At 43.7% G+C, this 143,470-nt stretch overlaps 2 protein-coding genes across 8 annotated transcripts; both read left to right on the top strand.

The window, feature by feature from the left end:
• The first annotated feature begins 41,955 nt into the window (after positions 1–41,955).
• On the top strand, positions 41,956–132,025 carry Atp13a3 (ATPase 13A3). Of its 7 annotated transcripts, XR_013043707.1 has the most exons (34): positions 41,956–42,154; positions 44,507–44,553; positions 68,277–68,377; positions 70,618–70,791; positions 71,360–71,539; positions 71,761–71,831; positions 73,579–73,659; positions 75,814–75,883; positions 79,191–79,325; positions 80,783–80,855; positions 83,186–83,317; positions 84,318–84,655; positions 85,520–85,708; positions 87,190–87,251; positions 90,639–90,789; positions 93,373–93,489; positions 94,082–94,099; positions 94,191–94,344; positions 94,435–94,555; positions 97,878–98,002; positions 98,681–98,856; positions 99,841–99,963; positions 100,044–100,123; positions 101,410–101,452; positions 101,544–101,653; positions 102,407–102,503; positions 103,381–103,453; positions 108,493–108,661; positions 110,272–110,459; positions 115,906–115,994; positions 121,183–121,263; positions 122,350–122,439; positions 127,014–127,126; positions 128,610–128,746. XR_013043707.1 is itself a non-coding variant. In XM_076548672.1 (33 exons), the coding sequence occupies exons 1-33, from the start codon at positions 42,063–42,065 to the stop codon at positions 128,805–128,807; spliced, it is 3,948 nt and encodes a 1,315-aa protein (XP_076404787.1). In that variant the 5' UTR covers positions 41,957–42,062; the 3' UTR covers positions 128,808–132,025. The 7 variants fall into 7 exon arrangements, 6 of the variants coding, with proteins under 6 accessions (XP_076404788.1, XP_076404787.1, XP_076404789.1 ...); XM_076548672.1 differs by lacking the exon at positions 127,014–127,126 and having other exon boundaries at positions 41,957–42,154; positions 128,610–132,025; XM_076548675.1 differs by lacking the exons at positions 41,956–42,154; positions 127,014–127,126 and adding an exon at positions 43,248–43,409 and having other exon boundaries at positions 128,610–132,025.
• Gp5 (glycoprotein V platelet) lies at positions 132,020–137,303 on the top strand. The gene has a single exon (XM_076548678.1). It carries the CDS (start codon positions 135,471–135,473, stop codon positions 137,172–137,174), a length of 1,704 nt encoding a protein of 567 aa, XP_076404793.1. The 5' UTR covers positions 132,020–135,470; the 3' UTR covers positions 137,175–137,303.
• The last annotated feature ends 6,167 nt before the right edge of the window (positions 137,304–143,470 follow it).

Below are 143,470 nucleotides of genomic sequence, written 5' to 3'. Positions count from 1 at the left end.
GAAAGATACGCAAAAACAGTTCTATAAACAGCACGAAAAAAATGAAATTTCCAAGACCTGTACACGTGCGGAGCTGTGGGTATGGCCCAGTGGTTAGAGCACCAGTCTAGCACCGTGTGTGTGTGTGTGTGTGTGTGTGTGTGTGTGTGTGTGTGTGTGTGTGTGTTACATTTATGATGAGAGATGGTGCTGATATTTGTTGATTCTATATATTTATTGACAACAATAGTTAACCGTTGAGCGTGTTTACTTTCCCGGAAGGTATGTTGACTCACGCTATCCTGACACCAGCCCTCGTGGTAGGTGTTACTGTTGTTTTCATAACACAGAGGCCTTGCTAGGAGCTGACAGATAGGTAGGAGTTAAGTAGGTGGGAAGCGCATGAAGGAGAGGGAATTCACGGTGGAATGGAAAGTGTGCAGAGGCAGGAGGCATGGGGAAACAAAGTGTGATTTCAGAGGAGGGGGGGGAGCAGTCAGAAACAACTAGAAGACAAGGAAAGAAGCTGGAAAGAGCCCAGGAATGGGTGGAAATGGGTGTTTCTCACGTGTACCTGCCACCCAGGTAGGCACACACACACACATACACAAAACGTTCGCTGGCCCACACATTACTAATGGTTTCTAATGAAGTCAAGGGGTAAGAAGTAATGCTTGGCCGGGCGGTGGTGGCGCACGCCTTTAATCCCAGCACTCGGGAGGCAGAGCCAGGAGGATCTCTGTGAGTTCGAGGCCAGCCTGGACCACCAAGTGAGTTCCAGGAAAGGCACAAAGTTACACAGAGAAACCCTGTCTCGAGAAAAAAAAAAAAAAAAAAAAAAAAAAAAGTAATGCTTGGGGCTGGAAAGATGGTTCAAAGGTTAAGAGCACTGGTTGCTCCTCCAGAGGTCCTGAGTTCGATTCCCAGCATTCACACCTCTAATGGGATCTGGTACCCTCCTCTGTCATGTAGGCATACATGCAAATAAAGCACTCATATACATAAATAAATAAAATAAATCTTTTTTTTTTGTTTGTTTGTTTTTTTTGGTTTTTTTCGAGACAGGGTTTCCCTGTGTAGCTTTGCGCCTTTCCTGGGACTCACTTGGTAGTCCAGGCTGGCCTCGAACTCACAGAGATCCGCCTGCCTCTGCCTCCCGAGTGCTGGGATTAAAGGCGTGCGCCACCACCGCCCGGCCCAAAATAAATCTTTTTTTAAAAAAAAAAGTAGTAATGCTTGCTGGGCGTAGTGGCATATGCCTTTAATTTCAACACTTGAGAGGCAGAAGCAGGCAGATCTTTGAGTTCAAGGCCAGCCTGGTCTACAGAGCAAGTTCCAGGACAGGCAGGACTACACAGAGAAACCCTGTCTCGAAACTCCCCTCCCCACCCCCACCCCCACCCCCAAAAGAAGTAATGCTTAGTTTGAAATCCTGAGGTTAAGATTTTCTGGGTGGTGGCAGCATGTGCCTTGAATCCCAGCACTCGGGAGGCAAAGGCAGATGGATCTCTGTGAGTTCCAGGCCAGCCTGGTCTACAGAGTGAGTTTCAGGACAGTCAGAGCTGTTACACAGAGAAACTTTGCCTTGAAAAACCAACCAGCCAAACAAACAAACAACAAGATAAAACAAAGGTTAAGATTTAACCAGACTTAGAGGAGAAGCTGGGAGGTCCAGGTAAAGGGAATCAGTCTAAGATGCTATGGCTGGGTTGTTTATATCGCCAGCTGGTACTGGGCATGGTCAGGTAGTAAATATAAAGGAAATAGGACAAATGGGGACCATGGTGGCTTGAAAGAAAATGGCCCCCAAAGGGAGTGGCACTACTAGGCCGTGTGGCCTTGTTGGAGGAAGTGTGTCACTGTGGGGACAGGCTTTAAGATCTCTTTTGCTCAAGCTTCTCTCAGTATGACGGTTGACTTCCTGTTGCCTGCAAGATGTAGGTCTCTCAGCTCAAGCACCATGTCTGCCTGCATGCCGCCATGCTCCCCGCCATGATGGCAATGGACTGAACCTCTGAACTGTAAGGGAGCCATCTCAATTAAGAGTTGCCGTGGTCATGGTGTCTCTCCACAGCAATAAAAACTTTAACTAAAGCCGGGCGGTGGTGGCGCACGCCTTTAACTAAAGCCGGGCGGTGGTGGCGCACGCCTTTAATCCCAGCACTCGGGAGGCAGAGGCAGGCGGATCTCTGCGAGTTCGAGGCTAGCCTGGGCTACCAAGTGAGTTCCAGGAAAGGCGCAAAGCTACGCAGAGAAACCCTGTCTCGAAAAAACCAAAAAAAAAAAAAAAAAAAAAAAAAAAAAACTTTAACTAAGACAGGAACAAAGAGGATAGTAGAGGCCAATTCTGCAGGACCTGTGGTTCACACTGAGAAGTTCAAACCTCACAGTAATTATACAGTCAATGAAAAGTAAGTGAGCTGGGTGTGTAGGTGAGTGGAAGAGTTTACCTAGCATGTATGAGGTCCTAGGTAAGGATCCCCAGCAAAACACAGAGAGAGAGAGAGAGAGACAGACAGACAGACAGAAAGACAGACAGACAGACAGAGACAGAGAGCAAGTTCTGGAAGTCTAATAGCAGAACATGGGTACTTTTGGTTTCTGGTCACAGAATGTCCCCCTACTGCTGTGACCTCACTGTAGAAGGTGACAGGACAAGAAAGCAGAAGAGAGCACATCCCCCTGCTGTGATCGGCAGGATTTGGAAGCACCATGGAAACAAAGATCTGGGCATGCGGTGAGGGCTATTCCAGAAGGGATTCAGATGGGAAGACACACGCTAACTGGGAGGGGGGGAAGCATCCCAACTGTCGGGGGCAGCATCCCACAGACAGGGGTCTTGGGCTCCACAGAAGGAAAGAGGGATCTGAGCGACAGTTTCTCTCTATCGGCTGCTGTGAGACCACGCAACCGGCGTAGCTCTGTGCTCCTGGCACCGAGCTTTCCACGCCACGCCAGACTGCAGCCTCAAACTGCGAGCTGAATAAGCCCTTCCGTCCTTAAGTTGCTTGTGTGAGAGATTTTGTCACCTCAACAGGAAACGTAATGAACACATCCCTCCAACAACCCATTTTAACAGCATCATTACTCCACTCCTGAGGGCAGAGTTCTCATAACCTCAACGCCTTCCATTAAGCTCTTCCTCCCAACAGCGTGGCTTTGGGAATTAAATTCCCAACATGTGAGTGTCAGGGGACATATTTAGGTCACAGCAGGTGTACAAAGTCCAAATGTGAAAGGGCCTGTTTTAGTTACTCTTCCGTTGCCGAGATTAAAATACCATCATCTAGGCACCCACGGAAGAAGGGGTTCATTTTGACTTAAGGTTTCGGAGAGATAAGGCTCCATTGAGCTGGGAAGGCACCGCAGCAGGCAGGCAGGCAGCGGGAACAAGGAGCTCAGAGTGCGCATGCTCCGAACCCAAGAAAACAAACCGCCCGTAGTGCCCAAAGCCCATTCCCAGTGACACGCTTCCCCCAGCGAGGCCGTATTTCCTAAACCTCCCCAAACAATGCCAGCAACGGCGGACAAAGTGTCCAACTATCTGGGCCCAGAGGAGACACTCATTCAAACCACGACAGAGCCTGCGTGCGAGCTGAAGGGTCCGTTTCACTCCTTGGGTCACTTCGCTTTTTCTCAACATGCGACAAGTGATTAAGAGAGCCTGTCTGGAGGTTAATCGGGAGCGAAAGAGATGCAAGGGATCCGTGCTTGATGGAAAGGTCTAACAAACCCCACAGTGTTTAAGCTAATGTGACTTTCTTTTTTTATGGTGACATAAACTCACTTTATCTTAATGATACCGTGGTGTCCTTGAGAATCTTTTATATACCTTGTACAAATACAATCAATGGTTCCTGTGATAGCACACACCTGCGATTCCAGCAATTGGGGGGTGGGGAGGGACAGGAGGATCAAGGGTTCAAGGGCGTTCTCGGCTGCATAGCAAGTTCAGGGCCAGCCTGGGCTATTTGAGACCCCATCTCAAAACCAGAAATCAGGAATCAGAGAGATGGTAGGCTCAGCAGAAAACTGTGTCTGCTGCAAGCCTGACGGTTTGATTTTGATCCAGGCACCCACATCAGGGAGGGAGCGAATCAACCCCCAGGAGCCATCCTCTGACCTCTGTACTCACATGCGCACACAAAATAAATAAATAAAAACGTAGTATCTTTTTTTAGAAGCATACATATTTATTTGTAACAAAGGAGTTTGTGTACAGTGTTGAAAATCTACAACTTCTTGTTAAATTCACATTTGCACTTCCCCTTTTTAACTAACATTTATAATCATTGTTTTATACTGAGATAGATATGTAAAAACAGCATGGAATTTAGTGGTCCTTCAGCATTTTCCACTTAAAAAAGCATAGTATTTTTTACAATGAAAAATTAATCCATCAGCCAAGCCATCGAACAATCAACCAAAAGGCATATTGCATTATGTCTAAGACAATCACAAATATCTTAAAACTATTGAAAGGGTAATTTATGCCGGGCGGCGGTGGCGCACGCCTTTAATCCCAGCACTCGGGAGGCAGAGCCAGGCGGATCTCTGTGAGTTCGAGGCCAGCCTGGGCTACCAAGTGAGCTCCAGGAAAGGCGCAAAGCTACACAGAGAAACCCTGTCTCGAAAAACCAAAAAAAAAAAAAAAAAAAAAAAAAAAAAAAAAAAGGGTAATTTATTAGTTTTGCTTTCTCTCTTTTTTGATCAAGGGCTACTTTATTACCCTTATTAGCTGAAAATAATGACCACCACCTACGTCATCTCCTTAAAAACATTGTTTCATTATTTAGTTATATATGTGTTCACGATGACGTGTGTGCAGAGGTCAGGGGACAACCTTCAGGAGTCAGCTCTCTAGTTTTAACATGTGGGGCCTGAGGATCCAACACGGGTCATCAGGCTTCGGTGTCACACACATGCACATGTCACACACAAGTGGAGATCAGAGAACCTCTTGCAGGTGTCTATTCTCTACTTCTACCATGTGCATTCCGGAGATCACACTCAGTCCATAAGGCTGCGTGGCAAGCGTCTCTACCTGCAGAACCATCTCACTGGCCCTTGTGGCATCTTTTATTGTTGTTGTTTGGTTTTTGGCTTTTCTTTTTTGTTTTTGTTTTTTCCAGACAGGGTTTCTCTGTGTAGTACTGGATGTCCTGGAACTCGCTCTGTAGGCCAGGTTGGTCTTAAACTCACAGAGATCCACCTGCCTCTGCCTCTGCCTCCCAAGTGCTGGGATTAAAGGTGTGCACCACCACCTCCCGGGTGTCTCTTCTTTTAAATATGTTCTCAGCAAACACTTAGTATTTCTCAGTTTGCATCTCTTCTAGCAAACGCAGTAGCTTTTCTCTGTTAGGTTAGGGACCCGTGAGAGAACCTGCCTTAGGTCATGATCAGCGTCTCATCTGAGAATGCCTTCTTGAGTGCATGCACACATGCACACATCTACAGTTCTTCGTGCAACTCCAGGAGTTTGCAGGCTACTGAAATGTGTACCTCCTAGGTTAAGAACCACCGTCCCTATGTCTAGAAGGTAAGTGCTATCTGTAGGCCAGTGGGGAATTAAGACAAAACCCTATTGCGTCTACATTATCGAAGGAAAGGGAGAGGAGGCATGAAATAAATTTCAATAGGGAATTTATGAATTTTTGAATGGTACAAATGGGAAGAATAAAATAACAGACTGGGCTGGCCATGGTGGTACATGCCTTCAATCTCAGCACTCTGTAGACAGAAGTATGCAGATCTCTATGAGTTTGAGGTTAGCCTGATCTACACAGTGAATTCCAATCCAGGCCAGGCAGGAGCCTATGTTAAATAGTAATAAGTAAATAAATAGATGAAAAGAAATAAAAGGCAGGGTGGTAGGAGGGGCAGGTGAGAACCTTCTTTTTATTCCTGTTGACACAGGAAGAGCAAATTCCCGGCCCCCTACCCGCCTCCAGCTGTCTTACCTCCTGGGCTCTATGCCAGTGTTCCCAAGAAAGGCCAAAGTATGTATGCACACACACACCCCCTCGGGAATAAACAGAAGTGGTCACTATGTGCCCGGAACTCCGCCAAGCCTTGCCCAACTGTTATCTCGAACTCCAACCACCGACATTATTACCAACATCTTGCTGAGGAAATGGAGCGTCAGTCTCTGACCCTGCCTATGTTCACACAGCCGGAGCTGCTGAGAGCGCGAACTTTAGCCTTTCCTTCTGTTTTTAGTCTACACGGTGCTCTGAGTGGGTTTGCAAGCCTGGTGATTTTATATAGTATGTTAAAGAAATGAAAAAAAAGAACAAAGAGAAAACCCACACATCCACAGCAGAAATTTCAAACTTGTTCAGTAAATAGATGGAAAAGAGAGAAAAGATTAGAGTCCTTGAAAAACTGTCCCAGAATCCTTCAGGGTGTATTCATCCTTTGCTGTTACTCCATATTCAGCCAGACTCCAGGGACGGAGCAATACCCACATGGTGTGTGTGTGTGTGTGTGTGTGTAGAAGATAGGCAGAATTTATTACAGAATAATATTCAACACTGTAAATGTTTGATTGCGTGTCTTTAGTGGTGAAATCTGTGAGTCAAAAGGTCCATGAAAGTTGCTAAATAATGTGCTGAGGGTATAGGTTAGTTGGTAGGGTGCTCATGTAAGCATGTAGGAAGGCCTGGGTTTGATCTCCAGCACCACATAAATGATGTGTGGTGGGGTTTGCCTATTATCTCAGTGGAGAGAGGAAGATCAGAAGTTCAAGATTTATGTGTGTGTGAATATTGTCTTAGAGTTTCTATTGCTGTGAGGAAGCACCATGACCAAAAAGCAAGTTGGGGAGGAAAGTGTTTATTTGGCTCACACTTCAGCATTGCTGTTCATCACTGAAGGAAGTCAGGGCAGGAACTCAAACAGGGCAGGATCCGGAGGCAGGAGCTGATGCAGAGGTCATGGAGGGGTGCTGCTTGCTTCCAATGACTTGCTCAGCCCATCTTCTTATAGAACCCAGGACCAGCAGCCCAGGGATGGCACCACTCACCATGGGCTGGGCTGTCCCCCATTGATCACTAATTGAGAAAATGCCTTACAGCTGGATCTCTTGGAGGCATTTCCTCAACTGAGGCTCCTTCCTGTCTGATGACTCTAGCTTGTGTCCAGTTGACACACAAAACCAGCCAGTACAAATATATATAATAATATATTTATAGAAATAGAAATATGAGATGTATTATATATGTATGGGACAGGGGCTCATCTATCCTAGCCTAGCCTTGAAGTCCCTATATAACCAAGGAGATATAGATACAATGTTCAATATTACCACATACATTTCCCAAGAAATTTACTTTCTGTTATATAATGAATTACATCCATGTACTTTGCGTACTACATTACATTGCGTTAATGTACTAAATAGTACATTACAAATTACAGAGTATGGAGGGTTCAGGAGCAAGAAGCTGAGAAGGGCTGATGTCAGCCTCTATAGGAGGAGCCTACCTGGACATGCTGGCATCAGAGAACCTCTCCTGTGGACAGTCTGTCCTACCCTGAGTGTACAGCCCATGGGAATCACTGTCTTTTGTGGATTGCAGGCAATGGCATGTAAAACCAAAATCAGTCCCTGGAGTTACAGTTGAATGGCCTCTTAGGGATTCTATGGACCATGGCTTTTTTTTTTTTTTTTTTTTTTTTTTTTTAGTTTTTTGAGACAGGGTTTCTCGGTGTAGTTTTGGTGCCTGTCCTGGATCTCGCTCTGTAGACCACGCTGGCCTAGAACTCACAGAGATCCGCCTAGCTCTGCCTCCCAAGTGCTGGGATTAAAGTCGTGTGCCACCACGGCATGGCTTAACCACGGCATCTCTTTAAAAACAAAAAACAAAAAACATTTCATTGAGGAAGCTCACTTGCAGTTTTAGAGGTTCAGTCCATTATCATCATAGCAGAGAGCATGGCTGCATGCAGGCAGATGTGGTGCTGTAGGAGGAGCTGAGAGTTCTACATCTTACCGTCAACAGGAAGTCAACTTAGACACTGGACAGTATCCTGAGCATAGGAAACCTCATAGCCCACCCCCACAGTGACACACTTCCTCCAACAAGGCCATACCTATTCCAACAAAGCCATAACGCCGGGCGGTGGTGGCGCACGCCTTTAATCCCAGCACTCGGGAGGCTGAGCCAGGCGGATCTCTGTGAGTTCGAGGCCAGCCTGGTCTACCAAGTGAGTCCCAGGAAAGGCGCAAAGCTACACAGAGAAACCCTGTCTCAAAAAACCAAAAAAAAAAAAAAAAAAAAAAAAAAAAAAACAGCCATAACTCCTAATAGTACAACTCCCTATGAGATTATGGGGCCAATTACCTTCAAACTAGCACTTGTGGGGAATAATGCAGCGATTTACTGCTGTTGGATTTCAGTGCAGGGGACGGCTCTACAGTTGGAGGAGATGCTTTAGATCAGAGGGGGCCACCTCCCTTTCCTTGGAAAGGTAAGTGTTCCCACTCTGCCTGGCACTACACTCTCGGATTCAGATGATGTGGGCAATCTGGAGAGCCTGCTCAGCAGAACACGTCGTTTCTGTGTCTGGTGTCTCCCTGCAGCAAAGGTGGCCCATTTACTGCCCATAATGCCTGTTACCTGTAACTCTGCCCATCTAGTTTACAGCCTTGTGCCCATAAACCCAGGGCACCATCTCTGCGACTTCTTCCACCCTGCCTGCCTTGGATTGTTCCCAAGTGGAGAGAGAGAGCTTGCATATAAGCTTTGCATATAAGGTTATGTGCATTCTGAAGTCAGGGATCCTGTCTGCTTCCCACTCAACAGCTGGCAGGACTGGATAGAAAAGGGTGACATGGGAGCCCCCCCCCCCCCCCAGGTTTCGTGAGCATTTACGGACAAGGGTGTCATGACGCCCTTTGTAAAGGGCAAGTTCAAACATAGTTATTGTTATGAGAGAAGACACTTGGTAAATATTTAACAAATGATCAAACATCCAGGTGTGGTGGTGGCACATGCCTGTAAACCCAGCCCTGGGCAGGCAGAGGGTGGGGGAGGATTGCCAGGCAGTTCTAAGTCAGCCCGAGCTGCAGAGGAACATCTTTTCTTAAAAAGTCAAAGCAAAGCAAAACACAACAAAAAACCCAAACGATTCACAAGCACATGGTGGGAATAAGTATGCCGGGGGTTTGTGGGGGACAAGCACTGAGGAAGGACATTTGGAGAATGGGGTCATCTGGAGAGGTTGGCCTTCGGGAGTGGGGACTGTTCTAGGAAGAGAATGTGTCATCGGTTCAGCAATGAGCACTGTGTATCTGTGGCTACATCCTGGTCACCTACGAGGAAGCTGTGAAGAGTAAGGTCCAAAGGTAACTAAGTGACAGTTTACAGGATCTGCTGTTAATTCTCTCCGGGATCTGAGCCAAGAGCTTTGCTTGGGTAACTTTGTATTATCCTCCTCCTCTTCCTCCAGACAGTCCCAGGAAGTGGCCACCGTTTTAACTATCATTCTTGACTAATAGATGAGGAAATTGAGACACCACAAGGTTAATTAACTTACCTGCAGGGTAGAGAGAGCCACGACACTCAGCCCTTCCTGCCAAACTAAGGATCTGAGCTCTGACCGGCAGAGCAGAGGACACCGTGATGGGGATGCTTCAGAGAAAAGCCCTGTGGGAAAGTAGGAGTTTGGCCATTCTTGGTGTTAGCCAGGACCATGCCATCTTATACAATGCCTCCATGTTGGTTTAATGAGGCTGATTCCCAGAAAGAAAGTAAATTGGGGCCGTAGTGGTGCACGCCTTTAATCGCAGCACTTGGGAGGCAGAGGCAGGCAGATCTCTGAGTTTGAGGCCAGCCTGGTCTACAGAGTGAGTTCTAGGACAGCCAGGGCTACACAACCCTGTCTTAAAGAGAAAGAAAGAAAGAAAGAAAGAAAGAAAGAAAGAAAGAAAGGAAGGAAGGAAGGAAGGAAGGAAGGAAGGAAGGAAGGAAGGAAGGAAGGAAGGAAGGAAGGAAGGAAGGAAGGAAGAAAGAAAGAAAGAAAGAAAGAAAGAAAGAAAGAAAGAAAGAAAGAAAGAAAGAAAGAAAGAAAGAAAGAGAAAAGAAAAAAGTAACAATCGTTTCCAAACCTTAAGTACCTTGTTTCTGTAGATTTTGTCCTCCCGGCCCTATCAGTCTCAGGAACGGCTAGCCACCAGAGATGTTTAATAATCATCTGACATTCCTAACTCAACAGTCCCCCGTTAGCCCTAGCAAAGGTCAACCTAGACCAAAATAAGGAATCTTCTCCTGCCCTGTCGACGGCAGTCTGTAAGCCGACTCTGGGCTTGCCGCCGTCTGGAGTCTGGAGATCTCCCCTCCTCAGCTCTTTCCAGAACTGAAACTTCACGGTTGTCGAGCAGCTTGTTTCCTTGTCTGTCTTTTCTTTCACTGACCGCCTACCTGACATTTTAAAATCCCAGTTCTGAGTTGTCGAGGAACCTGGCCAGCAGGTAAAGGTGCTTCCTGCATAGCCTGGCACCCTGAGTTCAATCTCTGGAACCCAGTCAGAGTGGAAGGAGAGAGTTGTCACCTGACCTGGGGACACAGAGAGACACAATAATGCTAAGTAAAAATTATACAAGGCCCCTTCTGGGGTCAGAGAGATGACTCAGCAGTAAAGGTGCTTGCTGCCAAGCCTGACCTCCTGAATGCCTGCTACAGCACAGGTGTGGAGGAAGGAGGGAGTTTTGTTTTGTTTTTGTTTGTTTTGTTTTCTAAGACAGGGTTTCTTTGTATAGCCCAGGCTGTCCTAGAACTCGTTCTGTGGACCAGGCTGGCCTCAAACTCACAGAAATCCATCTGCCTCCGACCAATCTTTACTAAACCAACGCCTCCCTGATTGTGAGCCAGAATGAACCTTTCTGTCTGTAAGTTGACTTATACCAAGTATTTTTGTGGTAATGGAACGTTGGCTAACGCCTCTCATCCACTCCTCAGAACGGTCTGGGACTGCTGGGGTTAAAGGTGTGTGCCACCACAGTCCAGCAGAAAGGAGGGATTTGATTCCCACAAGTTATCCTCTGACATCCACACATGCCCATGTGTGAGCATGCATGCACACACACAATAAATACATAAATATAAATGAATTAATATAATTAAAATCTCAATTCAGCTTTTTTGCTTGCTTTGTGATCTTAGACACATTACTTAACTGCTCTGTGCCTCCATTCTCCATCTATAAAATGGGGGCAGGAAAGGCATCCAGCTTATAGAACTTTCCGGAAGAGTGGATGAGAGGTGGTAGCCAGCTTTCCCTCGCCATAAAATTACTAGTGATAACCTACAGATAGCAAAGATTCATTTCGGCTCCCAGTTTTAGAGGTGTCCCGTCAGTCGTGATTGGTCTGTGGCAACTCCTCACAGTGGGCACAGTGGGCACAGTGGGCACAACATGCAGCACAAACCACTCATCTCAAGGAAGAAGCCCACTGTTCCCTGCACAGGCACAACCTCAGTGACTAGCAGATCTCCCTCTAGGCCCCACCTCGAAAGGTTTCTACCACCTCTCTGTTGTATCCTGGCCTTTAACGCTTGGACCTTGGGGGCCGTTATCCAAACCATGCATGGAATGAGATAACATGCATGGGACCTTAGACTTCTGATGGCCACACTGGTGATGTGGTAACTGCTCCTATGATCAATATGTAACCATCTCCCAGACTGGAGAGAGGGCAGAGGCAGGAAGACCAGCAGGAGGGAGCGACAAAATCAGCATGATGCTTGGCTCATGTGAACACACACACACACACACACACACACACACACACACACACACACACACACACAGCATAATTTATCATGACTCTTAGATTCCCAGTCTTACTAACTAGTAAAGGCTGTTGATGGGAACATGTAAGTTGGAGAGACCTGCAGTTGTACATAATTTTTTTACGTTAAAAAAGGACAAATAGTATAGAATTGTATTATATGAAATATATAGAATATACAAATTCATAGAGATAGAAAGATTGGACGTTATCTCAAGATAGAGAAGAAAGGAATATAGAGCAATGATTTTCTAAGTACAGAATCTCTGTTTTGTGTAATGGAAAAAAAACACAAATGGACAGTAGTATCAGAACATAATATCATGAATGTCATAAATCAACACAATTAATGAATATCATAAATATAATTATTGAATGAATACTGTGAATGTAATCCATGAATACCACAAATGTCATTAATGAGTGTAACTAATGAATATCATGAAGTGTAATTAAAAAAAAAAGCAAGCTAAACAAAACAACCAACCAAAAAAAAAAAAAGAAAAAAAAAAAGAAAGTTGGAGAGACCCTACTTTGAGGAGGTCCAACCCACACTTTTGGTGGAGCATGGTGGCACACACATTGCCATCCCAGCACTCAGGAGGTGGAGGTAGGAGGTTCAGGAATTCAAGGCTACCCTCTGCTACACAGTAAGTTCCAGGTCAGCCTAGATGGCATGAGGACCCACCTCATAAAAAGCAGAAACTAACTAGCTACCAAAAACAACAGGAACCCTCCACATGTTGGGGAAGAGAGAGTAGAGAGAAGGAGCTAAGAGACATAAGATGATTCTGAACTCATTTTTTTGGTTTTTGGGGGACCCTGAGTTCCGTCACCAGCTTCCCAGCTCATCTTGGCCAAAGCTTCCTGCCTTATCTGGACCTCAGTTTCTCCACAAGTCCAATGAAGCATTTTACATTTGACATTCTCTCCCAAGCAAGTGTTCTCCAGGTACATATGGGGCACCTTAGATGCCGTCCCCCTCCACAGACACACCACAAAGGACCATGCTGAAGTCTGGCTCTTAGAACCCCCCCTCTTTTCTTCCTTTGAGTGAGAAGGGGAAAGGCCTTGCTATGATTCCCAGATTGCCCTCAAATTCTTGGACTCAAGTAATACTCCTCCTGTCTCAGCCTCCCAAGTATTGGGATTACTGTAGCATGCCACAGTGCCTAACTAGCCTCTTGGGGACTCTTTTTGAAATCTGGGGTGGGCAACGGACAGAGGCAGCTATATAGAAGAGATCCCCCCACCCACTTTTCACGTTCCCTTCCATGCGGCACCTCGTTCTCAGAAGTCACGTCATCTGCAAGGTGCTCCAGAGAGCCTTTCCCACGGAACAACCCCGTCTCAAAGAACTCGGGAACTGGAACCTTTAGAACGCCCATTACGAGCCGGGCGGTGGTGGCGCAAGCCTTTAATCCCAGCACTCGGGAGGCAGAGCCAGGCGAATCTCTGTGAGTTCGAGGCCAGCCTGGGCTACCAAGAGAGCTCCAGGAAAGGCGCAAAGCTACGCAGAGAAACCCTGTCTCGAAAAACCAAAAAGAAAAAAAAAAAAGAACGCCCATTACGGTGCTGTTTAATTTAGCCTGGCTTCCTTCCACTCGACTGGTTCCTGCTCCGGTTTTTTGTCTTTCTAACCACCTCCTGGAAGAAAGAGAAGGTTGTTTGGAAAGTTCACTGACCCCAACACTGGCCCCAGCAACGGAGTAGCAGGGAAGCCAGAGCTTTGGTGGCCACAGGCCAGCAGAGCCTGTGTTTACCAAAGGGCGACGCAGGTGGGGTGGGGTGGGGTGGGGTACAGAGGAGGCAGGTGCAGACAGCCTCCTCCACAGCAACCTGCGGGAGAAGGGGCAGGCACCCCTGTGAGAAGAGCTGTGGTTTGAAACAGGACAGGAGAAGAAAGGGGCCAGGCTGCTCCCCAGCAACCCTAGAACTGGGGAAGCTGAAGGAGGAGGATCATGTGTTTGGGGCAAAACTGGGTTATATGGTGAAACCCTGCCTCAAGATACATATGTGTACATATGTATTAAATGCTTCAGAGCTGGGCGGTGGGGGCGCATGCCTTTAATCCCAGCACTTGGGAGGCAGAGGCAGGCGGATCTCTGTGAGTTTGAGGCCAGCCTGGGCTACAGAGCGAGATCCAGGAAAGGCATAAAGCTAAACAGAGAAACCCTGTATATATATATATATATATATATATATATATATATATATATATGTATATATATATATATATTATGATGATGAAAACAAGTATGAACGTTTCATATGTTGACGCATGCCATTCAGCTGAGAGAAAAACAAATGCCTGAGGACACAATGTTTTTCCGAACAAGAAGCACTTACACACATAGCTAACTGGTACTGTAGAAACAAGATACCTTTTAACCCCTCTGCCCCCCCCAGCGCGTCCCCCGCCCCCTTTCAGGTTACCAAAACTTTGAAGAGTCAAAAACTGTTGTACCAGACAAATCCTATGAGCCAAACTACCACTACCTTCATGGGGTCATCTGTGCCTGGGAAAGATCTTCACAGCTGTTCTTGCTGACCATTGATCTTCCTTCCTAGGCGAGGGAGTCAAGGGCAGTGGGACAGTGGGACCCTCCCCTGCGTCGCCAGTCCCCACCTCCCGATCAGTTGTATACAATCCTGCCCTAATTGCACGCGGCGGCGGCGGTGGCGGCGGCAGCGGTGGCGGCGGCAGTGAGGGGCTGGAGCAGCGGTTCCCAACTTGTGTGGCGTGACCCCTCTGGGGGTCGCCTATCGAATACCCTGCATATCAGATATTCACATTATGATCCATGACAGTGGCCAAATTACAGTTATGACGTAGCAATGAAATAATTTTACGGTTGGGCCGGCAGCGGCGGCGGCGGCGGCGGCGGCCAGGGGTGGGGGCGGGACTTCACCACAACATGAGGAACTGTATTAAAGGGTCGCAGCGGTAGGAAGGTTGAGAACCACTGGGCTGTACACAGGTATATAGGCTGGGTAGCACTTCGGGGGGGGGGGGGGGGGGAGGCTCCTTCTGCGGAGCCACGAAGTCGTCATCCATGGCTGCCTTAAGTCCTTTCATGCTCCTGGCCATAATGCCTCACTCATTGCCCTGTAAGGGATCCTAGCAAGCTCACTGGTTTCCCAGGTGATCTTTGGTGGAATTGCACGTGTATTTGCCAGTGGGACCTTCGGAAGCAGGGTAGCTGTTGATTACATCCCCACCAAGGAAGGAATTTTAACAACAAAACTAACTCTAATATGTCGTGATCGGTAGCCATTTGCTATGACATTTATATTTTGTGTGTTGTGTTCATGCTGGGGGCAATTAAGCCTGAGGACAACTTGCAGGAGTCAGTTCTCTCCATCATGTGAGTTCTAGGTGCCGAACTCAGCTCATCGGGCTTGGCAGCCAGCATCTTCGTCAGGTTAGCTATTCTGCCCAACTCAATTGTTATTTTTTCAAACTCTAGTTGGGATGGGGATGCAGCTCAGTTGATCGAGTGCTTGCTTAGTATGTACAAAGCCCTGAGTCTGGTAACCAACCAGTACTCTGAAGCAGGTACATCCGGAGTTTATGGTCACTCAGCTTCATGTCACAAATTACAGACTAGTCGGGGCTACGTGAGACCTCGTCTCCAAAAACAAGGGGGAATGGAGAGCTGGTTCAGTGAGTGGTTAAGAGAACTTACTGCTCCTCCAGAGCATCCAGGTTGGGTTCCCAACACCCTCATCAGATGGCTCACAACTCTCTGCAATCCCAGTTCCAAGGGGTCTGACACCCTTTGGCCTCCACCAGCAGCTGCACACAAGTGGTGCACACAAAGGCATGCACACACGCACACGAAAATAAACGAGGTTGTGTTAGTCAGGGTTCTCTAGAGGAACAGAGCTTATAGAATTGGTCTATATAGAGAAAGGGGATTTAGGGCTGGGCAGTGGCGGCACACATCTTTAATCCCAGCACTTGAGAGACAGAGGCGGGTAGAGCTCTGTGAGTTCGAGGCCAGCCTGGTCTTCGTAGTGAGTTCCAGGACAGCCAGGTCTACACAGAGAAACCCTGTCTTGAAAAAAAAAAAAAAAAGGAGGGGGGAGGCCAGTGGTGGTGGGGTGGGGGTGGAGATTTATTAGAATAATTTCCAGACTGTGGTCCAGCTAGTCTAACAATGTCTGTCTACCCATGGAAAATCCAAGAAGCCAGTAGTTGTCCAGTCCACAAGGCTGGATGTCTCAGCTGGTCTTCAGTAGACACCAGAACCCTGAAGAAGTAGGCTCTAATGCCAGTGGAGGAATGGACTAGGTAGCCAGAGGAAGAACAAGCAGGAAGAGAGAGCCAGCTTCCTTCTTCCTTGTCCTTTAGACAGGCTGCCAGCAGAAGTTAGGGCCCAGATTAAAGGTGCATCTTCCCACCTCAAAAAAATCCAGATTAATAATGGGCCTTTCCACTTCAAATTATTTAATTAAGAAAAAAATACCTCACAGGTGTACCTACCCACTTGGTTTTAGATAATTCCAAATCAAGTTGACAACCAAGAATGGCCACCACAGAGGTCTTAACAAAATAACAGTAACAACAACAAAAACAACAACAACAAGAACATCCCCAAGATGGATGAGCAGTTTAAGTACTGGCAGCATGGGCCTGTTGACCCAAGGTTGATCCCTGTAACTCACACAAAAGAAGAAAGAGAGAACTGACCCCACAAAGTTGTCCTCTGTCCTCTACCTGCACACCAAGGCACATGTGTAGCTACATGCATAATAAAATAATAATAATAATAATAATAATAATAATTTTTAAAATTATAGATTAAACAATAAAATCTGATTTTCTTTAAAAATTTTTGTTTATTATTATTTGGGGAGGGGGATCTGTTGGGATTACAAGATTGCCCGCCATGCTTAGTTCCTGTGTGTGTTTAATTTGCAGAGTGTGTCCTGGTTTCTCTGGGAACAGTTGCTGAGTCAGGTGCTCAAATCTTCAAGGACTTGAAAAGACTTAGTGAAACCTCACACAGAAGATGGTATCGGGATGCTCCATACAAGAGCACCCAGTGTTTGCTGTTATGCCCAGATCTTAGAGACCCCCAAAGACCACCACGGAGACTGAATCTCTTCTGTGAAAGCAAAGAGCCTTTATTTTCAAGCTCTGAGCTTGGACTCCCTGTCAGATGCAGCAGGGAGATCAGAGAGCCCAGAGCCCAGGCAGGGTGAGGTTTTTATCATAGCAGAGGTTGGGGTGAGGGGATTTCCAAGGTTTAGGAAGCCGATTGAATGACATTTGTCTAGGGGGATAGGGAATGTTTGGAATGTCAGGTATTTCCTCTTAGATGCAGGCCCTCCCTAGGTGGGGTCAGTTTATGGCTTTTCCTGGGTCCAGGTGTTGCCTGCCAGAAGCTGTGTCTTGGCCTCTAAGTATGTCATGGCAGCTGTGTGGTCAAGTTGTTTTGGGCCCCGCCCCTCACATTCATAGATGCAGGAGGTAGACTTCTGGGCCCCATGGGGGAAGCTGGAAACAAGGTGCAGCCTCTAGGGAGGGTGAGCTGGAATGGAAGCAGAGCATGTCTGTCTGTCCTTCTGCTTCTTCTTCTTAAATTTTATTTATTTATTTATTTATTTGCTTTTGTTTTTTCAAGACAGGGTCTCACTATGTAGCTCTGGCTGTCCTGGAACTCACTTTGTAGACCAGGCTGGCCTCGAACACACAGAGATTCTCTTGCCTCAGCTTCCCGAGTGCTGGGATTAACGGCATGCGCCATCATCGCCAGCCTGCTCCTCTTCCTCCTCTTCTTCTTTTTTAAATAATTCACTTATTTTTTTTTAAATTTTACATAAATCGATGATTTGTCTGCATAACATAGGTCTGTGTGAGGGTGCTGGATCTCTGGAACTGGGCTTACAAACAGTTGTAAGCTGCCATTTGTGTGCATTGCCTTGTGGGTAATGGGAAGAGAACCCAGGTCCTCTGGAAGAGCAGCCAGTGATCTTAACCACTGAGCCATTGCTCCTGTCCGCCCTTCTGCTTCTTAAGGACATGAGGTGCGAGGGCACTGGGGGAGAGCATCCTCTAACTCACATTCGCTCATTCACGTTTACAGGTACTTACTCTGCCTCATGCCTGGGAACCCCGGAACTCCGGCACGGCAGAGAGCATGTAGGAGTGGGTGGAGACCAGTAGTTAGCCCTGGGGAAAATCAGGACCAGCTGCGCATGTGCGAGGTCTGTTGTGGGGTGTTGGTTCATTTGGGGGCCCTGGAATGAAGACACAGCTCACCTTTAGGTTGTCTCTAGCCTTTCCAGCTGCAGGGGGAACCAGCCTCTCCTGGGACTGAGACACCTTCCCTTAGCCAGAGGGCATTTTTTTAAAATATTTACTCTTTTTTAAATGATTTTTAAATGTAGCATGATTTCTAATTGGTCTTTTTTGTTGTTGTTGTTTTTGTTTTTTGGGTTTTTTTTTGTTTGTTTGTTTTTTTGTTTTTTTTTTTTGTTTGTTTTTTGTTTTTTTTTTTTTTTGAGACAGGGTTTCTCTGTGTAGCTTTGCGCCTTTCCTGGAGCTCACTTGGTAGCCCAGGCTGGCCTCCAACTCACAGAGATCCGCCTGGCTCTGCCTCCCAAGTGCTGGGATTAAAGGCGTGTGCCACCAACGCCCGGCTCTAATTGGTCTTAATAATAGAAACCCTAAGTCAGATATCAGGGTGAAAGCTGAAAGATCAGAGAAGCAGAGCAGCCAGCCACTAGAAAGACTTCTTCTTCTTCTTCTTTTTTTTTTTTTTAATGCCAAATGCAGTTTATTGGAGGAGGGAGGAGTTCTTAAATACAGGCTTACAGCATAATGGGAGAACCCCAGAGGGTAGAAGGTAGAAGTCCGCCGGGCGGTGGTGGCGCACGCCTTTAATCCCAGCACTCGGGAGGCAGAGCCAGGCGGATCTCTGTGAGTTCGAGGCCAGCCGGGGCTACCAAGTGAGTTCCAGGAAAGGCACAAAAAGCTCCACAGAGAAACCCTGTCTCAAAAAAAAAAAAAAAAAAAAAGAAGGTAGAAGTTCGTGATGTTTTACAATCTTGCATCTAAGCTGTTAATGCAAAGGGCATTTTTTTTTTTTTTTTTGGTTTTTCGAGACAGGGTTTCTCTGTGTAGCTTTGCGCCTTTCCTGGAGCTCACTTGGTAGCCCAGGCTGGCCTCGAACTCACAGAGATCCGCCTGGCTCTGCCTCCCGAGTGCTGGGATTAAAGGCGTGCGCCACCAACGCCGGGCTGCAAAGGGCATTTTTATTGTTCTCCAAATTTACACTTTTAGCAAGATGATTTCCCTCTCCCCAAAACACCCCTAGGAAGCTTCCAAAGGGACAATGCCAAATGCAAATTCTTGATTTAGGAAGATCACAGTGTGTTGGAAAATTCCCAAACAAGTTTTGCATAGGCTGTGTACCATTGGGAAACTCTCAGACAAGATTCACATGGAGGGCAACAAGAAAAACAAAAGTCAACCCGGAAACAAAAGGTGGGTTAAGGGTAGGTGCTGGCACTCTGGAGCCAGACAGGGTGTAGCCCAGTGGGCATTCTCCCACAGAGGTCTCTCGAGGTTTGGACGGGAGCCCGAGGCTCCTGCGTTGAGCCCTTGGTTTCCAGTGTAATGTTCAGAGATGGGACTTGGTAGAAGTGATGAGACCATGAGGCCTCCAGCCACAGCAAGGGGTGCTCCACTGCTGGATTTGATGGGACTGTTGATAAGTGATGGAAACTAAAAGGTAGGGCTGCTTGGAGGAACTGGGCTAGTGAGGTGTGCTTTGAAGGCTAGATCTCTCTCTGGCCCTTAGGTGAGCTGGCTACCATTAACTGACCTTTGGTGTCTCTTCCCAGGCCTCCACAATGGGCCAAATGACCACGAACTGACTCCTTTCGAGCTCTGAGCTACAAGAACTCTCTCTCTCCTCCTTTGTTTTTCTCTGTTACGATAACAAAAAAAAGTTCTGGTGTGGGGGACAGAAGTAGGAGATATATTCTGAGTCCTTCACTGGTTTGTCCCCATGAATGAGATGACCAATAAGGATTCATGTTAACCTACACCAAAGAAAAGGAGCAGGCAGGAAGGAGAAGCCTTTTGTGACTTGAAAACCTTCCGAGGGCCAGATGGGCGGCATGTGCTGGGAAGGAAAACACTTTCTTCGGAGCTTTCTATTCTCTTGCCTGTCAATCTTACCTGCTAATGGGCAACTTCAGGCCAAAGGGAGACAATGCCTACCCACTGACAAGGGAAGAGCACTGTCCAAACACAGTGTTTGTCACAAGATTTCCTCTCTGGGGGGGTCAGTCTAGATCTCCGGTGGAGCTGAGCAGTGGGTACTCACAGCCACGCTTGTCGACGAGAACACATCACTTTCATGGATGCCAGCTCACAGGCCCCCTCCCCAAGCTTTAAACCCTGCAGAGTACACGGTGGTGCGCATATTTGTGAGAGGGTGGGGCAGAGGCAGACAGAGCACTGTGATTTCAAGGCTAGCCTGGTCTACACATTGAGTTCCAGGTTAGCCAAAGCTGCAGAGTGTTTGTGGGCCTGAGCATCCCAAAGCAGGCACAGCCCCGGCCCCAGCTCAGCTCTGTTCACACATTCAGAACAAGGAAAACCCACTGTGCCTGAAGCAAAGATGGGGGGGGATCTTGAGGAAACAGCTAGCTGCAAGTTCTAGCTTGCATGAGGACAGTCTATAGCGCGCACTGGCTGTTTTTTGCTCTGCTTGTCTCTGAAGGTTTAGCTTTCAGGCTTTAAACTCAATCCCGGCAGACCTGAACTGACACCTCTTGGTTATGTCTGTGATGTAGTAAATCAACACCCTATTAGGAAGCGATTCAAGGATTTAATATCTAGGAACCTACTACAAGAAAATTGCAACATGGAAAAACCCTCACGCGGGTTGAGAGGCGGTGTGTTAATCTGTGTTGGGTACTGAGTGGCACTGAGCTGGCATTCTGCAAGCAGGGAGGGGCTTTTGGTCCTGTGTTCATCGTATAGTTCATCAAACCAACAGGGGCTCATGGAGCCTATGGTAGCCTCAAACTAGAAACATCGAGGAGGTTGACTTTGACCTTCAATCTTCCAGGGATTATGGCTTTGTAATAATAACACTCAGTTTATGCAGCCCTGGGATTGAACCCGGAGCTCCTTCATTTCGCAAATGCTACTAATTTAGTTTCTTGACCCCGGACTAGGTTTATGTCTGGGCCTTTCTGAACTAGATCATTCCCTAGGCTGCTTTCAGCTTTAAGGCCCTATGCCTCTAAGCAGCTATCAGCAATGTGTGATTTGAACAGCGGGGAAATGAAGGCCCAAGGCAGCCTATCTGGAGTTAGGGGACCTCTTTGTAATAGGTCTGAGTCAGTGTAGTGGTATGAGCCTGTAGTCCTTGGGAAGCTGAGACAGAATGATTGCTTAAGCCCAGGAGTTCAAGACCAGGCTGGGCAGTAGAATAAGACCCATGGTGGAGGTGGGGAATTATTTACAGACCATCTACAGATGAATGCAGAGCTGTTTATACACACAGGATGTATATATTACTACCATTGTAGTGGGAGGTCACAGGGTCACAGAGGCCTTTAGCAAGGCCTCCAGTCCTCTGCTCCAGTGATTCGTGGGCTTACACTTCAGAATCTGTACTGGCTGACTGGGAGTCTGAGACCAACATGGGCTACACCAAGACCCTATCTCAGGAAACAAAACCAAGCCTGGCAGTGGTGGTGCACACTTTTAAACCCAGCACCTCGGGAGGCGGAGTCAGGCAGATCTCTGAGTTCGAGACCAGCCTGGTCTACAGAGTGAGTTCCAGGACAGCCAGGGCTATACAGAGAAACTGTCTCGAAAAACAAAACAAAACAAACAAACAAACAAAAAGCCAAAGAACACAATCTCTACATTGATAAGGCTTATTACTTTTTCACCAACGCTCTCTCTGTGGCACTAGGGGACAAAGCCAGGGTCTTTCATATCAGAGGGTTATTCTCCCAGCTCTTCCACTCAACCTATAATGAAAATGCTCCAAACAGTCAGAGAAATTGAAAGGCTAGTATAACTAATACACATATTAGTTCTGTCTCTTTCATCCCCAGAACTCAACACATAGTCAAGGATGACCTTGAATGTCTGACCCTCCTAACTCCTAAATTTCTGGATTAGGGGTGTGGACCACCACACCCTTTTTATGTGTTGCTAGGGAATGGGCTTGTGTTTGGTTTGGGCTAGGTGGGCACTATACCAACTGGACTACGTCTTTATCCCTAAAACTTTTTACATGGTAATATTTTACTATGTGTACTTTATCTGTCTTCTTTGATTTGCTGTTGTTCACTTATTTGAATGGATATTATGGCACATTATCCTCTAGAACTGCCAATAAACTTTCTTTCTTTCTTTCTTTCTTTCTTTCTTTCTTTCTTTCTTTCTTTCTTTCTTTCTTTCTTTCTTTCTTTCTTTCTTTCTGTTTTGGTTTTTTGAGACAGAGTTTCTCCGTGGAGTTTCCCCCCCACCCCCACCCCCGAGACAGGGTTTCTCCGTGTAGCTTTGGAACCTGTTCTGGAACTCACGCTGTAGCCCAGGCTGGCCTCGAACTCACAGAGATCCGCCTGCCTCTGCCTCATGAGTGCTGGGATTAAAGGCATGTGCCACTGCTGCCCAGCCCCAATAATCTTTCTTAAGGGTAAAAATAATTGGGACTGGAGAGGTGTCTCAGTAGTGAAGACCAACCATTGTTCTTGCAGCCAACCCATCTTCTGTTTCCAGTACCGATATGTCATGTTAATGCCACTTGATGAGAATAAGACCACTACTGAAATTTTGAAATAAATTTGACTAAGCTTTAATGAAATATTGACCAGGATGATGGGCTTTGGACAGGTCCATTCAAGGATTTCCAGGAAATGCCACAAACTGTATCGGTCAGGTGCTTAAAAAAGCAAATCCACAAGATTATATACTTCCTGACTTCCTCCATTTGGGGGTAAGCATACATCCTGATGCACTTCCTGTCTACGTACCTCCCACCTACATATGACCAAGCACATCTGGTGCAGTTGGGTCAACCAAACTCATTTAGAGAAGTGAAAACATGTGGCTTGTTATCTAATATGCACAACAGCCTCTGGCATCTCGGGAAGTCTCTGTCCTTGGGCAAGGGCCTGCAGGTTAGAGGCATTTTGTTTTGTGGATCTCTCTCTCTCTCTTTTTCCAAGACAGGGTATCTCTGTATAACAGCCCTGGCTGTCCTGGAACTCACTTTGTAAACCAGGCTGTTCTCAAACTCACAGAGATCCTCCTGCCTCTGCTTCCCGAGTTCTGGGATTAAAGTCTTGTGCCGCCATACCGGCTCTGTTTTATGGATCTCTTAGGCACAGTAATTAAATTTACAACATAACTTTGAGTCTCACGGTAACTCCATCTCCAGGTGATCCTGAGTCCTCTTCTGGCCTTCACAGGCTCCAGGCATGCATGCAGTGTACAAACATACATGCAGGCAGAAGGAAGTATTGGGGGTGAGGGTGGAAGTCTCTGTGACCCCCAAAGCCATCAGAGTTTCATACACTAGAGATAAGAAGGCAGTTTAGTTCAACACCAGGACTCAGTAGCTGGTGTTGGTTCAAACTTTGAGAGTCTGACCCCTAGTAGTTTATTTTAGGTATATTTAAGCACAGCACAAATTGGAAAAAAGTTTCCTGGTGATAATTTCTGGGTGATAATCCCACTTGCACAGCAAAGCTTAAGACATGACTACATCTAAACTCTTGTACATGTAAAGTACAAGTGACTTTTTCCACAAAGATAGGTTCTATAGATTAACTGAGAAAACAGACTCAGGATAAACAAGCTCATGATAAAGGTCTGGGGAAGTATAGTGCTGTACATTCACTCAGACAAACAATTTCAAGATAAGGGTCTATAAGAGTTGAGCCGGTGGGTGTGGCCTGGCCACACAGATAGTGAAAAGGTCACCAGGCTATTACCCAGGTCCATTCCCAACTTCTGGGCAGAAAACATGTTTTACATTTCTCTGTTTGAAGAGACAACCCTGTGTGTTTAATCTTCCTGGCTTCCCTAGTGCTTCTTTGTGAGCACAAGGACCTACATGCCTCCTACAGGAATGGCGTACACACATTTAATGCTAACACTTGAAAAGCAGAGGCAGGCAGGTCTCTGTGAGTTCAAGGCCAGCCTGGTCTACATATGAAGTTTCAGGCCATCCAGGGCTACATAGTAAGACCCTGTCTCAAAAACAAAACATACATGAAGACGAAGCACTCATCCATATAAATAAAAATAAACCACCACCAATAATAATAATAATAATAATAATAATAATAAAAAATTTGGGGCTAGGAAGATGGCTCATCAGGCAAACTGCTTGCCATACAAGCTTGAGGAGCTAAATTTGAATCTCCAGAATCCACAAAAAAGGACATATAATTAGAGCACCTGTAACCAGATTTAAACAATACAAACACACGTATCCAGTTCTTTGCTTCAAAACCACACCCAGGGTATGCAAAAAAATCTGCAATGTCATCGAGAACTAAACTTTTCCAACTGAGGGGTAAGAGGAAAGAAAACACATGTGGTCTGATGGTAACTTTCTCTTTTACTTCATCTTGAAAATCTGTCTCCTCACAGCTACGTCTCTTCACACAGCTACATCTCCTCTCAACAGAAAAATCTTTGCATAATATATGAGCTATATTTTGAGGGTCAGAGCCATTCTGATAACACATGGGAAATCACACAGTTTCTCTCAGGCCGGGGATGTCATGATGACCGGCCAGTGAGTTAGTAACCATGGTAGTGCTTGGCTGTCAGCCAGACTGTAAAGCAAAAATGGGAAGCACAGAGCTGAGTGCTCAGAGTTTCCAACAGTGAGTGACACTGAAATTCAGGACCTAAACAATAAACAGTTAGTTGAGTGAACCTTGAGTCCTGCATCGTAAAACCGGTGTTAGGGGTACATGTAGAGAGTTAGTTGCTGAGAGGGTCTGTGCAGGGAGTTATGTCTCTAATGCTGTCAGCCAGACCTTTGCAAGAGAAGAACTGGCACTAAAGTTGCTTCATGTCTGACCTTGGTTCAACAGATTCCTGGGAATCTGTCCTTGTGCAACTCATTTGCAGGGGTGACTGGTCTGCTTTGAATTTGTTTTGAGGTCTTAAATCAACTAATGGTATAAAAAGCTGTCTTTGTAACTGAGAATACTGTTATTTTCCTATGTCAGTCTGAGCTATGAAAAATATCCTAGTATTATTTCTATTCATCAAAATTATGCAGCTTAAGAAGAAATCATTGGGCCGGGCGGTGGTGGCGCACGCCTTTAATCCCAGCACTCGGGAGGCAGAGGCAGGCGGATCGCTGTGAGTTCGAGGCCAGCCTGGGCTACCAAGTGAGCTCCAGGAAAGGCGCAAAACTACGCAGAGAAACCCTGTCTCGAAAAAACCAAAAAAAAAAAAGAAGAAATCATTGTTCTGACCATACACAGATATATATGTGCCCAGTAGGTGGAATATATACACAAGATAAACACACAAGACATAGAGGCCAGAAGCCGGGCGGTGGTGGCTCATGCCTTTAATCCCAGCACTCGGGAGACAGAGCCAGGCGGATCTCTGTGAGTTTGAGGCCAGCCTGGGCTACCAAGTGAGTCCCAGGAAAGGCGCAGAGCTACACAGAGAAACCCTGTCTCGAAAAAAACAAAAAACAAAAAACAAATAAAGACATAGAGGCCAGACAGTGTTGGCACACACCCTTAATCCTATCACTTGGGAGGCAGAGATCTGTCTGGATCTCTGTGAGTTCAAGGTCACAGTGGGAACAGAGTCAGGCAGTGATGGCACACACCTTTAATCCCAGCACTTGAGATCTCATGCCTTTGATTGGAAAGCACACAAGCCTTTAATTCCAGAAAGTGACATGGCTGGGTGGAGAATGGTATATAAGGTGTGAGGAGACAGGAACTAAGCAGTAGTTCAACTGAGACCCTCAGTGGTGAGGACTCAGAGGCTTTCAGTCTGAGGATTCGTGGAAACAGGATCAGCTGAGGAGTAGGCAAGGTGAGGTTGGCTGTGGCTTGTTCTGCTTCTCCTATCTTTCAGCTTTCACCCCAATATCTGGCTCTGGATTTTGTATTAATAAGACCGTTTAGCAATTCATGTTACAGGGATGTGACTCAGTGGTATAGTTTCCAGTGCTAAAGAAAATCTAGAGTAGAAGAAACAAACTTTTAAAAAGAAAACTCTGTGTGTGTGTGTGTGTGTGTGTGTGTGTGTGTGTGTGTGTGCACGTGCAAGTGTGCATCCATATTTGTCTGAGTGTGGGGACCTAAGTCAACCTTTAGTGTCATTCCTCGGGTGCCAGCCACTTCTGAGACATGGCCTCTCATTGGCCAGGAACTTACAATTAGGTTTCACTGCCTGGCTAGGCAATTCCAAGGATCCTCTGGACTCTGTCTTCCTAGGGTAAGGATTACAAATGAAACCCTATCACACCTCTCTTTTCATGTGGGGTCTGGGGATTGAACTGGAGTCTTTGGGCTTGTAAGACAAGCACTTTCCTGACTGAGCTATCTCTGCAGTCTTCAAAAGAACTTTGATCCATGAACATGGTATGTGAGGGAGTAAAGAAATTTGCCCACATGGCCGCATTATTAGGGGAAGAGTTTTATTTGTGAATAAGAGAGAAAAAAACATCCAGAGGCATCTGGAAGAGTCCAGAGCAGAGAAATAGAAAAACAGACTTGATATGGCCAGGGCTAAGGAAGTGGAAGAGTGGAAAAGAATAGAGAGCATGATAGCCAGAGAGCAAGAGGTTGGTGGTGGTGGTGGACGACTCATGTGGATTATAAGGAGGACGAGTAGCTGGGAAGGGCCAGGATTTTATTGTGGACTTTGAAATATATTACTTGGGATACGGAGGGAACCTGGTGGCCAGCATGAGTTTTGATATGCTGATAGGCACCATAGGTAGCCGTATGTTCTTTTAGCCAGAGGTAAGGAAAATGACTCTTGTTGATATACAGGAGCTGATTTCACAAGTCCCTGAGGAATGCCGGTTTATATCTCACAGCCAGAATCCTTTAGTCCAGCTTGAGCTCATTTCTGGATAGTTAGGCAGCCTGAGTCCTAACAAACATAATATAAATTATATTAGTAAATTGTCACTTACTGTTTCCATTTACTGAGACTTTTGGGGGTGGGTGGCATTTTGAGACAGGGTTTCTCTGTTTAGCCTTGGCTATTCTGAAATTCCCTCTGTAGTCCAGGCTGGTCTCGGAACTCACAGAGTTCTGCCTGCCTCTGCCTCCCGAGTGCTGGGATTAAACCGCCGCCGCCGCCACCACCACCAGGCTAGAAGAGACTTTGGGAGGGAAGGAGACACATTTGTATGCCGGACTCCGGCATGTTTATTTCAAGTGTCTTCCAAGACTGTTGGAGTGGGCTGGCCCTCTCACCCTAAAGCAGAGAGAAAAGAGAACAGCCAAAGGACTAGGGAAGTTTAGAAGCATTGAGAACAGCTTAAAGGCAACCATTTCCAACAGCCGTTACCCTTGTTTATCCTGTGGCATAAAGATGTCTGCATTAGGAAGGAGGAGCTGAAAGTTCATGCTCAGAGGGAAAGCTGTCTCCCCAGAGCCCGCAGTGGAGACCCCCAGCCGGACAGTGGCCGCTGGGGTTCCCCAGTTATTCCCGCCGGCTGTTGTATGCCCTTGGTTCAAGGATGTTACTTTTGCCTGCGCTCTCTGAGTTGGGCTACTCCAGTCCAGAAGCGGGAGTGGGGGCCTTTGAAGCCAAAGGCACAGGTGTTTGTGAACCACCTGATGGAGTGCGGGCACGGAACTCTGGTCCTCTGATAGAGTGCTCTTTACGGCTGAGTTGTCCATCTTTCCAGTTCTTTATCATCTTCTGAGTGTACTACCTGCTGCTTCTTGTCCTGGCTGCTGGGAAAAGGACTGAATGGATAAAGTTCCTACCCTCTTTTTTTTTTTTTTTTTAAGTTCCTACCTTCTTGGGGGTTGTTTCTCGAGTCCTATTTTCTGACTATGATATGCAAAACATTGTTATTGTGCAGTATGTGGTGTGTGTGTGTGTGTGTGTGTGTGTGTGTGTGTGAAAAGATGAATATGATTCTGATTTTCTTTTGTTTTGTTTTTGTTTGTTCAAGACAGGGTTTCTCTGTGTAGCTTTGCGCCTTTCCTGGATCTCGCTCTGTAGACCAGACTGGCCTTGAACTCACAGAGATCCATCTGCCTCTGCCTCCAGTGCTGGGATTAAAGGGGTGTGCCGCAGCCACCTGGCCCATTATTATTATGTGTGCACGTGATATATGTGTAGGGCCAAGGGAAGCAATCTACTGTGTGGCTGAGCTGGGATGTTCAGTTGCACCTGGCATATTAAGGCATTTTCAACATAAGATATTTCAAGTCTACAACAGATTTATCATTACAGACTGCATCATAAACTCAGGAGCTCCTGTATTTAAAAACAAGCCAAGAGGGCTGGAGAGATGCCTCAGAAGTCGGGAGCACTTGCTGTTCTTGCAGAGGACCTGGGTTCAGTTCCCCGAGACAGCTCACAACTGTCTGTAACTCCAGTTCCAGAAGATATGACAACTTCTTCTGGTCTCCATGGACACCTGCAATGTCTGTGTTACACATTTCATACAGTCAGGCCGACACACATACACATAAAACAAAATAAATCTTAAAAACCTAAAAACAAACTAAGGTCATAATTGTACTTAAATTTACCTTTAAATAAGTTTAGGGTTTTTAGGCTCTTGCTCAGTGGGTAGGGCGCTGGTCTGGCATATACTAGGTTCAACCCATATCACTGGAAAATAAAATCGCCTATACATTTGCTGAGCATGATGGCACACACTTATTACCCCAGCGTTCAGGAGCCTAAGGCAGGAAGACCATCTTGAGTTCAAGGCTAGCCTGAGCAGCATAGCGAGACAAAAAAAGCTTCCTGATTCATGACTTGTGAAACTGGTGTGGGGAAAAGTCAGCCCCGACGTACAGATGCAGTGGCAGCGGCACGGTGTGGTGAAAAGTTACACCATGCAGACGCGGCATCCATGTGGAAAGTTTTATTATTAAAGGGGGAAGGGAAGTGGGGGGAGAGAGAGAGAGAAGCAAAGGTGCTCACTGCCTCATGGAAGGAGAGAGCTGGAGAGAGGAAGAGAGAGAGAAGGGGGAGGGGTTTTTCTTTTAAAGGGGACTTTATGTGAGATGATGTCAGGACGCTGGGCCCCAAGAGGCAGACCAGAATGTTAACAATGACTGTGATCCCTGTTCCTGGAAGGAAGAGACAGGAGAATCAGTAGTTCAGTGCCAACCTCAGCTATATCGTGTGTTATTTAAGGCCAGCCTTGTCCCCGCCAGCGGGGTCTTCAACGGGGACCTGAAGGGAGGGCCGGCGAATGAGAGGGACAAGAGACACAAAGAATGAGAGCAAGACAGGATGTCTGATCAAGCTCCAAAATTTTATTTTCCTCTTAAGGCATATGGGGGGGGGGGCAAATGGGAATGCAAGCAGGGAGGGGACTTTAGTCATGGGTTGTTCAGCCAGGAGGGAATGTTGCTATGGGGATTATCTATTCTTGCCTAATTGTCTAACTGCAGCGCGGTCACCTGGTTCCTGAGAAGAGGTTCTGGTATCTGTGAGAAGAGGTTCTGGTGCTATGGAGCCTTAAGCAAGGCCTAGATCTAGAAAAAGAGGAGAGAAGCCTAAATATGGCAGCATGTGTGTCAAGGGTCACTTAGGCTCATGGCTCCCGTCATAGCCTTAGCTACATAGTGAATTTGATGCCAAATGTGAGCTACAGGAGACGCTGCCTCCAAATAAATGAATGGATAGATAGATGAATGGAACTTTCAAGGCATGATGTTCCGTGTGTATCATCTCATCCCTGGGGAGGCTGAGACAAAAGACTCTCAAGTTGCAGCCTACCCAGGCTATACAGTGTGACCCTGTTTCTTCCTTCCTTTTTTCCTTTCCTTTTTTCTCTTCTTACAGGCGCGGCTTCTTGGCCTTTTGACCAAGATCAAATGTGAATAGCGAACTTGCAGTTCAGTTCCCGAGAGGTTCCACCTCGGTGTTGCTTGGCTGCTAACAGGAACTATTTGGGTCCGTCTAAGGCCTTCGGTGGCAGGCCATGTGTCACGGAGCTGACACAGTGTCCGAGTTCCTCTCCGCCCTAGAGCCTGGCTTGCTTTCCTTTGGTGGTGGCAGCTGTTGAGGAGTCTGAGGAACCTTGAGCTATTTGGAGTCGGCTTCCTCCCCTGGATTAGATTACAGGTGAAGCCGAGCTGAAGGCGTGTCTTGGACAGGCTCCCTTTTGAAAAGTCTAAGGAAGAAATTCTTTGGCGGTGGAACTCCCACACGGCGGCTGGCAGTCAGTATTGCCTTAACTTACTAACTCTGCGGAGGCACCGTTGCTTTGAGAAAAAAAAAATAAAAGTAAATAAGAGCCAAAGCCCCTCCCCCTCCCCTAACTTACAAGGAAGCAACTGTCTTAAGCAAATAGAAGATTACAGCCTTCTGGCTATCCAGATCTTGAGATTAGAGACTTATGGGTTATAGCTGTAAGAGTCTATCTACCTGAATGTGGCATTCGGGCTCCCAACTACCTTACTAATCCTTCCCATGAAAACAATCTTCTTTTGGAACTAGGAACCCTAAAAAAAAAAAAAAAAAAACCTCAGGAGATCACCCTGGAGGCTGGGCTTGTTCTCTGTTTGCTCTAGAAGCCAAAGCTGCCAGCTCTGAAAACAGGCCACGGGTGGCTGGCAGTCCGTCCCTCAGAGGCTCGCAGGAAGCAGCTACAAAGGTCAGGGGAAGTTTTTAACGACTGACTGTACAGGAGGCCCGTCAAGGCCAGGCTTCGAGGAGCTTCTTTGGAATGTGACACGGGCACTTGGAGACGCAGCCCAGGGTACAGGGTGACAGGTGTCGAGATGCCCGCCTGGTGCTTCAGCGCCGCGGAAGAGCTGGCTTTGCCCTGCTGTGCAAAAAGCCCCTCTTTAGGCAGGGGAGTCATCCAGCGGGACTGCATGAGCAGCCTTTGAATTTCTCCTTCCCTCTCCCCACTTCATGACGGGACCTAGAGCCTCACACAAGATGAGCAGCTTGGCTACCACTGGGCTACATCCGCCCCCCCCCCCCCCCACACACACACAAGAAAGAAAGGCTCCTGAGCTCCAACTCTGATTCTCCCACCTCTACGTAGCTGCTGGGGTTACAGATGTGTTTTACACAAAGGGTCTTGTTGCTACATTGTCCAACTGACTTCATGCTTCCTTGGTAGCCCAGGTATGTCTTGCGTTTATACCTTCCTGCTTCACCCTCCCACATGAGTGGAATTACAGGTGTGTGTTACGTTAGCAGGCCTGGCTGAGTTCATGTCAACCCGAAGATGTTGGAATCCCAAGAAGTAGGAAACAGAAGTGTTCTCACTCTCTCTGACTGGATAGAGACAGTTCATTAAGAATGACAAAGAGAGGGCTGGAGAGATGGCTCAGAGGTTAAGAGCACTGCTTGCTCTTCCAAAGGTCCTGAGTTCAATTCCCAGCAACCACATGGTGGCTCACAACCATCTGTAATGAGATCTGGTGCCCTTTTCTGGCCTGCAGGCATACATGCAGACAGAACACTGTATACATAATAAATAAATAAAATCTTAAAAAAAAAAAAAAAAAAGAATGACAAAGAGCCGGGCGGTGGTGGCGCACGCCTTTAATCCCAGCACTCGGGAGGCAGAGCCAGGCGGATCTCTGTGAGTTCGAGGCCAGCCTGGTCTACAAAGCGAGATCCAGGAAAGGCTCCAAAGCTACACAGAGATACCCTGTCTCAGAAAAACAAAACAAACAAGGGAGAGAGAGAGAGAGAGAGAGAGAGAGAGAGAGAGAGAGAGAGAGAGAGAGAGAAAGGTACTCCTACGAATGGGAGTAGGTTATGCAGCTGGGGAAAAACATTGGCTCAAGGCCTTAAAAACACAGATTTCTATGGATTATTTATCATCAAAGGTCACACCTTGTGCTATAAAGAGTGCCATTTCACTGACCCAACTGTTAGAATACAAGAGACAGTCCAGTCACCGCACTGACATTATATTCTCACTTGTCTTATTGGTCAGCAAACCAGTTTCAGCCACAACTAATAACCAGCGTGTCACCCCATCCACTCGGGCAGGATGCCATAGAACGGATGTCAGCAAGGCTTCTCTGTAAAGTGTGTTGGCTGTGTGGCCCGTGTGGCCCTTCTCACCGTTCCTCACCTCTGTCTCTCAGAGAATGAACACTGCCATAGACAGTGTGGAGAAGCGTGGTACAATGTTCCAGGAAACTCGAGAAAACTGGTGCATGGGTGTGGGGGGGTACAGCACGGTGGAAGAGTGGGTGCAGGCACAAAGCTGGAGGCTGGCTCCCAGCTGCAGCTGAATGTGAAAAAAAAAGAGAGAAAGGAAGGAAGGAAGAGTGAACAGAGAAAGGAGGGAGCCAGGTAGCCAACTGACTTGAGATCAGTGGTCCTCAACCTTCCTAATGCTGGGACCCTTTTAATACAGTTTCTCATGTTTGGTGACCCCCCCTCCCCAACCATAAAACTATTTGCATTGCTACTTCATAAATATAATTTTGCTGCTATTAGGAATCATAATATAATGATTATTTTTGTCCCCAGTGGTCTTAGGTGACCCCTGTGAACGGGTCATTCAACACCCAAAGGGGTCACGACCCACTCTAGAGTCTAGGAGAAAGACATGGGCTCTGCAGCTGAGTCTTGCTTGGTAGCTGTGTGACCTAGAATTATGGTCTCTGGACTTGTCCCTTCACCTCTAGGCTGATATACGACTTGGGGAGTACTCCATGCCTGACAGATAGTAAGCGCTAAGCATGGTTGTTAGATGATCAAATATCCTGTGAGGGGGTGATACTGCATTAGAGATGAGATTGGCGTGCTCTGCTGGCACAGAACTACTGTAAGGCCAGCTACTTTGCAGGCTGAGGCAGGGGGATTATGAGTTCAAGGCCAGGCTGGGCAACTAAGTAAAAAGTTATTCGCAAAATAAGAGACCTAGTGCTTTCCTAACATGCATGAGGCTCTAAGTTTAATTCACAATACCACAAATAAAAATAATACAACAATTGGGATTCCAATTAAGAAATGTTTGGCTTGCAAGGAGAAGGCTAAGACTTAAAGTCAGTTTCTCTGCTTTTAGCACACCTGCTCTTTTCTTGATACAAACCACATCTAGACACAAGGACACTCTCTGCAACAAGTGAGCCAGGTGCAGCCCGCCCTTCAACTCCTCACTTGAAGAGCTGTTTGCACTTCTCTCCAGATTCACATGAGGAGTACTGTAAGTACTGGTTGGCAGCGTGGCAAAATAATAACAGCAATAACATAACATGCTTATGAGAGATATAATGGATCACAGGCCACTACTGTTTGCAAACTTGTTTCCCGACAGGGACCTCTTTACTGGCTTCCCGTAGATTAAAAACCAAGGTTAGTTATGTGTTCCAGTTCTAAGGTATTAATGGTCCCACCCCACTCAATTTCAACTTCCTATGGGTTTAACAAGTAGATCACAGAATTACTGAGAATTCCGCAGTCAGCTGAGAGCGCCCTAACACTGTACTTACAGTACTCCTCCTTAAATTAACCCATTTTTATTAATCTATAAATTGCCACATGGCTCGTGGCTTACTGGTACCTTACATCTTGCTCACCATGGCGGCAGCTGGCCACTGGCCAATCAGTGTTTTATTTATACAAAACGATATCCACAGCAAGAACCATTCCATTGCTATGGGGCCATAGCAAGTCTGAAAAGCAGTGCCTCTGTCACCCAGTGCTCTGTAGGCTTGCTCAGCAGCATTCTGTCCCATTGCTCTGCAAGAGGTAGGGATCTAGCAGCAGGTAAGAAGGTCTTGTTCATCAGCCAGCTGAAGTCTGGGTGCTTGAGCAGACACCCTGCATGCCAGAGGCTGATCATCATGGCTTCACTTGGTCTTGGCTGTCAGGAGTTTAGCCCTAGAAATAAGCTGTTTGCATCTGAATGCTGCATGTTTGTTTACTGACTCTGTGGCCTTGGATTCTCTCTCTCTCTCTCTCTCTCTCTCTCTCTCTCTCTCTCTCTCTCTCTCTCTCTCTCTCTCTCCCTACCTACCTATCTATTCTACAAAATGAGATTTGAAGATTTCTTCAGTGTTATCTGTAAACAGACATAACAACAGTTTAAAATTCCTAAGACTGCTGTAAACACTGGGTAAAATAATACACTAAACTGAGTCAATCAAGTATGGTGACACATGAGTATGGGAACACATGCCTGTGCTTTAAGTACTTGGAAGGAACATGGAGGCCCGAGGACCAGGAGTCCAAAGACAGCCTCTGCTGTCTGGTAAAACTGAGTGTCTTACCTCACACAAACAAAGAAAACCCCATGCCAAGAATGAGTAACAAAAGGAGAAGAAACACAGGCATTCATGCATAAATGCTGAGAAACGGGACACCAAACTGTAAACAGAGTGATAAGCTCACATGAGGGAGTGTGTGGGTGTGTGCACGTCACTGTCCACATGTGAAGACCAAAGGACAGCTCATGGAAGTCTGCAACTTTGTGGGTCCCAGGGATCAAATTCAGGTCATCAGCCTTGGCCTCAAACATCTTTACTCCCTGAACTAGCTCACTGAGTCTGGTTTTGGTGTTTTGAGACAAGTTCTCAGTATATATCTCAGGATGGTCTGGCACTTTTAATCTTCCAGCCTGCATTTCCCAGGTAATAGAAATACATGCCTGCCTGCCTTCCTTCCTTCCTTCCTTCCTTCCTTCCTTCCTTCCTTCCTTCCTTCCTTCCTTCCTTCCTTCCTTCCTTCCTTCCTCCCTCCCTCCCTCCCTCCCTCCCTCCCTCCCTCCCTCCCTCCCTCCCTCCCTCCCCCCTCCCTCCCTCCCTCCCTCCCTCCCTCCTTCCTTCCTTCCTTCCTTCCCTCCCTCCCTTCCTCTCCTCACCCTCTTCTCAAGTAAGTAAGACTGGCCTTGAACTACAGGTCTTTCAGATTCAACACTCCCAGTGCTATGATTAAAGGTGAGGGCCACCATACTCAGCTACATCTGCCTTTTTTTTTCTTGAGACAGGGTTTCTCTGTAGCCTTGACTGTCCTGGTCTCGAACTCACAGAGATCCACTTGCCTCTGCCTCCCGAGTGCTGGGATCTTTATGTGCGCCACCACCACCTGGCTTACATCTGCCTTTTATTGCCATTTTTTTTTTTTACTTCCGTTTACTTTATTTCTCTATAACAAACTTCTGTCTACACAACTTCAGTCCCATCCTGACACTCAGCTCCTCTCTGTCCCTTCTTTTTCTGTTCTCTCAAGCCCTAGTAATAACTAAGTTCTTATGCTCTCGATCTTATCTTTTTTTTTTTTTTTTTTTTTTTTTTGGTTTTTTCGAGACAGGGTTTCTCTGTGTAGCTTTGTGCCTTTCCTGGAACTCACTTGGTAGCCCAGGCTGGCCTCGAACTCGCAGAGATCCGCCTGCCTCTGCCTCCCGAGTGCTGGGATTAAAGGCGTGCGCCACCACTGCCCGGCTTCGATCTTATCTTTATTGCCAATTTTTTTGTTTGCTTGATTTGGTACAGAGTATAATGTAGTTGAGTCTGGCCTTGGACTCATATTCACTATCTAGCCAAGGCTAGCCTTGAACTCTTGATCGTCATGCCAGGATACCCAGTTGTCACTTAAGAAAATTTCAATAAAAACAGCTTTGTACTGACATAAAAACTGACATACGCACCAATGGAATCAGATTGAAGACCCTGACATTAATCCACACACATAGGAACACCTGATTTTTGACAAAGAAGCCAAAACTATACAATGGAAAAAAGAAAGTGTCTTCAACAAATGGTGCTGGCATAACTTGATGTCAACAAGTAAAAGACTACAAATAGATCCATATCTGTCACCATGCACAAAACTCAAGCCCAAGTGGATCAAAGACCTCAACATGAATCGAGTTACTCTGAACCTGCTAGAAGAGAAAGTAGGAAGTACTCTTGAAGAACGCATGGGCACAGGAGATCACTTCTTAAATATAACACCAGTAGCACAGACACTGAGAGCAACAATTAATAAATGGGACCTCTTGAAACTGAGAAGCTTTTGTAGGGCAAAAGACATGGTCAATAAGACTAAAAGACAGCCAACAGAATGGGAAAAGATCTTCACCAACCACACATCTGACAGAGGACTGATCTCCAAAGTATATAAAGAACTCAAGAAACTAGACATCAAAATACTGAACAATCCAATTAAAATGGGCTATAGAGCTAAACAGAGAATTCACAAAACAAGAATCACAAATGGCTAAAAGACATTTAAAGAAATGCTCAACATCCTTAGTCATCAGAGAAATGCAAATCAAAATGACTCTGAGATACCACCTTACACCTGTCAGAATGGCTAAGATCAAAAACACTAATGACAGTCTATGTTGGCGAGGATACAGAGCAAAGGGAACACTCCCACTGTTGGTGGGAATGCAAACTTGTACAACCACTGTGGAAATCAGTATGGCGGTTTCTCCTTCCACCTTTAAGGTGAGCTCCTAGGATGGAATTTGCATTGCCAGTTTGTACAGCAAGTGCCTTTGCCTGCCGAGCCAGCCCACCAGCCCTTCACCTTCCCTTTAAATGCCTCTTCTTCTTCTTCTTCTTCTTCTTTTTTTTTTTTTTTTTGGTTTTTTCGAGACAGGGTTTCTCTGTGTAGCTTTGCACCTTTCCTGGGACTCACTTGGTAGCCCAGGCTGGCCTCGAACTCACAGAGATCCGCCTGGCTCTGCCTCCCGAGTGCTGGGATTAAAGGCGTGCGCCACCACCGCCGGCTTAAATGCCTCTTCTTGAAAGATGCTGGGACCACAAATAGGTGTCTCTCTCTCTCTCTCTCTCTCTCTCTCTCTCTCTCTCTCTCTCTCTCTCTCTCTCTCCTTTGTTAGTGCCGGGGATTGAACCTAGGGCCTTGTGGGGTGCTCAGCAAGTGTCCTGCCATGGAGCTACACCCCTGGTCTGTGGTTCCCATCTTCCCAGAGGTTATAGTACAGTATATAGTATAGTATAGTATGGTATGGTATGTATACTATGTGAAGATTTAAATAAACCTATACTGGCAAGTAAGTAAAACTGTGGCAATGGTTCCAATATGAGCAAAGGAGATAGAAGAAGATAAAGGGAGAGAAGGAATGGCCGGCACTTTCTCAAGATCTGACGTGTGAGTGTTTAAGCCCAGAGTCAAGTTCCTAAGGGTCAGTTTACAAGAAGAGAAAGGGGAAGGGAGGAAGGGGGAGGGCTGTGCAAAGGCCGAGCCAGGAAAGAGCTGGGTGTGCATGAGGAACTGAGAGAGGACCCTATGACAAGGATGAGGAAGGGGGACAGGGGACTCAGGGTGAGGGTGGCCGAGTGCCACTGAAAGGGGAAAGGCCTGGACCTCGGAGGTCAACAGAGTTTACGCTTGATTCCCAGTGAAATGGGCAGCCACTGAAAATCGTCATCCCCCAGCTATGCCCCGGCGCATGCGCGGGATGTGAGCGTGTGGTTGGAAGGGGCAAGGGTGACAGTGGAGAAATCAGCTGGGGGGGGGGGCACTGCAACAGTTCCGGTGGAGAGATGGAGGTGACTGGGATCGTTCTAGTGGTAATGGTCATGGAGACGTGGACAGATTTGTAATGGCCATGATATTAGATTGGCGGTGGGGAGTGAAAGAGGAGGAAACACAAAGAATAGCATCCAAAAGGAAATGAAATCATTCCGTGACTGGGATGCTTGAACTCTCATGTTTAATGAGATTCACAATAGCCAAGAGATAGAACCAACCAAGGTGCCCTTTGACAGTAGTAGATAAGAAAGCGTAGTATGTTAGCCAGCCTGATGGCACAGGCTTTTTTTTTTCTCCCCCTCGAGACAGGGTTTCTCTGTCTAATAGCTCTAGTATCCTGGAACTCGCTTTGTAGACCAGGCTGGCCTAGAGCTCACAGAGATCCACCTGCCTCTCTGCCTCTAAAGAGCTGGAACTAAAGGTGTGTGCCACATACCACCTGGTGATGGCACATACTTCTAATTCCAGCACTTGGGAGATAGAGGAAGGACATCAAGGTCATCTTTACATGCATAATAAGTTTGAGGAAAACCTGGGATACATGAAACTGCCTCAGAACAACCTAAAATGGGCTTGGGATGTAGCTCAGTTGGTAAACTACGTGTGTAGCATTCACAAAGCCCTGGGTTCTGTCTTTAGCATTTCATAAACCAGGTATGTGGCATACGTACTTAGTCTAAGCACTTGAGAAGCAGAGGTAAAACCAAGCTGATCTCTGAATTAATTCTAGGCTGGATTGGTTTACATAGTGAGTTCCACGACAGACAGGGCTATGCAGAGAAATCTTGTCTCAAATAAACCAAAACCAAACCAAAACAAAAACCTAAACAAACAAACAACAAAAGAAGGAAAGAAAAGGGCTGGATAGACGACACAGTAGTTGAGAACACAGTGCTGCTCTTCCAGAGGACTCAAGTTCAATTCTCAGCATCCACACTGAGTGGCTCACAAGACCCTGTAACTTCGACTCGAGGAGGCCTGGCACCTCTGGCCTTCACAGCTTTGGGCATTTACATGTCCATACTCATCCCCCCACCCTACCCCTGCCACCACCACATAATTAAAAAAAATTAAGTCTTAAAAACGAAACAAACAACAATGAGAAAGGTAGGGACAGGGGTCTGTACCGTCCTGACTCTCTGAAAAGAGGGGTGGGCTGTGGGGGTGCAGTTGAAAATTCTTAATGTACATGCAGATGGTAGCTATAGCCATGGTAGACAAGGCTCCCTGGGAAGAGTATGTTATTGTTGTATACATCAGAGGGGTTATCTTTGGCTCTTTGACTCTGTGTGTGTGTGTGTCTATGTGTGTGTGTATGTGTGTGTGAGAGAGAGAGAGAGACAGACTGACAGACAGACAGAGAGGAGTAACAAAGAGGAAGAATTCCAGGACTACATAATCAAACATAATTGGTAGAAAAGGTGTTTCAAAGAGGCAGAGGTAGGTGGCATGCCTGGAGTCTCAGTGCTCCCTGGAGGACTGCCACAAATTTCAAGCCATTCTGGGTCTACATAGTGGGTTCCAGGCCAGCCAGAGTGACAAAGAGAGACTCTGTCTCAAAAATAAATAACAGACTGCAGAGAGCTGACTGTCTTCCAGAGGGTCCAGGTTCAAATCTGGCCACTTACAAAGCAGCTTATACCTGTCTGTATCTCCAGTTCCAGGAGATGACACCCTCTTCTGGCCTCCAAGGGTACCAGTCAGGCATGTGGTACACAGACATACATGCAGGCAAAAGACTCATGCACAAAAAATAAAAAATAAATAAATAAATAAAAATGAAAGATGGGGTGATGAATTCTGTCTTGGTGTGTGAATAGAGAGCTAGAAACACAGAGTCCCCTGGCATTGAGAACAGTGATGAACTCCTTGGGGCCTGGCCCTGAACTTAGGGCAGTGGTTCTCAACCTGTGCATTGCGACCCCTCCCTCCAAAAAATTTACATTATGATTCATAACAGTAGCGAAATTATGAAATAACAACAAAAATAATTTTATGGTTGGGGGTCACCACAACATGAGGAACTATATTAAAGGGCTGCAGCATTAGGAAGGTTGAGAACCACTGTTATAGATAGATAGCTCTGTCTGGAGGGTGCTTTGTGTCTTCAGAATGGGATAAAAAAAAACTAGATGTAGTATGGGGGTGATGTGTAGATCTGGGGCAAGGGGATTGAGTATAAGTCTCTCTACAGATGCTTTGCAGTTTTATTGGTAACACAGGAGTTAAAGTGATAGAAGGGACTGGGGGTTGAGAAAAAGTAAAGACAGATTTTGATGATGGAAACTACTTTTTGTCGCAAGAATGGTCAGATGTGTCTGTAGGACTGTGGTCTGCCTCTGCAGCCCTGGGCTGAGTGCTCTGTTGTCTCTGCTCTTTTCTTTTTTGGAGGTGCAGTCTCCATGTTTCTCTGGCTGGCCTTGAACTCCAGCACTCATGTGATCCTCCTGACTCATCCCCTAAGAGCTTCAGTTTTAGGTGTGGCCCAACATACTTAGCTGGGGCTGGGCCTTAAACAGTGACCAGGAAAAGGAAAGCCTGGGTCTAGCATAACAGAAGTCTGGGGCTCAGAAATGTGATAGGCTGAGTATCACTCAAGCTTTCAAACATTTCAAGACTGGCTCTCCTCACTTTCGGTCCTGTTTGGGGACTCTCTTTTCCATGTCTTCCTCAGCCTTTAAACATGTTCAAGCCTGACTCAGTATCTCCTCCCCAAACCTGTGTTCAGATTCCCTTCTCTCCATACTTCAAGCATCTGTAGCAAAAAAAACTTCTTGAAACATTTAACTGCTTTATTTCTTCCTGGGGTTTCCTTGTCCTATGAGTTGCCTTAGTTTGAGAAATGTGGCTGCATCTTGAAGTCTGGGCTTTTTTTTCAAGGTTGTTTGAGACAACAAAATGAGTTGTCTGGGTCTCATAGTCCCAGCTGGCTACAAATTCACCATGCTTCCACCTCCCTAGTGCTGATTTTACAGGCATGTATCACCAAGTGTGAGCTCTTGTGTCTTTTAAAAGCCTGAGATGGCCGGTCTAGGCATTGCTAGGCCTGACCACCCGAATTCCATCCCTGGGACTTAGAGGGTAGAACCAGAGGGTAGAACCAACTCTGAAACGTCGTCGTCGTCGTCGTCGTCGTTCTCTGACATCCACCCTTATGCCATGATGCTCTCCCCGCCCCCCCAACACATAAGTGTAATAAAAAATAAAAGCCTGAGTGCATTGACTGGAGGGTTTTAACAGGGCGGAGGGTGAGTTTGTCTGAAGAAGCCTGGTGGGAGGCTGCCAAAGCAGCATAGCTCAGGAAGGATGGGTGCCAGGGGACTGGAGGTAGGAATTCGAGGTGAAATAGATAGGCCTCAGTGAGTCATCAGGGGTGACTCATTCACTCCCAACTTTCTAATTCAGATGGCTGAGTGATGGTCGTGCTAATAGCTTTGGGAGGGGGCAGTTATAAAGGTAGACGATGAGTTCAGTTTTGGACATGCCATGGGTGTTTTTCTGTGAGCTTTAGATAGAGGTGCATGGCAGGTAGTTGGATATTTGACTCTCTCTCTCTTTTGAAAGAAGAGGTCTGGCTGATTTGGGAGTTCAGAACAAGGGTGGAGAGGATTCTCCAGAGAGAGTCAAGCAGAGGGAGGACAGCGGTGGGCTTAGAGTGCTGCGCTGCATTTCAGGGGCTGTTTCACAACTGGTGGCACTCACGGATGCCGTGGATGAAGGCAGAGGTCTCAGGTACTGGGACTTGAGAACTGGGAGAGAGAGAGAGAGCGCGCAGTCCTCCGCAAACTGAGGTAGTAGAGTGATTCCAGGAGGCAAGAACACCCAGGGGTGCAGAGGTAGTCCAGAAGGAGCAGCAAAGCAGTTTCTGCCCCCAATGGTGGGTGACATGAAGGTTATGGGCTACTCTCACCTGAGCAGGGTAAAGAAGGGCCTTTCTCTCTCTTTGTGTGTGTGTGTGTGTGTGTGTGTGTGTGTGTGTGTGTATGTGGTCAGTTTGCCTAGAGTTGGGGAATGAGGAAGTAGAAGCAGCCAGGAGAGACCACTGTTCAAGAGGTCTGCGGAGAGGGCCAGAAACACTTGGCAGCTAACTGAAGAGGGCACTCTAAGTGGATGGTTGCCTTGACACTTTACAGGGCCTGGAGAGGCTTGCTTGTTTAAAATCTGAGAGGTAAATAACCAGGAGTCAAGGGCGCTGGAAGGAATGTGTGTGTGGGGTTTGTTCAGCCCTGCCCAGGCTTCCCCGATCCTCACCCCATTTGCTTACTCTAGCACACGTGGGGTAGGAAACACACACAAAAGTTTGAAACATAGTGGAGAGCTGGGAATACACAGCTGTGGCTTATCTTCGCTTAGTGCGTCGTTCAGATCATCTGGCAAGAAGAAATTCCATGGCTGCCATCCAGGACCCCACCGCCGCGGGTGGAGGGCGGGAGCAGCATCCTTTTAGTTCCTAAATGAGGTGGATTAACTAGTGCCATGGTTCTGGGACACTGTACTGACCCAAACGAGGTGCCATGCCGTGCTGCGGACTAAGAGGCCATGTCCTGAGAGGTGACTAGGTTGAACGCTCCTTGCCCCTGGTGGACTAAGTATGAGGAACAGGGACTTGAGCACATGCTGTTCCTTCCTCTAAGACCGTCGAGCAGCTTATGTCTGCAGGAAGGCAGGAGAACAATAACAAGTGATGGCCAGGCGCCTGGATGCAGGTGAGGGAGACTCAGGGCGAGAAGATGGCGGAGCTGGGGGCAGCAGGTGGCAAGCTCTGCTTCCCGCGCTCGCTCGGCTCGGCGAGGAGCGGAAGGCAGTGAAAACCCAAAGCCGCGATATGAATATCCGGGCTGGTTAGAGCGCCGAGATAAGTCTCCAGTGGAGGGAAGCATTTAATTTGCATCCAGCACTGTCCGAAAAACTCCTCCCGGAGGCCCAGGCGGTCTCGGGTGTGGAAGCTTTCTCTTGCTTACCTGACTGTGTTCTCTGTCCCACGCCCGCGGGCTGGGCCAGGAGTTCCACTGGAATGAAAAAGTGTTCTTTTTTGGGTGTAGGTGGGGATCAAGGAGGGAAAGAGTCTGGTCCCGGAGCTAGGATTTCTCTCTCCACCTTGGTAGCTAGCACAGGCGTCCTCTCTGGACTGCTACCTTAGACAAGTCAGCACTCCTCTCTCTGGGCCTCAGTTTCTTTGTTCATAAAATGGGGGTTTGGACTGTGATCGCCTCTTTGCATGGCAAGCCACACACGGTGCATAGTCCCCCGCAAAATGAGCCCGGAGCAGCCTCCCTCGCCGAGCGCTCTTTCACGGCGCCTCCCGCTAGCGGTTCTCGCTCAGGCGGGCTGGTGGGGTGGGGGGCGGGGCCCGACGGCGAGGAGGTGGGCGGAGCCGCGGGCTCGCCCCGCCCCCTGACGGCCCCTCCGCGCGGGGCGCTGGGATGAGGCAACCACGTGACCTCACATCCGGCGCGGGAGTCCTGAGCTCTCGGGGCGCTCCCCGTGTGCCCGCCGGCCCTCCCCGCAGCGTGACCGGGCGCCGTGGCCGCGGGGAGGGGGGTCCGCTTCGTCGCCGACGGCGGGAGGCCTCTTCTCAACGCGGGCCGCCTCCCGCAAAAAGCCCTGCGGGTCCTCCGCGCCGCGCTCCCTTGTTCTCGCCCTGCCCGGTTGCACGCCGCCGCCGCTGCCGCAGGCGCCGACGAGCGGAGCGCGGACGCCCCTACGCCCGGTGCGGCCCGGGCCCCCCCGCTGCGCCTCCGTCCCCACGGTCCGAGCCGCGACGCGCGGCGGCGGCGGCGGCGCCGCCTCGAGCCCCAGCGACCCGCGGCCGCCGGCGCTGGCCGAGGGCGATGGGGCTGGGCTGAGAGGCGGCGGCGGCGGGCGGCGGTGGCGGCGGCGAAAGCGGCCGCCCGGTCCCCTGCGGCCTTTTGGCTGCCCGGGCCGGGAGGCCGCCGAGGAGTCAGCACGGCGACGCGGCTGGTGAGTTGATTGGGCGAGCGGGGTGTGGGGCGGGCGGCGGAGGAGATGGGGAGGCTGGAGAAGGCGAGCGGCGTCGCCCGAGTGGCGGGTACCAGGTGAGTCTGTGGCTGGCTGCTTCCTCGGCCCGAATTGGACATCACCTCTCGGGGAAAGAGGTGTGTGTGTGTGTGTGTGTGTGTGTGTGTGTGTGTGTGTGTGTGTGTGTGTGTGTGTGTGTGTGTGTGTGTGTGTGTGTGTGTGTGTGTGTGTGTGTGTGTGTGTGTGTGTGTGTGTGTGTGTGTGTGTGTGTGTGTGTGTGTGTGTGTGTGTGTGTGTGTGTGTGTGTGTGTGTGTGTGTGTGTGTGTGTGTGTGTGTGTGTGTGTGTGTGTGTGTGTGTGTGTGTGTGTGTGTGTGTGTGTGTGTGTGTGTGTGTGTGTGTGTGTGTGTGTGTGTGACGGGGAGAGGGCGACGAGACCCGGCCCGAATTGGACATCACCTCTCGGGGAAAGAGGTGTGTGTGTGTGTGTGTGTGTGTGTGTGTGTGTGTGACGGGGAGAGGGCGACGAGACCCGGCACTGTCTGGGACCACGTGTGGGTGTGGAGGAGGCCTGGAGTGCATCCGCTGCGTGCGGGCCCCCGGCTGGTGGGTCAGCCGCTCTAGAAAGTCTGGAAGGTGATGTGCCCCGAAGGAAGAGTGTGGGCAGAGTCCCTGATGGGTTCGTGCCGGTGCTGACTGAGTTCAAGTTCGGCCCGGGCCATGGAGTAATGGATTACCTGGGGTATTATCGGCACACTTTATAGATAACCCAGGTAATCGAGAAAGGAAAAGTGACTGCGGATGTGATGTGATGTCAACACTCGAGATTGTGAAGAGAAAGGCCAGGCCCTGGAGGACCAGAAGGACCAGAAGGACCCAGAGCCCATTCCGCTAGTATAGTTCTTTCTGGTCTGCCCTTCACACAGACAGACTGTTGGCTGAATGATGTGTTTTAGGATGGGGTGTGGAGTTGGGAGGGAGGGAGGGAAGGAATAGCAACGGGGATTGACTGTAACTGTTCGGGGCTTCCCAATTTGGAAAGCTTTTGTGACAGGTGTTTATTGTTTCCTTTTCCCTTAGGACGGACAGCAGCGTCCTAGGATCTTGGGTGTCTGCACATAAGAGGTGTGAGTCACTTACGTAATTAACTACTAATCATTAATGTTTTAGATTTAGAACTGTATTTAGTGGTTTATGTGAGTGCAAAATAAATGGGCGTTGTAAACCTAGAAACTTGCATGATTCTGAACTGAATGGAACATACTTGAGCATGTTAATGGTGAGTTTTTATTTGTGAGTCACGAAGTTAGGGTTGTTTTTTTTTTTAACTCCAAGGGATGTGGGAACTTTTAAGGGTGAACATTGTTCTAGAGGGTTTGTGGCCAACATGGAAGTTTATTGTTATTTTAAAGTATTTTTTATTTATGTGTGTATGTCTGTGACATGTGTGGGTGCCCTCGGAGGCCAGACCCTTTGGAACTGGAGTTACAGGTGGTGTGAGCTGCCTGCTGTGGGTGTTGGGAGCCGAACTCGCGTCCTTTGTGAGAGCAGCAAGTGGTCTTACTGCTTACTGAGCCATCTCTCTGATTCCAGTGACTTTATTTTTGAAGGGCCAGTACATCATTAAAAGTGCTCCACCTTTGATTAGAACCCGTCCTCTTTACTAAAATACACATTGATTTTGTAGCATTCTTTTTTGAGGATTATTGCTTTGCTGAATAGGCTGTGGTTGCCAAAGTGTGGACATCCCATCCAGGCTTAATAATAGCTTCAAAAGTTCATCAGTTTCTGAAAGTTTTTTTGAAATAGTAAATCTAATGATTGTAGAAGAGGGAAAAAAAAGGTTTTAAAAACAAGGCTTGGCTGTGTACAGCCCAGGTTGAATTACAGGCAGCCCCGCTACCTCTAGCCTCGAGGACGCATTTTGCTGCTTTCCTAGTATTAGTATCTGCTCTAGTCACTTCCCAAACATTCATCATTAGGTTAGGCTGAGGGTGACGTAGTTGAGATTTTAAACATTGTTTTTGGTTATGGGATTGGGGAGGAAAGGTGGTATTATTTTAATTGCTTCATGTTGAGATGTTGTAGGATGATTGATTTCTTTGTCCAGGCCCACCAGTAACAATTTGAAGTTTTAATTTAGAACGAGTTTGAAATAATACAAGTTATCTCTATTGGTATGGAACTAGTTTCATAGTTATTAGAACAAAACTCAATGTCTGAGGTGCACTTGGTTCTGTATCAGATTTTAGTATTAAAAGAGTTCAGTAGGTAATGTCAGTTTTCCAAATTTTTTTAAAATTATTTATTTTTATTTTATGTGCATTGGTGTTTTGCCTGCATGCATGTCTGTGTGAGGGTGTTGGATTCCCTGGAACTGGAGTTACAATTGTGAGCTGCCATGTGTGTGCTGGGAAGTGAACCCTGGTCCTGTGGAAGAGTAACCAGTGCTCTTAACTGCTGAGTCACCTCTCCAGCCCAAAACATTTATTTTTCAAATATTGATTCTTCTGTGAATAAGTGTTTGGGCTGGGGATGTAGTTCAGTTGGTAAAGTGCTTGCTACTATATTCATGAGGCTCTATCCAGGGTAAAATCCTCGGCGTGGTGTCCAATGCTTGTAATCTGCAGGAGGATCAGAAGTTCAAGGCATCCTTAACCACAGACTCAGTTTAGGGCTAGCCTGAGCTACATGAAACTCTGTTGACAACTATAGAAAACTGTAATGGAAAGAGAGTGTGGAATGTGGTCCTCAGACCTGACTGCTGATTTCCTGTTTTTGTCAAAGCCAGTAGTTAGTAGTAGTTGTGTGCTAGGCTCTAAAATAAATTCTTGGTAGTTATTGAACTTCATTTTCTTTTCTTTTCTTTTCTTTTTTTTTTTTGGAGCTGAGGATAGAATCCAGGGCCTTGCGCTTGCTAGGCAAGAGCTCTACCACTGAGCTAAATCCCCAACCCGAACTTCATTTTCTAGATGAGGAGACTGAGGTTTTGCAATAAGTTTCTAGTCATACACTTTGACAAACCTAGAAAGAAGAACTTCTGTGTTGCAGAAAGTATTATTAAGCTTAGATTGTGGCTGCCTTCAAAGTCCTTAAACTGTAAGTTGCTTAACTGTTCTTTTTTCCCCTTTCCTGTTTCATTCCAATTTAGAGAATAACATTTCAAAGGGGCTTTAGGGTTAACTGAGCCTATGTAAAGGAAAGGAGCACTCAGCTCTCCTGGCACTTAGGGTTCCTTTCTTCCCATTTTGTTCATTGTGTTTTTTATATCATGGTGGCTTTGTAACCACTGAAGAACGTGCTTCATTCCTGAAATAAACAGTAATCTTAGCAATATGCTGGGATAGAATTACTGACTCATGGAACCCAGTCAGTGGTCAGACTTTGAGAACAGGCAGTGACAGGAGAGCACACTGGGGAATTTTGTCCTCATCTGTATTTTTCCCCAGTGTTGGGTGATGGTGAAATAAAATCTGAAGGACGACTAAAGTCTTGGAAGACAAAAAATAGAATTTCAAAGTGATCTTGATAATATGATCTTTTTGTTTTCTCTTTTTCGAGACAGGGTTTCTCTGTGTAGTCTTGGCTCTCTTGGAATTCGCTCTGTAGACCAAACTGTCCTCGAACTCCCAGAGATCTGCCTGCCTCCTGAGTGCTGGGATTAGCAGTGTGCACCTCCACTGCCTGGCTTTAATAGGGCCTTATATAAAATGGATTCTGTTGTTTTGTGGTACTTGAATTTGAATTCAGAGCTTCACAGATGGTAGGCAAACACTATACAGAGCTACATCCCCAGCCTCTTTTGGTGTAAGGCTTCAATTCACTTGTCCAGTTAGCTTTGAACTTGTAGTGTAGCCCAGGATGGCCTTCACCTGAACTATCCAGGATTCCTAAGTAGCCGGGATTATAGATCTGTTGTTACTCCAGGCCTCTAAAACAGATTGTTTGGTACTATCCTTGGTAGCCTACACTAACTATAATAAGTACTGGTTGTGAGACCTTGTATGTGACTAGACCACACATTGAGCAGGAGTTAACAGCTTAGCATTTATTGACAAGAACACTCTTAAAACAGTTCAGAGGTATACCAAAAGTGTTTAATTTAGTGTCCAACATCTGTTAAGGTGATACACTTGATGTACCCTAGAATTCTGGTGATGAAATATATTCTGAATACAATAGTATCCCTTCTACCCAGTACACATTCATAGTTTAACCTTCAGTAGTTTCAGTTAACCATCATTCAGTTGTGGTTTTAAAATATTAGATGGAAAATTCCAGAAATAAACAATCTAGACTAGTGATTCTCAAAAAGGTTGTGACCCTTTTGGCAAACCTATCTCCAAAAATACTTATATTACGATCCATAACAGCAAAATTAGTTATGAAGTGGCAACAAAACTAATTTTATGGTTGGGGGTCACCACAACATGAGGAACTGTATTAAAGGATCAAGGCATTAAAAATGTCGAGAACCACGGATCTAGGCATTTAAGTTTTGTGTTGAAATTTTGTACTGTCCATTGTTCTGGCCTAGTCATGAGTCATCATTGGTTCAGTATACTCACTGTGCTTACTAGTGGAATATTAGCCATCGTGGCCAACAAATAGACTGTTGTGATATTTTAGTATTGTAAGTATACCTATTGATATAGCTAGCAATTCAGATTATCCAAAGGAAAACTAGAAATTGCTTCCTTAAGTTAAAGGTAAGATATTTTAAGAGAAAAAAAATAGAGATCACATTTGCAATGCTTCCATTATAGTGTAATGTTAAGTTGCTCCATTATTGTTGGTAATCTTACTGTGCTTAATTTATAAATTAAACTTCATAGACATGTATGTATAGGAGAAAATGTATATACCAAGTCTGGGCCTACCCTCAGTTTCATGTGTGCACTGGGAGGTCTTGGACTGCTCAGGTGGTTTAAGGGGACTACTGTATGTTGTATCTGATCTAGCTAAATCTTGAGCTAAGAGGTGGGCTACAGGATTTAGCCTTTGGGTTTTTTTGTAACATTTTGTTAATTGAAGCTAACTGGCCCATATATACAGAGAGTTAACTATGTAATAATCAAAGCCATGTTCTATCTTGGATTCTTACTTAAATTTTCTTACTTTGAGAGAGAAGTTCAGAATTCAGGTAAAAATATCAATTGTTCTAGGCTTATTTAATCTTTTAAAAAATTTATTGATTTATTTATAAAATATAAAATTGCTTTTATTTTATGAATGTTTAGCCTGCATGTGTTTGTGTACCACATGTATGCTTAATGCCTGAGGAGACCAGAGGGAGCATCAGATCCCTGAAACTGAGCCTGTGAATGGTTATGAACCATCATGTGGGTGCTGGGAACTGAGCCAAAGTTCTGCAAGAGCAACACTTTTTTTTTAGGAGGGGAGGTTCTGACACTGGGTCTCTGTAGTCCTAGCAATTCTGGAGCTTACTCTGTAGAACAGGATAGCCTTGAATTTATAGAGGTCTTCCTGCCTCTGCCTCCCTTTGAGTGTTGGAATTAAAGGCATGTACTACCATGTCTGGCTGCAACAAGTGCTTTTAGCTGCTGAGCTATATCTCTCTTGCCCTATTTTTTATTTTTATTTTTTAAAAATTATGTGTCTGTGTATAGGAATTCAGGTGCCTATAGAAGCCAGAGGTGTCAGATCCCCTGGGAGCTGGAGTTAGAAGCAGTTGTGAGCTGCCTGATGTGGGTGTTTGAAATCAAGCTTGGGTCCTCTGGTAGAGAGAGCAGCGTGTGCTCTTAACCACTGAGCCTTCTCCCAGCCAGGCTTCATCTTGAGGAAAGTAGATATTTAAAAGGTAGAATGTCCTGAAGTTAATGATAACCTGATAATCAGTGGTAGGATTAAGTATTGGTTAAAGTGTTGGCATTACCGATATTAAAAAGTAACGTATATGCCTGGGCACAGTGCTTGTGAGCCTATAGTTTATGACTGGGGAGGCTAAGGCATGAGGATGATTGAGGTTAATAGTTCAAAACCAGTCTGTGAAGCTTACCGATACTTAGGCTCTAAACAAAACAAATTGGATATGGTAGTGTTGGCTGGTAACCTCAAGAGGCTGACATAAGAGGCTCACTGAAAATTCAAGGTTAACCTGGGCTACTACCTAACAAGACCTTGACTCAGAATAACAAAATAAAAATGAAATAACAGAAAGGATAAAGTATCAGGAATAGTAAGTAAATGACAAGAGCATGATCGCTACTATACCTACTATAATAGTTTAAAATTTATTTTTATGATAATTATTACTTCTTAGTCTTGAAAAATGGAGTGAAGAAGAGAACTATCCAAAAATGCATATATCTTAAACTAAAGTTACCTGAGGATGGGAATTGTTGGAGAGTTCCACAGAACAATTCTAAAACCAGGGCTGTTGACACCTAGACCCATGGGTCATGTTGGGACCTTTGGTTGAATCTGAGGTGGTAAAACAGCTTAAAAATAGATTTCAGGATATGAAATTAATTTGTTAATTAGAACTTTCTCATATTCTTTTCTGCAACTCTTACCTTGGAATGAGCAGTCATGTGACTTAGAATAGGAAAAAAAGGTTAGAAAAGTGCCTTAATAGTAGTCTGGATTTATTTACTCTTATTATTTTTTGTTTTCTTCACAAAAGCATTTGGCATTAAAATAAAGGTCCAAGAGTAGAAAATAATAATGCTGAGAGGTAGCAGACTATTTAGACTGGCTCTTTCTACAGCAGAAGCTGGTGTCTGGGGAGGTAAATGGCAGCACCTTAATAAAGGGTCTGGCTTGATTCCAGTCTGTCTTGGTCGGGTAGGTGTACTTTTCTTCTGCATCTTACATTGTATCCTAGGAGTGGCACTGTGACCAGCCTGGCTGAGGTGAAGAGACTCTAAAGAGACACTTGTGTCCATTGACTGTTGAAACAGCGGGCCCAAGAAATGGAAGCTCCCCTAGGAATCTCATGTTGGGAGAAGAGAAAACCTAAAGCATAAGCCCTGTGGGGAGGGAAGGGGATGGATAGATGGATGGACGGACACTGTACTCCTTTCAGACAGAAATTGACAACTTGACATACTACCTTCCAGGACTGCTTAGTAAGAATACGGAACCCTAGCCCTCTTCTTAAACTTTGACCTCACATTAAGACCCGAAAATGGACTTGGCCAGGGGTCGCTGCATCTCTTTGTCCCTCCTCACACCAGAGGCACACTGACTAAATCTCCTTCTGTTTTCACTATTGATTTGACTGTTGGCTTATTGTGTATATATGGATGGTCAAACCTGACTGTGGCACATGCTGTGATTCTAAGATCATAGCAGCACTCTCAGAAGTCAGTGTGATACTCTGTGACCCCTGTTGAGTCTCATACCAGATATTTATGATTCATAACTAGCAAAGTTACAGTTATGAAGTAGCAACGAAAATAATTTTATGGTTCGGGGCGCACCACAACATGAGGGGTTATGGCATTAGGGAGGTTGAGGACCACTGTTCTATGCAGAACCAACTTTTTTTTTTTTTTTTTTTAAGAGATAAGCGTTTCTCTGTGTAGACCTGGCTGTCCTGGAACTTACTCTGTAGACCAGGCTGGCCTTGAACTCACAGAGGACTGCCTGCTCCTGCCTCCCAAGTACTGGGATTAAAGATGTACAGAGAACCAACTTTTAAGAGTTGCCTTATGATTGATTGTCAGATTTCTTAACACTATTTTTAGTTTGTTTTAAAATGAGCCGTGGAATGTTTCTCACATGTGGGGTTTTTTGTTTTTGTTTTTGACCATATCTTAGATTCTCTTTTTCCCCCCATTTGTGAAATACAACGAAAAATACTTTATTTGTTTTGGTTCTCAATCTTTTTCTTTACAGCACTGGGATTGAACGCAGGGCTTCCTGCATGCTAGGAAAGCATTCTGCCACTGGGCTATAGTCTAAGCCCTTACTTTTTATTTATTTTTATTTTTTTTTATTTATTTATTTTTTTTTGGTTTTTCGAGACAGGGTTTCTCTATGTAGCTTTGCGCCTTTCCTGACTCACTTGGTAGCCCAGGCTGGCCTCGAACTCACAGAGATCCGCCTGCCTCTGCCTCCCAAGGGCTGGGATTAAAGGCGTGCGCCACCACCGCCCAGCCTTATTATTATTTCTTTTTAAGGAATGTTTTGCCTTTCTTTCCTAAGCACTGAAAGTCTTCTTACAGTGCTTAGGATGGCTTGAACTCTGTAGTCCAGGCAAGCCTGAATTTTAGTTAATGGCCTTAGCCTCTCTAGTAGGTGAGAGTACAAGCCTTTGCCACTGGGTCTAGCTCCAAGTTCTTTCTGGTTAATCTGTATTTGAGTTAAAATCAAGTTATGTCTTAGATCCTGCTGTTTGGACCTCGAGTTCACACTGAAGGAAGGCCTGTGTATGGGAACATCACCCAGGGGGAAATATCCTTGAAGAATGCCTTGGAGCTGGAAATGGCCACTTGCCTTGGGTGTGCAAGACTCTGAGTTCTGTCTTTGAATTTCAGTAGCCAGTTTTCCCTCAGGCTTTAGGACAGGTTACCTTACTAATAAGTTGGAATCTCTATTTTGAAACAGGGTCTCATATAGCTCAGCCTGGTCTTCAACTCTGATTCTTCTTCCTACATCCTCTGCTTTCCAAGTTGTGGAATTATAGGAATGTGCCGAATTGAGAGATGTCCTTTGACAAGTGAATGGATGTAATGTGGTGTTCATCTGTAATCTCAGCACTCAGAATGCTGAGGTAGGAGGATTGACAGGCATTTGAAACCATTCTGGCCTCCATAGTAAATATAAGCCAGGCCTATATAGCAAGACTGTCTCAGAATAACCACAGAAAATTTTAACAGTCATATGCCCTGGAAGAGAGCAAGATTTATTGGATAGACCTGTGACGTGTGTGTGTGTGTGTGTGTGTGTGTGTGTGTGTGTGTGTGTGTGTGTGTGGTATGTGTATGTGTGAGTGTGAGTGTTTTTTTTTTTTTTTTTTTTTTTTTGAGACAGGGTTTCTCAGCCCTGGGTGTCCTGGAATTCACTCCCAGTGAATGTCCCAGTTTGGCCTCAAACTCACAGAGATCCTCCTGCCTCTGCCTCCCGAGTAGTGACTGCCCGGCCAATTTGTGACTTCTGATCCACATGGATTTTTTTAATTATATATAGCCCCAAAACTTACTGGCCCTGTATCTGGGATACATAAATCAATTAACCTTATTACTTTCTTCATTTGCCAAACAAAATTTGCCTTAGAGAGTTTAAGAGTTAGTTTTAGTAAATGTAACATGCTAGTGTTTAGTAGTTCAGTAATACTCAGCGTGTTTAAAACAGGCAGTGTGAACATTGGAAGGTGCTTGAGGATGTTTGGCTTTGATGTTTTATTCTGACTTTTCATAGAGAAGACACCATTGCTTTCATCTGTAGTAGCAATGTCTGAGAAGTTCATGTTGGCAACTTTAGGTGTTTCTGTTGATATGTGAGTTTTTCCTCTCCACTTAAAAATTTTATGTGCATAGGTGTTTTGCCTGCATGTATGTATGTATACCTTGTGAGTACCTGGTGCCCACTGAGGCCGGAAATAGACACCAGAACTTCTGGAACTGGAGTTACAGACAGTTGTGAGCTGCCGTATGGCTTCTGGGAACCTTGGAGCCATCTCTCCAGCTCTTGGGGTGTTTTATGTGGTATATTTACTTGTCTCTTTGTGTTGCTGTTTCTTTTTGTTGTTTTGTTTCTTTGAGACAGGGTTTCTCTGTGTAGTCCTGGCCATCCTGGAACTCCCTCTGTAGACCAGGCTGGCCTTGAACTCACAGAGATCTGCCCTGCCTGTGCTTCAGTAGTGTTAGGACTAAAGGAGTACGCTGGGCACCACCACCCTCAGCCAGTGCTCTTAAACACTGAACTATCACTCCAGCTCTTCCGCCTTGTTTTCGAGACCCTCTCTCTCACTGTCCTGAGACTAGCTGCCCAGTGAGCCTCAGGGATCTGCCTGGCATCAGGCCGGGGCCAAGCCCTGGGTTTTTGCATTGGTTCTGGCCTCACACAGAGCCTTGCAAGTGCTTTATCCGCTGACGCTCTTACCCAGTCTCCAGCTGTCATTTCTGTAGACACTCGCTTCTGAGCTGAATGACTCTTGAGCTGTGGTTCTCAACCTGTGGGTCACAACCCTTTTGGGGTTGCCTGTCAGATATTCCTCATATCAGAGGTTTACATTGTGATTTATAACAATAGCAAAATTGCAGTTATGAAGTAGCAATGAAATAATTTTATAGTTGGGGGTCACTACAACATGAGGAATGGTATTGATGGGTCGCAGCATTAGGGAGGTTGAGAACTACTGCTCTAGAGAGAAAGGAATTAATTTGATGGACATAATATTGTGATGGGGTTGTATAAGGAGGGCTAAAGGGTAGGAGGGGATTTGGCTAACTTAGTTGGGAAAGAGGATAGGATAGGCTTGAGATGAGGGAGCATGCCCAAACCCAAAATTTATTGTAAGATTTTGCCCAGAAAAAAAATGATTTCACCTCTGGTCTTCCCTCATTTCATTCATTCGATTGTATTACCAGGTCTCGCTTGAGTCTGAAACTTAAGCCTTCAAGCTAAGTTTGATGTCTTTGGTAACTGCTCTGACAGTTGGAGTTGTGGGGGAAAGTGGGAGGAGTCCTCTGCCAGAAGAAGATTGAAAGACAGTCAAAGAAAGCGTAGCAGCTTGAGATGGCTTGAAGGATTAATAGCGGCGCCTCAGCCAGACTAGGTTTGGGAAGGCATTCTTGGCAGACAGAGTATTTGTATACAGAAGGATGGAGTCAGGAAGTGGTAGGGCTATTTGAAGAGCTACAAATTGTGCTCTGTGTGAAGGAGATGCAAAGTTTGTACGTGTGAATGATAGCAGTTGATAAGTGACAGATACTAAAGGCTCTTAGAAGTCTTGTAATTAGTTTTTACTGTGGACTCCACTTCCCCGTTGATAGAGAAATAGATATTTTGCATTGTGGGACTTCAGATGCTAGCTGTAGAGCAGTGTTTTAACTTTGTTTAAAACTACCATTCATTCTGCTTACAGGAGCAGGGAATCTTGAAATGCTCTGGAGGTACTCGTACAGATTTGGGAGATGATGTCGCAGACAGTGGCAGGCTGTTGAGACTTCACACAGCTGAGTGGAGGTTGTAGTTGATTTGCATAGACGTGAATGGGGAAGACTGGAAGAAGGACCTGGATTGAGGGATGTCGGTGGAGACAGGGATGGTGACGTGGCATGGGAAAGGATGGAAATGATGCCCCGTTTGGTATAGGTGTTAAGATAGTGGGGTCTAGGGTGACTTGTAAATTTGTTGTTTTAGACAAATTATAATCATTAAGGGGAGAATGAATTGGTAAGTTTGAGGGGCAGGATATTTTGAGGAAAGGTTGAATTTTAGCTGTCTGTAAACAAGCATGGAGAGGTTGAATCTGTGCATCTGATGGAATGAGAAATCAGTGCTGAAAGCTGATGGATGGGCAGTTGTTACCATCATAGACATTCCAACAGTGCCATACTGGTGACATTGTTACAAAAACAGCCCAGGAGACATTAACAATTAATGATCATAGGAAGTAGTAGCTTGGTAACCTGGCCTTTCTATTTAGGTTAGTATAAGGTAAACTGCAGTTAAGCACAATTGTGGGAGGTAGAGAAAGGACATTTTGGGCCTTCTTGGAAGCCAGGTCACTGTTTTCTCCATGAATAAATGGATCAGCTTTATTTGTAGCAACAATTGGTTTAATGGATTTTTAGAAAATAATCTTGTGGAAGCCGGTACTATCAATGTCATTCTTTGAAAAGATACTATTTAGGCCTGGGATTGTGCTAGAGTGAGCATCTAGTGGTGGAGTGCCTGCCTAGTGTGGATGAGGCCCTGGTAATATCGGAAGATTGAGTAGATGCTGATGAAGGTGGGTTCTAGACTAAATATGCCTGTACACAAGCCTGTAGTCATTTTTATCGTTTGTTGTACTGTGTAGCCTACACTGGCTGGAATCAGTGTATAGACAGGACAGGGCCGGCTTCCTGCTCATGGATCTGTCTACTTCTTCCCGAGTGCTAGGATTAAATGAAGTGCCACCACACCCAACACTACCCCCTCCCCCTGGTCTTGCTAGATAGCCTAGGCCAGCCTTGAACCAGTGATTTTTCTGCCTTTGCTACCTGAGTATATTTTTAAAATTTTCATAGGATATAATTGAAGTCTTTTGTGCTGCAGTGAATCAACATAGCAGGCTTTGAATTGAGAACAGGAATAAAGCAGAAAAACACAAATTCATACAATTTCTGAAGTTCACATAAGGCAGATATGTGTGCCTTTAATCCAGGTACCTGGAGGCTGAAGCAGGAAGATTTAGAGTTAGAGACCAGCCTGTTCATTATAATCATACCTTACCTCAACACACAACTCTCTCCTCTAACAGACATGGGCCCCCCATGTTCTTGTTAGCTACGATTGTAAATGTGCAGGATTGTGTCTTTTGTAAAGAATAATTTCCTACTGGTTTTCTGCTTCTTTGTGGTTGAACCTTCAAATCATCAAGCCTGGAAGAGTGAACTATGAATCATACTGTGGTAAAGATCATGAATGAAATGAGTTTTGGTTTTTTGAAAGCTGTGCAGTAATCCTGAAGCAAACCATGCTGAGTTACTGAAAGTAAACACAAGGCTTTCTGTTGATAAAAGAACAACAAAACGAAGTGCTGAAAGTTAGCTTGGGTTGGTTGAGTGCTTGCCTAACATGCAGAAAGCCCAGAATTTTAGCCTCCCTCCCTTCCCTCAATCCACCATATAGACCAGGCATTGTGGCCCGTGTTTGTAGGGCCAGCACCCAGGAGGTGGAGTCAGGAGGATCAAAGTATACCTACAAGTTGGAGGCCAGCCTGTGACGTGTAAGACCTTGTCATAGAAAACACTTCTGGGGTTTCTATTTCCCAGACATACTGAGGATTTAGGAATACAATCTAGTCTCTGGAAATGTTCTTGTCTTTATTGTGTATTTCTTCCTTGTCAGTATTCTCTATCCCCCTCTCATCCCAGCTCTTCCTGTCCACTCTGCTGCTGTATTTTGAGTCTTTTCCGTTGATGCTATTACTTTTTGTTTGCCAATTCAACTGTAGTGTAGTCATTTCAAATGCATTAGTAACTTTAAACATGTACTTACTACTAACAGTGTGTACACATCACTTAATTTTGAGAAATACGAACAGTGATAGTAACTTTGAGCATTTTGTGCAGTGACCCATGTATCATCAGTCACCTGCTGACAGCACCAATAACATTTAAAAAGCATTCCAGTGTTAGCTGTGGTAAAATGTGAAAAACAGCAGTCTCAGAACTAATGAGCATTTAGATGTCAAGTATCATTTTTAAATCATTGATTTAAATGTCAACCAAGTTATTAGTGTTTTAGCTACTAGTACTATAGTTTTAAGCTGACACTAATTTGCATTAAATGGGAGACCCTTTCATTTATATATTATTCAAAGAAAACCTTAATCTGAAGTTACAGATTTAGGTTGTTAATTAGACTCATTTGGCAGTTTGCCTTGTTTACATAGATAGACTATTACTGGAACTCGTGTTTTCTTAACCCTTACTGTAGTCAGTGTCTCTTGTACTAGTTCACTTTTGCTTGTTTTAAAGTAACTTTCTTTATTCCAGTGAATTTTTGCTTTCAAGTCCCACTGTCACCCTTAGAGGGGGGAAAGAAAGAACAAAAATTTTGCCCTCAGTTATGCAGAGGAACTTGAAGTATATGATACTGGTGACATCTATTGGACAATATTTACACTTTCTGATTTAATGGTAACACTTTGGTGGATCTTAAAGTTCTCCCCCTCCCTTCCCACTCGCCCTCTTTTGAGACAGGGTCTCACTGTGAAACCCTGGCTAGCCTGGAACTCATTGTATAGACCAGGCTGGCCTTGAACTCACAGACTCGCCTGCCTCTGTCTCCCGAGTGCTGGGATCAAAGCCATGCACCACTATTCGTGCCTCATTGCTTGTTTTTAAACACAAACGCACAACTCTTTGGTTGCTACAAAGGTGGTATAGTAGTCATATTTCTTTTCTTGTATAGAGCTATCTTGGTCTCTACACATAAATTTAACTAATTTGCCTTGATTTCATAAGCTATCCATACATTCTGTTGACAGACATTGAGATAGATTGTAAGGGGCTTAGGGTTTTGTTTTCCCTTGGTACAAACCAAACAATAGCAATATGTTTTATGCATATATACTTAGTCTAGATAACACATGCCATGGATTTTAATTAGAATTGTTAGATTAAGGTATAGATAGATTATATATATAGAAGATGTTGTGAGTCGGTTTTCTAAAAAGATAGTATAAATTCTTTTTCCCCTTCCCCTTTCTTTCTTTTTTTTTTTTTTTTGGTTTTTTCGAGACAGGGTTTCTCTGTGTAGCTTTGTGCCTTTTCCTGGAACTCACTTGGTAGCCCAGGCTGGCCTCGAACTCACAGAGATCCTCCTGGCTCTGCCTCCCGAGTGCTGGGATTAAAGGCGTGCGCCGCCGCCGCCGCCGCCGCCGCCGCCGCCGCCGCCGCCACCACCACCCGGCATCCCTTCCCCTTTCTTTTGTTGGTGATTAAACCCAAGGCCTTGTGTATACCAAAGATATATTTTCTTTTGATTGATCTCTTTTAAGAGGGAGGAAAGGTCTTATGTAGCCCAGGATGGCTTAAAGTTATATTCTTCCTGCCTTAGCCTCTCAGGTGCTGGGATTGCAAGGATGCACCACCAATGCACCGCACTTCTGACCCAAAATCTACTCTTTTTGGCTTTTCAAGACACGGTTTCTTTGTGTGTAGCCCTGGCTATCCTGGAACTCCGTAGACCCTCCTAGTTCTGGGATATTCTCTCATCTCTCTCTCATCTCTCTCTCTCTCTCTCTCTCTCTCTCTCTCTCTCTCTCTCTCTCACTCTCACTCTCTCTCACTCACTCACTCACTCACTCACTCACTCACTCACTCACTCACTCACTCACTCACAGTGTCTTTGTAATTCACCAGGCTGGTCTTAAAAGCCACTGTGTAGTGAGGATGCCCCTCCCCCATACCCTCTCGGAATTCACTTTTTGTATCTGTATTAGGGTGCACCTGGCCTTTTTGTTGTTCTTATCACCTGTTTAATGGCTAAGTGTTACCACACGCGTCTATGCTTTATTTTCATTTGGCGGTAAATATTTAATTATTTACTGCTTGGGTGAGAGATGAAGCCAGATTCAAGTATCGTTAAGCAGTGAGGGAAAGTGAGAAAGAAAAATTCAAATTTGTCCAGACCCTTCACCATCTACCTCCTCTTATTTATCTTGCCCCAGAAGCCCTGGCAAATGTCAGGACTCTTGCACTGTTAGTCTCTTTTGTGACCTTCACGTAGCATTTTGAGTTATTAAGACCAACTCTTCTTAGACAATTGTGGTGATAGTGTGTTCCCCAAAATATTGTGCACCCTAATAAACTTATCTGGGGTCAGAGAACAGAACAGCCACTAGATATAGAGGCCAGAAAATAGTGGCACACACATCTTTAATCCTAGCATTCCAGAGGTAGAGATCCGTCTGGATCTCTGTGAGTTCAAAGCCACACTGGAAACAGCCAAGTGTGGTAACACAAGCCTTTAATCCCAGGAAGTGATGACAGGAAGCAGAAAGGTATTTAAGGCGTGAGGACGAGGAACTAGAGCTGGTTGAGCTTTTAGGCTTTTAGCAGGGGTTCAACTGAGATTCATTCTGGATGAGGACTCAGAGGCTTCCAGTCTGAGGAAACAGGATCAGCTGAGGAATTGGCAAGGTGAGGTGGCTGTGGCTTGTTCTGTTTCTCTGATCATTCAGCATTCATCCCAATTCCTGGCTTCAGGTTTAATTTTATTAAGGTTCGTGCTCCAGACAACTGTCTTTAGTCACAAGCTAACATTTGGTTGTAGGACTCTTATGTAATGTCAGTACCGGGGTCCTTCCCCAGGCCAAGCTTATCTCTGCTGGGTGCGGATGCTGCCATTGCGTTCCTGGCCCAGATGTGGGAGGCCAAGGCAGTGAGGTGGGTACCGAGCACAATCAGCTGATATCCATTGAATAATAATGTCCATGTAGGCCTCACGCCAACTATCACTGAGCAGTTGAGGTTGGTGGCTCGGACATCATCGATGCTCACCACCTGGAGAAAGATCCTGCTGTGGGAGGGCAGCCTGAGCACACCCAGGAGCCTATTTTTGGTTTTTTGAGAGGGTCCAGCTATTGAGCCCTGGCTGTCCTGGAAACACTGTTTTAGACCAGGCTGCCCTTGAACTCACATATCGCCTGTCTCTGCTTCTGAGTGCTGGGATTTTAAAGGCCTATGTCACCATGCCTAGCCCTCATTATGGTTTTTGTTGTATATATGATTTTTCTCTTGAGACACGTAAATGAAAATAGCACTTCAGAAAGCAACCCCTTTTCATACTGACATTTCCAGTCTCCTAAACAAATTGGTGCATAATAGCTCATCTTTAACCACTGAGTAATTTAGTTGGCTTCAGCCACTCTCTTTTCCTTTAGCATTATTGGGTTGCCATCTACAGGTGAAAGGATGCAACAGCAGGTTGTACACAGTGCCTAAGCTTTTTTGTCCCTTTCTTTTTTAAGAGACAGGGTCTCAGAAAACAAAACAAAACAAGGAAACAACACACAAACAAACCCCAAGCAGAGCTGGGAATGGTGGTGAATCCTGGCACCTGGAAGTCAGAGGCAGATGAATCTCTGTGAGTTTGAGGCCAGCCTGGACTACAAAGTGAGTTTTAGGACTACCAGAACTAAAACCCCATCTTGAAAACCAGCCCACCAGCCCACCCTACCACCCCAACTGTATGGCCCGGAACTCACTAAATAGACCAGTTTGACCTTGAACTCACAGAGGTCTTTTTCAGCCTCTGCCTCCTGAGTGCTGGGATTAAAGGCGTGCCTCACTACACCTAGTTTATTCTGCTCTTAATATGATGGTGCACTTGCTTGCTTAATTCTGTAGATGAATTCAGTAAAATAAGAGTTTGCAGTCAGGCAGTGGTGACAAAACCCAAAAAGTAATTTGCAGCTACTTATCATATTTGTATTATGGGTTGTTAATACTTGTACTCAGCTGAACCAAAACCCAGAAAAGAAATAAATGCAACTACCTGTAGCTTAGAGCATCTGCTGAGCTTGTGTGAGGTCCTGGGTTATGAGTTGTAGCCTAGCCTGCACTACAGTGGGGCCTGTCTTAGAAAAAGAAAACACAAGTGAAAGTCAGTGTGCTTGTTAACGTCCAGAGATGTGAGTTGAGGTCCAGGTCGAGAGTATTGGAGTGTTCCAGGGCTGGCCTTGTGCTGTAGAAACGGAAGGGTATCTGTACACTTCAGTCTTCCTCCTGGGAAAACTACCAAACTACTCCTCTTCCTCCTCCTCCCACCCCAGTGCAGAGGGTGGGCACTGGTTAGCACAGTGACTCTTGTCTCAGGTGTCAGAAGCAGTTCTCTCAGCGGCTCTTTTGTCCTGCCAGTCTTTTTAAATAAACTGTCTGCAGGGTAAATGTGTTCCAAACTCTTGCCTGATGTAGCAGTTTTCATAGAAAGGTTTACCTAGATAGGTTTCAAGTTCTTAGGCAGTATAACACTTCGATTACTTTTTACCTTGAGCTTGAGCATGGAGTTCAAAACTGTCACCTATGAGAAAGAAATATGAGACTTGTAGGACCCCAGTGACTTGAGTAATTGGCTTTTATTTTACTGGATTTTCTCTTAGTCCAGATCACATGAAGTTGAAGCTGAGCTCAAACTCCTGGTGAAGCTGAACAGATCTTGAATCCTTGGTCCTCTCACCTCTCCCCAAGCACTAGAATTACAGCCATGCACCAACCACCTTCCCAGTTTTATTTTTGAAACTTAAGTTTTAGGTTAGCATACAAAATGATAGTTTTCAGTGTGCTGATTTCAAACATGTACCGTTGGTGTCTCGCTCCCTGGCTCATCCACTGCCTTTCCCCAGTCCGTTTCCCCACAAATAGGCATTCTAAAAATCAGACTAAACTGGGTGAGATGGCATATAACTATAATCCTAGCACTCTGGAGGTAGAGGCAGGAAGGGCAAGTGTTCAGGGCCAGCCTCAGTTGCATAAGAGTTTGAGGCCAGCCTGGGTTACTTGAGACTCTGTCTTAAAAAATTAAATAAATAAAATCCAAACTTTTTATTAGATAAACTTTTTTGTCTCATGAGGGCAGTCTTAACCATATGGGATACCCCTAAATAAAAAATGCTCATTTAGAAGGTAGTATATATAATAAAAATGATTAAAAAATAATGTAGACTAAACTCATTCTTCATATTAATCCCAATGCAGGTAATTATATTGTGTGGCCTAATTATAATTTATTTTATTCTACCTATCATATTGCTCTATAACACAAAAAACATATTATACAAAGACTTCACTTGAGAAATGTAAATACAGTCTTGGTTTGGTGTATATTGGACACAATAGTCTTCCTTAAGCCTAAACACAGAAACAAAAGCATGTATTATAAGAGAAAGTCTGAGATGGGAAGTGATAAAGTGGGTATTGAGTAAACCTTTGTTAAAATTTAGCTGGTATCCTTGTAAAATTTCCACGAATTCATTAAGCTATATTACGTCATTTTTATTATTAGGAGCTGATTTGAAGTTGAGCTCTGTCCTCAGAGTTGTGACAGTTTGCTTACTCTGCTTGGAAGATTACGATTTGGTTATTCTTTTTACAGAAGTATTTGTATAGATATTAAATTAGGATTGTTCTGTGGGTTGGATTAGAGTTTAAATGTACCAGAGCATATTTTGTTTCACTTGCACAAAGTAAAACTTTTGAATTGTGGATTTGTTGTGGATGCTATAAATTTGGAAAAAAAAAAAAATAGGTTGAGAATGCCAGTTGTGGTATTTATAATTCAGGGCCTTTGAAGCATCCTTTGTGTCCTTGGGCTTTTAGCTTGATGGGGTGATAAATGCCTACAATCTCAGTACATGGAAAGTTCAGACAACAGGTTAGGACAAGCTTAGGCTATATGGAGAGACTTAATCTCAGGAAAGGGGGGAGGATTAAATGTTTATTTAAAAATCTTATTTATATATGTCACAGGGGTGGGGAGGGAGGTGCAAACATATACATGTCATAGCACATATGTGGAGGTCAGAAACAACTAGGTAGTGAATGCAGGACCTATCTAGGCTACATGGGAGTCTTCAAAAAAAGAAAACAAAATATAATACTTAAAATTGCTGTGCTTAATTAATGTTATACTTGAGTTACAGACCGCTCTGTAAAGCACCTTGTGAAATTAATTCTGGGCAGGTTTAAAAATAAAAATTTTCATTTCCTTTTATTTTGTGACAGGGCCTTGGATTGACCTTGAACTCATTTCTCTCCTGCCTCAGTTTCCTGATTGCTGGGATACAGATATATACATCACATTTGGCTCAGATGAACTATTACAGTATTATGCTCTTGGGAAGCAAAAATGTCTTAGAGGTTTGGGAAATTCTCTGCCTGTTGATGCCAGTTTGTCTTGTTTAGGAAGTAAGGCCTAACCATTTAAGAACATACTAAAGGAATAGAGGGGGTAAGCATTATCTTAAACTTGGTGATTTTTATTTCTGATAGCTTCATTTTGTCCTCTACTGCATTTTTTTTTCCACCCTGTGAAGCAAATCCATTTCATTATAAATTCAAGGAAGGGTTTGGTTAAGGACAATAGCCTAACCCTTTGCTGTTTAGATAACATCAAGATTCAGGCATGCACTGTGGCCGGAACTTCTGTGTGCTAGCAGGATAGGATTTATTCAGTAGGAGTTCTGCCAGTGACAGGGAACAGAAGGGTCTATCTTCTAAAACTCTGAATTTGCTGAATTAAAAAGTCCTAAATTTTAATATCTTATCCATCTTAAATGCACTTTAAACAGAACCAATATTTGGAATAAATTTCTAATGTTTGTATGGATTTTTATGGTTTTATTTTATATGAAGAGCCAGTTTTTGAAAGCTGAAGTATCAGGATCTGAGAGGAATAATGGTATAATGCTATTGGTAAGAAAAATTTCTTTACTTTTGGTGATGTAGAAATTGACTTGATTGGAAAAAAAATGCACTCTAGCAAGCCAACAAGGGTGTATTTTGTTCAATATATTTTTGAAGCTTGTTAATGCTTCAGATGTCTTAATTGGGTATATGTCAGAAAAGTATTTTAGTATGCATCTTTTCTACAGTGTATTTTAAGATAGTTTTATATTCTTTATCTTTATGGAGTCATTAAAATGTTAAAGGTTTATTTATATAAACATTTACATTTAATTATACATTTATAATGTGCATGTTTTAAATGTAAGCATAGTTGGAATTATGAGTTTTCCAAGTGTATTTGAAGGGTTAATTCTTTAATTTCCTGTGAGGTGTGTGAAATATTTAAAGTTAGTGATAATGGATGATTTATATTTAAATTAATTTTACAATTTTGCTAACTTTGGTAAAATTTGTAGGGCATTAATTATGTCTTAAAGCAGTTAACATGTAGAGAAGTCATCTTTGTATAAAGAGCTGCATTGTAATATGGTCATTGATCATTTGGGAAAATTTAAGTAGGTTGTCCTACTCAATAAATTACCATACAACTCAAAATATATTGGAATATTCCTTGATATGCTTTTTAACTGCTCAAGATCTTAGGGATATACTTCATGCTACACTAAGGTAAACTTGTTTAAGAAATTTAGAGAAAAAAAATTTAAATAGTACGTGGACCCAAAGAATTTTAATGGCAATTCCACCTGGACATACTGGTTCATTAATATAATCCCAGTACTCTTGAGGCTGAGCTTAAAGATTGCCGTGAGTTTGAGCTAGCTTGGATTACACAGTGAGTATGTATGAGGCTATGCATCTCTTCATAGCAAGACCCGTGGAAAAAGGGGTGGGAGGGGGGAGAGGGAGGAGCGGGAGGAGTGTGTGCTGGAGGAGTGGAGTTCTGGCACTCGTTAGCATGTAGGCATCTGCACTGGCCTGCCCTCAGGGTCCTGACAGGATACCCCTCAGCTGCAGCCACGAAGAGCACCCCCTGTGTGCATTCACTAGGTTTCCTTTCCTTATAAAAGGCGGGCCTTGCCCACCTCCGGTCTCTTTCTCTTCCTTCGCTCTTGTCCCCAGGGACCAGTCTCTGCCCCTTCTCTCCCCTCCCCTCAATGAACCTCCCATGTGGGCCCTGTTGTATGGTGTGGCTTCTTCCCACCGTTTTAAATTACAACAGCACTGACAGTATCTTGACAAGTATTGATCAATAAGTATACAACTGAAGACTTGGCGGGGGGGGGGGGGGGGGGGGGGGAGGTGTTAGGAGGTGAACACTTGAATCCCAGCACACAGGCAGCCAGCTTGGTCTACATAATGGGTTCCAGTCCAGCTGGGCTACGTAGTGGTCCCTCTTTAAGATCTCTTCCTTTTCCTCCATTTCCTCCCTTCCTTCTTTAATTAACCTTTAAAGACACAAGCAGGATTAGACTGTACCCTACAAGTGCAGGCAGTAACTACTGATCTTTATCGCAGGGAACAATGTTGGGCTTGCTTAATTGTTCCACGTTCTAGATAGCTAGTTCTTGAGAGTAATTGCCCCTTCAGATCATTGATTTGATGGATTGTTGTTGTGGTATTGGAATGACTATTAATTATGCTTTCGTGCCCAAGTGCTGCCATGGAGGGAGAAGACATTATTCCTGAGTTGTCCAAAGGGTTTTGGATGGTAGTGTGACTTGTTTTGGAGAAGCTGGACTTGATACTTTTAAAACTGCTCCATTTCTGCAGTGACATTGGGTTTAATATTTTTTTTGGTTGATTAATGGATTTTAATCGGTTCTATGTATGGAATAGTTTACAATTCATTTGACTTTTACTTGGCCAGTTAATTTGTCATGTAAAAAAAATATTGCTGTCTTAGCACCAATATCCTTGTCAAACAGTACCAGTCAAACAGGTGCTTTTTGAGTGTCTGCTGTGTTCCAAATCTGGTGTGTACTGGTTAGAGGAACGTAAGGAATCTAATTGAGGGAGGTGATAGTGTTCCACTCGCTGTGTTCTGCAGAGACAAGCAATCCTCCCCCCCCTTTTTTTTTGTATATATATGTATGTGTGTGTGTGTGTACACACCCCCATGGTGCTCAGGAGTCCATTATCTTTCCACTGTGGATTCAGTGTCAAATTTCAGGTCATGAGGCTTTTTTGTTGGCCAGGCCATCTCACTAGCTCTCTACCCTTGTTTTAAAGCGGTGGACTCAAACCTTTTAGATTTAGCCTCTCTTGTATGCTTTTATGATTATTATTATTACTATTTTTTTTTTTGGTTTTTTTTTTTGAGACAGGGTTTCTCTGTGTAGTTTTGCGCCTTTCCTGGAACTCACTTGGTAGCCCAGGCTGGCCTCGAACTCACAGAGATCCTCCTGGCTCTGCCTCCCGAGTGCTGGGATTAAAGGCATACGCCACCACCGCCTGGCTTTTATGGTTATTGTTGATGTTAGAGTTTTTGTGTATGCTGGGTTTATGTATTGATACTGTATTATAAGTTAGACCTGTCCCAGTGGTGGCAGATTAAATGCCTTTAATCCCAGTACTCAGGAGGATCTCAGTTCATTCGAGGCCAGACTGGTCTTTATAGTGAGTTCCAGGCCGACCAGGGAAGAAGAGGTTGGAACTGGTAATTAAATGTAACTGGTCACTAGTATTTGTGGAGGACTGATGCCGAGACTCGGCCAGGTACTGAAGTCTGAGCTACGTATTCCTTTATATAATGTGGTAGACTTCACACTTAGCCCACGTAGATTCCTTTGCTGTGTATGACAAGAAAAAGGGGTACACGTTCAGTACGGGTGCTTCATCTTCCCAAATAGGTTTGACCCCTGGTTGGGGGAATCACTGGAAATCTTCTGGGGGCTGCAGACACAGCTCAGTGGGAAGACACTCAGCTACTACACACGGTGCCCTCGGCAGGCTTCTTCAGCACCTCAGAAACAGTACTTGTGCTTCTGCAGTCATAACGACATGCCAGATTTCGACTCTCACTACTTACCACCATAAAACTCAGTATGCTTCATTAATCCACACCTGCCGTAGCTTTGATAGGTAACAGCTTAAGTTCTGAGAGAAAATAAAGAATCTTTTTTCATTCTCCAGCTTTCGGGTAGTCTTAGTCATATCTACCATGAGCTAAAACACTCCACAGAGCTGAATTGACTCTGAATTACAAAAGTTTGTTAAGAAATTTAAAGTTTGGTCAGGTAGTGGTGGCTCTGCCTTTAATCCCAGCACTCGGGAGGCAGAGGCAGGCAGATCTCTGTGAGTTCGAGGCCAGCCCGGTCTACAGAGTGAGTTCCAGGATAGCCAGGACTGTTAAACAGAGAAACCCTGTCTCAAAAAACAAAAACAAAACCCAAAGTTTGTTGTTGAGACAGGGTCTTATTGTGTAACTCTGGCTGGCCTGGAGTTCACTATGTAAATCAGGTTGGCCTTGAACACAGCTTTTTTCGTTTTGTTTTTTGTTTTTCAAGACAGGGTTTTTCTGTAGCTTTGCACCTTTTCCTGGATCTCGCTCTGTAGACCAGGCTGGCCTCGAACTCACAAAAATCCCCCTGCCTCTGCCTCCAAGTGCTGGGACTAAAGGTGTGCGCCACCACCGCCCGGCCTCCAGATCTTCTTTCTTAATCCAAATGCTGGATGGGGATGAAAGTCATGAGCTCCCTTATCTGGCATTATTAACTTTTTTTTTTTTATGATAAATCATTCTTTGACAGTTTTACACACGTGTATAGTATATTTTGACATCCCATCCACCTGCTGCCACTGTCTTCTCCCACCCACTTCCACAGAACGCTTTCTTTTTCCCAGGAAGCTCTCCTGCTTCCATGTTCTGTTTTGGTTTGGGTATTACCCACTGAATTTAATGAGGGTTGATTGGGCAGCTTACTAGTGGCTATTCCACTGAAGAAATTGACCTCCTCCCCTCAGCCAATAGCTCCTCAGGGAAGGGTGAAGTCCTATGAGCGAGCCCCTTCTCCATCTATCCTTGATGGAATGTTGATGGCCATATTTGCTACTGTGAGTGAGTGAGTAAGTGCAGCTGTTCTGTAGGTCAGGTGCAGAGGACAGCATTTCATAATGTTTTCCCCCATCTTTTGGTTCTCTGCCCCTGCCTGCTACAGTGATGTTCCTTGATGGAGCCTTGGAGGGAGTGATATAGATGTCATGTTTAGGGCTGAGCTCTCAACAGTTATGAGTCTCTTTATTAACTGTCCAAGATTGAGAGCAGCAGTAATCCATGGGTATAGACATAAACATTTGAAAGGTAGTTTGGACAAAACAAGAATGATAGGTTTGTTCCCCTCAGGGCCTGAGATTTCCCAGCAATGGGCTTTGGTCCAGGTTTACAGGTTACAAGGTCAAAGCATGATTTTCCTCCTTTGGAACGGGCCCCAGATCCAGTCAGAAAGTTGGGTATGTACATAGTAGTCATGACCCTCTTGACCCATGAGGCTGTTTTTCCTGACGGGTTGGTATTGTAGTGCACAGAGTCCACATCTGGGTAAGACTATGGATGGCTTTTCTGCAGTAGCAGCTTGTCCACATAGCACTTTCTGGTACTAGGAGAGTTATCCATCCACAGGGAGACAGTTCTAGCTCACTTCTGACCTGATTTCTCGGTGTGTGGTGTCATCAGCAGGGGTTTTACCGTCCAGTTGTGGTGGGCAGCCGGGATGTGTTTTACAGCAGGCCAGCGTTTGCCTCTTTTCTTCCTGCAGCCATCCTCACCTGTCGTGTGAAGCACAGCACCTTTGAAGCCACGGGAGAGATGGACAAAGAAGAAAGGAAGATTATCAACAAGGGCCAAGAAGATGAAATGGTAACTAGCTTTCATGATTTCCTAGGGAGTAAAAAGATGCAATTAAAGAAAAGCAGCCCGGGCCGGGGTCCGACCCAGTGGTGGAGTGTTTGTCCAGCTAATGAGGCTCTAGCTTTGATCTCTAGTGAAACACCTACTCACAACATATACGTCTGAATTTTTGTATCCTGATTAAGGTGGTTGTGTATGTGTGTGTATTTTGTTTGTTTTAAACAAAGAACTTACTCTGTAGACCAGGCTGGCCTTGAACCCAGAGATCCACCCAATAAGTTGAATTCCTGGTTGCTGGGTGCCCACCACTGCCACTGATGTAATTAGCCAAATCAAACCGAATTAGTAAGTCCAGGTTTAATGAGCAAAGTAAAGTGATCTTGGGTGACCCTTGGGAAGGCAGGGGAGGGATCACATGGCAAATGTGGCTACCAGGCCTTAAGTAACCTGTAGGCATGATCTTGAGCAGCCCCAGTAGGGGCTTTTGGTGGGCTTTGAGGGGGTGGGGGAGTCTGGAATGGGAGGGCAGCTCTAGGGGAGGGGCTGCTGTTGGGTGGGCTTTGAGGGGGCCAGTTTGGGGAGAGAGATGGGGGAGGGGAGTTGAGGTGGACCTTCCACCAGAACATTCCAGACCCTTTGGGTATATGGGTGCCAGGGGCTGAGGTGGAGCTTTCACCAGACTACCACCTGGCTTGGTAATTCATTTAAAACATATTTTTTTTTTAAAGGTTTATTTATTTATTATGTATACAGTGTTCTGTTTGTATGTATCCCTGCAGGCCAGAAGAGGGAGCCAGATCTCATTACAGATGGTTTTCAGCCACCACGTGGGTGCTGGCAATTGTACTCAGAACCTCTGGAAGAACAGCCTGTGTTCTTAACCTCTGAGCCATTTCAAAAATTTTAAAATGTGTGTTTCACTATTTTTGTGTGTACATGTAGGTGCATGTGTGCCGTGGTGTGCATGTGGTGGAGGTCAGAAGACAACTTTGAGGAGTTTTTCTGGGCTTTAGGGCTTTTTAGTTTTTAGGGCTCAAGTCAGCAGGCATGCATGGCAAGCACACTCACTCTGATACATTGCTGGTTCCCCAAGTAAAGGTTTCCATCTGTGGTTTATAAAGTTAAAAAATTAGCTTAATTAAAACAAAAAGTCTCAATTTTTTTTGTCAAGATGCTTTTAAGATAATTAAAGAATAAAGTTTTCTCCTTGCTATAGCTCAAGCCGGCCTCAGACTCACAACCCTCTCCTGACTTAGCTACCCAGGTGCTGAGATAGAGGCGTGTATCACCACCACGTTCAAGAATAAGTTTTAGTATATCTCAGATGTTGCCATAGAAGAAACAAAATTTCCACTGCTTATTTGAAGTGTACACTTAACTAGGCCTTCAGCAGTTTGAAATGTTTTATTTGGCAGCCAGTGTGGATAAGAATTCAAGAATATTTCAAATAATAAGGGTTAGGGAATGAGGTTGATCAGTTACAGTGGTATTGGAACAGTGAGCAAGCAAGTCACTTAAAAAACAAACATCTGAATGTAATGTGGTGCTGGGCATGGTAATACATACTTTGTAATCCTAAATGCAGGAGGCAGCGGCAGGAGGATGGTAAGTTGGAGGCCAGCCTTGGGTACATCACTTAACTGTGTGAGACCCTGTATCATGGCCAGCACTTCTAACGTCTGACCCATCTCGGCAGTCTGTGACCATGTCTCAGTTGCTCATTCAGGGAATATAGTGTCATGAAGCAATGTGTAAGTAGAAAAAAGGAAATCCAACACCAAGTGTATGTGATCGTAATGGAGCAGTGTGGTTTTGACAGAGGAAACTGGATGGAAGCGTCTGTAAGAAACACTGATATCTTTACAGTTTTCTGTAAGTCTAAAATGGTTGCAAAATAAAAACTTCATTTTGTAAAACCCTATGGAAGACTTAAGTTTTAAAATAATGAAATGATAAAAGTTAGAAGGAATGGGGCTGGAGATTTGGCTTGGTGGTTAAGAGCACTGACTGTTCTAGAGGACCTAGGTTTGATCTCAGCATCCACGTGGAGGCTTTCAAGCATTTATAATGCCATTTTCAGGGGGTATCCAGAGCCCCTTCTGGTCTGAGGGTGTTGCACAGACAGACACTTAAACAAAACATTCATACACATAAAATGTATATATGATTTACTATGTATCTTTGAAACAAGTTTTAGTTTATCTGCCTTATCATTTCCCCTTTATCATGTGATTGCCATTTCTGTGCAGGAGATACATGGCTATAACTTCTGCCGCTGGAAGCTTGCCATGGTTTCTGTAGGAGTGATTTGTACTGGTGGGTTTCTCCTCCTCCTCCTCTACTGGATGCCTGAGTGGCGAGTGAAAGCCACATGTGTTAGAGCTGCAGTTAAAGACTGTGAAGTGGTGCTGCTCAGGACTACTGTAAGTCCATGCACGCATTTGCTAGTAGCTAATTATTCAAGGAGTAAAATAGTGATTTTGTGTAATCTGTTCAGAATAAGTGACTGGGACTTTGGAATGTTTAGTATTTATCAGGTATGGCTTTGATGTAAATACGGTTCCAGTGATAAGGCTAAAAAAAGTCTTAAATCTAATGAGACTAGCTTATAACTCTCTATGACCCAGGGTATTATTAGATAGATACTTAATTGTCTTCTAAGGTCCTGCCCTTTAGAACTATAGCTAACCAGACCCCTCAGTGATTAGGCCAGCTATTGACTGTATGATGTTACATCTCAAGCAATTTGTTTAGAACCCTAGTTGAAAACATTTTATAAGGGGTCATAATAGTTAATGTTCAGTATATATGTAAGTTAAGGAATTGGTAGTGTGCTATAAAGTTGATCAGAAATTTTTCATGTTAAATGAGTAGGAAATGATACTTTGTCAGCAAGAGATGACTAAATTTTTAAATAATAGGATTTACATAAAAATACAGATAGTTATTTAATATGCATAATTAACTTGACCTTTCTCCCTTTTTTCTAAGGACGAATTTAAAATGTGGTTTTGTGCAAAAATTCGCTTTCTTCCCCTGGAAAATGAACCAAATTTTAATGCAAAATCTTTAGTTAATAAGGTTTCTAATGGCCATGCTGTTCATTTAGCTGAGACTCTGACAGAAGAAAGATGCGAGATGAATAAATACTCACAGACTCAGTCACAACAGGTACTGTGATGGAATATCAAAGTTTTTTGAAAAACTGTAGTTAACATTCAACATTATAAAAGATAGATCATAATTTTGCATTTGCAGTTACTGCTTGATAAAATTACATGCTTTGTAAAATATCTGCCATTAAATAAAACTTTAGGTTTAATAGAAATGAATGATGTGTTATAAGAAGTGATGATAAGCCTCTTGATATAATATTTATGTGTGTCCTACAGATGCGTTATTTCACCCACCATAGCATAAGATATTTCTGGAATGATAACATTCACAATTTTGATTTCTTAAGGTAAGTATCTTTCTTTTGCTTAGACTATGACTATCTTGAAAATGCTTTAGTAAGAGACTGTATTCTAATGCTACTAAAGTAAAAAAAACCTTTTATTTCATTACTTTTATTCATGTATTAAAAGTAAGTCTGACTTGCAACTTGTACTTTGGAAAAATTTACATAAAATTTAGAAGAAGGCTAAGTGCTTGCCTGTGGTACATGCATGTGATCCCAGCAGTGTGGGAGGCTGAGCTGCATGAAAAATTTTAGCATACCTCACATCGTAGGTTTTCTACCTGGTTTTTGTTGTTTTGATTTACTTTGTTTTTGGTGTGCAGTGGGCTAAGGATTGAATCTGGGACTCACAAATGCTGATAAGTAGTGATTTTACCATTGAGCCCCACTCCCCGACCCCTATATTTTTCTCTAGAGTTTCTGAATTATTTCTTCCTATGTTAGTCCCATGCATTTGTAATAAGAATCATGTAATACATATTTAGAAAACTTCACTATCTTGATAAGAAAGAACACTGGCAACTGTGTTATCTTTGGATAGGACAAATTGGAGTAATCCATTATTTTGTTTTGTGTGGAGAGGTCAAGTTATATAAATACTATGTTTTAGACTCTTTTTTTTGAAAGATGGGGTCTTGCTATTTGGCTCAGTTTGTATCCAGTTTCCTGTCTTAGCCCCCTAAGGATTCTATTTTGCTATTATTCACTATTTTAAACACTCATTAAAGTCATTGTTTTAGAATGCCAGAGAAGTTTATAAATCTTAACAGTAAAAAGAGGAATCAAGAAGATTTAAGTTAATACCTGGAATGCTTATCTGAAATACTAAAGAATTAGAATGTTCTAGAATGGGCCTGATGGTTTTCTCATGCTTGGTTCTAAAGTTGAAGAACCATGGCTTTAAGGAAGAATGCCAATGTCCTGCGGTCTTGTTAAACACTTAGTTGCTAGTCCCTCTGTGTACTGCATTCTGGAGAAGTCATCAGCTCTGGTGGGAAGAATGTCTAATATAATTATTGTTTGGTCTCTGACAGCCATTGAAATTTATAAGATTTGAGGTGTACCCTAATGATACCAACAAATTATAGAGCTTAGTTTTCCTATATGTAAAATGTAGAGAATATGTAGATTAATGTGTTTAATTCTCTTTGGTTTAGAGATGTTTGGCTGGTATCAGTTAAGTTAAACATAATTATGATGTTTTTTTAGGGGGAAAAGTAAATCATAGGATTGTTCTAGGTCTTAGACATTTATGATCGTAAATTCTACACTTTGAAACTAGGTATGTAGGAAAGAATTTATGTTTTGTGCATTGTGGAAGAAGATGGAAGGATTTCTTAATTTAAAACTAAAAATATAAAGGAGAAACAGGATAAAAACTAAAAAAAATCTTGAGTTTGGAATTCTCAGTTATACTTTATCTTAAGTTTTATTGTTGACTCATAAGCTTGGAAACTGTTCAAGGATAATGCTACCAAGTCCATTTATGTATTTGTAGTAAGTATTTAGAGCAGTGATAAATACAGTGGACAACATAGTTACATTTGAGACTTCGACCATTCACTGTTGTTTTATTTTAAGACTTTGAGGTTTTAAAAGTCTCATGATTTCTGTTTTTGTTGTTGTTAAGAATTTCTAAGAAGTTTTTAAGGAAGTTACAGTTTTAAAATCACGAATATAGCACAATGAGGCATTAATAAGTTTGGATATTTTAAACTTTGTTTAAAGTAAAAACTTTGGATTTATTTAGGGGACTGGATGAAGGTGTTTCTTGTACATCAATTTATGAAAAGCATAGTGCAGGACTGACAAAGGGGATGCATGCCTACAGGTAACTTTACCCAACTCAAGTGGATCTGTATCAAAATTCCTACATCTAGACCGTGTGTGTATGGCCAACTCTCTAATGTAGGTACTTCAATCAAATAGACTGTTAGTTGTGCCCTTAGTGATATTTTGAGCAACATTCCTTTAGTTTAAGAATTATAAAAATGGCGGGGCGGTGGTGGCGCACGCCTTTAATCCCAGCACTCGGGAGGCAGAGCCAGGCGGATCTCTGTGAGTTCGAGGCCAGCCTGGGCTACCAAGTGAGCTCCAGGAAAGGCGAAAAGCTACACAGAGAAACCCTGTCTCGAAAAACCAAAAAAAAAAAAAAAATTATAAAAATGTTAAACTCATATCCCTAAAGTTTTACTATTTCATCAATTCTAAGATACAAAAATTCCCATGTTTTCCTGTCTTTGAAATTGGGAGGTGTCATGTAGTGGGTGGAGTGTCGTCCTCAGTGTCATTCTATAAATTAGCAGCACCTTAGAGTTTCTGAAATGGGAATTGTAAACATGAGCTGGAATTTCTCTTCAGGAAGCTATAAACAGGGAGCCAAGCTTTTTTTGTGTGTGTGTTATTGGTTAAAGTATAAAAATATGCCAGTGTATTGCATATTTTAAAGATAAATGTAGTTTTTGGATAGAATTAGAATTTTTTTGTACCATTGTAACGTGTTTTTCAATGTTTAAACAGAAAAAATCATTCAGACTTAACGCCTTATGAAAGGCTACAATTATAATAGCATACAAAGCATACTATTACAAGAGATTAAAATGAAGAATCTGGGGGTTTTCGAGGGGTCAGGGATAGGGTAGAATTCAGGGCCTTACTTGGGTTAGGCAAGCACTCGACACTCTCTACACTGAGGCATGCTCACCCACCCCCTGGTTTTTGTTTATTTGTTGTTTTGTTTTTGATTTTGACAAGGCCTCACATAGTTAAACCTGACCTCACTCAGTGTGTAGCCAAGGATAGATGACTTTGAACTCCTGATCTTGCATTTGCTACCTAAGTGCTGGGCTTTCAGGGAGGTATACCACACTGTGCTTGTTTTATGCAGTCCTGTGGAATTGAAGTCAGGGTCTTGTGTGCGGTTGGCAGCCACTCTGATACTGGAGCAGCAAATACAACATCCCCAGCCTCTAAGCAACTTTAAGAACTTTAAGAAAGTGTTGTTTTCTAAAAGATTTCAAATGTGCAATGTTTTGAAATGAACTTTGTTAGTAAAATATTCTCCCTAGAAAAAAATTAGGATAAGATTCTTCAAACATAATTGATTTCCTAAAAAAGTTAGTTGTAACTTAAATCTTCATACAGTTTGCTCTGTTTGGGGCTGGAGAAGATGTCTTGGTGCTTAAGAGCACGTGCTGCTCTTCCAGAGGACCTGGGTGAGTTCTAGCACCCACATGGCAGCTCACAACTGTCTGTAATGCAGTTCCTTAGGACCCAGGGCTCTCCCCTGGCCTCCTTGGGTATTGCGTGCATGTGGTGCAGAGACACGGGCAGGCAAAACACCCATGCACGTGAAATACAAATGAAATCTCAGAATTTTTTGCTCTGTTAAGAAGAGAACAACTCTGTCAACTTTAGTCAGTTGTGGTGGCTTGCACCTGTAGTCCCAGCACCTGGGAAGCTGAGGCAGGAGGATTCTCCCATGAGCTGTCTTTAGACTCCTGATTAAGTTTCAGGACAGCCTAGACATAACAAAATGAGTCTTTTGCTTACATGATTATTGATTAGTAAGAAAGATAGTTATCACAGTAAATATGGGAGTCAAAATGTTGTAAACTGTTAAAAGTTTGGTTACCGTTATTGACTGCTTTGAATTAAATAGCACAGATAGCCTTTTTATTTTTTATTTTTTTATTTTTTTAATAGAGGGTTTCTCTGTGTATCCCTCGGTGTCTTGGAGCTCGCTCTGTAGCCCAGGCTGGCCTGGAACTCACAGAGATCCGCCTGCCTCTGCCTCCCAGTGCTGGGATCAAAGGCGTGCGCCACAACCATCCAGCAGCTTTTTTATTTTTTAAAGTAGAGAACTTTAGTCAAGGAACGTAAGATTTTAAAAACATAAATCTAAGGATGATTGGCTTTAATTATATCTAGCATAATTCTTTTTCTAAATCATTATTAATATGGTTACTGTATTTTTCTGTCATAGAAAGTTGCTTTATGGAGTAAATGAAATTGCTGTGAAAGTGCCTTCTGTTTTTAAGCTTCTAATTAAAGAGGTAAGACTTGTATATAACTCAACAGTAGATTCATCAATTGGAAAAGAGTCATGTGTAAGAAGATAGCCTTGGTTTTCTGCTCTGTAACTTTGCTTCATATTTTACTTGGAAAGTAAAAATGGGAAAAATTCTTGTCATATGGATGTGTAATTTTGTTTTGTTTTTATTGTATAGAATTTGTGTGTGTGTGTGTGTGTGTGTGTGTGTGTGTGTGTGTGTGTGTGTGAGAGAGAGAGAGAGAGAGAGAGAGAGAGAGAGAGAGAGAGAGAGAGAGAGAGAGAGAGAGAGAGAGATCCTGCAGTGTGTGTGACTTGTCACTCCTGTTCCTTTCCTCACTGCTCATGGTGCAGTACTGGAAATGAAGCCGTTCTCGCAGTGAGGGCTCATTTATAACTGCCATAGTTGTGTGAGTAAAGGAAATCGTTGAGCAACTGCCTAGGAAGGCTTGCCAGACCTTCATCTGGTTTTTGGCTGTAGAAAAAAACTTGTATTGGGTGGATACTTTACTAGAAATATGATTGTTATTCACCAGTTTCTTTCTTTCTTTATATATATATATATATTATTTTACAATACCATTCAGTTCTACATATCAGCCATGGGTTCCCCTATTCTCCCCCCTCCCACCCCCTCCCCTTACCCCCCAGCCTACCCCCCCATTCCCACCTCCTCCAGGACAAGTCCTCCCCTGAGGACTGCTATCAACCTGGTAGACTCAGTCCAGGCAGGTCCAGTCCCTTCCTCCCAGACTGAGCCAAGTGTCCCTGCATAAGCTCCAGGTTTCAAACAGCCAACTCATGCAATGAGCACAGGACTTGGTCCCACTGCCTAGATGCCTCCCAAACTGATCAAGCCAATCAACTGTCTATGGGTTGTGGTCTGATTGTTCTTTATTTTATATCTAGAATCCACCTATGAGTGAGTCCATGCCATGACTGTCTTTCTGGGTTTGGGTTACCTCACTCAGGATGATATTTTCTAGTTCCATCCATTTGCCTGCAAATTTCATGCTGTCATTGTTTTTCTCTGCTGAGTAGTACTCCATTGTGTATATGTACCACATTTTTTTCATCCATTCTTCCGTTGATGGGCATCTAGGTTGTTTCCAGGTTCTGGCTATTACAAACAGTGCTACTATGAACATAGCTGAGCATGTATCTTTATGGTATGAATCAGCATTCCTTGGGTATTTGCCCAAGAGTGGGATGGCTGGGTCTTGAGGTAGTTCGATTCCTAATTTTCTGAGAAACTGCCATACTGATTTCCACAGTGGTTGTACAAGTTTACATTCCCACCAACAGTGGAGGAGTGTTCCCTTTGCTCCACATCCTCTCCAACATTGGTTGTCATTGGTGATTTTGATCGTAGCCATTCTGACAGGTGTAAGGTGGTATCTCAGAGTCGTTTTGATTTGCATTTCTCTGATGATTAAGGATGTTGAGCATTTCTTTAAATGTCTTTCAGCCATTTGTAGTTCTTGTTTTGTGAATTCTCTGTTTAGCTCTTTTTTTTTTTTTTTTTTTTTTTTTTTTAGTTTTTTTTTGAGACAGGGTTTCTCTGTGTAGCTTTGCGCCTTTCCTGGAACTCGCTTTGGAGACCAGGCTGGCCTCGAACTCACAGAAATCCGCCTGCCTTTGCCTCCTGAGTGCTGGGATTAAAGGCATGCGCCACCACCGCCCGGCCCTCTGTTTAGCTAGCTCTTTAGCCCATTTTTTAATTGGACTGTTCAGTATTTTGATGTCTAGTTTCTTGAGTTCTTTATATACTGTGGAGATCAATCCTCTGTCAGATGTGGGGTTGGTGAAGATCTTTTCCCAATCTGTTGGCTGTCTTTTTGTCTTTTTTGACTGTGTCTTTTGCCCTGCAAAAGCTTCTCAGTTTCGAGAGGTCCCATTTATTAATTGTTGTGCTCAGGGTCTGTGCTGTTGGTGTTTTATTTAGGAAATGGTCTTCGGTATTCACCAGTTTCTTAAAGTAGCCATTTGATGCTGCCTGCAAAAATAGTTTAGTGTACTGCTGAAAAAAAATTAGGGCCAAAAACAAAACAAAACAAAACAAAACGTTCTGGGCAGTGGTTGTGCACTCTGGAGGCAGGGGCAGGTAGATCTTTGAGTTCGAGGCCAGCCTGGGCTACAGAATAAGTTCCAGGACAGCCAACACTACACAGAGAAACCCTGTCTTGAAAAACCAAAAAAAGAAATTTAAGAAACACCATACTTTGAGAGTATCTTATTAGCTGTCTTTGATTTTTTTTTTTTAAAGAAAACCTTTGCCGGGCGGTGGTGGCGCACGCCTTTAATCCCAGCACTCGGGAGGCAGAGCCAGGCGAATCTCTGTGAGTTCAAGGCCAGCCTGGGCTACCAAGTGAGTTCCAGGAAAGGCACAAAGCTACACAGAGAAACCCTGTCTCGAAAAACAAAAACAAAAAAAAAAAAAAAAGAAAAAAGAAAACCTTTCTACCTACTCCTTTATGGATAAAGTTAGAATAATTTCTTAATATTTTATTTGGGTTTGAAGTAAAATGGTACTGCATACACGAAAGTGCTTTGAAAAGCACAAAAGCAGCAGTTGTGAAGACATTGGGAGGAAATGAAGGAAGATGAAATACCATTTCACAAAGTTCCTCACCAGGGCTTTCTAGTCTGACTCTGAGATTAAATCCTGAGAAGTGTCTTTTGAGATGGTGAGGCAGTTTCCCCATTATCATGTATTGATCTTTTCTTTGTACGTCAGTGAACTTCTAAAATGTAAGTAAATTTCTCTTTTGAGTTCATTAAAAACAAATATTTGGCCGGGCGGTGGTGGCGCACGCCTTTAATCCCAGCACTCGGAGGCAGAGGCAGGCGGATCTCTGTGAGTTCGAGGCCAGCCTGGTCTACCAAGTGAGTTCCAGGAAAGGCGCAAAGCTACACAAAGAAACCCTGTATCGAAAAACCAAAAAAAAAAACAACAACAACAACAAAAAAATATTTGTTGTTTTATTAAAAGTTTTGTGTTTTAGCCCAGAACACAGAATTTATTACAAATAAATTATACTTTAACTAAGTATAATGTAGAACACCTAAATACATACAGGTTAGTTTTTTCTAGTTGAATCTGTATGTGGGTTAAGTATGAATCTAAATGAATGCAAATAATTTAAGTTTATTGGCTCAAATTTTATTATTTAATGGGAAGCAAGACTACAGAGCTTATCCTTTAAGTATCTGGTTGTCTACTTCTCTAGGGAAGTGGTGGAGAATCTCCATGTTTATACATACTTTACTCCAGTTTTGGTTGTTAATGCCTCCTTTTTTGTGTTTTTTAGGTTCTCAACCCATTTTACATTTTCCAGCTGTTCAGTGTTATCCTGTGGAGCGTTGATGAATACTATTACTATGCTCTAGCAATTGTGATTATGTCCATAGTGTCCATTATAAGCTCACTATATTCCATTAGGAAGGTAAGTCAGAATTTATTACATATTTCATAAATATATTTTCATTTTGTAATAACTTGTAAGGTTTTTAGACTGCATAGTACTTCGTATAAAGTACATTTAATGTTATATTTGTAAAAGTACACATACAAACATCCTTTGGTTTATTCGTTTAATCAAGGTAGCTAGGGTAGCCTAACTAATCCTCCTGCTTTATGCTTGGCCTTTGGACATTTTTTTTATTTTTAATGTGTGCTGGTGTTTTGTCTGCATTTATGTCCATGCACCACAAGTGTCCTTGGTGCCTGCAAAGGCCAGAAGAGATTATTGGATCCCCTGGGACTAGAGTTACAGATGATGGTGAGCCACTGTGTGGGTGCTGTGAATCCACCTGGATTTTCTGGAAGAGTAGCTAGTGCTCTTTACCATTGAGCTATCTCTTCAGCCCTGACTTTCTTTTTCTTTTTTTTTTTTTTTCCTTTTTTTTTGGGGTGAGGGGACCAAATACTTATTTTTTGTGGTGCTTGAGTTTGAACCTAAGACTGCATATGCTCACTGAGCTACACTCTTAGGCAGATGTCTTTAGAATCAAATTACTGCATGATTATTCAGAAGCTATAGGCGTCTGTATTAAAGACTGCAGTGTTGAAAAGATAGTTCTGTTGGTCTCAAGGCTGCCTCATTTAAAGTGTCTCTTTGTTTTGAGCTAAAACAGTAATTTTTGAATTCCTAATTTTCGAGTATGTGCATGGATGTGTTCACATGTAAGTGAGTGCAGTTGTGCCTCGAGGTCTCATTTTGATACTTGGTATCTTCTTGGATTGTTCTCTGCTTTATTCATTGAGGCAGGGTTTCAGTTAAACCCAGAGCCCCACGTACTGAACTAGTTAAGCTAGCCAGCTTGCTCTAGGAATCCCGTCTTGGACTTTGGAGTGTTGGGATTATAGGCAGGCTGCCATGCCCATTTAGCTTTCCCATGGGTGCTCAGATCTGAACTTGAGTAGTGTCTTAGTTAGGGTTTCTATTGCTGTGAAGAGACACCACGACCACGGCAACCCTTAGAAAGGAAAACATGTCATTGAGGTGCTTACAGTTCAGTGGTTTAGTCCATTATTGTTATGGCGAGAAGCACAGTGGCGTGCAGGAAGACATGGTGCTGGAGAGGTAGCTGCGAGTACTTGGTAGCTACATCTTGATCTGCAGCAGCAGAAAGAGAGAGCGACACTGGGCCTGGCTTGCGCATTTGAAGCCCCAAAGGCCACACCTCCCAATAGGGCCACTCCCTGTGGGCCTAGGGGGGCCATTTTCATTCAGACCACCACAAGTAGTGAGCACTTAGCCACTGAGTCCTGTCTCTTGACTTTTGACCTTTTAGAGGCAGAACAGTCAAAAATGATCACAGTAATTGAGCATTCTCTTTTTCAAGTATCTTGAGGAACAGATTTTGTATTTTATTAGTTTTTTATCTTTTTTTCTTTCAGCAATATGTTATGTTACATGACATGGTGGCAACTCACAGTACAGTGAGAGTTTCGGTTTGTAGAGTAAATGAAGGTAAGTACTTCAGATGGGGTTGAGAGAGTAAATGAACATAAACCATCTGATTCAATGCTCGTGTGTAAAGTGAGACCATTTTGTCTGTGTATGTGCATATTTTTAAAATTGCATTTGTTTATTTAGTTGTGTGTGTGTGTGTGTGTGCGATCACACACACAAGTATGTATGGAGATCAGAAGACAACCCATGGGAATCCCTTTTCCTATCACAAGGGATTCAATCCTGGGATTGAACTGAGGTCATTAGGCTTGGTGGCAAGCACCGTTACTCTGTGCCACCTCACAAACTCTATTATTACTTCTTCTCACTTCCCCCTTCTTCCTTCTTCAGAATTGGAGACACACATTTAGAGTCCCGGATTTGTGGGGCAGTTAACTCCTTTATATAATGTTGTAAATATGTTGTACAGTATAAGGCACTTTGCTACACTCTAGGAAAACATGATAAACAACAACAAAATGTGATGAGTGCTGTGAGCGCACAGTGAGCCCTTAACACTAGTGCTCTTGAGTACTCAGGTGAGTTTTTGGAAGTCTAAGAATGATGATTTCAGTTAGCCAAGTTGAAGACAGGTGAGGAGTTGTAAGAGAAGGAGAGGGTAAGTACCCAGGGACCAGAAGTTAAGACTGTATTCTTCCTAAGAGCTGGAATTCAACAAGGCGTGTGCTGAAAGTAGATGAAGCATTCTAAGGGATTTGGATGTGTCCAAAAGGCTAGAAAGCTACAAAGGAGCTTTAAGCAGATCCCATCCTGTTTGCCTTTGCAAAAACCAGTAATTCTGGCTTCCATGTGTAGACGGGGTTATCAGGGAACAATGCTGAAGGCGTCATCACCAGGATCAATAACACGGTTGTAAAGTTAACAAGAAAGGACGTGGGTTCATAATGTGGGCATTGAACAAGATTTGGTGCTAATTGAAGTCTTGAGATCTCGCAGCTGGGTAGATGGATGTCGTCGGCATTGTTCCATGGTGCACAGTAGAAAGGAAACAATGATTGTAGGAAGGAGAATGCTTGGAACTTATAAACTGTCCGTTGAAGAAGTGAAGGATAGATAGCATAATATAATAGCCACTTTGATTTCTCCGGAACTCAAAATCAGGCTTCATTTTTCACATTCTCCACATACCCGCACCTTTTTCTCTTCTTTCTTCTTTGAGTTAGGATTGTTAAATTAGCAACCCTGGTCTCCTAAGTAGCTGGGATTACAGGTATGAACCATGCCCTCAGGCTCTATTTTCTTGACTGGTAGCCAAGTGATTCAGTCTTCCTCCTTCCCTTGCTTCCTCCCCACTCACTTCCCACTAGAAGCTCCCACACTTGCTGCCATCGTTTTTATTTTTGGTAGGATTATTTTATGTTGTTTGTTTCATCTTAAGGTTTTTTGTGTTTTGTTTCTGTATTTTAACAGCACAGGCTGGCCTAGACCTTGTTATGTAGGGGAGATAACCTTGAACTTCTGATCTTGCTGCTACAAGCTCTAGGATTACCAGACAGCTCAACAGTTTTGATATTTTTACAGGAAAGAGTCACCATATCCAGCTTGAAGGTTTTTAAGTCTCTACATGTACAGAGACCTGAAAGCGGGTGATTTTCTTGGCTTTTCAATGCTGGGATTTCAATGCCTGATTTAAATTTTCAAGGAAATAATGTATCAAATGACATTATATATTTAATAAATTCAACTTGCTGTATTTTAATAATGTAAAAGAACTAAAACATTGAGAAGGGATGAGGCATAAGAAGTTACAGTAAGAAAAGAACACCTTTGAAAAGAAAACATGGTAAATTTTTCGTTTTCTTTAATTTCTGTGGAATTACGGAAATGTGAATTCCTTTTGCCTGTTTCAACAGAATTTCCTGTGTGGACTTAGGCTTGTACTTTAAGATGGCAGACAGCCAAAATTAATGTATGGAAAAAATTGTGTATGGAAGGAAGCCCCAGGAGGCCACGCTGTCCCCTGTGCTTAGTCAGCGTCTTGTCAGGACACAAGCTTTTGATACACCTGATGCCTGGTGCCTATGGAGGCCAGAAGATGGGGTCAGATTCTCTGCAACTGGACTGACAGATAGTTGTAAGGCTCCATGTGGGTGCTGGGAATTGAACTCAGGTCTCCTGAAAAAACAGCCAGTGCTCTTAACCCCTGAGCCTTGATGCTTTGTTAATGTAGTTCTGTTTGTTGAGACTCTCCGTGTGTAACAGTTTTGGTATTAGCCCACTGTATCAGTAGCTTACTGAGAACAAGAGACTTTTGGATAGGTCATTAGTTTATTTGTTGTGTTTTATTCCAAACTGAAGAATAATTTCTAACTTTTTTTCAAATTCAGAAATAGAAGAAATCTTTTCTACAGACCTTGTGCCGGGTGATGTCATGATCATTCCATTAAATGGGACAGTCATGCCTTGTGATGCAGTACTTATTAATGGTACTTGCATTGTAAATGAAAGCATGTTAACAGGTAAATAGAATCACCAGTGTCACGCTTACTATTTATGATGGTATTAATATTAAGTCGTTTAAACTTTTTCAAAATAATACCATTTACTCATAAATGTGATTGATAGTGATTTTGTGTGTGTGTGTGTGTATGTGAAAATACTACATTCTGAGCTAAAAACTAATGCTAAATCACTATTTTGGTACTGACCATATTCCTAGACTTGTTTCTTGCCACTCCTTAGACATAGGGAAATGCTTTCTAGTAAGAGAAGAGGAAAGAAGTCCTTTCCTGCAGAGATTGCAATGTATTTGCTTCTGTAGTCGTTATGTGAAAAGTGGGAGGAAGATTGTTTAATGTTCTGTAATTGGGAAGAAGTAGACTTTAAGGTAGCTCTACTGGAAATTTACGATCTAGAAGTAGATCTGCCTTCCTTTTAATTTGTGTATTTTTAAATTATAATCTGGCTAGAAATTATTTCCTACATATTTAGAGGTTTAAAACATACAATGTCACACATATTTCTACATTCTTGCTGTCTTTGAAGAGATTTGAATGTTATAGAGAATTAAATGACAAAAAGAAAGAACCTCATATTACTCATTCTTTTTCTTTCTTGCCCAAATTTTCTGTGTTACTGAGATATTTTCTGTCTAGCGGGGATTAAAGATGTCATGACACCACTGGTTACTGATAGTAACAGCACTTCTTAGCTCTGCTTGAGTATGTTTTCTTTGGTGTTTGAAATGTTTTGAAAGGTCATTAAAAACAATTTTCAAATAATGGCAGGCATTATTTCTGAAACATGAATCACGTTGGAATTACTGTGGGGAACAGCTTGGTTTTTCTCAGTGAACCAATTGATGGAAAAATTGATTGTACTATGTTGTCCATATACAAAACAGTTAGTTATTAACTATTATAAGCAGTACTATTAACATTTCAAATATTTCACTATTTTTTCAGTCTGTATCTGACATTGATTTCGAAGCGCTGTTTTAATATTTGATTTTCTTAACAGGGGAAAGTGTCCCGGTGACAAAGACTAACTTGCCAAATCCTTCAGTGGCTGTCAGAGGAACGGAGGAGGAGCTTTACAGTCCAGAGACACACAAGCGGCACACACTGTTCTGTGGGACGACTGTCATTCAGACCCGGTTCTACACTGGAGAACTCGTGAAAGCCATAGTAGTTCGCACAGGATTTAGTACTTCCAAAGGACAGCTTGTTCGTTCTATACTGTATCCCAAGCCCACTGATTTTAAACTCTATAGAGATGCCTACTTGTTCCTACTGTGTCTTGTGGTGGTGGCTGGCATTGGGTTTATCTACACAATCATCAATAGCATTTTAAATAAGGTATGTAACTTTCCATAGTGTTGGTCCTTAATTATTTCCCATGTGGCTGAAGAAAACTGTGACACTAGTTTCTATTATATTAGAAAGCAAAAACAGATTGGGTGGCCTAGGCAGGAGAATTGGTAGTTCTGGGACAGCCTGGGCTGTACAGCAAGACCCTGTCTCAACAACAGAAGCCACAAGTATAAAACATTTCCATTACAGTGTATAATTCTTCAGAATGTCTGGGACTTTCTGTGATGTAAAGCATGCGTCAAAAGCCTTTTCTTATTTGTGGAATAAATTAATATAATATTATATATATATATATATACACCTTGTTTTGTTTATTTAGCTATATTCTGCTCCTAACTCTGCCTCTTGGGTGCTGGGATTACAGGTGTGCACTACCATTCCTGGCTTACCAAAATTATTTCTAAACACTTGAAAGAGGCCATGCCTGATTGGTTTCTAGCTTCCATGGAGACTGCCCTGGTCCTTGTAGGATGAGATGGTATCAGATAAGGTTTTGTTCTACTTGATTTGAAGGTAGTCATGTGAAGAGTGCAAGCTGTTAAAATGAGAAAGGTATTTCTAAGAGTAAATAACTTGTCTCCTTTAGCTGCTATTCTGTTAGTATATTTGGATGGCTCACTGAACCTTCTGTTGGATAAGAATTCCCTACCGGCATTGGGATTTGAACCTAGGGCCTCAAACATGCTAGGTTAGCATTTATATACCTCAGGCCTTTTTTTTACAAAAATCTCTGAATGAAGAAAAATTGGATGTATATACTTATATAAATACAAAAATAGTGTTTATTTTATCATTAAATTAGTAAATTGAATACTGTGAGTTTGACATTTATTTTTATGTTAATTATAGAAAGAAGTTCAGGAAATAATTATTAAGTCTCTTGATATCATTACAATTACTGTGCCACCTGCACTTCCTGCCGCAATGACTGCTGGGATCGTATATGCTCAGAGAAGACTGAAGAAAGTGGGGATTTTCTGTATCAGTCCCCAAAGGATCAATATCTGTGGACAGCTGAACCTTGTTTGCTTTGACAAGGTTGGTGGCTTCATCATCCTTACTGTGTTCTAAATAATTTTAAATAATTATGTTTATATTTCCTTTATGAATTAATTTGCCCTTATTTTTAATATTTTTGTAGTTTTCCTCTTTCCTAGTTAGTTAGCGTATGCAGATTTTGAAATATTCTTCTCCACTCCTCACCTCTCTTGAAATGGGTTTTCACTATATAGCCCTGGCTGACTTGGAATTCATTGGTGTAGTCCAAGCTGGCCTCAAACCCAAGACCTCTGCCTTCCTCTGCCCTCCTGAGTGCTGGGATTAAAAGTGTGCGCCACCATGTCTGGCCCTCTCCTCGTTATTTACTTGTTTGTTTGATCTGCATGTGTGTTTTGCCTGCATCTTTGTCTATATAACACGTTTGTGCAGTGCCCACAGGCTAGAAGAGGGCCCCTGGAGTTACAGACAGGTGTGAGCCAGCATGTAGGTGCTGGGAATTGAACCCAGGTTATGGAAGGACAGCCTGTGTTCTTAACTCAGTGAGCCATCTCTCCAGCATCATCCTCCCCCCCCCCCCCAACCTTTTTCGGATAAACATATGCTTGTAGTTCTAGCATCTGGGAAAGTGAGGTAGGATGATAGCTTGAGCCCACAAGTTCTAGGCCATCTGGGCAACATGGACTCTACCTCAATGTCTGTTAGTAATAAAATTTAAGATATTGGTGCTGGAGAGATGCTCAGTGTTCAAGAGCACCGACTGCTCTTGCAGAGGACCAGAGAACCCAAGTTTGATTCACAGCATCCATGTGGCACCTCACAACCTTCTGTGACTTCAGTTCCAGGGGATCTGGTACCCTTTTCTGGCCTCCATGGTAACCGAGCATGCACAGGATGAACAGATGTATATGCAGGCAAAACACCCATACACATAAAAACAAATTAAAAAATTTTAAGATATAATGGCAATAAATAAAACATTACATGGTCCTTTGTATTTTTAGGTAATTCTAAGGTAATAAATAGTCTCTTTGGATATGTATTTACTATGATTTTTTTAATTACTCATAAATACATGTATTTAATGTTCTATGATTTTATTGAATCCCCAACCATTTTGTTGAAGAAAAGCGGTCATTTTCTTATCTGGGTTTTAACTAGTAGCTTCCTTCTGGTGTTTAAATGTTCTTCTTGGCTGCTTGTCTAGTAATCTGTCCTCCATTACACCAGCAGCCCCTGCTTGTTAGTAGGTAGGTAAGTTAACTGGTGTGCTTTGTTTACTGTGTCAGCACATGGATAAATACAGTTAACACGAGGAGGTGCCTTCTCGTGCAGGTAATGTTGTGCACAGTTCATACCCTGGCAGTATATGCGCTCCCGCCTCCTTCCTTCCTTTCCTCAGGCTCTGTTCCTCTGCATTGTGTATATGTACTTAGTTGTTCTTAGTGTGGGTCTTGGCATTTTATTTTGTTTTATTTTTGTTAGGTATTGCCCTTACTTTGTACATGTGTATTTTTTTTTAGACTGGAACTCTTACTGAAGATGGCTTAGATCTGTGGGGAATTCAGCGAGTGGAGAATGCCCGGTAAATATTAGCTAGATTTTTCTAGATCATTCATTAGTCCAGTTAATTTTTAACATTTTAGCATATTGAGCATTCTAACATAATAGACAAATTTGTACCTGTCACCAAGAATAAATACTTGCTATATATAAACATACACGTGCATGTTTCAGATATCTTTTAAAATTTATTTGTGGTGTGTGTGTGTGTGTGTGTGTGTGTGTGTGTGTGTGTGTGTGTGTGTGTGTGTGTGTGTGTGTGTGTGTGTGCAGGTGTGGGCATGTAGTCAGAGCACAGCTTGTAGGTGTGGGTTCCTTTCCTTCCCGCATGTGGGGCTGGAACTCAGGCTCAGGTTGTCAGGTCTGTGGGGCAAGCACCTTTACCCCAAGCTGAGCTGTCTTCAGTTTCCCGTTGGCATGGAGAGCAGTGGATTTCCTTGTGGCGTTTTTCTCACTTACCCTCTGTCCCATGGCTCCCCGTGAGGCCCCTCCTAACACGTCCTTCTGTCTCCCCTGCTTCCCTGTCTCATGTATGACGTGACCCTCTTTCCATCGTAAGATCTCTTCCTCCCCCTCATAGTCCTTTTTCTGGTTTTCACATGTTAAACACATGCACATGTGAGCACACACACCCACACACACAATTTTAAAACTGGACACCTCATATGAGAGAAAGTGCAATTTGTCTTGCTGAGTCTGGCTTATTTTGCTTAACATAATGATTTCCTGTTCCATTTTCTTATAAATGTGCCGATGTAAGTTTTCTTTGACTGAGTAAGTTTTATTGTGTACCTGTAGAACATTTTTTTTTTTATCCATTCATGTGTTGATGGATGTGTGGGTGGTTCCATTTCTTAGCTGTTGTGAATAATGTGAATGATGTGATTAATGCCTTAACAAACATGGGTGTTAAAGTATTTGATTTTCTTTTAACACTGTGTGACTCTGGCTGTCCTGGAATTTATTTATATAAACCAGGCTGACCTTTGACTCAGAGATCCTCCTGCCTCTGATGGGATTAAAGGTGTGGGCCACCATGCCTGGCCTGGAAGTTGAAGAATTTCTGTGATATGTTGGATATCCATATCCAAAGCTGGGCTTTGTGGTAATTCTATTTATTTTTTAATTTTTTGAGGAACCTTCATACTGATTTTTGTAGTTGCTGAACAAGTATATATCCCCACCAATAAAGATATTTAAGAGTTCTCTTTTCACATCTTCACCATCATTGGTTGTTTGTTTTATTGATGGTAGCCATTCTGTCTAGGTATGAGCTATAATCTCAAATATAGTATAGTTGTGATTTTCATTTCTTTGGTGGCTAAAGATTTTGAACACTTTTTCAAGTATTTATTGGCCAATGGCCCGTAGTTGTTCTTCTGAGAACTGTCTATTTCATTTGCTGATTAATTGATAAAGCGATTTGACATTTTGGTGTTGAATTGTTGTAGTTATTTGTGTGTCTGAGGTAGTTGGCAAAGTTTTTCCCCCCCTTTCTCTGGGGTGTTTCCTCACTCTGGTGGTGATGGTTTGCTTTGTTCACTTAGGCTGGCCTCTAACTCACAGTCCAGCTGAGATGAGCGAACTCATTCTCCTGCACAGCTGTTTGACCATTAGATTTCTAGGCCGAACACTCCATTTCTCCTGGCACATTTTGTTACTGCTACTGAGAAGCCCCATTCATTCCAGTAATGTTCTCTTAGTTGCTTTGAAATATATTTCAGAAATATTTGCCCTGATCAGTGTGTTATTTTTCTATTTTCCAGGACTCATTTTGTTGCTTTTAAAAACTTTGTTAGTAGCCGGGCGGTGGTGGCGCACGCCTTTAATCCCAGCACTCGGGAGGCAGAGCCAGGCGGATCTCTGTGAGTTCGAGGCCAGCCTGGGCTACCAAGTGAGCTCCAGGAAAGGCGCAAAGCTACGCAGAGAAACCCTGTCTCGAAAAACCAAAAAAAAAAAAAAAAAAAAAAAAAAAAAAAAAACTTTGTTAGTGATTTAACCTAAAGCCTTGTTTTGTGCATGCTGGTCGAGCATTCTGACACTGACTTACATTAGCTGCATTCATTTGCTTCTCCATTCCAAGGATTCATAGTTTTACAACTTCTGGTGCATAGCTTCTTACCCTTCTGTTATTCCCTTTCCCCGTATGCACTGTTTTCTTTCCATGTGGGAATCCTTAGTGAATGTGCATTTGTTTCTTTCCAGATCTTCTTTCCCATGATGTGTGAGTAATATTTGTGTGTATGGTGCACGTGTGAGTGTGTGTGTACCCTAGCTGATGCACATGCAAAGAGCAGAACACAGGGTGTCTTCCTCCTGCTTCCTACCTTACTGACTTGAGACATGGTCTCTAACTAAACCCAAAGATAACCATTTTAGCCAGGTTGGCTGGGTCATCCCTCTCTTGGGGTCCACCTGTCTCAACTCCCTAATGCTGGGGTTGCAGGGATGGGAAAAACATACCAGTTTTTGTTTGTTTGTCTGTTTTTTAAATGGGTGCTGGAGATTCAAAGAGCAAGCATTCTTAGCCAGTGAGCCATCTCTCCATCTCTTCTAATTCTAATTTTAAAATTCTCCATTTATTTATTTATTTATTTATTTATTTATTTATTTATTTATTTATTTATTTAATTGTTTTTTTGAGACAGGGTTTCTCTGTGTAGCTTTGCGCCTTTCCTGGAACTCACTTGGTAGCCCAGGCTGGCCTCAAACTCACAGAGATCCGCCTGGCTCTGCCTCCCAAGTGCTGGGATTAAAGGTGTGTGCCACCACCGCTCAGCTAATTCTCCTTTTGAATATTTTTTTCCCCAGTTGTCATGACTTCAATATCCAGCCTCTGGGGTAAACAAAGCAAATGTATGAGTTGGTTTATAACAGTCTTAGAAGAGTTCCTGGTACCTAGTAAATACTGCATAGCTTGCATGTTTTTGTTTTTGTGTTTGTTCAGTGGCAGGGATGTGTGTTCATGTTGCTGCTGAGGGTCAGGGTCAAGCCTAGGCTTGCTAATGGTGTGACTCTTTACTGCAGAACTGAACCCCAGCCTTCTTTCAGTGGGCTGAACCCCAGCCTTCAGTGGGTTTTCCGACAGCAGTCTCTTACTGTCTTACTCTTGTTTGAACTCACTCTGGGAAAGGCTGGCTGAACTCTTGATCCTGTCGCCTTGCCCCTTCTGTACCTGTGTCACTGTACTTAGCATAAAATATGTAATTACAGGTGGAGTTTCATGTATTTCACTGTAATTTTCCGTTTGAACCTGAACTCCTTGGTTCAAGTGCTGGGATTACAGGTCGTCTCCACCACGCCTAGTTTTGATTATTTTTTTTTTTAATTACAAATTTGAAAAGATGTTAGAATATTGGGTTGAGTCTAGAGATTTGCAAACCTAATTCGGTGTGTATTCTCTGTTTAGATTTCTTTTACCAGAAGATAATGTTTGCAGTGAGATATTGGTAAAATCTCAATTTGTTGCTTGCATGGCTACTTGTCATTCACTTACAAAAATTGAAGGCGTACTTTCTGGTGACCCACTCGATTTGAAAATGTTTGAAGCCATTGGATGGGTAAGTTTGAAACAGCTTTTGTAACGTAGGCCCGTCTTAAGCACAGCTGAATAGCTGAAGATATCCGGCGTTTACCTCCTGAGTATTGGAGTGAGCCCTTAGTCTCTGTTTATGTGGTACTGGGCTGTATCTTGACCAGTAGCTTGTCAGCCTGTCCCCCAAGACTCCATCTCCACCACAGTGCCAAGCCTTAGCTGTTCTCCCCGACCCCCTTCATGTCTTCAAAACAAGCACCACCTAAGTGATTCTAACATAGTACCAATTTTGGGGTGTCAGCATGAGATGCAGCCTTGCCCACCCTGGACTACACTCTGCGGACCCTGAGGGAATAGTCCCAGAAGACTCAGTGATTCTGGTCTCTCTTTAATCACTGCTAATTCCTCAGTCCTAGCTGACCAGCATCAGTTGTCCCACCAAAGGTGTCACTTTCGTGGTTCTGCTCTTTCCTTTTTGTTTTGGGTTTTGGTTTTTAGAGACAGGATTTTTCTGTGAAAGAGCTCTTGCTGTTCTGAAACTTACTTTGTAGACCAGGCTGGCTTTGAACTCACAGAGATTTCACTGCCTCTGCCTCTGGTGTGCTGGGATTAAAGATGTGCACCACTTCTGCCAGGTGGTTCTGGGCTTTTGTTAACCACAGCCAATTATTCGGCTCCAGTTGACCAGAACCAGCTTCTTAATTTAAAAATATTACATAAATGGCCAGGACAGAGTTGATTCTTCCCTGCGAATCTTCACAAGCCAGAGCCCCACTGACCACTGAGCTCAGAGCACTCAGTGCCTTTTCTAGCCCAAAGCTCCAAAGTCCTTCCACAGTCCTTTCCAAAACATGGTCAGGGCTGCCATAGCCACACCCCACAACCTGGTATTCATTTCTGTTTTGGTTAAGATTTCTATGGCTGTGGTAAAAAACCATGACCAAAGGCAGTTTAAGGGGAATAGAGTTTATTTGAGCTTACAGTTCCACTTGGCATTCATCATTTAAAGAAGCTGGTGTAGGGAGTCAAAACTGAACTTCCTGGAGGTGGGAACCAAAGCAGAGGCCTTGGAAGAGGGCTGCTTACTGGCTTACTCAGCCTGTTTCTTGTGTTTATAAAAAGCCCTGGCTGTCCTGAAACTCATAGGACTGTGGAAGGACTTTGGAGCTTTGGGCTAGAAAAGACAGAGTGCTCTGAGCTCAGTGGGCAGTGTTGCTCTGGCTTGGGAAGATTCGCAGGGAAGAATCAACTCCATCCTCCACCTCTCTTCCTCCCAATCGCTGGGATTAACAGTGTGTGCCCCTACACCTGGCTTTAGTTTGCTTCTTATACCACCTAGGACCACCTACGTAGAGTGGCACCATTTATAGGGTCTAGGTCCTCCCACATCAATCATTAATCAAGGAAATGCCCCACAGGCTAGTCTGATACGAACATTTTCTTGGTTGTAGTTCGTTCTTTTTAAACTTGACTTAAAACTAGTCTTAGGACATTAAGATAAATCCCAATTTCTGAGATGGTCAGATGTGGGAAAGGACGTTGTGGAATTGTATAAATTTGATTGTTTAAAAAGTTTTCCTCATGTTTTGCATTAATGGATTCCTCCAGTTAGTCAGATTAGCTTAGTTTTTTTTTTTTTTTTTCTGATTAGCTTAGTTTTCTTCCCTGTGTATTTAGTGTAGACTTTTTCTTGAAGCTGTGTCTAGGTTGGTGACATGTTCATGCCAGGCACATCATCTGCTGCTGAGCTTCAACCTGTGGCCTAGTTGAAGGTTTTCTTTTTTTTTTCTCTCTCTTCCCCCCCTGCATTATTGGTGTGTGTGTGTGTGTGTGTGTGTGTGTGTGTGTGTTCATGTTCGGTTCTCTTCAACTCTCAGGATCAGAAAGCAAACAATCAGGCCTGCATAGCAAGCATCTTCACCCCTTGTGTCATCTTACCCAGAAACAACTTTTTAGGTAAAGTTGAGAGCTGGAGAGATAGCCCAGTGCTTTTGAGCACTGAGTTCTCTTGCATAATATTAGGTTCAATTCTCAGTACCACGTGGCAGATTAGAACTGTCTGTAACTCAGGCCCAGGGATCCTATGTCCTCTCTTTGCCTTCATTGGTATGAGGTATACACATGATGCACAGGTAACATGTGTAAGTAGAATATCCATACACATAATTTTTTTTTAAGTGAAAATCAAGAGGTTCTGACTCTAGTAGCTTAACTAAAGGTGTTGATGATTTCATGGTATGGCTCTCAAATCACATACTGACTAGTACAGCCTATTTTCTACTTAGTGTTCTATTAACCATATCTGAACTCTGTCTAGGCTTGAGAAAAGCTCTCCTGTAGTCCAGGTTGACCTCAAGCTTACTATGTAGCCTAGGCTAGCCTTAAGCTCCTGATTCTTTTGCTTCAATATTCTTGAGTACTGGGATTACAAGTGTATACCCGTGAACACATTTATGTTAGAATAAATATATTTATGTTAATAATTTAGTGTTCACATGTCCTTTGGTAACAATTGCTTTTTTCCTTCTTTTTTTTTTTTTTTTTTAATGGCCCACTTAAAAATGAAAGGAGTATGGGATTTTCTGATTGTTGAGTGTTTTCCTTTTAGGTTTTGGAAGAAGCAACAGAAGAAGAAACAGCACTTCATAACCGGATTATGCCCACTGTGGTTCGTCCTTCCAAACACCTGCTTCCAGAGTCTGCAGCTGCAGGAAACCAAGAAATGGTGTGATGTCACTTGAACTCTAGTTTGGAAGTACCTCTAGGAGAGGGCTCGGGTGTCTTAATCCATGCAGATACACATGCTTTAACCGAGCGTATCAGAAAGGTTACCCCTGATGTGTTCCAGGCACTCTGTAACATGTTGCAATTTATTTCCCAGTGCCCTCTGTCCTTCGCCACTTACACGTGTGATGATAGTCAGTCTTTTTAGTATGCATCCGTATTCCTAGAATTGCATACAAAGAATTTATAAAAAGGCACTCTTAGTAGTTTTACTCTTAGATGAATTTTTAAGTGTTCCTCTCATTTATTTTAGCATTTAATGTGTCAGTGTCTTTATGAAAAGAATACTATTTCCCAACTTATCCCCACTCTCCAATGCAAGGAACTGAAGCCTGGGTCAAATGCTTTCTGCCCGGGTGGTCATACCATGAAGCTACACCATGACAGCATTCCTTTTTCATGGGTGGTGCTGGAGAGGGCCTCTTAGGCTCTGACTTACTCGGAGTTGCTTGTTACTTCCTAAATGTATTTTGTGGATGTTTTAGTTTTTCCAGCTGGTATATATTAATCTGTACTTATTCTCTTGTTTTTAGGAGCTGTTTGAACTTCCAGTAAGTGAAGATGCTTTCTTCTTAGATAAGTACATTTGCTTTTATTCTTAAAGAATACTAAGTCCTTTGTGCCTTTTTTGAAATTAAATAGGCTGTTTATGAGATAGGAATTGTCCGGCAGTTCCCATTTTCTTCTGCTTTACAACGGATGAGTGTGGTTGCAAGGGTTCTAGGTGACAAGAAAATGGACGCCTACATGAAAGGAGCCCCTGAGGTCATTGCCAGTCTTTGTAAACCCGAAACAGGTAAGGGGATGACTAGGCTCTGGGTAAAACTGACGTTTATAGGAACTTACACTAGCAATTCTAAAATTAATTTCCTCTTCTTTTTAAAAGTTCCAGTTGATTTTGATAAAGTTCTAGAAGATTACACCAAACAAGGCTTCCGTGTGATTGCTCTCGCCCACAGGAAACTGGAGTCCAAACTGACATGGCACAAAGTACAGCACGTTAGTAGGTAAGGCCGAAGGGCTCTCCTACAGCTCCCATAATGCCTCTAAGTCATGTGCAGTAATGACATGTGGTTATGGATTTATTAAAGCTTGAATGTGTGAAATGTGTGTATTGTAGCTTTGTTGGTGTTTGAGGTGAAACTATGGGTTTTTTCCCCTTTCATTCGATATTGCTCTTTTTGGTTTGTTTTTCAAGTTTCTTTGTGTAGTCCTGGCTATCCTGGAATTTACTGTGTAGACCAGGCTTGCCTGGAACTCTGCCTGCCTCTGCCTCCCAATGCTGGGATTAAATCGTGTACCACCACACCCCACTCTATTGATGTGTGTGTGTGTGTGTGTGTGTGTTTATGTTCCTGAAATAATTGTTTTCTTTAGAAGTCCGAAAGCACTTGTAGTTTGTGAAATTGTTACCAGATCTGTTTTTTTTTTATTTTGATTTTTAAGTTATCTGTATGTCTGTGGGTTTGCATATGTGAGTGCCGTGTCCATGGATGCCCGAAGTGAGTGTTGATCCCCTTGAGGCAGAGTTACAGGCAGTTGTGAGCTGCCTGATGTCGTCGGTACTGGGAACTGAATTTGGTTGGGTCCCCCTTTGAAAAGTAGGACCATGTGCTCTTAACCACTGAAACTCCCTCCAGCCTCTTACCAGATTTTTACCATGTGCCAAGCATGTTCTAGGAGCAGTAAATGATTCTACTGTTTATTATTCCTAAAGCCACCCAGTGGGAACCAAAGATAAATTTGGCAGTTAGTATCATGAATCATAGTAGCTGCTATTCTTTCTCTCCCATTTTGTCGGATAACATTGCTGACAACCTTTTCTTTTCCTGTATAAATACAGCTTTATATTTGACTTAGTTCTTTTTCCTGTGGCTACAATAATAAAGTCCTCTGACAAAGCAATGTAAGGAAGAAGGATTTCTTTGAGCTCACAGTTGAAGGTGTAGTCATTATGGTAGGGCAGGGCAGTCACGGCAGTGGGAGCTTGAAGCATCTATCTAGTTCCATCCCAGTTGGGAGACACAAGTGTTCATACATGCTGTTGCTCATCTCTTTTTCTCCATATCTGCAGTCTAGGATCCTAGCCAGAGATTGGTACCACCTACGGTGGGTAGGTCTTCCCACCTGAGCATAATCAACAAGATACCCCCACCCCCCCCCACACACACACACAGACATGCCCAGAGCCCTGTCTCCAGTTGATCCTAGGTTATTGTCAGCTTGACAGCTGTTACCAGCCATCCTGCCCTTCTCTGGTTCTGGACTTAGCCTTTAAGGGCAGTGCTTTTGTTAATATTTCAGGCTGTTTTAGTATTTTGTAAGCAGGAAGGAATATAGTTTGTCCTGATACTTCTGCCTGTTTTGGAGATCTGAACATAAATATACTAAAAAACAAAAAAACAGAGCAAGGGGGCTGGAGCTGGGCTCAGAAGTTAACAAACAGCACTGGCTGCTTTTCCAGAGAGCCTGCGTTTGGTTTCTAGCACATATGGTGGCTCAGGACAACCATGACCCCAGTAGGGGATCCAGCATCTTCGTCTGACTTCTGTGGGCACCAGGCATAACACAGTCATACATGCAGGAAAAGCACATATATACAAAAACCAAAACCTAGTGAACTGATACACAAATCACACTGAAAACCATGGGTATGTCCTCATTCCAGAAAAGGACACATTAGTCTGATAATGTCACTTTTTGCCATTGTCCCCCTTAAAGACTAATTGTTCAGTCACCTATAGTTCTTAAGTCTGTCATATTGAGTGAGCTTTCCATTCCCTTGAATGGGTGTTTCTTTTAATCAGAGTACCCTATCCCTCCTTGTTAACTTTGTCTGTTCTCTTCCTTTAGACCGTCTCTGTGTTTTGCCTTAAGGGAACAGATTTTTACCATTCTCTTATTATTTAAACCTTTACATTTTAGAGTTGTTAAGTTCGTTGGAGTGCAAGATAGCCATGACATTTGGCATTAGTAAGATCATGACTTAGGAAATCAGCTGAATCCAGAATTGAGAGCCCAATGGGAGACTAACTGGTCAATGCTTACTAACCTGGTACTTTCACATTGTTTCAACTGTGTTTTGAACACAGTCAGATCTCAAGGGTCCCCCTCCCTCTTTCCCCTGCATTGTCTTTACCGTTTGTTATGAATTAAGTATTTGAAAGACGGTTAGGTTTCATGGATAACAATTGTTAAGTAATAATAATTCATTATGGTTGAAATTGTCCATATTGTATGTGTGCTTGGGTCTCCGTGTTTGTAGGCCAGAGGTCAGTGGTAGGCATTTTCTCTACTACATTCCACTTTGGTTTTTGAGGACAGTCAGTCAGTCTCTCACTAAACCCGGAACTCCCCAGTTCACCAGTACTAACTGGCTCGCAAGCTTCAGGGGTCCCCCTGTCTGCTTCCCCAGCACTAGGCTTACACGTGTGCACTACCAAGCCTGACTTTTTACATGTGTGCTGGGAATTCGGATCAGATCTTCGTGCTTTCGTGGCAAGCACTTTCCTGGCTGAGCTATACCTCATCCCTGTTGTTGATAAATCACTTGGTGATTTCACACCTGAATTTTTAGTTGGAAACTTAAGGCCTTCTTTCCCAGTTGATTAAAACTGTGTCCATGGTATAGTTTTGATAGCTTGAGACTTAGTAGTCAAGACACAGTCACAATTATGTTCTTTGAACAGACTTGGTCACCACGATAATGCTAAAGAATGTTTTTACAAACGTCTATTAGAGAAATGTCTTTATATCTGACCTAGGGATATGCACCAGCATAGCAGATAATCAGTTATTGAAAGAGTAGCATTCTGATAACTCTTGGTTATCACTATTCTAAAAGATACATCTATGCACTGAGCAGATCTCATTGGTACTGCTGGTGGTTATTTTTATCATATTGCTAAGATAAAAGATTGCATTTTGTAGATGATTAAGACTTAATGAATCCATCGTAGGTATAGCTAATATACTTCTGGTATAGCTCTTGGTGTGCCCTCCTCCCTTAGCATTTAAATTTGGCTATATTTCATGAAGGACACAGATTTGTGCTTTTATCCATTTGTATAAAATATTAGTATGCCTTAGTGGCAGAACCGATTAATGTTTACAAAGATGATCTTTGAATTTCATATCAAGTTAATTTTTATTTCATTATATTAAAACATTGCTTGGAAATTATTTTTGAGATTTAAGTTTTTGGAGATAGTGAACTTGTACATATAAATGTGGTTCATTCAGCATGTTTTAAAGATATTTTAGATTTATGTATTTTAGATTGCTGTCAATCTTTAGTCCAAACTAAACCGTTGTGTATTAATTCTTCAGAGATGCCGTTGAAAACAACATGGATTTTATGGGGTTGATTATAATGCAGAACAAATTAAAGCAGGAAACCCCTGCAGTACTTGAAGATTTGCATAAAGCCAACATTCGAACTGTCATGGTCACAGGTGAGTGTGATCTGGAGCTCAAGTTGTGTGTCATTTATATGAACACATTATTTAGTGGCTCTACCATGTATTGTCCTATTTCAACTCTACATAATTTTCCAAGGTAATAAGATGACCATAATCCTTGCTTTGATTTCTAACAAAACCTGTTTATAGAAAATATAAAGGAGGAACTGAAACATTTTAATTCTGTTCCTTTTGATTCTGTTTCCTGTACCACGAGTTGTACATTGCCTTGTGTGAGTTATCTGTAAATGTTTCTTGTGCTATAATATAAAATCCTGAGGAATAAGTGCATGCCTTGTTCATTTTGGGGATTGTTTGTAGTTTTAATATTGACATATAAATAGAAAGTGATTACCAGGTGTTTGTCAGAATTAAGATTAGAATTTTTAAAATTGCACTTCTCTTCCGTATTATGGGTTTGTATGTATGTATGTGGATGTCAAGAGAATAGCTTGCAGGAGTCAGTTCCGCTTCCATGTGAGAGCTGGGACTCACCCTTGGGTTACCAGGCTGGCAGCAGAGCTCCTTTTCCAGCTGAGCCAGCTTGTGGGGCCTCTTTATTCTCGGTCTGTTCTGCCAGCCATAGGCACTGTAGGAGATGCCTAGTACTCGTTCCTCACATCCATGTTTCCTGTTCAACCTTAATGTGTTTTAAATATTTCGGAAAATTAGGTGATAACATGTTGACAGCTGTCTCTGTGGCCAGAGACTGTGGGATGATTCTACCTCAGGATAAAGTTATTATTGCTGAAGCATTACCTCCAAAGGATGGGAAAGTGGCCAAGATCAATTGGCATTATGCAGACTCCCTGACACAGTGTAGTGAATCATCAGCAATTGACTCAGAGGTAAGATTTATATTGTCGTTTTAAATTGGCTTATTTGAATTTAGTCAGGAAAAAAAAAGATGGTACAGGAAAACCCAATATTAACAAAAACTAAATGAAAATAGACTTAAGGACTATCACTCCAGAGATTCTGATGCATTAGCATAAGAATCTGAATGTTTAAATTTTTATATTTAGTCAAAATTGAGAACCATAGTTTGAAAGTGTAAGAATCCAAAATACCCGGTTTAATCATAATCAGTAGTAAACGATCCAGGTAGTCCGTAAAAATGCAATTCTTAGTCTGGTAAAATGCAATTCTTAGTCTGGTGCACACCTTTAATCCCAGCATTCAGGAAGGCAGACGCATGAGGATCTCTGTAAGTTGGAGGCCAGCCTGGTCTACAGAGCGAGTTCCAGCATAGCCAGAGCTACACAGAGAAACCCTGTCTGGAAAAAACAAAAACAAAAAAAGCAGTTCTCAGATCACTTCAAAGTGAAGCTGATCTTGTCTTCACCTCTTTAGTGACGAGATTATAGGTGTACTGCCTATAATCATAGTTTTTCTTTCTTTTTTCTTTTTTTAAATGAAGATTCTAGGTAACCTTAATATTGATTTTTCCTTTTTGAATAAATGGTTTTTGTTTTTGTTTTGTTGTTGTTGCTGTTGTCATTGTTGGTGTGTGTGTGTGTGTGTGTGTGTGTGTGTGTGTGGTGTGTGTTTGCTTTTGTTTTCTTTCAAGACAGGTTTTCTCTGTGTAGCCCTGGCTGTCCTGGGACTCCCTCTGTAGACCAGGCTGGCCTCGCACTCAGAGATCTGACTGCCTCTGCCTCCTGAGTGCTGGGATTAAAGGTGTGTGGCACCCCCCAGCAAATCCTAAGATTTTAATGATATGTATAATGTATAACATGAAAGAATCCAATCGTGGGATAAATATATTGAGCATAAGAACTATTTTTCTTCGTATGACCGCCTGAATATTGCTCTGAATGTCTCATGTACAGGATATTCCAATTAAACTTGCCCGTGATAGCTTAGAGGATCTTCAGTTTACTCGCTTTCATTTTGCAATGAATGGAAAGTCATTTTCAGTGATACTGGAACATTTTCAAGACCTTGTTCCTAAGGTAAGTAGTACTGTGAACTCATGGATGGTTTCATGAGCTTACCGTGAATGGCATTTTAACGATTTGTGTACTTTTTCTAGTTGATGCTGCATGGCACCGTGTTTGCGCGAATGGCGCCGGATCAGAAGACACAACTGGTAGAAGCATTGCAGAATGTAGAGTACGTAGTCATGGACTTCCACGGTTTCTTGGTCATCCCCCCCATGAATTGTAATTTCATTTTCAAATTCGGAATAGTAATTCATATTTCTTATGTATAAGTTTAGCATCCTTAATCCAAACAAATCTGAAATGCTTCAAAATCTGAAACTTTTTAAGTGTCAGAATAGAATTCGAAGCAAACATTCCAAAATATGAAAAACTCCAAAAATCTGAAATACTTCTTATAACAGATGAGATGTGATGTGTGCGTTTGTGCGTGCGTGCGTGCGTGCGTGCGTGCGTGCGTGCGTGCGAGCGAGTGTGCGAGTGTGCAGAATTGATACCTATAAGATAGGTAAGAACTTTATGGGTTTTGCTTTTGTTTTTTTTTGTTTTTTGTTTTTTTTTTTCTTCGAGACAGGGTCTCTCCGTGTTGTTTTGGTGCCTGTCCTGGATCTCGTTCTGTAGACCAGGCTGGCCTTGTACTAACAGAGATCCCCCTGCCTCTGCCTCCCGAGGGCTGGGATTAAAGGTGTGCGCCACCACCGCCCGGCGAACTTGATGTTTTTAAAACAAGCTCACCTGCATGTTTGTCTAGCTGAAGTAAATATCCACAGTGCTTTCTTAAGGTTATACCTACACGAAGATCATTACTTTGGTGCTCTTTCCATTGAAGTTCATGTATGTGCTTATAATTTGTTATAAGCAAGCCCCATTCACTCCCGGTTCCCTCCAAACCCCCCATCTCTCCTTCCACTTCTCCCTCCTAGGCTCATTGGGTTCTTTGTTCCTTTCTTCAACCTACTCAGTCCACTTAGTGCTACTTGTATATGTGTGGCTGTATAGTGAACGAAGTGACTTTATAATTTGACTTTTGGGATATTTTTGTTTTGAGGACAGGGTCTTAGCTAGCCTTGAACTCTTGATCCTCCCAAGTTCTGGGTTCACAGGTTCACACAAATGCACTTGGTTCCTGGCTCTGGAGTTTTAGTAACCAGTAATGTTTGAACTTTTTAAGGGAGAAGTCTTCACTCATAACACAAGTGTGTTCCACCGTATACAGGCTGAAGCCTTTTGCTCCACAGGTCAGGAAATCAAGACACCAGAACCATTTGTTCATGTACACACAGAAATAAGTTGCTCAGCTCTTTCTGGTTTTAGCCCAGTGTGCTGTCAGTAGACTGTCCTGTCTGGGATCGTCTAGTGTGTGAACTCATTACCCGTTAGCTCTCTGTGACTCTGTGCTGGAGAACCCACTGCTTTATATGTGAATTGTAATAAAATCTTAACCTTTTTTTTCCTTAGTTATTTTGTTGGGATGTGCGGTGATGGTGCAAATGATTGTGGTGTAAGTAAAGTTTTTCTGGGTTTTTATTGTGATTCTTTTTTTAGCCTGGGTTACAGTCACAAAATTTAATCAGTTTTCTTGAAACAATTAGGCTTTGAAGAGGGCACATGGTGGTATTTCCTTGTCTGAGCTTGAAGCTTCTGTGGCATCTCCCTTTACTTCTAAGACACCTAGTATTTCCTGCGTGCCAAACCTCATCAGGTAATGGAGATTGGGATCTTTCTTTCTCTCTCTATTTTTCTCCCCCCACCCCTTTTGTGGTTTTTTTGTTTGTTTGTTTTTTGTTTTGAGGAGACCTTAATAAAAGGCCTATGTGTTTTGCCTGTGTGGAAGTCTGCACACCGCTACCATGTGTGTGCTTGATGTCCAAGCAGACCAGAAAAAGAGCATCTGGAGCCCTGGAACTAGGGTCCGGTCAGCTGTGAGTTGCCATGTGGGTGCTGGAATCAAGCGCTGGATCCTCTGGAAGAACAGCCAGTGCTCTTAACTGCTAAACCATCTCTCCAGCCCCCTTAGCCCGCGTGCACCCCCTTAGCACCTGCTCTGTGTTTTGAGATGGGATCCCACTTTGGGTACTGACTGGCCAGGAATTCACTATGTAGCCTGAATGGCCTTGAACTTGTATGATCCTCCATTCTCGGCCTCCCTAGTGGCTATGAATGAATACAGATGTGAGGGCTAGCATTCCTGGCTTGAGGTTTTATAATTTTGTTCTAGCTTGTACTTAAAATATAATAGGGTAAATTATCATAAAGTGCAATATAAACTTGTTAAAATGTTCAGCATTGTATTTGACCTATAACAGATTGATGCTTTTTGTGTGGTGGCATAATTTTTTTGGTATCCCAGAACTTCATTGTAGCTGTGAGTGTTGATGTTGGTTTGTCATGGAATTGTGTTCTGAAGGACAAGCTTAAGGAGCTGTTGATCTCATGCCAACATTTCTATTCGCAGGGAAGGCCGTGCTGCTTTAATGACGTCTTTCTGTGTGTTTAAATTCATGGCATTATACAGCATCATACAGTACTTCAGTGTTACTCTCCTGTATTCTGTGAGTACCAGTAGTGCACACACATGGTCTTAATGGTCAGGCACCAAAGGTATTGGGCATGTGTCATTGATCTTGAATACATTGATTGAACCTGAAACTTACGAAGTGTGTGTAAAATCACCGTGTATTAATGGAGTTGAATAGCAGTGCCATTAATTTGGGGTGCATGTTTGTTCCTTAAAGCCTGCACCCATGGCTACAGCTTTGTGGGGAAGAAATGCTGATTTTGTTCTTTTTACTCTGTAGTACAGATTGGTTTTGTTTGTGTTGGACAGGATTTCATGTTTGTAGGCTAGTCTCAAATTCATTATGTGGTTGAGGACGGCCTTGAAGTCTAAAGATGTATGCCTTCTGTGTTACAGTCACAGTTGTAGTTAACTTTGCTGTGCCTTTACAGAAAAAGAAAGACATTTCAGTAGTAGTTGATAGACCTTTATGAATTTGGAGAAGAATGTCACAGTAGTTACGATAGGTTACTACTATGACATATATAATAGACTATGATTGACATGATCTCACTGTAGAGTTCCTACTAATTGACACGAACATCCTAAAGGTATCTCTGAACATTCCCTTTTTACTATTTACAGAGTGTATCAGGAGGGAAGACATAAGTATGAAGAAACTTAAAGATACCGACATTTGAGAACACTGAGGATTAGAATGTTGAATATTTTAAAGTTAAGCTTTTTGTACTAACATTTGGCCAAAGTTATCTAAATGATTGTTATTGTTATTAATTTCAAAGGCAAACGTGTTTCAGTTTTTAAGCAGGTTTAAGTATCATTTTGAAGGTGTCATTCTTGGGGAAAAACAAGATTATAGCCTGGCAAAGTGCTATGAAAACACTCTTAAACGTTCACAATTGCTATTTTAGATCCTGAGTAACCTGGGAGACTTTCAGTTTCTCTTCATTGACCTGGCAATCATTTTGGTAGTGGTATTTACAAGTAAGTATTTAGCTAATTTTCATGAGTTCAAAGCATATGAAAATTTGAAATTATTTATTAAGTTTTGGTAAATTTGTATCAGCTATTATAAGTAGCTTATCCTGCTCCAGTTTTCCTGTGTATGTTTTATTACTGGTTGTTTATATTTTGCCTAATCTGTTTTCTAGACTGGAAGTGAGTTATAATCCTGACTCAAATTTTATGTATTTTTTTTTTAATCTCTTTTTTTTAAACCTTCAGAATGAATTTCTTTGCACCACAGAGGCCATCAAATACTAACTGCTTACAGTCCCCTTCTTGCTTGGTTAGAAAATGAGGAGAGGATCCTCTGTCAGCCAGTATGGATTTGATCCTTGGTGCATTATCTTACTCTCTTTTTTCTTCTCTACTGAAGTAGATTTTTCTTTCATACAGTATGTCCCAAACACAGTTGGCCCTACTTCCACTGCTAGCTCCCTCCCACCTCTCCTCTCCCCCAGATTCATTCCCACTCCATTTCCTTTTCAGAAAAGAGCAGGCTTCCACAGGACAGCAGCCAAACAAGACAGAACAAGATATAATAAAGCCCTTTATTAGGCTGGACAAGGCAACCAATAGGAGGAAAAGATTCTCAAGAGCAGACAAAAGAGTCAGAGATACTCCCACTCCACCTCTTAGGAGTCCCACAAAAGCACCAAGCTAACAGCCATAACCTATATGCAGAGGACCTGGTGAAGACCAGTCCTTACTGTTTCAGTCTCTGTGAGCCCATGTAGCCCTGCTTAGTTGATTTGGTGGGCCATGTTGTCCTGGTGTCCTCCATCCCACAATTTTTCCTTCCCCTTTTACTTGGGGTTCACCCATCCCTGAGGGGAGGGACCTTCAGTTTAGACTCACTCTCTGTATAATGTCTGGCTGTGGGTCTCTGCACCCACTCCCATCTGCTGCCAGAGGAAGCCTCTCTGATGGAGACTGGACAAACTATGAGTATTGCTAGCAGAATATCATTCAGGGATCATTTCATTTCATTGGTCATGTTTGGTCCTACTGTAGGTTCCTGGGCTATCAAGTCTCCAGTTTCTGGCCATCCAAGTAGTGTTGGGCATGGGCTCCCTTCTTTTGGCATGGGCCTCAGGTTGGATCAGTCATTGGTTGGCTGGCCACTCCCACATATTTTGTGCAACAATTCCCCCAGCACATCTTGCAGGTAGGACAGACTGTAGGTGGAGGGTTTTGTGGCTGGATTGGTGTCCAGGTTTCTCTTTCTGCAGCCTACAGAGTACCTTCTCATGTCACAGAGACTAGACCGTCAGGATGAAGGCTCCAAACCTGCACCATCTCATCCTCTCTATGTTCAGTGACCTGAATAGAATTTGTCCTCAGCAGAGGGGCCCTGTTACTAGTTTTGAAAGGGCAACCTCCTGTCCTAGCATCAGCTTGGGTATTTAGGGATCTCCACAGGATCTCCTCAGCCAACAACTCAACCAAAGATGGCCAATTCAGACTTCATATATCCATTACCAGGAGTCCTCACTGGGGTCACTCTGACAGATTCTAGGAAGTTTCCACTGCACCAGGTTTCCACACCATCCCTTAAATGCTTTCTAGTTCCAGCTGTCTCTCCTCGAACTCTCTTCCTCCACCCCATCTCCCCTCTCTACCTGATCACTCTGGCTCCCTGCTCCCACCTTCTGCCCATAAAATCTGCTCTATTTCTCCCTCCCAGGGAGATTCATGCCCCCACCCCACCCCCACCCCCATAGCCTTCTTTACCTAACCTCTCTGAGCCTGTGGATTATAGCTTATCATTTACTTAACAACTGATATCCACTTACAGATGAATACACACCATATTTATCTTTCTGGGTCTGGGTTGCTACCTCACTCAGGATGATTTTTTTTTTTTTTTCTAGTTCCATCTAGAAACAAACACCCAGGCTGTGCAAATTTCATGATGTCGTTTTGTTTTACGCCTCTGAGTAATACTCCATTGTCTTTATGTACCCCATTTTCTTTTATCTATTCAGTTGAGGGACATCTAGGGTTGTTTCCAGTTTCTGGCTATTGTGAATAAAGCCATAATGAGCATAGTTGATTAAGTCTCCTTGTGGTATGATGGAGCATACTTTGGGTATATGCCAAAGAGTAGTCTATACAGATTTAACTCAGTCCCTATCAAAATGCCAACACAATTCTTTACAAACCTTGAAAGATTAATTCTTAACTTCATATGAAAACAAAAACCCAGGATAGCCAAAACAGTTGGCTGAACGAAAAGGAATTGCTCGAGCTATCACTGACCCTGATGTCGAGTTGTACTACAGAGCTAAAGTAATAACAATTGTGTGGGATTGGCATAAAAACAGACATATGCTGATCAATGGAATTGAATCAAAGACCTAGACAGTCGTAAGTCCACATACCTATGGACAGCTTTTTGGTAAAGAAGCCAGAAACACAGATTGTAATAAAGAAAGCATCTTCAACAAACGGTACTGGTCAAACTGGATGTCTATGTGTAAAAGAATGCAAGTGGATTTGTATTTATCTCCCTGCACAAATCTCAGTCCAAGTGGATCTCAATATAAAACCAGATATAGTGAACTGATAGAAGAAAAAGCAGAAAACAGCACTGGATGAATTGTCACAGTAGACAACTTGCTGAACAGAACACCAGTCGTGCAGGAAATCACCAAAATAAACGGACCTCATGACACTGCAAAGTTTCCGTAAGGCAAAGACACTGTCAGTTGGACAGAGACACCCTATGCAATGGGATTTTTTTTTTTAACCAATTCTACATCTGATAGGTGTTTAATACCCAAAATATATAAAGAACTCAAGAAATTAGATATTATAAAACCAAATAATCCAATTCTCAATAGAGGAATTTCAAATGGCTGAGAAACAAAATGTTCGACATCCTTAGCTATCAGGGAAATGCAAATCAAACCTACTTTGAGATTCCATCTTATAGATGTCAGATTGGCTAAAATCAGTAACATAAGGGACAGCTCATGCTGGTGAGGATATTGAGCAAGGGGAACACTTCTCTATTGCTGTTGGGAGTGTAAATTTGTATAGCCACTCAGTATGGCAGTTCCTCAAATCAGACTACCTGTAATTATTGTATTTCTTTCTTTTCTCCCCTACACCTTGGTTTGTGGGCCTCACCCCCCATGTTTTTTTTTTTTTTTTGTGGTACTTGGCACCATTTTTTTAAAAGTAACTTTTCAATAATCAACTGGAAAAATATTCTGAGTAACAAACGTCATCGGTTCTAATGGAGCATGCTCACTTCCATATACTCTTTAGTCCTCATTATTATTTTTATATTTTTATTTTATGTACTTCAGTGTGTGCCTTCATGTGTGTGTATGTGCACCATGAATGTGCCTGGTGCCCATGGAGTGGGAAGAAGGTACTGGATCTCCTGGAACTGGAATTAATGGATGATGTGATTATTGAAAAGCTGGGAACTGAACTTGGCAAAAGCAGCAAGTGCTCTTTAACCACTGAGCCATCTCTCCAGTCTTTAGAGGACAACCTGAGTTAACAGTGCTAAAGCTGGATTTGCCTGACCTATGTTCTTTAAACTCAGGCAATGGTTGTTTTTTTTTTTTTTTTTTAAATAGAATTATTTATTATGTATACAGTGTTCTGCCTGCAGGCCCGAAGAAGGCACCAAATCTCATTATAGATGGTTGTGAGCCACCATGTGGTTGCTGGGAATTGAACTCAGGACCTCTGGGAGAGCAGCCAGTGTTCTTAACCTCTGAGCCATCTCTCCAGCCCCAGGCTATGCAGTTTTGAAGGGATAATACAAGGCTGATGTGTCCTTACAGATTCATCGTGTGCAGAGACACAATGTTAGTTTCACTAGTGTTGGTGATACTAACATCAAGATAAATAATTATTATGGTGTATGACCTGTTAAATTAATAGGAATTCACAAGTCTGTCCATACTGGAAATAAATAAGTACTTGGGAAGTAAGCGAAAGCTGTTGTTTTAAGGAACTTGCTAATTAATATGATATTAATTAATAATACATTTGACCAAGAAGAGATTTTATGAAGATAATTTTATATTTTATGAAGATAATTCTTTGTGGAGAGCTGTCTTGTGCACTGTCAGATACACAGGTAAACCAATGGTTACTGCATATCTTCCATGCTGCCAAAATCCCAACTGCTAGAAGTAGAGCCCTTGTCAAATCTTTTCTGGGGGTGCTAAAATTACCTCTGATGAGAATTATGGAGTTAAAAATGCTTAATAGGGGGCTGGAGAGATGGCTCAGAGGTTAAGAGCACTGACTGCTCTTCCAGAGGTCCTGAGTTCAATTCCCAGCAACCACATGGTGGCTCACAACCATCTGTAATGAGATCTGGTGCCCTCTTCTGGTCTGCAGTCATACATGCTGTATACATAATAAATAAATCTTTAAAAAAAAAATGCTTAATAGATGATAACTAGTTAATGGATAAACAAAATTCTGATAGTGTCAGTGTAACTTTTGACATTAATTATCAAAAGGTAAACAGGAACTTTATAGAGGAAAACTTGGTAGATCCCACATGTTATCACTTGTCCTAATTCTGCTTTGTTACTGTTCTGTTCATACTGCTTCAGACGGTACTAGTAATTTCTTTAAAGGGAAAGCAATTGACTGACTGGGTTTCTATCTCCATGTTTTTGTTACACTATGCTATGGCATACATGGTATGACTTGCACTTATGATCCTCCTGCCTCAGCCTCCCCAGTGCTGGATTACAAGGGTGCCCCACCACACGTTGGTTTACAGTTATTATTTTTACTGGTACTAATGTTTCCCATGAATTTCAGCAAAAAGGTAACTTCTAGAAGCATTTTTGAAATAAGAATAATTTTTTTTTGTATTACAGATTATTTAAATGTGTATGGCATCTGGCTTAAGTGTTTAGAAAATACTTAATGGACAAAACCAGACTCTTAAAAGTTTTATTTGCAGTCAATTTTATTATTTCTTTCTTAGTGGGGAATTTAGACAACAGCTTTTTGTTCTTTCCTTTCAAATACAGTGAGTTTAAATCCCGCCTGGAAGGAACTTGTGGCACAGAGACCACCTTCGGGCCTTATATCCGGGGCACTCCTCTTCTCTGTCTTGTCTCAGATTGTCATCTGCGTTGGATTTCAGTCGCTGGGCTTTTTCTGGGTCAAGCAGTATAAAGTTTGTGATCCGTACTCAGAGTGAGTTGATCAATCCATCATAAAAATTTGTGTTAGGAAGAATGTAAAAAGATGAGCCTTGAAATGTGTATAGAACTTGCCTGCAGCTTGCTTTAAATACCTAATAATTTTTTCCTTTTTGTCATGGTAACTTCTGTCTTTAGGAGAGTGTCTCAGTTTTCTGTTAAGTCAGTACCACAGACCAAGTTATTAAGAAAAGAGACTTATCTCCTGGCTGAGAAATAACATAGACTGTCTTTTTTGATGGAGGTGTTCCTAGGCAGTACCAGACAGCACACAATGAGAGACCTATTTAAACTGGGTTTTATAGCAGACCTTTTCTCATATGCCCCATTCACCTGTGAATTACGTAAATGGATTAATCCACTCATGGGGGCCAAACCCTAATCACTCAGTCTCTTCTTTTAGTATCTCAATGGGGATTAAATCTGTGCCTAAACTTTACAGGGGACAGTTCTAAGACTGTAGTAGAAGGTTTACAGGCAAAGTTCTTCTCATTTCCTGGATATGACCTTAGTATCACTTGATCAGTTTGCCTTGGAGACTTGCTCATCTGTAAAATGAGAACATTGGTATCAATGTCTAAGAGGTATAATGTCATACTTCCAGCTTTTCTACCCCAAGTTGAAGAATTCAATTTCTGAAAAGAATATTATGTGTTTTGTTTTTTGGGTTTTTGTCTTGTTTTGGTTTTTGGTTCTTTTCAAGACAGGGTTTCTTGTGTAGCTTTGCACCTTTCTTGGAGCTTGCTCTGTAGACCAGGCTGGCCTTGAACTCACAGAGATCCGCCTGTCTCTGCCTCCGGAGTGCTGGGATTAAAGGCATGTGCCACCATCACCTGGCAGTATTATCTGTTTATTTGTGAAGTGCTTTTACTGTTAAAAAACTGATTGATGACTCAATTAAATGTGAATAATTTTGTCAACTCTTCAGTTACGAATATTTTACTTTACTCTGTTGAGATTATCATTGAAATTTTTAGAAAATTTAAAAATATTACTGTTTCGTATGTATATAGGCATTGCCCATGAAAAGGAATGGGCAAAATTATCTTGAGTCTTTCTAGAGTCCATTTACACAGAGGCATAACATTTATCAATGTTCATTGCTGTAACATTACTAATTGTGTATGTCCAACAACATTAAGCTGTAACTAAAAACATCGGTTGTTATCTTGGTGCCAGTGCTCGGCCAGACATTAGCACAAGTCTTCCTACTTAGCCCTTATGGCATAACCCCCAAAGAAGTGCAAATCCCAGGTGAAGAAGTGGTGTCAGTGTGTTAAATAGATACTATATCCCCCGTTATCATGGGTTGATGCTAAAAGTGGGAGCACTAAAGGTAGACCTGTGGCCCATTTACATTCAATGTACTAAAATTACAAAAATTACAAAAAATTATTTGATTATAATTTTAGTTGATTGGAATATCTAGAAAAAGGGGAAAGAGAAGAAACAACTTTTCTGCCTGTCTTCTGTGTTGCTGCTGTTGCGTCTTTGGCTATAAATAGCATTGTACTTTTTGTATTGTTGTGATTTAAGGCTTCTATATAACACTGGTCTCTTGGGAAGATGCTGCTGCATTCCTAATAGACTCTTTGTGTGTTCCAGTGTATGTAATACAACAAGAAGCGCGTGTTGGAACTCGTCACATTTGTTCAATGGAACTGAACTCGATACATGTAAAATACAAAATTATGAAAATACCACAGTGTTTTTTATCTCCAGTTTCCAGTACCTCACAGTGGCGGTTGCCTTTTCAAAAGGAAAACCATTCAGGCAACCTTGCTACAAGAATTGTAAGTATTACATCATGATTCTACTTAGCTACATAGTCAGACCCTGCCTCAAAAATAAATTCATTCATTCATACATACATACATACATACATACATACATACAGGAATAAAATCAATGAAGACTTTTAACTGGTAACCTCTTCACAGATGGACAAGATTTTAGTGCTTTGAATGTTTGCTGTCCTCTCTTCACTTTCATGAGCATTCCTATGCCTAAGTTTAAAAATGAACGTGACAGCCGGTTTGCATAGCCTCTTACTTGGCCCTTTCCTTTCTGTGAGTGAGTCCAGAGAGTTAGAATTGGAATCAGGAACCTGTGGAGGCTCTCAGGCAGGCAGTGGGTATGCTGTCCTTTTGGCTCTTCCCTTTCTGTGAGTGAGTCCAGAGTTAGAATTGGGATCAGGAACCTGTGGAGGCTCTCAGGCAGGCAGTGGGTATGCTGTCCTTTTGGCTCTTCCCTTTCTGTGAGTGAGTCCAGAGTTAGAATTGGGATCAGGAACCTGTGGAGGCTCTCAGGCAGGCAGTGGGTGTGTTGTCCTTTTGGCTCTTCCCTTTCTGTGAGTGAGTCCAGAGTTAGAATTGGGATCAGGAACCTGTGGAGGCTCTCAGGCAGGCAGTGGGTGTGTTGTCCTTTTGGCTCTTCCCTTTCTGTGAGTGAGTCCAGAGTTAGAATTGGGATCAGGAACCTGTGGAGGCTCTCAGGCAGGCAGTGGGTGTGTTGTCCTTTTGGCTCTTCCCTTTCTGTGAGTGAGTCCAGAGTTAGAATTGGGATCAGGAACCTGTGGAGGCTCTCAGGCAGGCAGTGGGGATGTTGTCCTTTTGGCTCTTCCCTTTCTGTGAGTGAGTCCAGAGTTAGGATTGGGATCAGGAACCTGTGGAGGCTCTCAGGCAGGCAGTGGGTATGTTGTCCTTTTGGCTCTTCCCTTTCTGTGAGTGAGTCCAGAGTTAGGATTGGGATCAGGAACCTGTGGAGGCTCTCAGGCAGGCAGTGGGGATGTTGTCCTTTTGGCTCTTCCCTTTCTGTGAGTGAGTCCAGAGTTAGGATTGGGATCAGGAACCTGTGGAGGCTCTCAGGCAGGCAGTGGGGATGCTGTCCTTTTGGCCCTCTCCTTTCTGTGAGTGAGTCCAGAGTTAGGATTGGGATCAGGAACCTGTGGAGGCTCTCAGGCAGGCAGTGGGGATGTTGTCCTTTTGGCTCTTCGACACAGTACCAGCTGCTTTTTTCTTTTACTTAAACTGCTGTGGTCAGTGTCTCTGGAATTCCTAATTTTTAGTTACCTTTGCTTCCTACCACAAAAGTGGCCAATGGCAAAGAGGTCTGCGTCTGTTTTATAGATAATAACGTAAATGACAAAAATTAGACCTTAACAACTTGGTGTTACATGTTAGTTGCTAGCTTTGAAAAATTGAAAACGGGACCAGTGAGATGGCTTAGCAGGTAAAGGCTCTTGTCCTGCCTGAAAAGCTTGACCTAAGTTCAGTCCTTGGAACCGACATAAAAGTGTAAGGAGAGACTCATCTACATGGAGATGGTCTGTGACTTCCACATATGGGCCATGGCACATATGCCCATTCACACATACAGTAACCATTTTTAAAGTTGCAAACACGAGTTGATGTGGCTTTTGCTATCATGGAGCAAATGGCAGATATTCTTGTGGCCATGAAAAGATGCCATTGTTCCAGTTCAAATGTTGGGTCTAGATTTTAGACATCACAGAAGTAATAATCATTAGACCCTTGTTCTCATTCTGAAGCTGAGCATTTCCACATTCACTATCCAAGTTTGGCCTCATGTGTTTGAACAGGTAACACTGAAACTTGTTTTTTCTTATTATTCGTGTCACTGTGTAACTGTGTAATAGCTACACCGAGACCCACTAGAACCAGGCTGTGGTGTTTAAACAGGACCTTTAGTTTATATGTCACTCTGATTTGTAAAACTAAAGTTCATGTACTAAAAGGTGAACCTTTGGGGGAGGGGAGCCTTTTAGACGAAGGGAGTGGAGTTAATATTAAGTGCTTAAACCTAAGGACTCACCACAAGCTAGGTAGGTACTGTACCGTTGAATTACAGCACCAACTCTCACCCTGTTTGTTTGTTTGTTCACTCACTCACTCACTCACTCACTCACTCACTCACTCACTCACTCACTCACTCATTCATTCATTCATTCATTCATTCATTCATTCATTCATTCATTCATTCTGGTAAGGTCTTGTGCAGCTCAGACTGCATAACCGAGATTACCCCGAGCTTCTGATCTCCTCCTGCCTCCACTTGAGTGCTAGGATTGCAGGTGTTTGCCCCACACCCAGTTTATGTAGCACTAGGGGTCCTACCCTGGGTTTAATACATGCTAGGTAAAGCATTCTTCCAACTGAGCCTCAGCCCCATCCCTTCCCTAATTTTTTTTTTTTTTGAATTAACATTGTATGTGGAAGACAGAGGACAACTTTGACTTAGTTTTCTTGGCAGATTCTGTACTTCAATTCTCCTGCCTCACTCTCCTGAATGCTAAGGTTGCAGGTACAGTGCACTGTGTCCGTTTATTTTTTTCTCTTTTTAGTTACAAAGAGAACTGGTCCTCCAGTTGTTTTCCCATAGGAAAATTAACTGTATTGTTGTAAGGAAATATACTCTACCCTATCTGTACTTAGATTGTTGAGAAAGAGATAGATAGATAGACGGACTGATTGATTGATTGATTGAATCACTCCAAGCAGGGAGTTGTTGCTAGGGCTAAACAGAGAAACCCTGTCTTGAAACCCCATCTCCTCCCCCCCCCCCAAATAAATCTATTACATGATTTGGGAAACTTCAAATTTATCTTCTTGTTTAGCTTCCAATTGATGTCAATAAATGATAACCACTTTATTGTTGACAATGACACTGATTTCTTTTAAATGTTCTGAAATTCTAGTTGAGCAGAAATATAATCCTAAAACTCCTTCATGCAGTAGAGTGTATAGCGGAACCGACGTAGTTAGTTGTCCATATACATCTGCGAGTTTTCCTTCACCCTGTTTTCCTGTCAGTGATGGACATTGCCATTGGAATTCTGGGAACAGTTCTTTCCTAGGACCATTCAGGTGTTCACTAATCAATGTAATATATTACATTTACTTTGAGTTTGTGTTTGTTGCTGTAATTAATATCAGGCTTAGGTGTCAGAGGCAGCCTCTCCTGATTGGTACATTCCCTCCTTTCTGGTTTATTTTCATTTTAAAATGAAACCTACTTTCAGTCTAGCTACACATTTTTAAGGGTAGCACAGTTACGTGTGCACTGTTGTGCTTGGCCATGCTTCCATTTCAAGTACCATGATGATGGACACTTAGTGAAGTCCTAACTGTCATTTCTCACTAGATGGAGCTTCTTTGTTTGAGGCAGGGTCTTAACGTAGCTGAGGGGCGTTGAACGTGTGACCGTCCACCTCCCAGGTTGTGGTATTACAGGTGTGAGCCACCATCCTGGCCGTTTCCGCTTCTGTTAGAGTGTTGCTTGGCCCTTGTAGTTTTTGTTGGTAAAATCTATCCTCTGTTCTTGTCTGAGAAGATGTTAGTATTGAACTGTCGGCATCCCTAGTTCAGAGGCTGCCTATATTTTTCATGTTTAGTTGTCATGCCTTAATTGGTGGGAAGAGTTCAGATAACTTAGCCCTACAAAATAAGGTTGCCTTTTAGAGACAGGTAACTGAGTGAAAGAAAAGAGATCGATAGCTCAGTCCGAAGATGGCAGTTACTGTGGGGAAGGAAACAGGACTAAGAGCATTAAGAGAAGAGTGTACTATGGACAAACCATAGGCGAATGTGTTTGCTCTCTGTATTATTTTGAGTTATCTAGAGGGAATAGGCTGGAAATCCTTTTTTTCAAAAAGATTTGTGTTACAGTAAGTTGGGACATGATTAATGGGCTTTACATATTTTTCCTTTGGAAAACACTGAGACAGTATGTTGCTGTCCAATTTAGGCTAGCCTCAAGCTTTTTGGCCTTGAACTGGTGATCTTCCTGTCCCAGTCCCCCAAATCTTGGGATTGTAGACATGTACCGCCAAACTAACTTATTTTCAGATTGATTTCTAAAAGGGTCTGTAGCCCAGGCTGTCCTGGTACTTACTCATTATGTGGAAGTTCAAGGTCATCCTTGAATATTTGAACCTCCCATCCCACCTCCTGAGTATTGGAATTACAGGAATGTTCCACCATGGCCTGCTCTTTAATTTACATTTTTGAGTATTTAAAAGTATCTACTAAAAAAAAATACTTTTGTTATAACACTATAGCCCTATTTTAGGCGGAAAGATTTGACTTTTAACTCAGTTTCTAACTTAACCCTGTGGGGCCACCCTGCAGTCACCAGCAGCTTGTAATGCTCTGGCCCGTGGCTCTAGTGAAGAGGGTTTGCACTCTAACAGGACTGCTGAATGCTCACTTACTGACCGTCCTAAGAGGACCCAGGAGCTGAGCGTATCCTACTAGACATTCCTACCTCTCTCACCTGAGTACTGGATTTTCCATTCTTGAAGTCTTCAATGATTTTCAAGAAAATGTTTTTATGCTTATTACATAAAATAAAGCCATGTGACATCTACTTTTTTTTTTTTTTTTTTTTTTTTTGGTTTTTCAAGACAGGGTTTCTCTGTGTAGCTTTGCGCCTTTCCTGGAACTCACTTGGTAGCCCAGGCTGGCCTCGAACTCACAGAGATCTGCCTGCCTCTGCCTCCCGAGTGCTAGGATTAAAGGCGTGCACCACCACCGCCCGGCGACATCTACCTTTTTTGAGTAGTACTTAAGACTTATTTTTAAGTGTCTCTGTCTGTATGTCTGTGTTAATTGTATGCAGTGCTCACGGAGGCCAGAAAAGGGCATTAGAGTCTCTGGAGCTGGAGTTAGATGCAGTTGTGCGCTACCGGACGTGGGTGTTGGGAGCAGAATATGTGTCTTGTAGAGGAGCAGCAAGTGCTCAACTGCTTGAGTCTCCCAGCCCGCAGGAGCTCTTTATCTCCAGGCTAGTGGAGGTTAGCGTTTTTCCTCTCCTGGAAATCTGGGGCAGATTTTTAAAAGTCAGACCTGGTTATATTTACCAAAACATGTTTTTCAAACATGTTGGGGCAGGGGAATCACTTGATCAGGGTTTCACTACATTTCTGGTGGCTGGGAACTCAGATCTGTCTGTGTCTGCAATGCTGAGATTAAAGCATGTGCTACCATTATCTGACATACATTTAAGGTTGACACCAATAGACTTTAGATGTCTCTAATGAATCTTTTGTGGGGTTACAGAATGTCTTACACTGTAGGAAATAACAACATACGCTTTTTCTATTTCATCAACACGTAGAAGTATTTCAACCAAATCTTGACGTAATTAGATGCTTCTTGATGTTTGGCACTTTTTCATTTAAAGAAAATGCCTAATTTAATTGTTTACTTTCTTTTCCAGATTTTTTTGTTATATCTGTGATTATTTTGTATGTTTTCATATTATTCATCATGTTGCATCCAGTTGCCTCTGTTGACCAGGTTCTTGAGGTAAGGCTTAGCATTTCATTTATTACTTGTGTCGTGGTTGATAGGAACCGGGGTAACAGTAAAAAGACATTAGTGGAAAGTAGCATTGTAGTATTATGTGGAATGTAAACAGCTAAAGAATACTTCTGATGTTTGATACTGAAGATTAAACTTCCTCCATTTATCTTTCCCAGTATTGCTTCTTTCCCTTTGTCTAAGATATATAGTTACTAAAAGATGCTCTAAAAGAAATAACATAATTAAAATAGATTTTATTGATTATATCTGATTAGTTCATTGGTACATCTTTTCCCATGTGTCTTCAGTGGTACTTCTGTCATCTCTCAGTTCCCAACGCATAAAGTTTGTGAGTTTCATCCTGTTAGGAGCTTTGTTTGTTTGGTTGTTTGGTTGTTTGATTATTCAAGACAAAGTTTCTCTGTAGCTTTGGAGCCTGCCCTGGAACTCACTCTTAGTGTTTTATAAAAAAATACTTATTTTGTATGTGTGAGTGGCTTGCCTGCATGTATGTGTACATGTATGCACATGTATGTGTATATGTATGCACATGTAGGTGCACTACATGTATGCAGTGCCCACAGAGACCAGAAGAGGGAGCCAGATCAGCCAGAACTGGAGTTAGACAGTTTTGGGCTGTTGTATGGGTGCTGGAACTGAAGCTGGTCCTCTGCAAGAGCAGCAAATGCCCTTAACCGTTGAGCCCTCTCTCCAGCCCCTGTGTACATATTTTAAACTAGCTTACAAAGAGGGTTCCCTAAGTTTTTCCTGAGCTCACCCCTACTCCCTCTTAAACCCTGCTTAACTACTAATGTTCTTTCCCTCTACTTTTTTTTTACCCCCCACAGCTGAGGACCGAACCCAGGGTCTTGCGCTTGCTAAATCCCCAACCCCTCCCTCTACTTTTATATAACGTGTGTGCCACTGTTGTCGTCAACCCCCCACCCCACCCCACCCCACCCCGCTTTCTTTTCTCTCCTATATGTCCTTTTTAGCTTCCTGACTCCATCTAAAAGTTTGAAGTTTCTGGGCCTAGGTTCCTGCACTTAGCCTAGTTTCTAGTTCCATCCATCTTCTGCAGACTATTTACTTTTACTTGTCTTTACAGCTGACTACATTCCATTGTTAGTGTGTGGCATTTTCTTTACCCGTTCATCACTCGATGAGCATCTAGACTGACTCCGTTCGTAGCTGTTGTAACTAGAACGGTGGTGAGTGTGGCTGTGTAAATATCCCTGGAGTAGGAGATAAAATCATTGGCGGTCTCCAGGAGTGGTATTGCTGAGATCATGGTAATTCAGTTGTTTTTGGTTTTTTTGAGACAGGGTTTCTCTGTGTAGTTTTGGTGCCTGTCCTAAATCTCGCCCTATAGACCAGGCTGGCCTCCAACTCACAGAGATCCACCTGGCTCTGCCTCCCGAGTGCTGGGATTAAAGGCGTGCGACACCACCACCCGGTGGTAATTCAGTTTTTTAAGCTTCTTAGAAACCCCTGGTTTCCATGGTGGCTGTGCCAATTCACACTCCCACCAACAGTGGATTAAGGTTCTTTCTCATATTTTCACCAGCATTTGGTAACATTTGTTTTCTTGATGCTAGCCACCCTGGCTAGGTAAAATGGAATCTCAAAGCAGTTTGGGTTGGTTTTCGCAGTGGCTACTGGTGTTGAATACTTTTAAATGTTTATTTGCCTTTTTGTCTTTTTTTTTTTTTTGAGAACTCACTGCTCAGTATCCCCCCCCCCTTATTTTTGTTTGGGGTGGTACTGTTTTCTTACTGTTTAGTTTCTTGAATTCTTTGTATATTCTATATACTAATCTTCTTTTGGCTGTATACCTGGCAAAGGGTTTTATTTATTTATTTTTTTACCCATTCTATAGGAGGCTTCTTCAGTGGGTTGACAGGGTTTTGGTTGGTGGTGGTTTTACTGTACAGAAGCTTTTTAATTTCATGCATCCTATTTGCTATTGATCTTACTTCCTGCCTGAGCAGTCAGAGTCCAATTCACAAATTCCTTCCCTGTGCCAATATCTTAATGTGTACTCTAGCTTTTTCTTGAAGCAGTTTCAGAGTTTCAGCTCTTGTGCTGAGTGAGGTTCTTTATCCGTTTGGAGTTGAGATAAGGAACTAGTTTCAGTCTGCGTTTCGGTCTTCAGTTTTCCCGTCACATTTTTTGAAAATGCTCTCTTTTCTCCACTGTGTGCTTCTGGCATCCTTGTTGAAAATGGAGTTGCTGTAGTTGTGTGGACTCTGACCAGATCCTCTCTTCTAGCCTATTGATCTCCTGTCTGAGGTGGTGGTAGGGTTTGCCAGTACCATGCTGCTCTTGTTACTGTGGCTCTTCACCATAACCTGACATCAGTTGTGGTTACACCTCCAGCAGTGTTATTTTTGCTCGAGATTACTTTGATCACGTAGAGTCTTGTTCTTCCTTGGGGGGGGGGGGGGGGGGTCTGCCAACACCAGAGCCAGCAGAGTGCCAATCGGTGTTAGGCAAGAAGGAATTCTGGTTCGGTACTGCTCAGTAGACAGCGTTGCTTCAAACCTTGAGAGTCTGACACCAGGCAGTTGGTTCGGGCATGTTTAAGCACAGCATAATTTGGGGAAAGTTCCCTTGCAGTAATGAACTCAATCCCATGTGTACAATAAAACTTAAGACATGATTACATCAAAACTCTTGATAAAGTACGAGTGGCATTTTCCGTAAAGCTAGGTTCTGTAGATTAACTGGGAAAAGCTGGCTCCAGGTAAACAGCTCACGATAAGGGTTTGGGAGAGGAAGCACTATGTAGCACTATAGAGATAGATGTAGGAGTCCTGGAGGTCTGAGGGTTTGGGAGAGGAAGCACTATGTAGCACTATAGAGATAGATGTAGGAGTCCTGGAGGTCTGAGAGCACTGCGCCAGCATCATCAGTTCAGCCTTTGTGAGGACTTCCATCTCCTTTCAGGCCGAAAGGTGGAAATCAAATTGGCACGTGTAGAGGAGGTCACAGAGTGAGAAGTGTAGTAGTTTAGAGCCATGGGGCCCAACTCGCTTTCGAACACCCCGCTCTTGGTGCAACTAAACTACCCTAGCAGAAAGAACATTCATCCTTCCTTGGCAATGGAATTCCTGTAAAGTCATTGCTCATAAAGGCCCCCTTACCCTAACGCTGATATTGGGAACCACACTGCCCCAGGAGTATGGAAGAGTGACAGACCTTACCCAAACCACAGAATGGAATTTTGAAGAGCAGTGTCTGGGTGTGTTCATGTGTTTCATTGAGAGATTTAGTTCAGCGTTTTAAACACATATTCTGCTCACCTCCATACACTCTGTTACCTAGCATAGCCGATGTACTGAAACTGCCCTGACCAAGGTCATTACCACCTTAGTAGTTCCATCCAGGGGGTGTGTCTGAAGTTTCTTCCTGAGCCTTTCTTTAGTTCTTGAAGTATTGACCCTCATAACCAGGCCAGTGTTTTCAAACACCTTCCACTTAGATTGCAGTGCTTTCTTCCCTCTGGCTTTTCCTGCCTGCCCTGGTCCTCACTCTGGGTCCCCGGTGTGGGTCTCTTCTCTGGTCGGGTCTCTCTTCACTAGTACTCAAATGATCTTGTAGTCAGGGTTTGCTTATAGTTGACATCAGTAAGTTCAAGTCTGTACCCCAGGTGATCTGTGGACCTGAATTCGAAGTGACAGCAGTTCTCCAAATGGAGCATTTAAAAAGGCTAACGTTGAGGTTGAACTAGCTCAGGGTGATAAGAGTGTTTGCTGGACCCAAGTTCAAACCCCAGAACCCACATAAAACACTGGATCACAGGAAACAACTGACATCCTCCTCTGGCCTCCTGTGTGCACCTAAGTGTGTGCACACATCACACATACAGCATCTAGATGCTAAGGCTTTAAGCTAAATGTATTGGCTGGGTCCCAGCACTCGGGAGGCTGAGGCAGGCGGATCTCTGAGTTCGAGGCCAGCCTGGTCTACAGAGCAACATCCAGGACAGGCACCAAAATTACACAGAGAAACCCTGTCTCGAAAAATTAAAAAAAAAAAAAAAAAAAGCTAAATGTTCTCTTTCCATTTTGTTGGTTCTCTTGATCCTACCTTTTTCTAAAGTGTTTTTGTCTTGTGGCTTCTTTGTTTTATTTTTGCCATTGTTCAAGTTTCCTTCCCTATTCTGGAGAATATTTAATCCTTACTTCAGGTTCATTGGCCCTGGTCTGGTTTGGCCTTCTGGCATCTCTTGCAGTCTCCTCATCTCAAACTTGCTGGACCAATAGTGTGTTGTTGATGTGAAATTCATTAGGTCATCTCACGCCTGGGCCTCCTAGCATCTTGCTAACTGAAAGGATCTTTTAGGTCGTAGAGAGCAATCGGATTTTAGTTGGATATGATGGCATGTGCTTGGCTAGCTGCTTGGAGGCTTAATTAAGTAGGTAGAAGTCAACTTGAGGTTTGACCAGCATTAAATGAGTGTCGTCTCAAGGTGTATTTTTAACTGTGTGTGTGTGTGTTTAGAAGAACGTGCACAGTTAAAAATACACCTTGAGGCCAGACGAGGACATTGAATCCCTTGGAGCTGGAGTTAACAGGTGGTTGTTAGCTAGCAGATCTGGATGCTAGGAACCGGAGTTAGAGCCTTTGGAAGCACAAGCTCCTAACCACTGAGCCATTGATCTAACCTCTGCCTCATTTTTAAAAGACAGATTTTTATTTTAAAAATACAGACTTGTTAGACATGTATAATACTGTAGATTAGAGCATGGACTTTTGAGTCTCTTTAAGATTTAATGCTGAGTTCAGTCACTTTTTAAATTATGAGATAGACTTTTATTGTGTGAAAAGATACATGCTTTGTGGTATTATTGAAAATTAAATGGATAAAGTGTATGAATATAAGTACGTAATAGGATTTCAGTAAACTCAGATTTTTTGTTTGTTTGTTTGTTTATTTATTTATTTATTTATTTATTTATTTATTTATTTATTTATTTATTTATTTATTTATTAGAAAAGTCTCTAGTATCCCATTCTGGTTGAACCCACTAAGTACCCGAGGGTGCCTGAACTCATGATCTTCTTTTATCTACCTCCCAAGTACTGGGATTACAGGCATGTGCTACCTACCATGCCTAACTTCATAAAACCATGATGTAATGCTGTAATATCAATTAAGAGTAACTAAAATTTTTTTGTCTTCTAGATTGTGTGTGTACCCTACCAGTGGCGTATACATATGCTTATCATTGTTCTTATCAATGCCTTCGTGTCTATCATGGTCGAGGTAAGCAAGCACTCAGCTTTGGGATTCTTGGGTGATTTAAAGGTGCTGGTGATGATAGTGATGGGGAGAACAGGTAATATTATTTATTATACAGAAACCCACTCTCTCATTACATTTTAGGCAAATTCTTTTAGCTTCCCGATCAGACTACTTTCTGTAGTTCTGTCAAGAGATTTGATGGAGTTGTATTCATGAACATAGGCGGCATAGGTAGTGAGGTAGCAAAAATGAGTGGTGAATAGAAAGAGAAGTAGGTATCCAGCAGCTCCCCGAACCGCCTGTGTTCCCTAATGGAAAGCAGCAGCAGAGTGTACCGCTTAAGAAGAAAATAGCCTTCGGGGCAGTGTCTCTAAAAGGAACTCGTAAGTTCTCAAGCTTCTCTTTATACCAGTGTAAGAAACAGACAAGACAGCGGTAAAGTTGTGATGTGTAAGGACTTGAGTAGTGGAGGCTTTTGAAAGTATGTGTTTATTTTAGTGATCATTCTAGATTGAGAAATGATGCTGAAATTCAGCTATCCCAAAAAGATAGCTTGGATTTAAATTGAGATGTGAGCATGAATATTTGTAGCCGATCATTTTAAGTTGTTCATAGAATGTGTATTTTCTATTCAAGAGTCCTAGAAAGCACAGTAAGACTGTATCGTAAGCACTCTCTTTCCTACTGTGTAGGTTCGTCTTTTTTTTTTTTTCAGATATTTTTTATTCCTGTTATCTAGAGAACTATTTGTATTGGATGCTGATGAAACGTTTGTAGAGTGATGTAGACAGACTATTAGCTATTAAGTGAAAATAACTCTTTAAGAAAAAGGCTATGAATCACCAGCATTGTTAATTTGAGGAAGCACTGGGGATCAGAACCTGATTTGTAGAAAACTTAGTTTTGTTTTATCAAGAATTTTATGACTTGTATTTGATATTAGAGTTGTTATTTATCCCTTTGTAGTATTGACTGAGGTTTGCCATATGAAAAGCATTTCACATTGTTTATATTAATGATGCAGCATTGTGTGAATGTTATGAAATGTGCATGTTGGAAGGAATGACCTGGCGTTTTTAATTCTTACCTCACTGGACTGTCTCTCAGAGCTTCTTCCTTGACACGGTCCTTTGGAAAGTTGTGTTCAGTCGAGACAGACAAGGAGAGTGTCGTGTCACCACCACACAGCCGCCACAGGTTGGGATCGAGCAGTTACTCTTGATTCTTCACGTCCCTATTGGCTTTCCTCTGTGTACTTTGTTCTGTTATCTGTGTGTGCAGCTTCAGCCGCCTCTCTGTGCCTGGCATTTCTTTTTGTTTTTTGGTAAGGAGTCCGAGAAAACTCATGGCAAGCACTTAATACAGGCTTTTTAGGACTTCGGGAATTTCATAAGTCTTTTCCATTCCAATCCTCAGTATGTGTCTATGTGCATGAGCAAATGTCTGTCTGTCTTAGCCTCAAAGATGAGAGTTAATTCTTTCTCCCTCCACCTCTCTGAAGGGTTTTTCTGGGTAGCCCTGGCTGTCCTGGAATCACTTTGTAGACCAAGCTGGCTGGCTTTGAACTCACAGAGATTTGCCTGCCTTTGCCTCATGAGTGTTGGGATTAAAGGCGTGCACCACCGCCACCACCTGGCTGAGAGTTAATTCTTTAATTTCTGCCTACTTTATAGTTTATGTGTTTGATTTTCACATGTAAATACCAGTCATGTAAAGAAATTTTTTTCTTTTATTGGATCAGAACCAAGAGACACTTTCTACATGCGGAATTTATTTCTGTGTTTCTGTTTTGACAGCTGCAATGCATTAATTTAATGTGGCCTTGGGCTTTACCCGACCAATACTTCTCATTCAGAAAAGTATTTGCTCATTTCTGTGTAAGCAGTGGTGAGGGCTTTGAAAGACAGTGAAATAGCCTGTGATTTATCAAGGAGCACAAAGCTCTGGCAAAAGGAAAGAGAAACAGATGAGTAGATCTGTTAGTTAGTGTGAGGATGTTCCAGGAGAGCTCTTGACAGAATGTCCAGGTTAGACTTAGTCTGTAGACGGCTGCCATCCAGTCAGCCCCACGAGAACTGGAGCATTCAACAGCTCACCTTGCCAGGGGTTGCAACACACAGTCCCAGCCCATGAGAGGCTGCAGTAGAAGATCAGAGAGTCAGAGATCGATTGTAATACATTGGAACCCGTGACCCATTGCTCTTTGTAGTGTGGTGATGGGCCTTGCTAATACATGTTCAAGGATCGGCTGACATTCCTGACTTAGACCATTAACTCACTGTCATCCCCTTTCACCTAAATGGTGACCTCCCGAGTTTTGTGTTGGTGATTAAGCAGGCCTGAGATCCAGGTTTGATGCTGGGCTTGCTGAATGAGATGGAGAGGGCCACTCTGTGCTCTGTGCTTATGGTGACTAACAGTGGCTGCAGTGACAGCACGGGTCTGAGGTCAACTCCAGTTCTTCTTCCTCAAAGCAGTGTCATGCTGTCTGTCACTAGTAGTGGGCAAGACCAGAAAGAACCGTGGGGCTCAGGTCCTTCAGCTGAGTCTTCTTGGTGATAATGACATAGCTATCAGTACATTATTTCAGAAGGTCAGACTATCTCAGGTCGCCCTTCTCCTGTGAAATAGTAGTATGGGAAAGGCATGGGCCTAGGGAAACATGCAGATTTTGACCTTCTCCAAAGAGATCGCTAACCTTGTCTAAATAGGAAGTGCAGGCATGTTCTAAAGAGGAGCTTATTTGCTTATTTAGTCAAATGAGTCTTATAAGTCCCCTATAAAATGCTTTTTGGTTTTGGTTTTTGGAGACAGGGTTTCTCTTTGTAGCCCTGGTTGTCCTGGAACTCAGTCTGTAGACCAGATCTCAAACAGATCTCAAACTCAGAGATCTGTTTACCTCTGCCTCCTGAGTGCTGGGATTCATTGCCACCCTGTCCAGTTCAAAGAATGGCACAATAAAATGGCTATATATTTGTTCTTTACTACTTACTGTCTTTTTTCTTTAAAATTTCTAAATATTGATTCTTAATTTTTAAAAGTTTTTATTTCATGTGAAGTTCCACCTCAGCAACAAAGACACAGTCCATTAGCATGTGAGCTCAGCATTCTTGCGAATTGACCCATTTTGGATATCATTGGGTAGACAAGGATTTTGGCCTTAGTTCTGTGGTTTTAAGAAAGCACTTTTTGGAGTTTTACTTTTAGAAAAGGAGAGTCCTTATATTAATGCATAAAGATTAAGTTTCCTCTAGTGATGCTTCTGTGTGTAAGTAATGCGTAGTTTCTCCTCCATCAGGGGCAACTCTGTCTACCTCCCCTCCCCCACCAGGGACCACTTGGCAGTGGCTGTAGACACTTTTGGTATCAGAAATGAGGGAGAGGTTGTTGTTGACATGTAGGGTGGGTAGAGGCCATTGGGGCTGGTAAAGAAATGCCTGTGGTACATAGACAACCACCCCTGCCAGAGAGAATTGTGCGGCTCAAGGTCTCCCCTTGCTGAAGTAGAAGCCCTGCTGAGGGAGAAGGAAGCAGAGACGGCTGGCGGCACCAGGCTCCTCCAGCCGCGTGCTGTGTGGTGCAGTGGTTCCCCCACAGTCCCTGCCCTGCACTGCCTGACTGACAGAGAAGCCCGTGGAAGCCCAGACTGCAGCCCCCCAGTTTTGTGTTGGTGTCAGAGAAAGAACAGCCCTTTCTTTCCTTGCCGTGTTCAGGGGCATGCTGAGTTAGTTCCGAGCTGTAGGCTCCACACTAAGCTGAGGTGGTTGCATTTGAAAGTCACGCGAGAACTAGAATCGTGCTGTTGTGCACTGTGACCCTGTTGAGGTTATGTACCTGATACGTTTTATCTTTAGTGAAGAAAATCTGTGAACTGTAGCCATTATGCAACTTAAAAAAAACTTTGAAAATACCATTTGAACTTACTTAAATTGCTAGTTTGGATTGTATTTGTTTTATATTGAGGATTGATGTGGAAGAAGATTTATGAATACCACAATACATGCCGTGCATGAAGAATGCTTCCTGAATGACTGCTAGCCATAAAGAGCCGGGCATTAGAATGAGCAACTTGGAATGTCTCAGAAGCAAGAGTGTGACTGCAGATCTTTATAAACGTTCTGTGTGGCTTCCCTGTTGACCTTGGTACTCTTGCTCTTGTTGTCTTGGAGATTCTATTTTTGGCCACATTAACCATCCCAAATTAACTAAATACAAGGATCCAGTGTTCTGCTGCAGGGACTGAACCTCTGTGTTGGGGAGATCCAAATGCTCACTCTAAGCCCCGTGGCTAGATACCCTCTGTGTTCCCCATTGACTGGCTGTCCCCTTGCTGTCGTCCTCCCTCTCCTGATTTCTCACTCTGTCGTGACTGTAGCCGTCAGTTTTCTCTTCCAGTCGGTTGTGTTGTTTGAGGATGTGTGTGCTACATTGATGTGTTTGTTTGTTTGTGACATTTGGGGGAGATAAGGGTACAGGGGCAAACATGTTTCTGATTATGGTGGAATAGGGGAAATCTCAGGTCTTCCTTGTGACTTGATGCACAATGAATATACATTGTTTTAAACGTGAATATCTATGTATATATAATATATCCCAAAATGTTAAAAGAAATCTGCAGTTATAATGCCATTTGTGATTTGCTTTAATTATATTGCTTGCCTTTGTTTCCACGGGTGTAGAACAGTGAATTTAGAGGGGAATGTGTGTGTCTCCAATTCTGTTACTGGGGCTTTTTGCCTGTTGTGCATCCCCTTCCCAGAGGACTCATCTGCAGACAAGCACAACGTGTCCCTCTGTGATGCTCTAGCAATGCTGCAATAAATGAAAGCGACAGCGGCTTCCATATTTAGGAACAGTGGTCTCTGCCACACTTGGGTTGGGGGTCCAAGCACTGGGGAAGCAGTACAATGTCGGAGTGAGTGTCGTCTCAGTGACCGTGGTGGTCCTGTGCATGGTGACCATTGGATACTCATACACAGTGATTTGTCACGAACTCTTTAAAAAAGAGAATAATGTAATATCACACCTGTAACCCCTACCTGGGGCTTTCCTCTTTTTTTTTGTTTTTTTTTTTGTTTTTTGTTTTTTTTTTTTTTGGATGCAAGATCTCACTGTATGACACTGGTTGACCTTGAACTCACGATGTAGAACATGCCAGCCTCAAACTTCTGAAGATCCTCCTGCCTCTGCCCTGTGTACTGATATTACAGGCTAGTGCCACCATGCACAGCTCATAACTTTCATTGTGATGGTAACAGAGGTTACTGGGTGAATAATCTTCCAATCTTTTAGTTTTCCCTAGGATGTAATATAACTTATCTGTGACTACAGTTTTGCCTTTAAATCCTTAGGAGTGATGCAGCTCAATGTTATATCTACTTACTGAAGAAGAGAGGCAGTGTTACTGATGGTTGTCTCACTGTAGTGAGAGAAGCACCAGGAATTACAGCTTTTAGAGCTTTTGTGTTGAAGTACTTTTGGTCCTTCCCATTGGCTGCTACTTGCCTTAATTGATTGATGGACCAGTCTGTTGAGATAGAGGTATCACTTTGTAGCTTAAACTAGCTCCAAACCCGCTGTTTAGCTCAGCTTGGTGGTGAGCCCCCAAATCATCTCTTGCCTTACCCCCCCCCCCCCCCCAAGTGCTAGGATTGTAGGGACTACACATGCCTGGCCAGTTAAGAAGCGTGTTTCAAGTATGTATTTATAACACATTGCCTTTCTTGGCTGTGGGTACTTTGGATGTTCATATTTGTATTTCCATTTTGTAGGATGGCTTCCATTGAGGTTAGAGCCCAGTGTGGATTGGCTCATTGTTGTTTGGCAGAAGAATGATCTAGGATTTAAATTTTCCTTGGGAGAAGCAATAACCAAGTAATTTATGGTCTGTTTACAGAGGTGAAATGAGTCATTTAGATTAATTCAAACTTCACTTGAAACTGTTCTGTTTATTTTTCTTCAAGAACTTTGCCTTCCTGTTCTCCAAGGCCATATCTAAGGTCATATTCAACAGTAACATCATGATTGATCACAATGGTCTCAGCTTATTTTTATTCTGTATTGGTATTTTGCCTGCATGTATGTCTGCATCATGTATGTGCAGTGCCTGTGGAGGACAGAAGAGGGCATTAGAGCTCTTGGAACTGAAATTACAGATGGTTGTGAGCTGCTATGTGTGTGCTGGGAATTGAACTTGGGTCCTCTGAAAGAGCAGTTGCTTCTCTTAATGACTGAGCCATCTCTTGAGCCCAGCACTTGCTTGTGGAACACCAAGGGAAACTTCGGTGAAAGTAGTTTTCTGTCAGTGAGGATATGGTGGTACTTGTTTTTTAAAAAGTCTTATTGTGTAGCTGTGCGAGTTAGGCTTTTCTTGCTGTGATAAAATACCATGACTGATGGGACTTGGGGAGGAAAGGGCTTATTTGGCTTACGGGTTACATACAGTCTATTATCAGGGGAAGCCAAGGCAGGACCTGAAGCAGAGGCCATGGAGGAACATTGCTTACTGCCTTGTTCCCCAGGGCTTGCTCAACTTGCTTTCTTAGACAACACCCAGTGGTCTGGTCCCTCCCACATCAGACTTGCCTACAGGCCAGTCTGCTGGAGGCATTTTCTCAGTTGAGGTTCCCTCTTCCCGTATGACTCTGGCCTGTGTCAGCTTGACAACAAACCGCTGCAGCGCCCACCCTGGGATTGCAGGTATATGCTACCATGCCTGGCCAGAGATGCAGTGTGTGTGTGTTTGTTTGTCTTAAAGATTGGTTTATTTATCACGGATCTATGCCTGTACACCAGAAGAGGCTCCAGATCTCATTACAGATGGTTGTGAAACATCATGTGGGTGCTAGGAATTGAACTCAGGACCTCTGGAAGAGCAGCCAGTGCTCTTAACCCCTAACCCACTCCTCCAGCCCCCAGAGATGCAGTTTTAAATGTGACAGTGAGATTCTGGTTTTCACTCCATGGTGTTTACTTCATGCTTTGTGTTTTGAAAGCGATATTATCGATAACAGTGTTAGCTTTCAGTGATTCCTTTCTTTTAAAAGTGATTGGTGGGTATCAATAATATATTAAAAAATAAATTTGAGATAGGATATGAGGATTTCCAAATTAGATAATGAAACTATCTTCTGAGTACTTATGAGTTACTCATCCCGGGTGTTTTCTGCTAGAGAAAGCTACTTAAATGAGATAGTAAGTACACAAGAGGGTATGTGCACAAGACTGTTCCTAAATTGAAAGCTGACCTTTTTTGCATGAATTTTTTCCTAGTTATTTGTTGCATTCAGAAGTTATTTCTTCTTGTTCTATGCTCAGGGCATGCTGTAACAATTGAGCCCTTACTCGGGATGTTTTTCCTTTCCTAGGAGTCAGTGGATCGATGGGGGAAATGCTGCTTGTCCTGGGCCCTAAGCTGTAGAAAGAAGACACCAAAGGCAAAATACATGTACCTGGCGCAGGAGCTCTCAGTTGATCCTGAATGGCCGCCTAAGCCTCAGACAACGACGGAAGCCAAAACTGTAGTAAAGGAGAACGGATCATGTCAGATCAGCACCATCACCTAGCAGAGGCCGTCTCTGCTGTGCTAGTGACAGTCAGTATTCAGGGGTGTGCCCGGCTCTTCTGACGCTGGGTGTCAGAACGGCACTGTTCCAGTGGATAGCCCTCATAATACAGTAGTTGATTAAAAACAAAAGCAGTAAAATGGCATTTGCCTCACAGTTATTAACTATCAGTCTGCCTAGATCTTCATGCAGTAACGTAATGTGATAGACACTTTAGATTGGGTGTGAGAGAACTGTGTTGGGTTTTTAGATTTCAGCTTTTGACACTAGTTTGCCTCTTTAAATTTAATTTTCACAAACCCCCTTATTAGCAAGTTTCTTTTTTATGTAGGCCCTAATATTGGAATTGGTAAAAATAATATTATTAATTGTGATTAGCCTTTGGTGAAAATAGGTTGAAAATCTATTTTGATTCCAATGTTTCTCCCAGAGTTCTGTGTTACACATACACCAGTTCCCTTTGACCTGGGGGTAGGAGTGTTTGTTTGTGTTACTCTTGGTAGAGCAGCTCAGGTCATTTCCACCTCTGGTTTATAGTCTCTGTGTAGACTGCCTGGGTGTCGTCACTTTCTAGCCAGCAAGGTGCTTCACCGCCAACTCTGTCCTTCCTAACCTTTGGGGTCTCTCTCACGCTGTGTCTGACATCAGCAGTCCAGTTTGCCTCCTCATTCAACGAAGAACTTTTTTACTAGAAAAGTTTATTTCTGAGCCAGGCATGGTGGTACAGGCCTGTACTCCTCCTACACAGGAGGCTGAGGCAGGAGGACTGTTCTTAGTCCAAGGATAGCCTAGAGTAGATAGTAAAGTCCTGTCTCAGAATCCATGAATGCAGAGAGCAACCGTCATTTCCTTGGTGGTGACCTTGTAGCTCTTCATACCTGTTGTTTGTTTTTCTTTCAGGATTTTTACCATTCTACATGCTTTTTCATTATCTGTTTTTTTTTTTTTTTTTAACTTAAAGGAATTGGATAATACTGTTTTGTTAGTTAGAGCTTAGCCTTGGTATATGTCTCTCCTTTGGATAATGAGGATTAAAAGAATAATGAATATTGAGTTTGACTTTTACAAAGCAGTGTGAACTTGAGTAGAGCTTGTTTTATGCCATTAGGTGGCACCAGAGGTCAGCACATACCTGTTTTGTTACAAGTGAGCTTGAGAAAATAAAGTATACACATCTATTGAGCCAAAAGAAATGTAGGAAGCATTTTTCACACTTGTGTTTTGTCTGATTAATGTTCATTTCTCAAGGAATATCCACAATGCCTTCCTAGGTAGGACCTGGCAGTTTGGCAGTGCCCACAGCTATGATAAGCATGGGAAGCTGGCATTGCTATAAAGATGGACTCTAAATTAGTGAGACAGTGTGATGTTATTCTATGTTCGTTCTTAACCACGTGTGTATGCTTTCCATTCCCAGTTGATGATTACTGTCCCAGTATGTACTTACCAGTTTACCACATTACCCAGATTTGTGGAACCATTTTTTTTTCTTATTGTGTTGCAGAGACCTGAATGATGTTTGATAATTGTAGAAAAAAAATGTAAATTATTCTCTCAGGATCACTGTTACTGCTATTGCCACTGGTGATTCTTGCAAAATACATAATCAAATTTTTCCAACAAAATGTATGATATTATTATATGTTACATGATAAGAACAATTGTCCCATGAATGATTCTATGAAGCTATGCATCTTAGACCTCTTGAGCTGTGAATTAGCACTATTTTCTATAGTTACTTATCCTCTATTGTTTTATACTGTCCGTGTTCATTTCAAATAATGCTCATGTTATTCTTTAGTGATTTTTCTGGATCGTTAAGTCTTACTCTTTGGTTTAAATGCTGAAGCATATAATTAATTGCTAACTGCAGCTTAGAAACCCAATATTAATTGTATTTAACATCCTCAAGAGAATGATCATAAAAGGCTATTTTTGACACATATCCCTTTTAATATTTAGAGTTGATAAGGGTTTATATCTCATCTGTCCATATTGTTTGCAAAGGAACAAGGTTTTATGTAGGTGAGAGAAAGCATTTGTAGGAAGTTAGATTTGAACATAGACAGGGTAGGTTATTCCAGTGAGGATGTTGTGTGAGGAATGTCTGTGAGTCCAGACATGGGTCCTGCTTAGTGCCGTAGGTAGACAGAGTCTTCTGTAGGTCACTGTTATATAGAGATTTGGGTTCTGAATTTTACATTAAATTATTTGAGTATATACAGACCTAGATTTTAAAATCTGTACATATATTATTTTGATGTATTAAGATTGATAATATTGCTGATTTAAATTTTATTTATGCACATACTTAAAGGACAGAAATGTCCGGGAAAGTAATTGTTAAATAATGATATGTAACTTTTTAACTTTTTAAATAAATAAGATTTTTTAATGTGGGTCTCCCTCAGGGTTGTTTCAAGTCATTTTCCTCCTCAGATACAAACAAATGGTGGTAACTGTTTTCTGTCTTGTAGCACTACCTGCTGTAGAGCAGGGCTGCAGATAGATAGTGCTGGGGTGAGAGCGGTGTTGGTGAGACCAGGCACAGACCGATGACACTTAGCCGTTTCAGAGCCTGACGCTCGAGAGCCTGCCAGGTTGCACCGTTTCTACACCCTGTATTTATTTCCCATGCTGATGAAAGTGCTGCACAGTTTCAAGGGCATGGTGAATGATCTGTCATGTCTCTGTGTGTGCGCACACACACCCACATACACACATACATACATAATACATACATTTAAAACCTGCTCCAGAAGCAGCAGCAGCTCATATGCAGTGAGGGCAACTTCAGGCTTTAGAGAACATCTAATTTCATGCATGCAGTTTTGGTGTGTCGAAGAAAAGGGTTTTGTATATTTATGGTGGGAGGTTACTGGGAACTTTTAACAAGATAGGGATTAACTTTTGTACAGTCTGGGCATTTACACGTATTTTTAATGTATTACAATTTGGTAATTATGTGCACATGAAATTAATAAAAGTTACTTCCTGTTATGATTTGTGAATTCCCTAAGACCGTGGATTTTTTTAAGTAACTTTATATATCAGAAATGATACCACATCTTTATATTTTTAAAATTGTATTGCTGCTCAAGAATGGTACCCTGTTGTCAAAAAGGTAGATATTCATAATTGTACATTCAGCATTGTAAATAGCCTTATGAAATCTTTTTGATTGAAGCTATTCAAAATAAAAATTTTAATGAATCAAATTTTTCCTGGGTCTTTACACACTTGTTTGATTTTTAGTTATGTGAATGCAGCTCTCGGGATCTACTACTTATTTTCTTTTCCTTTTTTGGTCTCCCTAACTTGGAATAACTACAGTGTTTCCAAATGACCCTTGGGCCTGTAACTGCCTTAGGGAAGGAAGTCCCGGCAGTTACACACAACAGACACGTGGTAAATGTGGGGGGTGGGAGCAGTGGAGGAAATGCTGAAATAACGCTTGAGACCTAATCTATCCGTTGGGATCAGTCAACAGCCAGTATCAGTGTAGTGTGCCTTGGGCACCCAAAGGAGCCCTTGAGGAACAAGGATGGGAGAACTAGATAGAGGGTCCCGAGAAGCAGCTCTGCTGGCCTTTATTGCCCGAGTGGGTGGAGAAGGTGGCAGCTTGGCTGTTGAGTGTGGTGGGCTGGTTGGGGGAAGGGCTGAATGCAGACTGAGTAGGTTGGTAGTTTGGGGCTCTAGAATTGCTTCTCGGGGAGAACTAGAGGAACTCGTCCGACCTTAGGCATTGCCTTGGCCCTGTGCTTCAGAGCTGACTAGATGGTTCCAGTTGAGAAGGCCCTTGCTGGGCTTGATTACACTTGGCTCAGTCAGTGGTAGAGGGCTTGGCCCAGTGTGGACAAAGCCCTGGGCTCAATCTCCAGCACAGGAGAAAATGAAACGGGGGGGAACAGTCTGTGTCCTTGCATACACTGAGGGGGGGCTCTTTCCCAACTTGTTAAAGTACTGTAAGAAGTGCTTCTCCAAACTGCTCCCTTCTGTAATCTCGAGTAAACGTTGTGTGTGTGGTGGGTGTCTTGAGGTAAGGTCTGTTAGCTGCCTGAAGCTTATCGATGTGCGGCTACCCAGCATGCTCCACGGATCTGTCTACCATGCCTGGCTTCTCTCGTGAGTTCTCGGGATTAAATGAGTCTTCATGCTTGCAAGCAAGCATTTCACTGGCTGAGCTGTCTCCCTAAACCCTGGATCTTTGTTCTTAAAGCAGTTGAAGGATCATCTTGAGTTGTGATAAAAATGGAAATTAGTGATTTAAGAACATTTAAACTAATTCCACCTCTTAGGTACATGCCAAGGAACCTGTTTATCCCCAGAGATCTGAGTGCTAAGGAAAAGAGCCTTAGAGCATGTCAAGGAATTGGTTGGGGTCTCCTGCCTTGGAAGGATTTACTTAACACCTATGACTTGACAGTAGGTTAATAGACCATACAGAGAATGTCTACATAAAGGTTGCATATACAAAAGTGAACACAGCTGGGCATTGTGGCACATTCTCTGATCCCAAAATTTAGGACACTACGTCCAGAAGATCATAAATTTGAAGCTAGCCTGGGCTACATAGCAAGACTGTCTAAAGGAGGAAAAAAATAGACACTTACGTGAAAAGGGAAACCCAAGTTTCTCCAAGGCCGAAGCACAGGTGGCCCTTCATGCTAAGATAAGTTCATCGTTAAACAGAAATGCAGAATTCAACACCATTGGAGACCGTAGGTCGGTGGCTTGATGTGCTGTTTGGCTCTCCTGGGGCGTGCCAAGCCGTGCCAGGTGAGGGATGGGCATTCATGGCAAGATGGAGAGAGTGGCAAGCACAAGCGAGAGCTGTGACGCACAGGGGTTTTCACCCGGTGTGTGGTACACCCACATATGTCTGTAGACCCACGGTGGCGGGCAGTCCGACATGACACTGATCATGCGCTCTTGAACAGCGCCAGTAATGAACAAGATTGACAGTGGCTAGAGCCCTTAAAGGAGGGGGCATTTGAGAAGTTTTTAGCCTTATTTAAGAAATAAAATGTCAGGCACAGGACATGGCTCGTCAGGCAAAGGTACCTCCAAGCCTGATGGCATGTCGAGTTCAGTCCTTGGCACCCCCCGTGGTGGAAGTCCAGAACTGACTGCCTGAGATGTCTGGCGCCCACAAGTGAGGTGGTGGCACATGGGCACCCAAATACTCATACACCAAGTAAATGATTTTTTCTTTAAAAGGGGGTGAGAATCGGTGCAATGTGACATGCATTATATATATGTGTGTGTGTGTGTGTGTGTGTGTGTGTGTGTGTGTGTGTGTGTGTATGTATGTCTAATGACCCATTTATTGGTGTGACTGCCGCAGTGATCCATACATCCCTAAACTTCGTTATTAGTTTTAGCTTGCCATTTATGGAAAAACTTGGGCCTCCTACCATTTAGCTTCGACACCAGGACTCTTTACCACGGCCTCTCACAGTCTGAAAGCTCTTGTCATGAACGCCCAGAATATGCCCTCTTGAGATAGTCTTTGCCTTGCCTTTTTTTCTGGTAAGGTCTTTATCCTCAGGATGCAAGGATACTCCCTCTTCCTCTGTGAAGTGCCGAGTCACCAGCACAGCTGTAAGCATTTCAGTCAGTCCAGGGTGCAGAACCGCTTCAGGTAAGGCCAAATGTTCTTAAATTAGTGTCTGTAATTAGAGGGTCCGTGGGGGGGGGGGGCGCAAAAGGAGATAAGGTACGAGGAACTACAAATTTTTACTTGGGAGACTGAGTAAACTAGTGTTCTCTAATTCAATGTCCAGAGTAGTTTTTTATTAAGCAGCTTGGCTTAGAAGCAGACAGATTATTTAAACGTGAGTCAGAAAGACTACCTTCCAATTCTATGTGGCCCTTAGATTACTTCCTTAACTTCCGTGGGTCGGAGGACTCGGCCTGCTGCCCTCCTCATGCCTACGGTTAACAGTACAAAGTGCCCGCCGGCCTCACCGAGCTTGGCAGTCCAAGGAGGGTGTATTGTGTTGTTGGGTGTTGGTACTTTAACAATATGATTCTAAGAAAATGGATCATGTGGGCCTTGCTGCTGTTCCCTTCCTGGCTGTTGGGCAGAGCCAGCCCTGAAGTCAGCAGCACAGCCAATTTCCCCCGTGGACACTACTTGTGATGACTGAACATGACTGAGAATTTTAATTCATTCTCTATAAAGATTCTTTTTTTTTTCTTTCTCGAGACATGGTTTCTCTGTAGCTTTGCGCCTTTCCTGGAACTCACTTGGTAGTCCAGGCTGGCCTCGAACTCACAGAGATCCGCCTGGCTCTGCCTCCCAAGTTCTGGGATTAAAGGCGTGCGCCACCACCGCCCGCTCTATAAAGATTCTAAGGTATTCTTTCTGTAGCTTGGAGGTGCCCAGATTTCAGTGCTCTTAACAGAACTGGGGAGATGGCTCAGTAGATTAAGAATGCGTACTCAGCAAGCCTAAGCTAGAATCTCCAGCACCCACACACCCTGACTAGAAAAGTAAATTTATGTTTTAATCGGCCCTAGTAGGAATGGAGGGGGACTTGGTTGTATCTGGGCAACATTCCAAGGCAGTGGAAATGCTGGCCGAAGAGCTGTGTTTGCAGCCGCTGCTGGACTCCAAGGCCTGCTCTGAGCCTTGTGTCATTTGCCTTCCTTTCAGACATGCTGAGGAGCGCCCTGATGTGCGCCGTGCTCGCACTGGTGCTCGCCCAGCCCTTCCCCTGCCCTAACACCTGCAAGTGTGTGGTCCGCGATGCGGCGCAGTGCTCGGGCGGCAGCGTGGCTCGCATCGCCGAGCTGGGTCTGCCCACGAACCTCACGCACATCCTGCTCTTCCGAATGGACCAGGGCGTGTTGGGGAACCACAGCTTCAGTGGCATGACAGTCCTGCAGCGCCTGATGCTCTCAGATAGCCACATTTCCGCCATCGACCCCGGCACCTTCAATGACCTCATAAACCTAAAAACCCTCAGGTTGACGCGCAACAAAATCGCTCATCTTCCAAGCCCGCTCCTGGATAAGATGGTGCTCTTGGAACAATTGTTCTTGAACCACAATGCACTAAGGGACCTGGACCAAAACCTGTTTCAGAAACTGCTTAACCTGCAGGAGCTCTGTTTGAACCAAAATCAGCTCGCTTCCCTTCCTGCCAACCTTTTCACCAGCCTGGGGAAGCTGAAGGTGTTGGATTTATCGGGAAACAACCTGACCCACCTGCCCATGGGATTGCTTGCGGCGCAGGTTAAGCTTGAGCAACTGCTGCTCTATTCAAACCAGCTCGCATCTGTGGATTCGGGGCTTCTGGGCAACCTCGGCGCCCTGACGGAGCTGCGGCTGGACCGGAATCACCTCCGCTCCGTCGCACCCGGTGCCTTCGACAGCCTCGGCAACCTGAGCTCCTTGACTCTGTCCAGAAACCGCCTGGCGTCTCTGCCGCCCGCGCTCTTCCTTCGCGCGAGCAGCGTGACTCGGCTGACCCTGTTCGAGAACCCTCTGGAGGAGCTCCCGGAGGTGCTGTTCGGGGAGATGGCCGGCCTGCGGGAGCTGTGGCTGAACGGCACCCGGCTGCGCACGCTGCCCGCCGCCTGCTTCCGCAACCTGAGCGGCCTGCAGACGCTGGGCGTGACCGGGAACCCGCGCCTGAGCGCGCTCCCGCGCGGCGCGTTCCAGGGCCTGCGGGAGCTGCGCGTGCTCGCGCTGCACGCCAACGCCCTGGCCGAGCTCCCGGAGGAGGCGCTGCGCGGCCTCGGCCGCCTGCGCCAGGTGTCGCTGCGCCACAACCGGCTGCGGGCCCTGCCCCGCGCGCTCTTCCTCAACCTCAGCAGCCTCGAGACCGTGCAGCTGGAGCACAACCAGCTGGAGACGCTCCCCGGAGACGTGTTCGCGACCCTGCCCCAGCTGACTCACGTCCTGCTGGGCCACAACCCCTGGCTCTGCGACTGTGGCCTGTGGCCCTTCCTCGAGTGGCTGCGCCATCATCAGGACCTCCTGAGCCACGGCGAGCCCCCGCTGTGCCGTGGCCCGGAGCCACGCGCGGGCCTGTCGTTCCGGGACCTGCTGCAGGGTGACCCGTGGTGCCCGCACCCTCGAGGCCTGCCTCTCAACCCTCCAGCCGAGAGCGCTCTGCAAGTCCCGGTCCCATCCCAGCTGCCTAACAGCTCGCAGTCCCGCGCGTGGGTCCAGCTGGTGGCCAGGGCTGAGGGTCCCGATCATCGCCTCTACTGGGGTCTTTATATTCTGCTTTTAGTAGCTCAGGCCATCATAGCCGGGATCATCGTGTTTGCCATGATTAAAATCGGCCGGCTGTTTCGAACACTAATCAGAGAGAAGCTCTTGTTGAGGGCGATGGAAAAATCGTGTGACTAATTAAAAACGTGACTAGAGCGTTGTGGACGGGGCCCCAAGGAGAATCCAGCCTGGATGCTGCTCCCTTCCTCCTTTTCCCACGCCGTCTCGCATCTCCCCTGCTCTCTCTGCCTCAGTTCCTTCTCTCGGTGTTCCTTCTCCCGCTCTCCTCACAAGTACATTTTGTAAATCGCTACCTCTTGCTAGCTAGCCCGGCCTCAGTTTCCTTCTCTGGTCTTAGCTTCGGGGAGAAGGAGGAGGAAACTTGGCTTGTATTTGGCTCCTCCGGTCCCACCGTGCAGCGCTGGGGACCCAGTGGAGAGAGGAGCTCGTTCTTAGTTTCTCAGTTTCTGAGTTTGAGGACACTCCTCCCGGGTGGGCAAGACCTCTCCTGCACCCAGCAAGGGTTGGGTGACATTTGCTGAAGGAATACATGCATAAAACGAACCCTGGGCCCCAGAGATGACGACGGCTTCTCCCAGGAGAAAGCCGAGGTCTTCTTGTTCCTTTCTACTTGAAAGGAGATTCTTTTTGGTTCTCATTTTGAGTCCGTGCTGAGGACTGTTTGAGGGGGCGCTGGACTCTGATCCAGAGATGAATTTCAGGGCAAGCCTCCTCTGTGAAAACCCCACCCCCAGCGACGACGGTCACTTCCTGGTACCCACTCCTGACCTGACTGGAATGGATTTTGTCACTGGTATGGGCATGGGAACTCCCGTGTGTCCTGCCTGGCCCAGCTCATCACAGAGGAGGCTTGCTCTGAAATGGAGGCTCCACGGGAACCCGAGCCCGGCTGAGGGATTCTGAACTCATCTGGAGAAGCCGTGTGCGGGGAAGCTTGGGGACCTGCTCGGCTTGGGGACCTCCCATTAGCCTCCTGGGAGTTTCCATTGCTTTGCACCAGGGCAATGTGTCATTGGTTCCCATTTCCTAGAGGTAAATGCCATCTCATTTCACAAGCATTTATGGAGCGGTGACCATGTGATAGGTGTTCATGGACGTAATGATAGCTTGGTTTCCATGGACTGCGCTTGTATCACATTCTCATTTATCCTTCCAATTGCAAGCAATTAAACCCTTGTTGCCTTAATTGGCTGTCTGTGCTTGTGAGAGGCAGTGGTTAAACACATGCACTGGGAGCTGACAACTTGGGTCTCATGTCCCCACGTACTAACCCTTGGGGACTTTGTACACACATTCTGTAAGCCTGGGTTTCCTCGTCCCTGAAAGGGGACAAAACAGTACCTGCCTCAGAGGGGTCACTGTGAGAATTAAAGGTAATAAAACAAAGACTTTACCCAGTGCCCTGCATACAAAAACCGCCCAGGGGATGATAGCTACCATTAAAGAGTATGCGGTTACATTCTCATCCCCCCACCCACCCACACCCTCATATTTTTGAGACACTGTCTCACTATGCTGCCCAGGCTGCTTTTGAACCCGACTCTGGGATTAGAGGCTTGGGCCGTCACACTCAGCGGGTACCATGATTTCTAAAGAAGATATTCTCACCCTCTGTATAGACAAGAGAAAACTTTCTCAGACTGGAGGTTATAGCCAAACCAGCTGTATCTGTCTCCCGGTGGCCTCAGTCCCGTGTGCTCGGGTTCTGTGCTTACAGGCCACAGCCACGGATCTTCCCAACACCATCAGGGGTATGTGGAGGAGAAAGAGCTGGATCCTGACGTCTCTCTGCATTTACTTCACCAATATCGCCTCCTTGGTGATGCCCTCCCTATTCCTGGCTATGTGCCTTCTGTATGCTATGTGCTGGTCCTGGGTGCGATTTTAGGGTATCTGTTTAATTGGCCTCTTGTGCTATGAACTCCTTGGGCAATTTTTGTCTTGTTTATTTCAAAAAATTTGGAGCCGCTTATAGCTTAAAATCCAGATTTTTTTTTTTTTTGACATGCAGACTCAATTCTAAGCACTATTCTCCCAGGCATGATTTCTAGCATGGAGCCTGTTTTGTTCACCTGTAGGATGAGGGTAACAATTGCCCCCTTCCTCCCAGTGTTGCAAGGGCCACACGAGGTAATCCCTGCCAGTTAATGACAATGGGCTGGTCCCTGGGGGCCAGCGGCAGCTGTGTGGATCAGCGATTCCAGAATCCACTGTGTTCTAACGTCTCTCATTGCCTCTTCATGTGTTGCTTCATTTGGCAAATTGATTTACTCTTCTATCCCAAGCTCTCTGGTAAGTAGAGAGTCGGAGCCATGAGTGAAACAAAATGCTCACTTCCGGGGGGTTGTGCCCTGGGGTCCCACCAGCCGTGATGTTGTCCCAAATGCCAAGACATTCAGAACCAAGGTGTGGAGGACAGCTCCGAACACTTCAGCCAGCTTCATGAAATAGTCAGACTTTGTTCTATTTGATTCAGTCTTTAAACAGATAATATTGAAAATCCCTCTTCTTGACTTTATCCCTTTTTCTCTTTATCAAACAATAAAGCTACTCAATAAATGTGTTTTACATCCTTATATTTTATACATTCTTATGCCTGAATTTTGAAGTTTCCTTAGGCTCTGAAAGCTTATTGAGTTTGAGGTTTTTTTTTTTTTTTTTTTTTTTTTTTTTGGTTTTTCGAGACAGGGTTTCTCTGTGTAGCTTTGCGCCTTTCCTGGAACGTGCTTTGGAGACCAGGCTGGCCTCGAACTCACAGAGTTGTTGTTGTTTTTTTTTTTTTTAAAGATCCTTTTAATTTATATAAGGTCTTGGTGTACAAATATGTTCCCTCTGAGATGCCTTTATTGTTTCTTATTCCTCTTGAATCCTTGGTTATTACTTCATATTTTAAAACTGAAGCAAGGAAAATAACCAACTTTGGGAGCTCTGTGCACACATGAAAGAGTTATTGAGGGCAAGATTTATTTTAGACCACAGGGATAGCAAGCTGTCTGTCTGTCTGTCTATCTACCTATCTATCTGTCTGTCTATCTATTGAGAACTTCATCCACATCACTCCTCCCTACTCCAACTCCTCTTGTGCCTCCCTGGGTTCCTACCAAATTTATGACATCTTTAAATGTGTGTGTGTCCCCGTCCGTCCAACCTACTGAGTCCATTTAGTGTTACCTGTACGGACATGTCCAGATCTGACCACTTGGAATTGGACAGCCTATGTGGGAGGTGGTTCCTGAAGGAAACGGACACCCCGACCCACCAATCTCTCACCAGGCATTGCCCACCCGCAGCTTTTCATCTAGGGGCAGGACCTTGTGGAATTTCCCCTGTCCCTGTCCCCGTTGGCATGTCAACAGGTGCTGCCATTCTGCTGCCCTGTTCAGGTGACCATAGAGAGTTCATGGATGCAGTTTCCCTGTCCTGCATGGAGCATTTTGTCTGTCCGAGACTTGGTTATCTCCTTAAAGGACTTGATTCTTTCTCCTGCTCCCCTGGAGTGGAAGCAGAAGCAGCTGTCAACTCCCTGGCGTTCAGCCTCACATCTCAAACCTTCTTCAGCCCTCAGTGAAGCTCTGTGAAGGAGATGGCATCTCTCCACCCACACTGGCTGCGGCTTCCTCCTCACCTACTGCTCCCTCAGCTGGATCCCGCTGGACTATGAAGTCCATGGATGACCCTCTCCACTGCCTGTGACACTGAGCCTTATGCCATTTCAATTCCTTCACTGCCTTCCAGGTACGGTCCTTGGAAAGGGAGGCCATACCTCATATTAAGTCTGTATTCTGGAAGTTGCCCTGTCTTCTGGGAAGAACCAGGTCCTCCTTGCCCTGGTCCCTCCTGTACTGTGTCTTGTCACCCCCAACCTCCCATTGTGGGCTCTGCTTGATTTACCTTCCTAGAACCTCAGCAGATGGAGGTCTTGACCTCTGCTCATGTTGGAACTGGCTCTGTCTGTTCGGACAGAAGTTTCTCTGGGCTTCCCAGCCTTTAAAAAACAAAAATCACCATTCCTTCCAGGGTGTGCTCCAGGCAGGGAGATTCCAGGACTCACTCCCCAACAGCCTGCACCCCCTTATTAGGCCCTGGAATGTTACAGGATGATCCATCAACATCATAAAGAAACAAACATTCATTGAGTCCAGTGGCTGGTCTGCAGTGAGAGGCTGACACCCGAGGGGAGAAAACAATAACAGCCTCCACCCAGTACCTGCCTGGTTGTGGGGGCCAGTGATTCCCGGGTTTCATTAGTCAGCACTGGCCCTGCTGTTTCTAAATCCAGGCCTCGGGAGAGCTCTGCATTCCAGGGGCTGTGCCGCCAATGTAGCTTTAGTGAACATTAAGCACGCCCTCCGCTGGGCCCTCCGCTGGGATCTCAGTTGTCCTTACCACCACCCAGGAGGGAGGCAGTATCAGCCCTCTTTACGGCTGAAGAGAACATGAGGTCCAGAGTGGAGGAGTAAGTTCCTTTGGTGACAGGGGAGCTGTCGCAGGATCGCCAGTCTCCCAGCTATCAAGTGCCCACACCTGTTTCCCCTGGCGTGGACCAGACCAACTGATACAAAGGCCTGCCAATCAAAGGAACACGCATGCGCATGGTCAGCCGTCCCTGAGAGCTGCATATTAGTGGGGGCAGGGGGGAGGGCTTGGCTTTGGGTGCGAAAGAAGAGGAAATCGGAATACAAAAGGGGAAATGGATGGAGAGAAAGCAAAGAAGGAAGGGAGGGAGAGAAAGGCAGGATTTTAAGGGTGGGCCATTGCTGACAGCGGCTACCCAGCAGGAGCCAAGGCCCGCAGCTCTCCACTGACTCAGTTTCCCCATTCTTCCCAGGGTGTTCCGAGTCAAAGATGGTAAAGCAAAGACAAGCGTTGTTCCCACAGAAGCTCTGTTGGGCAGGGAGGAGTCCGCCTGTCACTGTTCTCCGGGAGAGCAAGCTTGTGTCTGCTCTACTTCCTCCACCCGAGAGACGGGCCAATAAAGTGATAGAGAGAACAGGTGTATGGAAGGGCTTCGAAGCAAGCCTTCCCTAGGTCCCCCCTACATCCAGATACTCCCACCGCCAAAGCTCCTCCCTCCCTCTCCCGCAGAGACACCTGGCTGAAGCTGCCAGAACCCCCCCCCCCCAAGACAAGAACTCCAAGCCCTCACCAACTTACTTCCCTGTGACGTAAAAAGAGAAAAGAAAAATGTCAGTATCGGCTTTTCGGTCCTCTTTAAGCTCAAAGTTTAGATTTATCCTCAGCTTGGGTTCTTTTCAGTTGATTTGGAGTAGAGGAGATGGCGTCGGTGAAATTTGGCCACCTGCCCAGCTTTGACAAAGATAGTCTCTGCTAAAATGTTGACTTGCAACCTACCAAAGGGACTTAGGGCAAACACAGGCTGCCCCAAGATGAGCCTCAGGGAACCTCTTGGGTCTCTTAGACCACTGTGCACGCTGACCCTCCCTTGCACAGCCCTCACTGTGCTCTAGCTAAAGTCACTGAGCACCGTGCGGGGGGGGGGGGGGTGTGTATTAATATTTCCAGCAATGATAGAGGCATTGGGACTGTAGTTTAGTTAACAGATCTGCAAGGAGAAAATCTTCCTTAGTTGAGCCCTGATGCCTGATTGCCCCTTGAAGGGTAGTAAGCCTCTCAGGACTGGAAGCAATCAAGCAGATCCCGGCTCTTTCTTAAAAACAAATAATCAAACCAAAGACAAAAATAAACTATGCTTTCCTACTTCATGAGAGGGCATGTCTCCTTCTGTATCATCTCCCACTCATCCCAAGGGCTTCTGCATAGAAATCTAGTAAGGCCTCAATCCAGTCCAGTGTAGTCATTCCCACAGGGAGAGTTTGCTGTCCTCCAGCCGTGGGAGGCACATTAAAAGCCTCAGATATGCCCCCTTCCTAATCCCAGGCCATTTGGATATGCTATCTTAAACCACAAAGGAGACTCTGTAGAAGTCATTAGATCAAGGATTCAGCGGAAGGCCCTTGGGTTACCTAAAGAGCCCTGTGTGACCACAGGAGTCCAGCAAAAGAAAGAGGCAGGAGAGACGGTATGGTGCTGCTGACTTGGAACATGGCGAGAGAAGCCAGGATTCAAGGAATGTGGTAGCCTGCACTGGAAAGGTATGGAACACGTTCTTCCCAGCCTCCGGTGGAACACAGCCGTCCTGGCCCCTCCTCTCAACCCCGTGAGACTTGTTCCGGGGTTGTGGTAACTCCTGAAAACAGCAATAAGAAAGGCACTGTCTCAGTTTCCTGTTTGATATGCGGCGTCTAGTCTGCATTATGGTGGCTCTCTGTAGGTTCGTTTTCTTAACAGGAGTTCCTCAAGCAAAAACAGGAGTTCCTCAAGCTAAGCATGTGCTTAGCTTTCCTCTCATGGGGCTGTGTGGGGCTTAATGAACAGTGGGTACTCAGGGTGGG

This window comes from Peromyscus maniculatus, chromosome 12, assembly GCF_049852395.1.
Source record: "Peromyscus maniculatus bairdii isolate BWxNUB_F1_BW_parent chromosome 12, HU_Pman_BW_mat_3.1, whole genome shotgun sequence".
Classification (NCBI taxonomy): Eukaryota; Metazoa; Chordata; class Mammalia; order Rodentia; family Cricetidae; genus Peromyscus; species Peromyscus maniculatus.
The sequence above is the reverse complement of the archived record's forward strand: the minus strand, read 5'-3'. Positions and strand labels throughout refer to the sequence as shown.

Excerpts from the sequence above, each read along its gene's own strand:
- Atp13a3 (XM_076548672.1), top strand. The coding sequence starts at position 42,063 with ATGCTGTTCCTTCCTCTAAGACCGTCGAGCAGCTTATGTCTGCAGGAA. Across the intron at positions 83,318-84,317 it reads AAATGAAAGCATGTTAACAG|GGGAAAGTGTCCCGGTGACA; the intron begins GTAAATAGAATC and ends TTTTCTTAACAG. Across the intron at positions 108,662-110,271 it reads GTTTGTGATCCGTACTCAGA|TGTATGTAATACAACAAGAA; the intron begins GTGAGTTGATCA and ends TGTGTGTTCCAG.
- Gp5 (XM_076548678.1), top strand. The coding sequence starts at position 135,471 with ATGCTGAGGAGCGCCCTGATGTGCGCCGTGCTCGCACTGGTGCTCGCC.